The 142,507-nt window shown below is 49.5% G+C and overlaps 2 protein-coding genes across 2 annotated transcripts in view; both read left to right on the top strand.

The window, feature by feature from the left end:
- PITPNB (phosphatidylinositol transfer protein beta) overlaps window positions 1–35,645 on the top strand; it is a 67,859-nt gene extending 32,214 nt beyond the window's left edge. The window contains exons 8-11 of the mRNA XM_003938481.3: window positions 13,482–13,559; window positions 26,933–27,043; window positions 28,661–28,783; window positions 33,656–35,645. Of these exons, the coding sequence (XP_003938530.1) occupies window positions 13,482–13,559; window positions 26,933–27,043; window positions 28,661–28,783; window positions 33,656–33,706 (363 nt within the window). The 3' untranslated portion in view covers window positions 33,707–35,645. The remainder of the gene's footprint in view (window positions 1–13,481; window positions 13,560–26,932; window positions 27,044–28,660; window positions 28,784–33,655) is intronic.
- Window positions 35,646–76,998: 41,353 nt separating this feature from the next.
- Window positions 76,999–128,351, top strand: MN1 (MN1 proto-oncogene, transcriptional regulator). The gene is made up of 2 exons (XM_039462542.2): window positions 76,999–80,787; window positions 125,473–128,351. The coding sequence occupies exons 1-2, from the start codon at window positions 77,004–77,006 to the stop codon at window positions 125,652–125,654; spliced, it is 3,966 nt and encodes a 1,321-aa protein (XP_039318476.1). The 5' UTR covers window positions 76,999–77,003; the 3' UTR covers window positions 125,655–128,351.
- Window positions 128,352–142,507: the final 14,156 nt, after the last annotated feature.

The following is a 142,507-nucleotide window of genomic DNA, read 5'->3' as shown; positions in this document are numbered from 1 at the left end:
CTCTTACCCTGCATCTCAGCTGGGAGCTTCACTCTTGCTCTGTAAACAGGGAATGACCCCCTTTCACGAGATCGCCGTCACGTCTGGGCCTGTGCTAGGAGGCTATGGCTAGAGCCTGCGCCTTTCTCAACACTGTTTTTATGGCCCAAGGGAAGCACCTTCTGAATGGGAGATCGTGTGATTGCTGGGAGTGCATGTTCCTCTGAGGTATATGGTCACCTATGCAGGTTTGAATATCCGAAGTCAGGTGGGTCACTGTGTATAGTCTTAACCCAGTTTAAAAGTTCGTGATTTGATCCTTTCTCCCTCAAATGAATGTGTTGGTGGTAATTTGGAAAAAGAAAATTCGGAAGACCTTCTGAAGGTATAGTGATCCTCAAAGTTCATACTGTGGCATCTGGGCTCCTGGAGGTTTTTGTCTCAGCCTCACTTAATCAGTGATTTTTCATGACCTTCTGTGGTTTTTCTTGAGTAAACTAATTAAAAAAAAAAAAAAAAAAGTTAAATGGTTGTATTTCTTTTCTTCATATTACGTGCTTTTGAAAAGAAAGAAAACAGCTGCATTATTAAATTTGCGTGAATTTATAGGCAAGTCCTCGTAATCAGTCAGGACAAATAGTTGGGAGTACAAGAAACCAAGAATTCGAAACTCCACCTGGTGGGAGCTTTCTCTAACTGCAAGTGAGTTTTAATGCAAATACAGCCCTAAAACATTTTAATTCAGAGAGATTGTTGTCAGCTGGCTTGTATACCACTCTTGTAGATTTGCTGTTTTTGGTAGTGCTTATGAACTATACTTCACCACACAGAGAAGAGATGCAATTCGACTCATGGCATAACTGAACACTTGGGTGGATGATTTGACATGTATACATAATTGGAGGGTGACATTGTCACAGTAACTCTAGGAACGAGGATTACTTTTAAAAATCTGTCAGTGTGACCCAGGATCACATAGTAATTTGCTACAGAAATCATGTGTATGGAAATGTATGGGTCATTAGGGCTTTTTGTTGATGACTTGTGGAGAGTCTGTAATGACTATTGCTTTAGCCACTGTTTGCGCTAATATTCTAGAAGCTGCATCACTTCCTGATGAAACAAGCCAAGTAGTCTGAGATTTCTGCATAAATGTCCCACTTAATTTATTTTGTCCCTTTAGAATGTATCTACCATATGAAACGGATTTCCTGTTTCAAGAGAAAGTGGCATTGTAGCAAAGTGTTGCTAAGGTGTTACATCCTTTAAGAGGGAAGGGTCCTTCTGCCTGGCATCCCAGCAGCCACAGAGTAGTACACCATGCTCCAGCAGCACACACATGCTTACCCTCACACCCTCTCCATCCTCAGACCCTGGTTTTGAAGCCAAGCATCACTCCTGAAAAGTCTTCCTCAGTAAGCTGGGTGCCTGCTGGCGGTCAGGACTGTACTGCACTCATCATCTCTGTTTCCAGGACCTAGCAACATGCTGGATGCATGGTGTGGAGTAAGCGCTTCCATAAAGGTTTGGTAGACCAGAGAGAATTTGCAAATGTTTTTTTCTCTCTAGTATATTTTTGGAGGAGTTCAAGTTTTTATTGTTCAAATAGTAAATGAACAAATAAAATGCTACTTTAATTCCTTGTTTGCTAATTCTAGATAATAAGTTACATATTATGTGCCTTCAATTCTAAAAGTTGTGGCCGGTCATGGAGGCTCACGCCTGCAATCCCAGCATTGTGGGAGGCCGAGGTGGAAGGATTGCTTGAGTCCAGGAGTTCGAGGCTGCAGTGAGCTCTGATCATGCCGCTGTACTCCAGCCTGGGCAACAGAGACTCTGTCTCAAGAAAATAAAAATTCTGAGTGTTGTTTCTAAATGAGCAAATACCTTTTTGGTTAGATTAAAAAGTGTTTGGTTAGATCAAATGGTAGTAAGAGCCAGGAGTATCCGGTATAAAATGCCACAGTGTAGGTTTTAAAGTTTTTTAATTATTAAAGTTGTCACTGATACACAACCACAGTAAAAAGTTTAGGATCCCTTAAATGTCCTGATGAAATGCACATGCATATCTTCAGCTCATTTCCAAAATATACACAAATGAGTCAGTTGACATCTGCTTCTGCTTTTTTTTAAGGTATAAATTTGAATCTGGCTCTTTTTAATCATCTCCAGCACTTTGTCTAAGTAGTTTTCCATGATTTGTATACAAAAGTCACTTCCCAGGAGAGGAAGACTCTTTAAAGTGTAAGCCGAAGTATACACACGATTAGCATCAGAAAGACCTTCGTTTTTGGAAGCAATTTGAAAGAAAATGAGCATGGTTTAGGAAAAAAAAGAAATTGGAACCACATTTTTAGATATTTATGTGTAACAAGAAAGGATTGTATCAGCCTTCCTCTATCGTACATAGTATGTGACCTTATTTTTATAATTTCCAAGGTACTTTTTAAGTAGAAATAATGTTAATTCAAAATATTAAGGCTTACATACCTAAAAGTGATGCACTTTAACATCTGTTTTTTTACATGTTAATAGTAAGGAAATATTAATGATATAAAAGCATTAAATTGTTTGAGATATGTAGTTTAAAAATCTGGATCTATTTAATATTAAAATGAAGCGAATTTAAAGAGAGAATGAAAAATTTCCCTTATCTTTCAGCATGTTTGAGTGTAATGCTTCAATTCATGGTGGAATGTTTTCTAAACGAGACGGTTGAAGAGCAAGTGTTAGCATTGTGTGACCACAGTGCCATGACCATAGCATTTCAGCATCGCTGAGGACGATGCTCCTGAAAGGAAGAGACACAAGCTAGAAACTCGTGTGCCATATATTTGTGGGTCACAGAATGTGCAGGGCATGCTCTGATTGATAGGGTACTTCCCTGCAGAGCTAAGAGGAACCCCTGTTTTGTGTGCTACCCAGTAAGTTTGTTGGGCTCCTAAGATAAAGCTCAGATTTTATTCAAGCCACTTCCATCTTTGGTCTTTTTTAACTTCACCCTAGTTGTCACTCCCATGTGCCTCTTACCTGCCCTTGAGTATAATTTCCATTGTCATATGTACCCAAAATCTCCATCGTTTTTTCTGGTAGCTTTCTTCATTTGCAGATGTCCCCCCTAGGGGGTAATGGGGACACAATTCTGGGCCCTGAGTGCTACAGTCCCTTCTGGAGCCCTCCTGCCTGCCCCGGGCAGCCAGCCTTCTGGTCCTGGGGTTGTTGCTGCTGTTGAGACTCTGGACCAGTTTGCAACATCTCTTTCCAGCAGAAACACTTCGTGCACCAGCTCCTATGGCAGAGCTGTGGGTCCACTCACTAGTCACAGTTGTTTCCTTAATACCCCGGAGGACACAGGCACTCCCAAGTGAGAGGATGGGGCTGCCGATGAAGCCCAGCCTCCTCTGAAGAGCTGCACCACGTCTGCTGAGCAGCCCACACACATCCCCCCGTCCTGTCCCCAGGCTGGTCTCCTTTGGAGACCACGGTCCTTAGGGAGGTCTGTATGTGCCTGAGTCCCAGCTGTGGGCTAGGTCTGCCCACCAGTCCAGTTCTCTGAACATTGCATGGACGTTAAGAGGTGGTTCTTTTTAGAGCCCCTGAAGGTCACTGGGAGCATTTTGGGCTAACTTCAGAGCTTGCCTGTCAAAGCCTTTAGTTAGGACTCAAGCCAAAACCCTGAGTCCCTCCCTTTGTACTCAAGGATGGTCTGCCCACAGACAGCTTATTAGAAATGCAAATTGGTTGCCCCCTCCCCTTTCAGAATCTCTGGAGTAGGGCTAGGGCTCTTCCTGTAGGCAGTTCCTGCACTTGCTCATCTTTGAGAAACTGTGTTCCAGTGTACATTATTAATGGTGAAGAATGTAGTGTAGCCCCCCTTGTAGGATTTTGGAAGCAGAAGGAGGCCATGGTCTGACAATATTCACCTTAAGCTTTATTTTTACTATTAAGGGATTTGTTGCTCAGGGAACTGCTGTAACTCCCCAGCCGTGCCAGCCGTGGAAGGGGAGCCAGGACTTGAACGCAGAGCTGCTGAATTTATTTTTGTCATTCTAGAACATCTTTTTGCTCTATGATATTTCTTCCTTTGCAATATGTTGATTAAGAGCAGTCTTAATTTATTTGAAGGAAACAGGCAGCACCTGTTCCTCCATCTCTCTTCTCTAGTTCCCTGAAACCCTAGTTTTTATTAGCAGTCTTGGTCACCTCCTCCCGCAACTGCTGAACTCTGATGTATTTTGAAGTCTGCATATGTGCAATAGAATAAAAGGATTAGAGACCCAAAGATGTGTTTTGGTGTGGATACTTACAGGGAACAGCACTCCTACATTTTCTCATTTGTTCATTTAATACACATTCATTGGAATTTACTATTTGTTCTGTGTTGCTCTGGCAAATCTCGTTCCAGTTAGAGGAATAATTGCATCTGTCTAAAGAGAGTGTGAGATTCTTAATCAGCGAACATGCTAAAGTGTGTCTGAGTGACTTACAGCTTCTGACTATTGGTTGTGTAGTATGTGAGTGCTCCTTTGCCAGAGGGTTATTTTCCTCATAGCTGGTACAGAACAGTGCTGGGCGCCAGGCTGCAGCCGTAGTCAAAGTACAAAGACTGATCAGAGTTTGCTAAGTGAACAGCCCTTCTAATTGCTTGTCGAAGGACTGTCATGGGATTGTTGGGCTCATCTAAACTTTCTGAGCAGCTGGTAGAAGTCTCAGGTTCTTCTTTTTAAGGATTGCGATGTCAAAGAAAATGAATTGGTTTTTAAAGTTTGTACTTTTTCCTTGCTCTTTATTTGGGTGAGTATGTCTTGGTAGGAAGAACAGTGTCCTGTTTTAGTTGAAGGTAGGACTATACTAAGCCAGTACCTGGTTTTTTTTGACATTTCAGTTGCCTTTGTGAATGAATAGAAATGATTTGCTTTTCCATACTTTCAGTTGTTCCATTATTGAGTTTTTTAGTGAGCAATCTGACACTTACTGTTTTAAACCACAGGTGTATATTGTTTTAAAAAAAAGATATTTTGTTCCTTTTAAACATACTGTTTTCTAAATACTGGTAAACGGATGAAATTTGGTCTAATTTACTGAGATTGAATCTTACGGACGTGTAGGTTTTAGTCACACTATAAGCAGTGTTTGTTTCTTGTGCTCTCAGAAGGATTTGGCCTCTCTCTCCTTTCCATCATACCTTCTCTGAGTGCCCAGATGTTACATATTTAAGTAGATAGCCTTGGTAACACACGCTTTACTACACTGCCTTTAGAAACGTCGTAATTGCACTCTAAATCATCTTTATAATATTACAACCTTTTTCTCTTCAAAATTAAAAAGAATGATGGAACGCAACCAGAAAAAGTTAAATATTGGTTGAAGCCATGTGACGTTGTTAATATTTGTAAGCTTTTGAGCTACAAAAATGACATTTTCTTTATGGATCAACCGAATATATCCTCCAAATTAATTTTTGGTAGATGACACCCTAAATGGTCAACAGCTTTCAAGAACCTCCTGTGTTTTAGATGTCACATTTGTTCCAGCTGCTGCTGCTCATTTCCTAAGAAGGGCTTTCTGCTTCTTGGAGCTGTGCGGTGGCTACCCGGCTCTTTAGACCTGAAAAGAGCTTTTGTTTCTTAGAAGTCTGTGGCTGAGACCCAGCCAGGCCCAGCCAGGCCTCTGGTTGCCAAATGCTGCTTTGCTTCTTTTCTTCGGCATGAGCAGAGACACTTGATCTCAGTGGAGTACCATGTCCTTTTGCTGTTAAAATGAACCTAGACGTTCGTTTCTGTCTTACAAATGTGTAACCTATCACTAGGGCATGTGAGAGAGTTCCAAAAACTCATTATTAAAGTGTGTGCATACTAAAGACCTGAGAATCGTGACCCAGCTCCTAACTCAAGCTGAATGCATGTGATAGTAGCTTTCCTGAACGTAGGGGGAAGGCATCTCAAATACATGTTTTGAGGTAGCAGTGATCTTCCTTATGCTTGAGAAGTTTGTCTGTCAAATGCTTGTCTCATCTCGCCTTTACTAAACTGTGAAGCAGACTGTTGTCAGGGTCTTTTGTAGTAAGTTAGAGATTTTTTTCCCCCACCCTCAAAGAAGATACAAATAAATGTAGGCATGGTTCCTATTAAAGAGAAATGTGAAAGTGTTTTACATTATTCCACTGCCTTGCATGGTCACGAACTTTCAGATCACTTCCAGTAGTAGATGTAGAGAGTGTCCACTACATTCGAAGGCATGGTTGGGCAGCAGTGCCCTCTTGTGGGAAAACAACATATTGCTTATTTCATGCTTGCTTAAATGTTATCAAAGGTTTTAAAGTTTGTATTAAAAATAGTCATGCACAAGCACGTTTTGTACAAGATATTTTTTCACTAGAATCCATTTTTAAGGTTTACTCCTAATTTTTTCCCTGTTTTCAAAGTAAAAAGGCAGAATGGGTAATGGAGGTGTTGGGGGTGTGAATAGCATTTGCTCCAGTTCCTTCTGGAGGGGATGAAATTCTCTCAGAGCCAGAAAATGTTTTTGAGCAGCTCATGGCAGATATTTTTAAAGAAATAAGTATAAACAGCTCCAAGTCAAGTTTTTAAAGTGCGTTTTCTTACAAAAGTCCCCTTTCAGCAGTATAAACTTGCTTTTGGGGAAGGCTCTCCTAGGCTGAGAGGGAGCAAGCGTCCCTTCAAGTACTTAAATAGTAGAGTGTGTAAATCACATTTTGGCAATAAAGGATCATAGCTGGCTTTGGTGTCAGACAGGACAGCATCTGAGCCCCGGCTCTTCTGCTCAAGGATGTTGGACTCTGGCAAAGAATTTCACTTCCCTGCCTCTAGCGGTGGTGATAGTTACCTTTATTTCAAGTTTGCGAGCATTAACTAGGAGGATGTGGGGCCTGACACAGAAGTGTGTGCCCCAAAATGGTGGCAGGAATGATACTGCTTATTGGATTTTGTTCTTGCTTTAAAAATGTTTATTTTTTTTTCATATTTTAACTTTTTTATATTTAATATTTGTTAACTTAGTGCTGATGGAGTAAATGGGATCTTGAGACTTAGAAGCTAAAGGTCAAATCGTGAACTAACATTCAGAGAGAGAGGTCTCAGTCTGAACTCCTAATAGGCTGCTTTCCCCCATTTCAGTTTAAGGAAATTGATATAATATGTTCAGTGATTTACTATCATTTAAGGAAACATGCATCTTTGTAAATAAAACTTTTCTAAACATATCACTTACATTTCAGGTGTGTGCAGTATAATCTTAAAATATGTAATGTGTAACAAGCACCTTTATGGAATTGAGTTGCTTGTTAAAACTCATTTCATTGGTGAATAGACTTTGAAATGTCTTTTTTTTTTTTTTTTTTTTTTTTGAGACAGGATCTTGCTCTGTTGCCCAGGCTAGAGTGCAGTGCCTTGATCTTGGCTCACTGCAACCTCCATCTCCCAGGTTCAAGCGATTCTCCTGCCTCAGCCTCCTGAGTAGCTGGGATTACAGGCATGTGCCACCATGCCTGGCTAATTTTTTGTGTTTTTGGTAGAGACAGGTTTTCACTGTGCTAGCCAGGATGGTCTCGATCTCCTGACCTCGTGATCTGCCCGCCTTGGCCTTCCAAAGTACTGGAATTGCAGGTGTGAGCTACTGCGCCTGGCTAATATCTTCATACTTAAGTGTTAATGATATATAAACATATGCTAATAAGAAATACAACATTATAATAATAAATACATTGTATATTTGTGCATGTACTGCCCTAACCAGTAACCTCACCTACCCTGCGGAGAGGGCTAGGTTGTAGCCATGGGCAGCTGCTTAAGGCAGTCCACTAGCTGCGGTAGCTCTGGGCTGTACAGCAATCTCAAGTGCTTGCTCCTTTGGACCTCACTTCCCCATCTAATCCTGGAGCACAACTGTTTGGTTTCCTTGCTGTGTTGTAGGATACAGAGTGTGTCACATCAGTCATCTGGTTGTAACCCTTTTTGGGGGCTGAAATTCCGATTTCTTTCTCTCTTAATTTGTATCCTTCCAGAGGCTTTGGGGGTCTGCCTTCATAAACATGACAGTGTTGGTGAAAAGGATAAGATCAGAAAGAATGGAATGAGCTATTAGTTAGGTTGTGCTCTAGCCTAGCAGTGCTCTAGACAGAGCCACGTCATGTGGATCACAGTGGCAACACTTAGCAGAGAGCTGTTGACAGCTCTGCTATCCTCCCCACCACCCACATGCCAGGCTCACCCCCACCGTCTCAGGACTCTATGGAGGGTTTCTGTGAGATCAGAAAGATTACCCAAAAAAAGTGTTCCGTTCAGGGGTATAGATTTGACTGCATTTTTCAGTTCTCAATACAGTTGTTTAACAATTCAGCTTTTAGGATTCATTGGTGAAAAGCCAGTAAGGATTAATGAGAGGGCTGAATTATAGAATATTTTTTAATGCAGTTTTGTCCCTCTGAGGTACATTCAGGAACAGAAACTAGGCCAACAAGTTATTGACAATTAGTGGTCCTTTGGGAATCTGCTTTAATGAATAGATAAGAATGATTTGTAATTAGCATAATAATTATATGCAAATGAATGCTTCTGAATTGCTCTAAAACACTTCGGAACTGTTTAAACAGCTCTCCGGAGATCTTGTTACTCTATTAATTTGTGTAGCAAATCTTTTTTTTCATAGATCATGCAAAGATAAACTTCAGCCCAGCCCCTGTCCGAATGGTTATGTATTCCAAGGTAGTAGGACCTGAATTAATGAGATTTACTTATACTATATTAATGGTACTCTGTGGGAACCTGAAAGGTTGAGGAGTCACTGGGGAGATGTAATTAAAAATAGAAAAGAAAGCTGCTTATTTGAAAATAACTGTTGAAATCAGTTTCTTAAACAAGTTAGTAAATGTTATTTCTCTTTACACCTCTGTTATTTGCTATTGCAAAATTTAATGCAAACATTTTTTTTTTTTAATGGGCTTACTTACTCTTTGGAGTCTCGCGTGAATTTTGTCAGCTCCAGTTACTTGTTTGGCATTAGGGTCAGCAGTGATCGGATCCAGGAACTCATGTAGGTGCCGCAATACTGGAAAATTCAGGGCATCGCGAATAACTGGTGTGTGTTATTTATCTTCATATTTGATTCAGCTCTATCCCCCATCCTCGGCTTTATTTTTACGATGTGCTTAGAGGAAATAAGCCTTGCTGAGTTGAACTGCAGTACCTATGCATTTTAAACTTAATGATGATCTTTGAGCTATTTTAATAGACACCTAATTGATCATTGTATGCTAAAGGAAAGCATTTTATATAGCAGGCCGCAGGATCCTAATTTCTCTCTCAAGTTTTTATGTTTACTCAGTAAAACACCCCCTCTCTGCAGGGTAGAAAATAGGGGTTGATCTTTTCTAAGCAGGTGCCAAGGAGTTGCTAATGCTTGTGGTTTGGGTACTCTTTTTCTTAGTTTACACTTAGCCTCACCTCTGGTAACCCATGCATGGTTATTTAAGCAGTTTCTGGTGTCTGGAGCTCATCTCAATTTTTCCACAAGCTGTCAAGAAACTTCTCCCAGCCTGCCCCCCACCTCCTACTCACTTCCCCATTCATAATTAGGAGTTAAATCTGGGCTCAAGGACATTTAGTTTGGCTCAGCACAGACAGATTTTGTACTTGCATTTTGGGGGGCAGCCACTATGCTCAGAGAGTCATGAAACTAATATTCTTTGTATTTGAAATGAATCTGGTTTCTATTGAGAGTTTCTGTTAAGATCTGTAGTGAGTAACAGATGTACACCCAAGAGGTAGCACAACTTCTGTATTCCAGTGACAGAAAACAGCTATTTATAAGAATTTAATGAATGTATCTGTGGCTCCAGTGTGGAGACTCAGTAATCCATTTATTTACCATATTTTATTTTGTTCTCCAGTGGGTATCCTGCCTTTTTTGCTTTTAGAGTTTTCAATTAAATAGAGTTGTATTAACACTAATCCAGATATACCTTATGCTGATACCATTGTCTTGTTTCTGTTGCTCAGGCACTGTTACTGGTGGAGCAAGTAAGTGTCTAGGGATATTACACCTAACTTGATAATGATGGTTTTGCTAAGCCCTCATCCCGGCCAGGCCTCTGGGCATTATATAGATAATTAAAATTGAATCATAAAAAATTTTAAACACAATGCACCTTAGCAATAAGATTTTTCTACTTTTAAACATGATTTTAAAACCCATTTTTAAAATGCATTTCCTTGGCCTGGTGAATTTGCTTTCTTTTTTTTCCCAAGGATTACAGAAAGTGCATAGCAAATTCAGCCTTCAGAATACCCAGGAGCTGAAGACTCAAGTAGGCTACAGCTGTCTTCACCCACAGTATTCTAAAAGAACTAATGAGATGAGAAGTCTGCAGCTGGTGGCAAGCACAATAAACCATGAGCCAAGGGCTTCTCTTCATCAGAGCCTCCCCTTTCCCCATGGGATCCCAAAGGAGACAGAATACTAACAAAGCCAGCAGGCTGTCTCATTCCACGCTATTGCTCATTTGCAGCTATAATTGGTAGCTGAGGTTGCATTCTGTATGCTGAAACTGTCATACATGAAGGAATATATTTGTTCATTGTGATACGGATATAAATCGGCCAGTTTTCAAATACAGCAAGACCAAACTAGATACCCAACAGTGAAAATGTAGCAAAGAAGATACTGTTCAAAAAATTAGATGTTTGTTGTGGAAATACAAAACTGAGGTTGTTAAAAAGCTACTTCCTGCTTTTTAATATCTTGCCGCTTAATTCAGCTGATTAAACATTTACGTATTCTTCATATTTAGACTAACGTAAAGCAAAAATTCCTGGGTTTTGACAAGATTCATTATTCTCATCTGTCAAGGTTTAAGTGCTATTGTTAATAATTGGGTTTTGTTACGTTTTCAGTGTAATATCTTTACTATTTTCTACTTCGTATTCAAGAAGAGAAAAAGCAAAGAGGAAGGACTGATTTCATATGTACATCTGTGTATATGTGTGTGATGTTTTATATACACATAGTTGTGCTTCATAGGAAAATTCTCTTTGCTGTCTCAGGGGCTGTGGTTTCCTGGTATTTTGAAATGTGGTTTGATTATCTGGCATTTGTTGACACCTTTCGCCATCATCCTCCGTGGTGTGCCAGAATATGCCCAGGCCTGAGGCTAAGGAGGCTTGAGTTGAAGTTCTGGGGTCAGTGAGCCCTGCGACTTCCTCATCAGACTGTGGTTTTAGCATCTGTCACATGAAGGAGCTTGGGTGGTCTTGCGGGTTCACTTCACCTCTATGATTCTGTGAATCCATAGTTCAGATTTTTCTACCGTTAAACATGATTTTAAAATACATTTTAAAAGTGCATTTCCTTGGCTGGTTTTGTTTGGCTTTGATTCTGACAGTAACTGTCTCCATCCTCTGGTAGCAGTTAACAGGTACTTCCTGGGGCTTGCATCTCTTTCTGTATCCCAACTAGACTGACTCTTCCGGAGCCAGAGCTGTGTCGGTTCTCCTTCACTTCATCTGTTTCCTTGAATTACCTCGTATTAATAACATTTCCTGGCTATCTTCTATATGGTGGCTGTTCAATAACTAGATTTTGATTGAGGAAAATGATGCTGGAAGTGATTATTTGATATGATGTTAAATACTTTCAATTTTTGAAAAATATGAACTTTCTTTTAGGTTTTAATTCCAAGCCTCTGACCTAGAAGAAAATGATTTATGGTGTTACCCGTTTATTTAGGTTAATAGAGTAGCTTATTTCTCATTGTGAATCCAAGTCTTAAAAGCATGTGTATACACAGTAGATTCTTTTGTCAATCAGAAGTGGAGTTGTTCATTTTTAGGATGCAGTTCAAAATTGAAGTTTAAGAATTCATACTTTCTGACAGTAACTGACCTTTCTGCTGCTGTGCCCAGACATGGGAAGTAAGTCCGCTTGTCCAGCCCCTGGCAGACTGTCCATCCCAGTTTGTTGTTCCTGGTAATGCTGATGCCTGTGGCTATGCCGCATTGCATGTTTTAAAGCATTAAGACCCAGTATAGCCAGCTCAATTGGCTTGTTTAATAATTTTAGCTTATTGTTGGTCCTTTTTGTAGACAATCTTTAGAGAGGCTTTAAGTTCGGGGTCGAGTATCTACACAGTTATCTTTGTTTAAAGTTTTGTTTTCTCTCTGAACTCAGCGTTTTTCTTTGTGTCACATACTTTGTAACTTTCTCTTTAGGAATGATTAACATGGCATATGCACTGCCCGAGTAGCTGTTGAGTTTGGAGTGGCTGCTTCTCAGTGTATACTTTTTGATTTGTGGAAAGTTCTTATTATACTGTAGTGCGTGTTCAGTTCTTGCCTTTGCTTGCACTGCCCTTATCTCTAGAACAGTGGTTTTTAGTTAAGGTTTCATATCTTGACTTGTCTGGGCATTTTTCACTAAGTAAGGGGTCTCTTCACAAGTCTGCTCAAGAAGGAAGGGACTTCCTTCCCCTGCCCCTTCTTTCCAGTATTTTACACTGACCAACCAACCACGGTGCAGTTACTCTTGCAAACTCTCTTATAATAATAAAAATAATTATTATTATTATTATAAATTATTATTGTTACCATTATTTTAATCGGGGATCTGGCTCTTCAAAAGTAATTTTATCTTTTTTTCTGGAGAGAGAGAGAGAGAGAAAGAGTGTGTATGTGTGTAATGACAAGAGAACTTTCAGCAGATGGATTTTAAAAGATTTTCTTTTTTCATTTCCTCCATTCTGTCAGGTAAAGGGTATACTAAGGGAAACAGAATGTACACACACTAGAACCCTAAATAAAACCTACATTTGAGAGCTGTTCCCCTGTGGTGCGACATAACCAAGGCAGTCCCGTGACGCCCCTTCCTCGCCTCCTTTGACAGTGAGGGGCTGACGTGAGTGTACTCCTTCTGTAAGGAAGCCAAGCCATGTGTACCCCAGGGCTCTATGAACAAGGGTTTGGAGAGGCCAGTCAAGAAATTGAGATGTCCACTGCAGACCCAGTTACAGGAAGAGGTTGGGGGATGCCATAGAATCGGTAGTTGTGATTTTGTTCCCCGCCACAGTAGATGCTCTGGCTAGCATTAACAGTCCAGTGGCATCATCTACCTGTAGTGTCAAAACTGGGATGGGTATGTTTTATTCCTTGAATGTGATTATCCATGTATCAAAATGCTTGAATTATTAAAAACTGTTGGAAGATTTGTTCTCGGAGACAGCTGTTCAGTAACCAGTCAGAGTGGATTGCTAGTCCAAGACTTTTATTATTTCATATTATGTAGTTATTTTGCCTAAGATAAAAGTTTAAGGCAAAGGAAACCAAACTGAAAGCAATGTCTGAAAGAAGCGTTTTTCTACTTTTACGCAAAAGCACAGTGAGTCTAATTGGTTTCTGTCGTGTGTTTTGGTAGTTTGCAAAGAGCTGTTCTGGCAAGGTTAAAGAATATTCTCTGGTTTTCTTCTCTGCCTCTGACTTTGTTTTGTTTTGTAGGACTATAAAGCTGATGAAGACCCAGCATTATTCCAGTCAGTCAAGACCAAGAGAGGCCCTTTGGGACCCAACTGGAAGGTACTGGATGCTGACCTTTCTGACAGGCAGAGTCTTGGCAACAGAACACTTGACAAGTCCTGAGTCTTGAAGAGCTGGTGACGTTTAAGTGAAAAATAGAAATGGCACGAAAATAGTTTTATTTGCGATAAGGACTTAGAGCCAGTTGCAGCTGGCCAGCGAATCTGTGCTGCATTAGCAAACAGAACAGAGCCAGACTGTCACTCTCAGCCTAATGCTACTCCAGTCACTTTTAAGAGAGACAAATGATTCAGTCTTTGGGGATCATAATGTTGTCTTTTTTGAGACCTGAAGCCGTATAAAAATCCATGTTAAATGAAGGTTTATAGTTTAAGTTTAGTCTTAGTAAAAACTGACCAAGTTCCCTGCACCCAAGCGCATGTTTCTGGCCTTTTAATAGTTACAATTTTGGAAAGCAGGACATGAGAGAGCAATTTTTGTGGCAAGCAGTTGTTTTTAAATAAAGAACACACCTTTATTTATGGAAGTAAGAAAGGTAATGTCAAGGTAATAATTAAATTGCTATAGAAATATAATGCATTTTAAAGACATCTACTAAACTAAATGACAGATCCTTAAAGAAGTTTGAGTGTGTTGTTGGCAAGTTATTAACTGCTCATTTGACAGCAGAAGAGCATTAAAAACTTCAAACTTGCCCAGAGCAGATTTTCCACCCACAGGGTTTTGGTAACCAGTCTGTCTGTATGAAGCCAGTCACAGGTCATCGATAAATGGTGTCTAGGTGCTAGTTGTTGCATGCAGATAGAGGATTACTGTTACAGCCTCACAGAGAACTCCTCGAGTGGTTCTCCATGGGTGTTAGACTGTTTTGAGGACTGTCTTTGGCATCCACTAAAAGGAAAAATGAGTTCAACTTTGTTTTATAAGAAATATTCATACTATCTTATTTTCACATTTGTTCTCTGGGTAAAGTTTAGTTGAAAATGCTCCCACTTTTAATACCTAGCATGTTAAGCTGATCTTGCATTACTGTAAAGAACTTGAGACTGGGTAATTTATAAAGAAAAGGGTTTAATTGGCCCATGGTTCTGCAGACTGTACAGGAAGCATAGTGCTGGTATCTGCTTTTGGGGAAGCTTTAGAAAGCTTACAGTCATGGTAGGTGAAGGGGGCAGGCATCTCACAGGCAGAAGTGGGGCAGGGAAGTGTGCCACACACTTTTATACAACCAGATCTTGTGTGAACTCAGAGCAAGAGCTCATTTATCACCAAGGGGATGGCCCAAGCCATTCATGAAGGTTCTGCACCCATGATATAAACAACTCCCAGCAGGGTTTACCTCTAACATTAGGGACTGCATTTCAACATTGGGAATTATATTTCAGCCTAAGATTTGAGCAGGACAAATTTCCAATCTGTATCACCCAGAAAGTGATACATACCACTTATAAATTAACAGATTCAGTTTGCTTCCATCTAAATTTGCTTTAATGGATTTAGAAAATGTCCCCATCCTTTTCCAGATGTCTAGCTTCAGACTTAAAACTCAATCTTAGTTGGAAGAGAAGCCCTTTGAGATTTCACACTGGTCTTCAAAACAAGGACACCATGCCAGAGAGCAGTGCAGAAGGTGGCTCCCTCCACCGATGCCATAACTTCTGAAAAAGGACGTCTTGTTCCAAGGAGTGGTAGCTCTAGCTGGCAATACTTTTACAGGGAGTAAAGAAAGGGGCATGAAGTTGAGATCCAGAGGTGAATTAAATATTGTATTTTCTTGAGATGATCAGCTTTTCAAGTATAAATATTAAAAAGCAGTGCTACCTACATTAGACGGTAGGCTTTATGTTTGGGCTCAAATCCTTCCTGTAGGAACTTCTCACTGATTTTGTAACAGGCAGCAAAAGTAGTTTGATACTATGTCTTGTACTAATTCCTGACTTTTTAGAAATTTGGAATATATACTGTGTCTGGGCTTAGAGATAATGTGAATTTTACATTTCTGCAGGTTGCAGTTCTTTCCATTTCTCCGTCTTGAACAGTAGGCTGGCAGTGTGCTGGTCGTTTCTGCCATTTGCCTGTTGGTGGTTTGTTTTATCCAGATGATGGTGGATGTAGCTACTCTTTTCTTTTTTTTTTTTTTTTTTGAGACGGAGTTTCGCTCTTGTTACCCAGGCTGGAGTGCAATGGCGCGATCTCGGCTCACCGCAACCTCCGCCTCTTGGGTTCAGGCAATTCTCCTGCCTCAGCCTCCTGAGTAGCTGGGATTACAGGCACGTGCCACCAAGCCCAGCTAATTTTTTGTATTTTCAGTAGAGACGGGGTTTCACCATGTTGACCAGGATGGTCTCGATCTCTTGACCTCGTGATCCACCTGCCTTGGCCTCCCAAAGTGCTGGGATTACAGGCTTGAGCCACCGCACCCGGTGATGTAGCTACTCTTAAATTGAGTTACTGCCTGACTGACTTTCTGTGATTTATGATCTCAGAAATAACCAGTGCAGTCAAGAATAACTAATAATAATTAAGCACTAAACTTGCTTCTGTGGAGGGAAATACAGAGTAAGAAGGTAGCGGATAATACAGCATACAGGAAAGTAGGGACCTGTGGACTCGACATTACCAGGATCTTCTGTAAACATGTTCAGCAGGCCTCTGTCAATTACTGTCCTGATGGAGGCTCTTAAGGTAGCACTAGGGAAGGGTGATAGTTGGAAATTTTTATACTTCTGAAATGCGAGGACCTAATAGGGGGCAAACTTATGATCATTATGGCTTCAAGGAAGAAGAAACCGTACTGTGGACCCACTTACCCAGGGTTGTGTGGAAGAACGTTCTCGTAGAGGAGCTGCCTGGTCGTTCCACAGTCTCTCAAAAGGCCTTCCGTGAGCCATCCCACACATACCCTTCAGCAGAAACCTGCCTTACTGTACAGATGCCAAAGTCCGTTCAAAGCTAAATGCAAATCCCATGATCTCTTTGAAACTTTTCCTTCCTTATCTGATGGTGGCATTTTCCCTCTGCATTATTGCAGTATTTCCTTCCTGTCTGTACCAGACTGACTAGGGGAAGTGAAACTTTTCCTTGGTACCAGGTAGTATACAAGGTTACATGGAATCTTTACAACCCTCCTGTGGTGTAAATTCAGCTGCTTTATTTTATATAGTTGAGTAACTTGGCCAGAGAAACACAAGTCATAGTTGTAGAAGAAACAGCACAGTGCCTGCCATTTCTGGAACACCTGATTCAGTGGTGGTTACAGCAGTGTGTAAGGTGTGGAGATGTGGCGGGTCTTAGCTCTTAACCCAGTGACTCCCAGATACTGTTCTCTAACTTTTATGCCCTGTTGCACCATTGGCAATTTATTCATGATACTGGCCAGAATTTGATAATTTCTGTTACATTAGTGGTATGTTTTCAATGGTCAGGGAATCTGTAAGTGACCGAGGCACTAAGGGAGATCCATTAAAAAGCCTTTGGGAATCTACACAAGTTGTAACTTAAGTAACCCTTACTCTGAGGCTTGATTTCCACATCTCCAAAATGGGAATGATTTTAGTAACTGCCCTCAGAAAGTAATCGTGAAGACTGAGTGAAATAATGTAAATTCCCAGCACAGAAGTACACAGTCAGTGTTAACCATTATCATTGTCATCATGCTTTTGTCTTTCATCTCTTGGGGTTGCTGACATCTGTAAATGTGCCCCTGTATTTATGATGTGTAATTCTTACGTGTCTAGTATCCAGAGAGTTCACCTCATTCTAGTGTCTAGGGATTGTTAAACACATCTAGGCTCACCTGTCTTTACCTCTCATGGTTGTATGTGTTTAATTAGTGCTTTTATTTGGTCAGCCATAAAGCAAAGAGCCACACGGTTTAAGAAGATTCACTAGCAGGGGATGGTGAGGTTGCTAAGGAATATATTTTCATATTTTCCACATTTGTTAAGAGTACCGACTATTTTTTTAAGCCTATGATGTGATACGTATCTTTTATTTTTAAAAAAACTACAGACCCAGAGATGCAGGCCTCAGTCGTATATTTATTTTCCCTCTGAAGAAAGAATTTTTAAAATCTGAGTGGATGAAATATCTTTTGTTACTTAGGGTTCAGCACTTGATGAAGTGACTATGTGCATAGTAATAGGAAAGCGATTTATAACCTGATTAAGATTTTTGCTTCAAGGCAGAATTGTGCGTTTCTGATGGATGTAAATGTCTTGCTTCTCTATAGCACTGTGTGCACATGTGCATGTGTGTGTGTGTGTGTGTGTGTGTGTGTGTGTGTGTTGTGTGTATGTACATGTTTCCATTTGTTTTTAGCTTTTCAGTTTGCCTTCTCGTCTGATTTGGGAAAGGAATTGTCATTTTAACTGAAAACACTACCTTTACCTTTGAAGATTATGGTTTCATTTTTATCCCATGGCAAGACCTCATTTCTTCATTTAAGCCAGACATCTCTTGAAGATTTAAGCTTCTGTGTCTACAAAGACACGATAGTTAATAATTAGGTCTCTAAAGGTCTTCGTAGGAGGCTTTGTCAAAGCATCTGTCCCTTATAGGGCTAGATGCGTCTTGGAAACCTCAGCCAGAGTTCTGGACTTTGGAGTATATAAGGGGATCAGGTCAAATAAATAAGTTGATCCAGATAGGATGGTGATTTGTAAATTATCTTCATGTACATACTGTTTCTCATCATAAAGGCATGCCTCATTTGTCTTGTGTGTTAACTCTATCATGAGCAAATGCTCCAGGAGTCAGAGCTTGGCCTTTCAGTTGTATAAACTGTTTAGCTGCTCAGTCAGCTTTAGAGTCATTCTAGAACAGCCATAGAGACCATTCTGGATCCTTCATGCCAGTAGAGGGAAATCATTTTTGTGCATTATAGAGATGCTAATTTGTTTATTGCTATGCTACCAAGATTTTTTTGTCTTTCTAGCTCATGTCTGTGAAAAGATGGCGGTACCCTTGGTGTCAATGACTTAAGGAAACTGCAAAACTCTTTTGGCCAGAGATAGGAGGAGTAGAAGTGAGTGATGAGGGAGAAGTTGAAATTCTGGTGTAGAAATCTCTTTTGAGATAGAGAGTGGCAGGAAAGCCACCCAGAGACTCAAGTGGCTTATGAGCAGTGTCCTTTACTTGGTAGCCACCCTAGTAGAAAGACTGGAACATGTTCTTTTTTTTTTTTTTTTTTTTTTTGAGACAGAGTCTTACTCTGTTACACAGGCTGGAGTGCAGTGGCATGATCTTGGCTGACCACAACCTCCACTTCCTGGGTTCCGGCGATTCTCCTGCCTGAGCCTTCCGAGTAGCTGGGACTACAGGTGCGCAACACCATGCCCAGCTAATTTTTTTGTGTTTTTAGTAGAAATGGGGTTTCACTCTGTTGGCCAGGCTGGTCTTGAACTGCTGACCTAGCGATCCACCCGCCTTGGCTTCCCGAAGTGCTGGGATTACAGGTGTGAGCCGCTGGATTTGCCCAGTTCTCTCTTGTTTCTTAGCCTGGAATATCTGTGGGGTCCAGGGAGGATACAAAACGTCTAAAAATATGTTCCCTGTCTGTAATCTCACATTTGAAACCCCATAGTGGGTGGCATAAAGAAGCTTAGTAATTAATTTCTGGTTAGATCACGTTTTGGATTATGTATCATAAAGCAGACCTCCTTCAAGCATGGCTGATTTTTTTTTAATATCTAGTTTGATGACTAAGTTTTTAATTTGAGTTTTAAAATAAATATATAGCACATAGTATGTACTAATTATATTAACTCCTACAGAGGATACAAAAAAATAAAAAATAAAGCTCTTCCATGTCTTTAAGAAGCCAAGTGCCCCCTGAGTGGAACCTGATTAATTCTAACCTTACCTTGGCTATGGTATGCCTCTGTCTCACAGACCTGAAGGATTCAGGCACAGGAATGAATGTCTTACTCAGGTTCAAGAAGTGATTTGGCAGTGTAAGCTTCTTGCAGAGATTCTTCCAGACACTTCCACTAACAAGGTTTTCTTCATGAGTTTCATTTGAAGGTGAACTTGGGGTTTTGCTTGTAAATTGCGTCACTCCTGGAGTAATCAGACACAAGCATGCAGCATATAACATAGTCCAGTTTAGTCAAACGGGTGTGAGCCACACAAAAAATGAAGTTTGGAGGAGCATGGAAAATGTGACTGATTATCTTCTCACAGGCAGTAAGCTTTCCTGTCTGGATCTTATTTTGCCTATTTTTGTGAAATTCGATTAACCTACAGTTAGTTCAGTCTTTTAAACTCACATTCAATCTCACATTTCTTTCTTTCATTTAACGTTTTCCATTCGTCCCACCACATGGGAATCCCCCACCTTTGAATGCCGCTAGAGTCTTGGCGATGACCTTTTCATGGCTCCGGGTGTGTCTTGGGTCAGGGTGGTGGTTTATGTGTCCCTCTGTCTTCCTTCCCCCACCTCCTCCATCTCCTGTGGCTTGCACTGAATTCTAAACCATAGGCTTTGTGTCTGACTTAACCATGATATGGTTCAGTGCCAAGCAGGGAGGTTTGCTCATACTCGGAGCTTAGTAAGTATTTGCTAGATTCAAGTTAACTATCTTAAACCAAAAAATAAAAATAAAAAAGTTGGACTTCCCATGTATTTACAGAAATATAATGTCCAAGGTAGGTCTGTCTAAATGGCTACTCAAATAAATGGTTACCTAAATAAAGTTGAAGTTACTTAAATAAAGAGAGGGATTAGCTGAGTTGGGGAATGGGGTTCTGCTTGAAATATCAGTACACACACGTCACACATATTTCGTGATCTTGTGTTGATATTTACTGATGCACACACACTGGCAGCACTCCCAGCAGTGCATTTATTTTTAACTTTCTTGGGGAAATCTGGGTTGGAAACTTACATCACAAAATCAGCAGCTGAAATGAAGCATTCACATTGCCTAAAACTGAAAAATGAAAATTTGAAGACAGTTATGAGCCTTATAGAAACTGCTGTGTCTTTGCAAAGTGTTAACTCTGGTTCAGTGTAGTATATACCTATTCCGTCTTTATCCCAACACGGTTTTAAATAGGAAAAAGGATATGTAAAGTTGACAAGTCTCATGAGATTGAGAGGACTGTATTTTTAGAAAATACATTTCCAGAATGCCTTTGGCTTCTTTCAAAAAAATTTTAAATCTCTTTTACATTTGTTTATATGTGTTTGTCACACATTCGAGAAACTAGTTATTGTGGATAGCATGAACTGATTGCTCACTCTTCCACTTAAACACACTGTGTTTTGTTTAGTTACGTTGTGTAGCTCCAGTATACATTACTCCCCCCAAGACCTCATCCGCATACCTTAGAGTAACCTAATACGTGTTGTTAAATTAAAAACAGGATTCGGGCTCGGGAGTTTCATTTACAGTTAGAAACATAAAATGCAAGGAATTCAGTGAATATACATACTATGTAAATGCAATTTTGGAAACATTTCACAACTAGTGCTTACTATATTACAGATGAAATTTAAATTACGTAGCGATGAGTCACGACGTGACCGATTTGAGGTTCTTCTGTTAGCCCGTGACTTTCGTCTTGTACAACTTTTGATTGTTCTCTTTGTAATCAACCATTCTTTACCTTTTTAAGTTGTCCTTTTAAATTTCATGCTTTAACGTATATGAAATTCAATTTATCAGCAAAATCATTTTCTTTACTCTCAGATTAGGAAAGAGTTAATTGTTTTGCCTTAGATGAGGAAATGTTGGGTTTGGACTGGATTGGAGTTACGTGTTAAAGATCTTAATTCAGATTTTGGTTTTATTTGCTTTGGGGTTATTTTTTAGCCAATGAAGAAGAAAGAATCAGAAAACATTTTGTTTTAAACTTATTTTAGGTTTGGGGGTACATGTGTAGGTGTGTTACATAGGTAAACACGTCATGGGGATTTGCTGTACATAGTATTTCATCACCCCCTCCCCACCACCCCATACTTATCTTTTCTGTTCCTCTCCCTGCTCCCACCAACATTGGTATTTTTTAAGGCCAGAGAGGAAGCTTTGCCTTGCCCCAGGCGGTGAACCTCTTAAGAGCTAGGCAGAGACACTGGAACTTCTCCGGGTCCTGTGGATTCTAGAACATTGCTCTGAGTGTGGTGTTCCAAATATTTGCCCCACTGAGATTTTTCACATTTTGCAGGCTACACATTTCTTCACTAGAATGTTTCTGATACCCTTGAAGAGCTTATTTTGCCTGTCTACCTTGCGATTGCTTTAAAGAAAAATTAAATATGGGCTGGACTAAAGTTATATATTAAAGGTTTTAATTCAGCTTTTAACTTGGTTTTGTTTAGCTTTGTTTAGATTTATTAAACACCAGAAAAAAAGAAGATAAACAGATTGTTTATAGTCAAAGAAGAATGAAGACTTGAAATAGTACCCAGATAATTTAGGGTAAAGTCAGTCTTTGTCCTAAAATACTCTTGCTGAGGGCAAAAAAACTTTTGTAGAGTCAATTTGTTTTCAACCGTATTAGTTTTTTTTAAATTGTAAAATGATAATTTTTAAAATAATTTGACACGAAAGAAAATAAAAATTGTAGTCTCATTTAATTACTATTATTTGGTATTTTTTTTTATTCCTGTAGTTTATTTTGTTAGGAATGTTTATACCATACATGGGTATCTATTTATATTAATTATCCTTGTTTTCCTCCCACATTGTTGACTGTTTTTTGAAATTTTTTATTTTGAGGTAGAGTTGTTGCTCTTGTCACCCAGGCTGGAGTGTAGTGTAGTGGCATGAACTCTGGTCACTGCAACCTCTGCCTCCCGGGTGCAAATGATTCTCCAGTCTCAGCCTCCTGAGTAGCTGGGATTACAGGCGCCTGCCACCATGCCCAGCTAATTTTTGTATATTTTGTAGAGACAGGGTTTAACCATGTTGGCCAGGCTGATTTCAAATTCCTGACCTCAGGTGATCCACCTGCCTTGGCCTCTGGAAATGCTGGAATTATAAGGATTACTGCTGGAAAAAATGTTATTTAATGGCTGTATGCATAGTAGCCCATTTTTTGGAAGACCTATGAAGTATTTCACCCCTCTCCTATAGTGGGTATTGAAGTTAATAATGAGTCCAGAGTTTTGCTGTTAATAAATAAATCTGTGGTATTATTTCTTTACTTGATTAATAGGATATGTTCCTGAAAGTGGAATCACCAGGCTAAAGGGTACGGGGTAGGATATGAACAGCTTTTATGACTTTTTATTACCTAGTGTCAGATTTCACTCTAGAGAGATGATACCAAAAGGATTCTTTTAGGTTTATTATACAACATTTGGACATTTTCGCTATTTTCTGTGTCGTCATAAGTATGGAGACTTTCAAAGCCATGTTCTTCATTTAACCAATACTTTAAAAAACTGTAGCTCACATTTAAGAGATGACTCCCACAAATCATTTTGAGAATTGTATGAGAACTTTTAAATATAATGTATACGTTAATAATAATTGAAAAAAGTATCTAGCTTTTGTGTTCTCAACTTTCTTCTGGTAATATTTATGTAGGCAGCAGGCTGTTGTTTGATTTTAAGTTGAGTACGTGTTCTTCTCTGAAGGGTTTTCAAAAAAAATAATTACTTGTGAATTGGATGGAAAACAAAAAACAGATCGGGACTGAATATACGTTTTCAATCTGAAAAGATAGCATAGGGAACTGATTCCTTTTTGTCCCATGGCTTACAGTTTCTAAAATGAATTTTATAGACCAATGTTAACTTTACAAACTAGCAGTATTCATTGATTTGAGCAGCTTGCCAGAGTCACTAGAAAGAACGTGAGAAGTAAACTTGGTTAATTGTTGAAGTCACGTATGTATACTCTGTTCTGGGAGCTCAAGTTTAGTATAGGCATTTTCGTATTACATTTAGCTTACTCCTTTAATTAGAACCATGCTTCATCCCATTGTTTTTATAAAATTGCTGGAGAATTCTGAAGTGTCAATGTTCTACTAGGTACATCCAAGATTTTCATTTGGTACAAGGTGTCCAGTGATTTGAAGTTGTGTAAGAAAGCTTTCAGCAGCTCGTAATTAATAGGACCTTCTAATATTCAATCTGGAAAGTATCTTAGCGCTCATCAGCACTTTGGTGTGGTGCACTCAGCCATAGAGGAAATTCACTGTGGGTGGATGGCAGGCAGGGGAATATGTTCTGAAGCCCAGGCATATTATAGAATAAAACACAAAATTATAGGAAGTTTTAGGACAAGCCATTGGATGTCAAGAATGTGTGATATTTACCACCTACACACCGAGACCAATCCTGGCCCCCAAGAACCTTAGTTCACTCACCCCTGCCTTTAGTTTTCCCTCAGTGGAGAATGAGGAGTTCTGATAGAGTCTAGTTTTTCCTGTTAGATGGAGAAACGAGGCCCAGAGAGAAGTTAAGGATCCTACCCTATGAAAAACAGGGTTACCTTGCATAATAGGAACTGCAACCCAAGTCCCCTACTCCTAATGTAATGCTATCGTTTGGCAGGTATATCTCTAAGTGCTGTATTCTACGTATACCTAATCGTATTGCATATGAGGATTTTCAGTCACATTCATGGGATTAGAAAGTACTTCAGCATTGGCTCATTGTGTGTTGATCAAATGATCTGTGAAAGACCAATTTCTTTGTCATTTCAATAAAACTGGGCACTTAGAAGCTAGCTGTGTCTTATGAAGGGTTGTTGACTGCTTCTGCACCCAGGAGCCCAGCTTAAGTGCTAGGGGCCTGCAGAGCAAGGGGAGTAGTGTGTAACCATTTGATTTTAGCACAGGGTCAGCATCCCCAACAGGAGGGTGTTTCCTGGAAGAGAATATTGACACCGCGGGCAGCATTATTTACTTAATGATCCTCTTCTCTTACCAGCTACATTTGTGTCCCCTGACAGCACCTAGCACAGAGTAAAGGGTAAATTGTGCCCACTTAATACTTGCTGAATTATATTACTAAAGTATGGGGCAGGTGTGTGTGTACACATACACATCCATCCTGATTTTCACATTTCTACTGTTTTATGGGGGGCAAGTCTTGGAAAAATAGAGCTAAGCTACCCAAGTCATTTTGTTAACAGAGCTCACTGCAAGAGGACAGTTCACTGTAATATTTTTATTTAACGGCTTACTGGTGTTACCTCATTGATTTAGCCCATGGATCAGGTTATTCTTTAGAAGATGAAATGTTATTGCAGAACAGATGTCTTGAGAAAAGCTGATCAATCATGTGGGACTACAGAATGTTTAGTCCCATTCATAATTCCAAGACAGAATTTTTTCATATAGTATATCCTTAGAATTAACTTAAAACGGAGCCATCATAGATAATTTGGGGGGAAATAATGTGGTCTGGTGCTTTTTAATCACATAAAGGAAAAATAATTTTTTAAGGTTTAGAATAAGACCTAGAAATTAATCAAAAAATTTTGAATGTATGTGGCTGACTGGAGAAAGTGTCTTTGCTCACACACAGCTTTTGAAAATGGGATGCGTTGAAGCTGGTAAGTTGAAACTGACAAGTAATGGTGGCGGTACCCGGTGGGACTGATCCAGTGATGTCTGGGTACCACCATGTGAAGCCGAGGACAGCAGTGACAAGGGAAGAGTCCTTGGGAGAGGCTGCTTTGGGATTTTGACTCAGTGATTTAGTTTTTATAAAAGAGGTCTCTGGAGTGTTGCACTGACTCTACTCCTATGAGGTAATTTGTTTAAAACTATTTTTGCAGATTCTTACTAAAGAACAAGAGAAAGAGACAGAACCAATGTATAGTAAGCCCTTGAGTCTCACCTACTAAGCCTGGAACATATGCTGTTTTACTCAGTCCTCACAACCTCGCAACAGTTCTAAGATGTAAAAAACAAAAAAACCATCATCTTGTAATCACACCAACATTAGGGCTTCAAGTTTACAGAATGGCTCTCTTCCCGAGACGGTGCTTGTGGTCTGCCTCTGCTATCCGTGGTACTTTGATATGTGCCTTCTGCAGTAGACAGCCCCTGAGGGCAGGGCCATGCCTGTGTTTGCTCACTGCTGTGAACCTGTTCCAGGCTTTTCTGGGTCACCTCAGGAGTATCTTGGTCTCCTGTACACATCACCTTGGATGTGGACCTACATATTTAAGTTACTGAAGTATGCTGCAAGCTCCTGGTTCACCGCCACTCACTCCTTCCTGAAAATAAACATGCTAATATATCAAACTCACTAAATAAGGCAAAGCCTCACTAAGACTCATGCAAATCATCAGTAATAACATAGGTTGCAGTGTCCTACCTTTCACCCCAGTTAATTTATTTTTATTATTATTTTTTGAGACAGAGTCTCGTGCCGTAGCCCAGGCTAGAGGGCAATGATATAATCTCAGCTCACTGCAACCTGTGACTCCCGGGTTCAGGTGATTCTCCTGTCTCAGCCTCCCTAGTAGCTGGGATTACAGGCTCCCACTAGCACTCCTGGCAAATTTTTATATTTTTTGTAGAGATGGGATTTCACCATGTTGACCAGGCTAGTCTCAAACTCCTCACCTCAAGTGATCTGCCTGCCTTGGTTTCCCACAGTGCTGGGCTTACAGGCGTGAGCCACTGTGCCTGGCCTATTTATGTATTTTTTTTTTAGAAATAGGGTCTTACTACCTTACTCAGGCTGTTCTTCATCTCCTGGTTTCAGGTGATCCTCCCAGCTCAGCTTCCCAAAGCTCTGGGATGACAGGCATGAGCCACTATGCCCAGCCTCTCTCGGCTCTTTAAAAAAAAAAAAAAAGTTTCTTTTTCCTTGTTTACCAGAACAAGTCTTGATTTGATTCCTGACTACACCATTTAAACTGTGAGGTGTAGTCATTTTTGGAAATTGAAGTCTGTATGTATAGAATTTACCTCCAAATGTTTGGTAATTACAGATTATTTTTGCTGTTGTATCACCTTTCATATCCCCCTTCTATTGAAAGTACCTCATTTAATAAACAGTGCAGTTCTACTTGCCAGTATCTGAAGACACAAAAGCAGGCTGGACTTTCTTGTCATTTTTTATTGTGTTTCACCGCATCTGCAGTGGGAGTGTGGTAACGGCATTGTGAGAACCCTTGTATATTAAAGGTTCACTACTGATTTGATGTGAATGGAATTTGGTATTTAATAGGAAATCTGAATAGGGCAATTTGAGGCAGAGCAACACACCTATTAAACTTTGGAGCTAGGAAGTAACTTGGTCTGTGGAAGGAGGGTTTACAGCAGGGGAATACTGTGGCTTTTGCTAAAATGATTTCAAATTTTCAAATATCTGTATTAAACACATGAGACTGTAATTTTCTTCATATATATCTGTGATGTCATTACACAACAGTCAATTTTAATGAAAACATAAATATTTAAGTCATGACTTCTCCTTTTCAATTTTTCTCATCTAGAAGGAGCTGGCAAACAGCCCTGACTGTCCTCAGATGTGTGCCTATAAGTTGGTGACCATCAAATTCAAGTGGTGGGGACTGCAAAGCAAAGTAGAAAACTTCATTCAGAAGGTAAAATCTGTTCAAACCCTGGTGACTTCGATTTAGGGTAAGATCGGAGTTAGCTATTAATGGGATATCTTCTGTGAGGTTACTTTTTTTCCTCCTTTATAATTACGAAAATTCCTGTCCCTACATAATTCATTTCTGCCCTTCTTTGTATCCCTTGAAGTAGCAAAGACAGATGGCAGCAGAGGTTTTAAGGGACTTCATTTGGGGATGAACACAGCAGCTTTTGGTTCAAAGTACTTACTTTATGGTTTGCCCAGCACTTCTATAGAGAGCCCCCTCCCTGTATAGCACGTCCCCAAGAGGACCTGGTGTTCTGATCCTGGCTGGAGGGAGAGAGCGGGCCCAGCCTGCCGAAGGGCTCCTCCCCCAGCTCAGCTGGACCCCTCCCCCAGCCCTCCATATCACTCCAAATACATATGCGTGCCTTGTGCTCTCACAGGGGATATCTTCTTTAGAGGTCCTTACTGAACTAAGGCTCACTCTGAACTAAGGTGCACTTGTTTCTTGTTTTATGTCTGTATTAAAGTGAAAGTAACATGGGCAGTTAGATCTAGGAGGAAAGGAGAATTGGAATTTTATAAATGCATACTGTTGTTACTACCTAGGAATGTTGGAACGTTTCCTTGGTATTGACTTTTCCTGTAGGGTGAATGTTCATTCTGTTATTATTATAAAGAAGTCCTCATTATAGCTCACATCTCCACAATTAGTTGTATCTGTTTCATCATAACTTTTCTATTTTTAAACTGTAGCTGCTGTAATATTTATAAGACAAGGATCTCAAAGTACTGGAAACTTTGTTTATTCATGGGCCTGCTTACAGTTGGCCTACAGTAGGCATTCTGTAAATATTGGCGCTCTTCCTTCCTCTTGGATCATAGTCATACATTACCAGTCCAGTTCTGATAAATAAAGTCACACACGTAATTGATGAAGTCCTTTCTATTCATGGAAGAAAATGTTTAAGTCGAAGATTGCCCATAAGCACTCACTGTTCCATGCACTTTTCTCCCTTCTTGGGAAAGTTGAATAAAACTTAAATAATCCAGCAATTGAAACCAACCACTAATTATATACATGGGTTTTTTTAATATACTTATAATAGTGGCAGCAACATATTATGTAGAACAATTAAGGGAGAGTTTGTAATGATTAATAAAAAACCCAGGACTCTTCTCTCAGTGCATCGTTGTATTCCACCTCACAGCGTTCCATTGAATTGGAGGGATGTTAAGAATGACAATATGTAGTTTGATAGCAGGAGAAATCTAGTTGACCTTTGCTCATTGACATTTAGAAAAAGGTAAAAATAAATCAGGCCCAGTAGGAATATGTTGGATTAGGTCATACACACCATATTTTTTTAGTTTCCACTAGATCATGACACCTTTGTCAGGGAGATTATTTTCCATTTCACAGGGAAGGAAAGTTTTCTTTTTTAATATTGCTGTACACATTGATAATACAATGGAATTATGATTTCCACAAATCTAGAGAGTAGTCTTTTTGAACAAAATAATACGTAAATTTCATGGGTTAATTGGAACATGTCAAGTTGATGTGTCGTTAATCTTAGGTTTTTGCCATCTTATTCTACCTTCTCCTTTGTTTTAAAAGCAAGAAAAACGGATATTTACAAACTTTCATCGCCAGCTTTTTTGTTGGATTGACAAGTGGATTGATCTCACAATGGAAGACATCAGGAGAATGGAAGACGAGACTCAGAAAGAACTAGAAACAGTAAGACTGGCTGTTCTGTGGCAATTCTCTAATTTCCCCTTTTCTAAAACAGTATACATGCTTGGTAAATACAGAGTTCGAATGAGGAAGAGTGTTATTAAAAGCCATTCCCTGTTTACTTACTCTCATCGAAATTGAGTTTCTTAGACAGTGCTGTTCCTTCACGTATTCTTTCTCTGTTGTTGAACATCTTGCATGAAGGTAGACTAGAGTTTCGTCAGTCTAGAATTTGTTACCTGCTAAATATCTAATGGTTCTGTATTCTTTATCACACGATGGCTGGGGTTCACTGTGCTGGTTCCGGTTCACAGTCCTTTTAGACGCTTTGTCAGACTAAGTTGTTTCTGGCTCAGTTTGTATCACAGCAAGTTTACAAATGTTAGCACAATTAAGTCCTAGTTCGCTTTTTTTTTTTTTGTAGAAAAGGTAAGGCTAATGGTGGTGGTACTGGAATGCCTCCTCTGCTTTCCCCAGCTAGCAGTGAATCCTGATTTCTTCCTAAGCTTTAGGCAGATTCAGGTGATCCTTGGGCAAGCGGCCAGGATGCTACAGTTCAGTGCTCCGGCCCATCCCAGCTGCTCCCCACCACTAGTGGGCAGGGCCTGCAGCCAGCGGGCGTCTTCTCTCTCCTCGGGATGGATTCTTCTCTGGCTTCCCCTTGCATGTGTCTGGGTTTGTTTTTGCCCTGGGCTATGCTTGTCTTCAGTTGGCAATAGGCCCCTTGGTGAAACGAACCCAAGGAATGTCCAGGGCCCGCTAGTGGTTTCCATGCGGTCATCTCGAGCCCTGCCAGCAGGCCGAGTTTTGGAAGCCCTGCAGGTGTGAGCGTTTGACAGACGCCTGCGTGTGAGGCAGAAACTCCATCTAATCACAGGAGAATGGCAGCAAATCAGATTCTTTGGCACAAAAGGAAATCTATTTTTCTGGCACATAGCATCGTAAAGAATCTGTTTAAAATTGCTTACTTTTGGTGATTACAGCAGATCTGCTTCTAATTAGCTTTATGTAAACCTTCGGTGAAGACTAGGACATATTTTCTTTATAAGGCAATAAAATATTTTAACCTTATCTTACACATAAAGTAAACTATAGGCAGACTCCAACTCTTGAATGCATTTTGTTCCAAAAAATTTTTGTTGATGGTTTGAAATTTGGAATGTATTTTCCCATAGAGACGTTATAAATTAGTTTGGTTTCTAGACTAGCCAGCAGAAGCCTCTTTGACCCCAGTTTCTCATACTAATGTTAGGGCTCTGAGTTCTGGATACAGGGAGTAGGGTGGTGAAATGGCAAGAGTGGAAGATACCCCCCCACACACAATTTATTTTAGCCACAGGCAAAATATTTAAATAGGCAAGAGCAGGTCAGGGGCACTTCCTACCTTTCTTTCCAGGCCCCTCTCCCATTCCTGTGTTCCCTTTTTCAAGGGTCAGGTGCCTTTCCCTGACTCTTGACAAGCAACCCCTGACCCTTGATACCCTATCCCGTTTTAGTCCCATTTTCCTTGCCTGGTTTCACTCCCTCCAAGCGCTCCAGGCTCCAGGGATACCTGCCAGCTCTTTCTTCAGCCTTTCTGAGCAGCTGGTGGGTGTCCACTGAACGTGAAACAGAAACAGCAAGATAACCATCCACGCCAAGCTCATGATGCAGCACTGGCATTTCCAACAAGGATTTACCAACAGCCCAAACCCTCAGGAGAGAGCCCTTCTGTCGGTTTTTAATTGTCATGCTGAGAAACTGTGTGTCATATGAGGGAGAGCAGTTAGCATTGACCAGGTGATGAATACAGCCCTACCTGGTTTGGGCTCTGCACCCTATCCATCTCTGAACCCCTTGGAGAGAACTTGACTGAGATTTCTGCCCCCACGGAAGTGCTCTTGCTTCCCCGACAAGTTCTCAGCCGCATGATACCTGAACACAGAATAGTCCAGGTATCAGTACAGTGCGAACTTCTGCTGTGGAGCTGGTGACTCTTGCTCTCACCAATGGCAGTGGGCCTGCAGGGGCAGCTGCTGCTCCAGGCAGATCAGTTACCGGTGAGTTGGGAGTTGCACTCGAGAAGAAGGTGTAAGATAGACAGGCGAAAGCCCAGTTCCGTAGACAGTTGTCACCGTTCTTGTACCCACATTGCTGAAACTGATTAATTCCTCATAGAGCTGGTAGAAAATCTGTCATTGGTTCAGAGTGAAGGTACATAGCAGTTGCTTTGTCAGATATCTCAAAAATATTTTAAGACAAATTTCGGCATTAAGTGCCGCATCTTAACATTCAATCCCATTTAAGTTATTTCGCTGTAGGTCGTTGGGGAGAGCTTGATACCACATCACAGAATTAAGGTGCTGCTGCTTTGAGTCCTAACGGTGGTTTTGTCAAGGCCTCCTCAGAATCTGGGTAGCATCAAGCCTGCAGGCCAAGAACGCCTACCCAGAAAGCGCCTGCCTTCTGAAGAGGCGTCCCATTTTAGAGTCCTCTTCACCACGCAGGAATTTTTTTTCTTGAGGTCCTGATCGCCTGACACTTGATGATAGAATTTGATAATGTTGTAATCCTCTTAATTTGCATATATTTTAAGAATTGGATTTATTTCACAGGGGTTACGGCCCTGGAGAGAACTAGCATCTTAAGAGGTTAGACCAGGCGTCTCCAAACTTTTTACACAGGGGGCCAGTTCACTGTCCCTCAGACCGTTGGAGGGCCGCCACATACTGTGCTCCTCTCACTGACCACCAATGAGAGAGGTGCCCCTTCCTGAAGTGCGGTGGGGGGCCGGATAAATGGCCTCAGGGGACCGCAGTTTGGGGATGCCTGGGTTAGACGCACGAGGAATGCCCCTGCCTGTGAACCACCGGGAACTGCCCGGGGTTGAGGCTCTGCAGCTGAAGAAGGGCTTTCGGTTAACATTTTACCTGTTCTTAGCTGGCACTTCTTGGGGTGGGGGAGGATGAGGATGTGTTGAGTTTTAATGTATTATTGCATTTGTTCGTTTTCTGTTCATTTGGTTTTTCGTTTTCTCATGGAGTTGTTTCCCTCGTCTGGAGGCTATTGTTATGAATGCCTGTCCTTCCTGATACATCTGTGTGCCCTTATGGTTTGCCATAACTTGTTTTTGTGCCATACACTGTGCTTGCTTTTTCTCCCTTGCATTCTCCCTCCGCTCAGTAAACTTCCTTTAAAGGACTCCACTGAGAAGCCCTGTTCTCAGAAGCAGCAGAAGTGTGGCCCACACCCTCGTGGCTTCCTGCCTGGCCTAGGGACTCTAAAGATATGGCCCAGAGCCTTGGGACATTTTCTCACATTATGTTGGAAAACAATTTCTTTACCTGCTGGCTGTTTTTGATAATTTCATATCAGTCTGCAGGCTTTTTTTTTTTTTACATTTTAGGATAAATACCCCCTTTTTTTGGTGCTAAGAAAAACCTTTTGCAAGAATGTCTTTAAACCAAGGTTATTTGAGGGGCCTCAGAACTTCTGGTGTGGATATGGTTATAAATAGCCATCACTTCATAATCTCTTCTAGATCTTTTTCCCCCTTTGCTTACTAACCCCTATTTAGAGTCTGATTTCAGCAGCTCACAATTTTATTTTACGTTTAGATGCGTAAGAGGGGTTCCGTTCGAGGCACGTCGGCTGCTGATGTCTAGATGAGTCCCCTGTAGGGTCAGAGACAATATCAAACTGTGTAAGTGAAGACCTGGGTAAAAAGATGTTTACAAACCTATACCTTTTTGGTGATGGGCAGTTAACTTGCTGAGCAGAAGCTCTAAGTGTTAAATGTGGTTTTATTTTTAGAATTTAAAAGATAAATATTTTAGGAAATCATAGTGAACACTATTGTAGTCTTTAAAAATTTCACCTGTGGACCAGGTTGAATTTAGTAATCCCGGGTTAGTTCTCAGTGGGTTAGAACCCAGCTGCCAGGTGCACTCACTCATCATGGATCATTGTCTGGAAGCTAGCTGAGTTTTCAATGCTGAGTCAGTTGACCTGGTTCTTTGTAGAGCCATTTGTGGTTAGCAAGGAAATATGTAAAAGCACTTAAAATCAAACAAAGGTCCTCTGTCCCATACCATACAAGCCGACCTCCAGAATTCATTTTAGCTGAAGTATTTTCTGTGCACCAGAAAGTCTCCCTTGATATTTCATCTTCAGTCATTACAGTTAGCTGTACTCTGCGTGAATGCACCTGAGTTTTATGGTGTAAAACATTTCTGTGCTGTTATATCTCTAACACATTATATGCCCATATAACAGATTTTCCCAGAGAGCCCCCCCCCCCCGCCAAAAAAGCATCAAAATCTGCCTCACAAATTGAAACCAGTGTGAGTCAGCAGAAGTCAGCAGTGTGCTGTCAGTATTTGTGTATATTGAACTGTGATGTTTATTGAGAAGAACAAGATGTCACACTCGCCCTCCTCCACGGTGGTTCTTTTCTGCCCCACGTGAACTACCTGCTCTTTAATTTTTGAACGTCGGGATGAGTAGTGTTCAGTTGTGAGAAAAACTAGTGCCAAGTAAGAGTGAGATAACTCTTCCAAGATTCCCCAAAACACTTTGTTTAAATTCCATGTTCATTAAAAAATTGTTTTAAGTTACTGTTACTTTTGTTAAGCTCCAAAGTTTTTGTGATTTATTTCTGCTTTGACTTTATTTTCCCCTCTGATGAGACAGTATCTTGTGCCATTCGGAGTAAGACCAAAATCTTTTTAAACAGACGAACGTTGTAAGATGCAGTAGTTGGGGTACATTTTCCGCCAAAAGTTTTGCTGCATTGAGAAGTTTTTTTTGGAGAGCGTATGTGACAGGCTGCTGTCTAACGTTTTGTGTGTCTCTGTATTTTAACGCATTTTGCACTGTCTTCCACTTTCCTTACAGTTACGTAACCAAGGTCAAGTGAGGGGGACAAGCGCGGCCAGTGATGAGTGAAGAAGAATCTGAGCAGTACCTTGCAGTGTTGACGTTTCCCAGATGTGTGCTTGTGATGTCACACACACGCACAGGTTCTCAACCCCGTGTGTATATATGTATGTGTGCGTATGTCTGTAGCTGTATATAAACCGCATGTAGAGCTACAGATCCAGATACACACACTTGTGTATATATGTACATACAGACATACCGAAGGGATTAGTACAATTTCTCCAAAGTACTGTACCTATCTTCAGCAAGAATGCAAAAGAAAATATTTTCAATATATATACCTGGAACAGATTTTAATAATTATCAGAGTAATACCATTAATGGACAAATTGACTGCAATGTAATACTAGCTGGTATGTTTCATAAATGTCAAGTTGTGGACCAACATATATAGCCTTTTGTGTTGTTTTTCTCTTCTTTTAAGTCCGTTTCTTAGAAATTTTTATTTTGGTCTCATAAGCAGTAGACTCCCACAGAAAATTTCTTCAAAATTTTTTGGTATTCCAGTGAATTTGGAATGTAAACTCTGAATGTATTTATAACTATTTATTTCTGGGTGGTCATTATCTTGTAGCCAAATTTGACAATATCTGTAAAGTAAGGAGCAGAGTTACAGGCCAGTTTTTACTTGTTTGTCCCGAGGGGAAAATCCTTTTTAAAAGATTTCTGGTTTTTATTGGATTTTTGTATTTTAAATTTCAGATATTTTTCTACATCAAACCCAGCCAAAATGGAGATGACGGTTTGTGATTTATAATAAACACTAGACAATTTTCAGGCTCCTGTTAGGCAAACACATTGATGAAGAAATTAGTCTTAATAGTATTGTAGGCTGTGCAGAAAAGCCGGAAGTATGGCACTTCGTGGAGTCTTGTTTTGAAGATGACAGTTTTCTGTGACTACAGCTCGAAACTATGCAAATGGTCTAGATTCCTCAGAGCTCATGTGGTAGAATGTAGATAGTGATAACATTTTGCTCTTACTGTGGAAACACACACTTCAAGCAGGAGAAGGTGACTTTGAGATAGGAACAGTTTAGGATGCAGTGCGAGTGTGGCCTGTGCGTGCTCAGGAGGCCCTGCCAAGAGGCTGGTGGACCTCCGACTGTGGGATGTGCTCTCAAGTAGGACGTCATCAGAACAGATCCTGAACGGGCATCATGAGAACGCTGGGCAGAAGCTGCTGCCACTTTTTTGTTCTTGTTTTTTGTTGTTGTTGTTTTAAAGGAAGGAACAGTAGCTAGGTAAGATTTTTATCAGCTTTCTCTGGCCAGTTTTTCCCCTGTCAGGCCTGGAAGCTTGAATAGAATTATATTGTTGAAGCCTTCAGGTCACAAACTGTCTTTTTTAACCTCCCGTCCCTCCTAAAACAGGCCAACCCTTGCAGTCAAATCACATTAGCAATCTGATTTGCTGACAGTCCTGCCCTCCCTGCTTCTCGTTTTCCCACGTGCCCCGCTTCCCTCCCCCACTGGAGTGAGTGGAGTGAATGAGACGAGGAAGGATGTCTAGGATCACTACTGCATTGCAATTCCCTGTTATCCTCAGCAACAAACCACATTTCATACAGCCTTTGTGTACTCAGGATAAAGACTGATGTTTACTCTCTGGGCACTGTTGTAAGATAGGTTCTGTTCAGAGCATAATCACTGTCTGCAAAGAGTTTGGTGCAAGGAAGATGATTGCTAATTTTGTGAACTAAAGAGTCTAGCCCTCTCCTTTTAATGAACTTAACTCTGGCTGGCATCTGTAGTATCATTGGGAGCTTCGGCGCACATGGAAATGAGAGCCCGGTGCATGGATTTTAATGTTTTTCTAACAACTGTGGAGATTGGAGGGAATGTGTGGTGAATGTAAAATACCTAGTTTACTTGGCAGTCTCTTGTGTAAATTACAGTAAAACAAAGTAAATGAAATTTAAACAAAAAATAAATTTGATCACAAAATGCCACGTGTGTGCTTGAGTGGTTGTTTCCCCAATGCCATGTCTGGTTCGGAACACCTCAGACCGCTGCTCTTTTCGTTTCTCAAGAATTCTGTAATTTGCAGCACTGCCACTTCGGGGAAATTTTTTTTAAGTGTTTTGTTTGTTTGTTTGTTTGTTTGTTTGTTTGTTTAATTCTTGAAATGTACCTGTGCCACACTAAGGGGTTATGTTTGGTTTCTTAAAATTTTCTGTCTTTAAAAGCTAAGCAGTAAACTAAAGGAAGATTATATATTATTAGTCTTGGCAGTTTTTAGAAATGATTTTTAAAGAGGAAAATAGGGAAAACCCATCGTATTTTTAAAGCATTTAGGAAGGATCTTGCCATTTGATTCTGGTTGTTTGAAGATTGGGGCTTTTCGGCGTGGGGCCACCTTTTACCTTTCCTCTTAGGACTTAGTCCTTTCTAGTCTACTGTGTTGTGTTTTTTTTTAAGAGTCTTGCTCTGTCGCCCAGGCTGGAGTGCAGTGGCGTGATCTCGGCTCACTGCAACTTCTGCCGCCCAGCTTGAAGCAGTTCTCCTGCCTCAGCCTCCTGAGGAGCTGGGATTACAGGTGCCCGCCACTGCTCCTGGCTAAGTTTTGTAGTTTCAGTAGAGACAGGGTTTCACTCTCTTGGCCAGGCTGGTCTTGAACTCCTGACCTCGTGATCCACCCGCCTTGGCCTCCCAAAGTGCTGGGATTACAGGCGTGAGCCACTGCGCCCGGCCTCTAGTCTATTCTTTGTGTGCATATAGCAACCGTATTCTTGTGGTTCTGGCTCACATCGTAGGACTGCCGAACATACAGAGAGGTAGGTGGCCAGCTGGACGGTTGGGTTTAATATCTAATGTTATATGTTGGGGTATCTTCTGGTTTGTTTTCTGAGGTAAGTTTCTCAGCGCTGTGTCTCAGACATCGTGTTTGTCTTTATGGTGACGCTATGATTCGTGCATTTGGCCATCCGAGCATGAATACAGTGGGCACTCTGGTCTCTCTGCCAAGATGAAATGAAAGTAGTATACATTCCAGTGTGGGAGACAGACGTGGACAGGTCAATTACAAGTCAGTGTGTTTAAGAGTAGAAAGTTGGTTGAGAGACACCATCCTCACTATATAGATGAGAAAGCACAAGTCCCCAAGGCAGCGTGGCAGCTGAGACCCAAGAAGCCTAGAGTGCCAGCTGTTGGGCAGTGCGGGGTCAGGCACACCCAAGGCCCTCCTGGTCTGGCTGAGTCTCGGATTCCTTGTCTCTCAGTGGAGGCCATGATGCCCAGCTGTAAGATGGTCAGAGTCACTTGCAACACTGTATCCTCTAGCACAGTGGGGGTGATTTCTTCCTGTTTCATTCATTTACCAAAGGGCCTCCTAACTGATCTAAAATCACTTGTCCTTATGGACCCACCACCTGGCTTTTAAAGTTTACCTTTCTGGCCCCTCTTCAGCTTGCTAAATTGAAAAGTTTTGCAGCCCCACCTCCACAAATCTTGTCTCAGGAAATAAGAGACATTTGTTAACATTTGTTTTGTACGTCTCCTCTCAGCAGCTTAGCTGTCAAGGGCACAGTGTAGGATTTCCTGTTCTTGCTCATTTGGAAGGAGAATGTTCTTTTAGACCCTCAGATCTCACACGAGAGCCGCAGAATGTTGCGAGATGGCGTTCCGTGGATACAGAAGGGATTTTTTTCAAGTTAGACTTACTGCCAATGTTAGGATTTGGGACTTTGCATGATTGGGAGGGAGAGGGAGTGCTGGAGAACAGGTTAAAAGTTGTCCCGCTGAGCTTGGAGCATCTGCCAACCCGGATTGCTCCCCAGGAACCCTGCCAGTGTCACTTGGGGTTATGTTTTCTGATTTGAAAATGTTCAGCAGCCGCAGATCTCTCCAGAGCTGGTTCTTCAGCCGGATTGCCCTGGGAAAGTCGAGATTGCAGCTCTTCTCAAACTGCCTCTCACGGGCTAAATACTGAATGCAGTAGTCAGCAGCTGGGAAACCTGATGCTTTGATAGCTGTCCCTTGCTTCCATCCAAAAGGCCCCCACTGGAAGGCGTCTTTATTGTTTCAAAAATAATTTAGAACTGATTTTTACTTCCCCCACTCCCTCCAGATCACTTATACTCCCCAGTGGGGGTTACAGTCTCAGGAGGAATCGTGGCACCCTGACTTCCTCATGCATTTACATTTTTCTCTTGCATTGAGTTAAATCATGAACTAAAATTTGTCCCTGGATGAAAAAATAATGTTTCCTCCATTCTGGGCTCTTCTCATTGTACCCAGACTGTGTCTTCAGGACTCTCATCTCTTGTTAGTTCTATTATGCTAGAGTCTGGTTTGAAAAACTTCAGCTCATGTCAACCAGTGCCCTCCACCGTGTGCGGAACCCATGTGGGGAGCCTTTGACAAGGCTTTCTGTGGCTTGGGTTTGGTGTGCTCTCTGTTGAAGGGCTGGGGTCAGTGGCTAAGCAAATTCCCATTCTCTCTCCTGGAAGACTGTGGGGAGCGGCACAGGCCAAATCCTGGGGCCAAGAGAGCCCAGGTGCCGCTTGTGGGAGGCTGTGAGCAGCAGGCCAAATTCTGGGGCCAAGAGAGCCCAGGTGCCGCTTGTGGAAGGCTCAAGTCCTGATGATTCAGGTCCAGCCCGTGGACGGCACGAGGCGTCACGGGGCTGGTAGCGGCACGAGGCACACCAGGCCGGAATTTCCCAACTGCAAGCTTCCTTTGCCCCGCCCTCCTGCCTGGCCTATTTAAGCTGTGAGCTCAGCAACAATAAACGAGACTTGATCAGACTCCTGTCTTGTCTCCATTTCTCGCGTCTCCTGCCCATCCATCCCCACTCCCTCCCTTCGGGCCCCTGTTGTCGTCCTGCAGGTCGGGACAGAAGACCACTGAGGTGACTGCCTTCCCGCACTTTATTCTTCAAGGCTCTGGTGTCAAGTGACATTTCCTCTGCGAGGCCTTAACATGGAATGACTCCCTTTGCAGCACCCCTCATTTGACGCTTCCCAGCTCTGTGCCTCGGTTAATAGATGTCCTCTTTAGATCTCTGTCTGTTTTGTGTCCCAAGGAGTTTGCGAGCTCCTTGGAGGTCGGTGCCACAGTTTTGCCCCCAGGTAACTCCCTGATGGAAACTGTCTCTGCAAATTGCTCCTTCTTTACCTGTTACAGATACCTGCCTGTGCCAAGGCTTGTTTTGAGTTCTGGGGTTCTAGCAGAGGGAAGAATAACCAAAAAGTCAGTAAGATGTAACTTCCGCCCTCCCAGTTGAAGCCTACCACCTTGCCGTGGGAAGCAGTAGTTTTGGGAGCTGATTGTACAAAATATGATGAGAACAGAGGAGGGAGCTCCAAGTCCGCTTTTCCTTCCTTGCTTTCCAGGCACCTAAACCAGAGGTTTCAGAGACTGCAAACGAAACCGATCTAAAACAAAACTCTTTTAGTCTTTCCTCCTTCCCTAAAACTTCCTATCAGTTACCTGGATCACTGGCTGTGCTGCCCACGCCAGAAATCCTAATTGGCCCCTAAGTCTCAAAAATACTCCCAAATGACCGTGAAATCCTGCCTTTTTGTCTCTCCTGGTCCAGTGCAAACCATGCTCTGATGGGCCGTCCGCTCATCTAGGGTGGGGTCTGCAAACTTGCTTTGAAAGATTTTAGGCTTTGTGGGCCATATGGTCTATTACAAGTTATTCAGCCCCCATAATGCAAGAACGTCCGTAGATGACACATAAATAAACACTGTGCCTGTTATAATAAAACTTTATTTATACGAAGAAATGGCAGGCTGGATGTGACTGGACAGGCCATGCCTCGTTTGCCAAGCCCTGGTGTAGGGCATTGTGTGGAGAATCGGGCTCTGCCAGCGTTAGCTTTGGGGCTGTGCCCCCTCTTGAACACCCACCCGCCTGCCTTCCCGAGGGCCAAAAGAGCAGTGCAGCCAAAGCCAGTGTCCTGCTGTTCTTAAAGTGAAGCCAGCAAGGCTCGTCAGTCTCACTGCTGGTACAGGGTCAGTCACAGAGGGAATCAAGTTGATTGCTCTGCTGCCCTAAACATGCACACTGACCACAGACATAGCTCTAAGCACCTGACCCCCCACCATACCCACAGAAAGCTGAGGGGTTGACACAAGCAGTTGATGAATAGAATGAAGATAGGCTGGGCACGGTGGCTCACGCCTGTAATCCCAGCATTTTGGGAGGCCAAGGTGGGCGGATCACGAGGTCAGGAGTTTCTAGACCAGCCTGACCAACATGGTGAAACCCTGTCTCTACTAAAAATACAAAAATTAGGCGTGGTGACACGCACCTGTGATGCCAGCTACTCAGGAGGCTGAGGCAGGAGAATTGCTTGAACCCAGGAGATGGAGGTTTCAGAGATCACAGCATTGCTCTCCAATTTGGGCGACAGAGTGAGACTCTGCCTCCAAAAAAAAAAAAAAAAGAATTCTGCTTAAACTCTTCTGAACTGGCACAGTTAATTTCTCTCTCTCTATTGTCCAGAAAAAGTACTATCTGTGGCTGTTTAAATCCTACACTCGTTAAAAGGCTCATAGATACCCTATAGCTTTTCCACGATTGAAATAGGACTCCCTAGGTGCCATTGCTAACGGCTTAACCTGGGCCTGGGGTCTCGGCTTCTGATGGGATATGCTAAGGCCAGGCCTCTGCCTAGAAAACCAGCCCAGAGTTTCCGTGAGTCAGTGACACTCCACCTTGGGTTGAATCTGCTGACTTCTTGGATTTCTGAGAAGCAGTAAAGTGCCAGGACATGCTTCCACCTCGTTGATCCCTTATCTATTCTGACACCACCCGCTAGTCAGTCGAGAGCGGCATTGCCTTGCACTCCAGACGGACGGAGGTTCATGAAATGGAACGAAGGGAAGGAGTGGCCTCCTGGGTTTATTAATGTGTGTGCTAAACAAAAGCTTTGCCTCTGGGCATCCCGTTGCGTGCTGGCTGTCTGCAGCCCGGAATACTGATGCCACGTTCGCAGCGCCGCCTCCACTTTCCCATGGCCTGGGGAGTCCCTGAAACAGCTTTTCCGGCCACCAAGAGGTGCGGCGGGTGCTCCCCACCCGATGTGCCCTATAGCCTTCTCCCACAGCGTCATTCCAAGGTGGTGCTGTGGAGGATGAGAGACTTCTCCCAAGTGAGGCTGGAGGGAGGCTCGGAGTCAGGCCCAGAATAACCAGGCATAGACAGCACACAACCCATTCATTCCCTTACATCGGGTCGGCAAAGTTTTTGTAAAGGGCTATATAGTAAACGCTTTTGGCTTCATGGGCCATACAGTCTCTATTGCAAGTAACAACTCAACACTGCCTTTATTGTGGGAAAATAACCATAGACATTACAGAAACGGGCATGGCTGTTTTCAACAGAACTTCCCACAAACAGGCAGCAGGTCAGATTTGGCCCAAGGGCCACAGTTTGCCAAACCCCTGCTTTAAGATTCTTTTCGTGGTTTTTCCTCTTAACATATCAGATTGCAAACAATAACAGTACCAACCAGCACTTAGTAGCACCTGCCGTAAGTCAGGTACAGCACAGAATTGGCCTCTAATCTTCACAACCACCCTATGAAGTGGGTGCTGTTACCACTATCCTTTTATTTTTATTGAGACGGAGTCTTGCTCTGTCACCAGGCTGGAGTGCAGTGGTACTATCTCGGCTCACTGCAACCTCCACCTCCCAGGTTCAAGCGATTCTCCTGCCTCAGCCTCCTTAGTAGCTGGGATTACAGGCACGTGCCACCACGCCTGGCTAATTTTTGTGTTTTTAGTAGAGATGGGGTTTCACCATGTTGGACAGGATAGTCTCAATCTCTTGACCTCATGATCCACCTGCCTTGGCCTCCCAAAGTGCTGGGATTGCAGGCGTGAGCCACTGTGCCCGGCCACTACTATTCTTTTATGCTTGAGGAAGCTGAGACCCAGGTTAATATAATTTGCCCCAGGTTTTATCACTAAAAGTGGTGGAGCCAGGATTGTAATCCAGAGGCCACTCCGGAGGTGCGCATCTTGCTGCCCTAGGGGTCTTTGAGAACTGCAAACTTGCTTGTGGCATTTAGTAAGCGTTGGTCCCAGGGGCGATCCTAATGACAAAAATTCTATTGAGGACACCCTAGGTTTCTAAACACCCCTTAGGAGTAAACTTCCATGACGGATTCTCCCCAGAGCCAAGAATACGTTTCTTCCTAGACACTGTTGAACATTGTCCCCCATCGCGTTGAACACGCTGATGTCAGAACCCCGCAAGCTGCCTTTTACATCCAAGTGAGGCACGATCCTCAGGCAGGAAAGAAATCAGAATACCCGGCCTCCCTCTCCTGCAGGAAGTCTCCCGGTCTGCCAGCATCCAGAGCGGAGCCATTGCGGTGGTTTTGGTAGCGTGGGAGGGATTGCGGGTAGCAGCCCCCCTCACCCCCAGAACTGTCTTCGGTGTTTTTTACTTGACAAGAGCATCTTACTTCTTGTAAGGCCCAAGGCCTCAAGAACCCTTTCCATATGTGACTGCCCAGCGGTGCCTTCTGTCACTGGGGATCAGAATTTTTCAGTTTGGCATCTCGTGGCCCATGAGCTCACTCCCCTTCCTCAGCCTGGTGCATGCCAGGAAGCCCATGTGGGGGTGGGGGGTGTATTTCAGGATTCCTCCCGGCCCCTTCCTACCCAGCAGGCTCAGATTCTCCGCTTGTGTGACTGAGGTCAGCTTCTCCCGCCTGCCCCGAGATTCACCCTCCACCTTGGTCCTCCCTCCCCGCAGGTTGTTTCTGTGTCGAAGGGCACACAGTATCCTCGGGCAGGGGGTGCTGGGCAAGGAGGGGTGCTCTGGGCGACTAGGCAGTCTGGCCCAGCCTGACTCTGGGCCACCAAGAGGAGATGGCCTCTATCTGCCCGGGCCTTCATGGGAGCAGGGAAGAGACGGCTGGCCAAGCAAGGAACAGTGGGATTGCTTTGTTCCATTACTCGTCAACCTATCTCAAGGATGTGCAGCTCGGCAGACGTGCCTGGTACCCTGAGCTTTTACTAATGCCACTGAGCCTTCAGCATCCAATGCCTGCATTCCAAGCCTGCTGCCTCTGCTCACTGAGCAATGGGCCCCCAAGTGGCCTCAGCCCCGCCGAGCCTCAGTATCCTGCTGGTGGAACCAGAGGCTGTACCAACACAGGATGTGGCCGTGAGACACGGAACGGCCACGGGGCTGCGTGGAAATCTCTGCAACACTGGGTTTGCTTCTTCATTGGTCTGTTATTTGGCGAGGGTGACCAGCCATTCTGGTTTGCCCAGGATAGAGGGTTTCCTGGAAGGCTGAACTGGTGATGCTAAAACCAGTACGTTCCTGGGGCAACTGGGACAGCTGGTCACCCTATTGTGAGCCCCAAATGTCAACATTCACTTAAAAACAAATGTACAAGAGCTGAAATCAACATGTGTAGGAAACAAGCAACCTTGTTTTTGAAACCTGATGGGTCCCAGACCAACTGCCCAATCCCTCCCGCTTCAATCCAGGCAGGGCACAAAATTCCCAGGGCAGGGGTGGGAAACACGGTATGTGGAAGCTGCTATCTGAGGAGGTCCTGGCCAGGAGGTTCCCGGCAGTGCTCTCCTCGGGCAGGCTGATGGAGAAACGGCGAACCCCTCCTCTGTGCCATAGCGCGTCATTCCATCATGACAGCATCCTGGGGAGTGAGGAGTTGCCGCCCTCCCATGTCCTTGAGCACACAGGTCAAGAAGCTGCTCTCAGGGCGGGCGCGGTGGCTCATGCCTGTAATATCAACACTATAGACTGAGATGGGAGGATCACTTGAACCCAGGAGTTTGAGACTAGCCGGGGCAACATAGCAAGACCCTGTCTCTACAAGATAAAGAAATAAATGAATAAAACGTTAGCCGGGTATGGTGGTGCACACCTGTAGTTCCAGCTACCCAGGAGGCTGAGGTGGGAAGATAGCTTAAGCCTGGGAGGTTGAGGCTGCAATGAGCCAAGCCTGCACCCCTGTACTGCAGCCTGGGTGACAGTGAGACCCTGTCTCAAAAAAAAAAAAAAAAAATTTAAAAAGAAGCTGCTGTCAGCTGAAAAGAGTCAGAGCTTCCTGTAGCCAAAGACCCCTATCCAAAAGGAAGACAGCGTGTCGTTCCATCTCTGATTTCAGAACGCAGACAAAACTCTCTGAGGCCCGGCCCCTCCCCATCTTTGCCTAGCTGTTGCCGCTCACCACCAGGCTGCAGCGCGGTGGCCTGCTTCCGGGTTCTCTGGGACCAAAGCCCACAGCGTGTCCCGTAGGCCCGGAGCGCTCTTCCCTCTGCCTCCTTCACCCTTGGCCCCAGGGCCATATCCAAGAAGCCTCCCTGGACCTCCCGACTGGACCAGCACCCTTCCTGGGCACTGCCAGGCTGGGAGCTCCATAAGGGCAGATCCCAGGAGTGCAGGGCACTGGGCTCACAGTCTCCAGGCCTGCCCACTGCCTGCCACAGACTAGCCCATGCTCAGCAGATCTGTTTTGAATGAATGGAGTGGAGAAAAGCCCAGAATTTCACGGCTCTCCCCCTGTGCCCTTCCCACTGAGCACCAGGCAGCCTCCCTGTGACCATTAGCCATTTCCCTGGACCTGCCTGGAGCATGACCCAGGTCCCATCCCGACAGGAGCCACTCCACCTCAACTCCACCCCCGTCCTTTGTGGGGAAGTATTTCTGTTTTATGACGAACTCTGCTCCTCATTTCTCTTGCGTTCTCTTAATGAATTAACTGGGTCCCCATCGTTGCCCCGGCCCCCTGCTGTTTATGAGCTGTACAGCAATAGCTGCGGTCTTAGTCAACCCTACACAGTTGTGCTGGTTCCTATTACAGTAATTGGCATAAACTTTATTCTTTTGCAGAGAGATTTTTTGGCCCGCTGAGACTGCATAACCATCTGCCATAAATTGAGACTAGTACGCCCGATTTTGGTGAATGCAAAATTGGGTCTCATTCTTTACTCTGTGGCTTGATTCAACTTCCAGATGGTTAATCCACATGAAGTAATAGGAATGCGCCATAGCTCTGCTTAGCTGAAGATGGAGACGTAATATTTATTTGCTGATGTGGAGGCCCCCGCACGCGGCCCTGTTGGGATGTCAATATATAACACGGCGCAAAAATGTCAGCTCGTTCCATAGGAGCGCCAATGTTCCTCCGAGTTCCCATGGGGGACCCCTGGATGTCATTTTTTTTTTTTTTTTTTTTTTTTTTGTCTGCCCTTGACCTAATCTCAAGAGGTTTTGTTCTCTCCTGGGCTGTTTCTTATCAGTTATGTCTGCCCGCGTAGCTGGCTTCACATCTGCTTTGACTTTAGTGCCTGTGACATTTTCATTAATACTTTTCCAAGGTTGAGCCTTTATTCCAAATATCCTGCAGCTCACGGAAGCCATAGCTCAGCTGTGCCCAGCTGGGGGCTCCAGGGAAATTTGGGCCGGCAATATGGGCGAGCTCGGACCCCTCCCCCGAGTTGGGCTAATCAAATCCTTTTTAAGTTTTACTTGTCCCGGCACTGGCCTGCTGTGCTGAGAGTGCTCTGACGCAGATCTAGGTGAGCAGATCTGTGGTCTCAGACTTCACCAGCGCTTTCACTCCAGGTAGCTTTAGCTGCCCGCTTGGAGGCCGCAGTGAACTACTTTTGCACCAGTGCACTCCAGCCTGGGCAACAGAGCAAGACCTTGTCTCAGATAAAAGTGGAGGAGAGGCCGGGCGCGGTGGCTCAAGCCTGTAATCCCAGCACTTTGGGAGGCCGAGGCGGGTGGATCACGAGGTCGAGAGATCGAGACCATCCTGGTCAACACAGTGAAACCCCGTCTCTACTAAAAATACAAAACATTAGCTGGGCATGGTGGCGCGTGCCTGTAATCCCAGCTACTCAGGAGGCTGAGGCAGGAGAATTGCCTGAACCCAGGAGGCGGAGGTTGCGGTGAGCCGAGATCGCGCCATTGCACTCCAGCCTGGGTAACAAGAGCGAAACTCCGTCTCAAAACAAACAAACAAACAAACAAACAAAAAGTAGAGGAGATTCTTCTAGGTATCAAACAGGTCACATCCTTCCTCTGCTCAAAGCAGTCGCATGCCGCCCACAGTGAAGAGCAGATTCCTTACGGTGACCCTCACAGTGTCATCGTCTCCTCATCTTCTAGTCCGTCTCCCACTCCAGCCACACAGGCTGTCTAACACAGCAAGCAAGGCCCCTCGGCGTCTGCACTGGCTGTTCCTGCTGCCTGGAACACTTCCAGCACATCTCCTCCTTGCAGCTTCCTCCCGTACCTCACCTAGGTACCCAAACGTCTCCTCCGCAGGGAGCCGTCCTGGACCACTGATTAGGCCCTGCTCCCATTTCTCGTAGCTATTTTTTTTTTTTTTTTTTTTTTTTGAGACAGAGTCTTGTCTGTCACCCAGACTAGAGTGCAGTTGTGTGATCTCGGCTCACTGCAACCTCCACCTCCTGGGTTCAAGCGATTCTCCTGCCTCAGCCTCCTGAGTAGCTGGGACTACAGGCATGTGCCACCATGCCCGTCTAATTTTTATATTTTTAATAGAGATGGGGTTTCACCATCTTGGCCAGGCTGGTCTTGAACTCTGGACCTCATGATCCACCCATCTCAGCCTCCCAAAGTTCTGAGATTACGGACATTAGCCACCACACCTGGCCCATTTCTCATAGCTCTTAATTGTTCATGTCACTTATCTCTATGGGCATTGTGTGTGTGAGTGTGAGTATGTGTGTGTGTGTGTGTGTGTGTGTGTGTGTGGTGTTGCTTGTCTCCCCACCGGACTAGAAGTTCCATTGAGAACCTACTTTGCACTGTCCTCAGTGCCTGAAACCAGGCTTGGTCCATGCTAGGTTCTCAGTCAGTGTTTGCAAATGAGGAACTCCACCATCTCTCCCGTGTTGGGCCAGCAACTCTCAGTGACCCAACTACACAGTAGTTGCAAAGATCACAGAAAGCCGAACAGGGCTGTCCAAATGTAATGATGGTCATTAGCGTCTCTCCACCCCAGAGCAGCGATTCTGGAGCATCCTGTGTAATTGGAGCACAATGGAGCATATGGCAGTGTTTCCACCGGGCCCGAGATCTGATTCTGAGCTTTCGAAACACGCCTTCTTTCTTGTCCTCGGGAACAGCAAGTCCAGATCCATGTCAGGCAGGCTCTGCGGTCTGGATCACAGGAGAATACTGGGGAAAGAAAGTCCTGCTGAAAGGATTTAACCTCAAGACATGGGGCCACATATTCAGGGATGGCTTCCTGGATTTTGCAGGCAGTGTAAGTAACAGCAAGAGGATTCCCGCTGTGTGATGTGAGGTATGTCCTGCCGGGCTGGGGCAGGAAGCTGCCCAGGCTGGGCTGCTACGGATGCACCAGGCAGGAGCCCCACTCCCCCGCCAATGCAATCGATGGAATTGCAGAGCTTTACCCTACTCCTCCCTCTCCCACCCATCCCACGCCACTCACTGGCCTCACTCACTCTCCCAGGAGTGCCAGGCACTGTGCAAAGCATTCTCAGGGTGGCAAGGGTTTAGAGGTCAGAGATGAGGATGAAGATACCACTTACCACCCAGTTCGGTCATGGAGTGAGATTTCTTTCACTTACATACGAATCTCGGCTCCCCGACGGAACGGTGAACTTCCTGGTGGTGAAGTCTGCATTTGGAGCGGCCAGCCTGTGGCGACTCGGAAGTCATCTGTGGCATCTCATTTTTATAGATGAGATCATTAACGGAGGAAGTGAAGTGTCTAGTGGGTCAGGCTTGGAAACAACTTAGATGTTCATCTGTGGGGAAATGGATAGATACAACAAGGGAAACTGGATGGGCACTGTGGCTCACGTCTATAATCCCTGCACTTTGGGAGACCAAGGCAGGAGGATCACTTGAGGCCAGGAGTTTGAAAACAGTCTCAACAGAGTGAGACCCCCCCCCCCCCCATCTCTATAAAAACTAAAAAGCAAAATTTGCCGGGTGTAATTGTGGATCTATAGTCCTATCTACTTGGGACGCTGAAGTGGGAGGATCACCTGAGCCCAGGAGTTTAAGGTTATAGTGAGCTATGATCATGCCACTACACTCCAGCCCGGGCAACAAAGCAAGAACTTGTCTCTTAAATTTTTTCGTAAAGGGATATTTGTAAATGGATTACTATACAGCAATGAAAAGGAGTTATCACCATATTTACCAGCACGGATGAATCTTGAAAATTAATATTGAGAAAAGAAAGTTGCAAAGGACACAGTTGGTAACATCGTTTATATCCATTTAAAAAACCATTTACTCCAGGCAACTGCTCTTTGTTGTTCTTGGAAATAGACACGTGTGTACATAAGAGTGGCAGATAGCTTGGAAGAATGCAACTGTGTTACGTATGGCCCGTGTCTGTGGCTGTGGGGAGGGGAACTGCCTGGGTTTGAGGGGCTGTCTAGACCAGTGATGATACTGAGTCTCACAGACAAGTGTCCTTGAGGGAATCACTTTATTCCTGTGTGCCTGCCAATCAAAATAAGTGAGTACGTTTCCCAGGGTCTCCCAGCCTGCAGTGACCACAGCCCGGGTCAGGGGCCTATGACTCCCGATCTGCCTCCCCCATGGGTCTTCAGAAAAATACCTGTTCAATTCTTGGGACATCCGCATTCGTAAAGTCAATATACTAGGAGAGCTTACTTAGTCAACAAAAAATTCTCTTCTGAATCCTGAATATAAAAGTCTACCCCAGAGTGCATCATCCCGTCTGCCTGGAGGTCCTGAGTGTTCTTTGGTTTATGGGGAACATCGCTGTGTCTGCTCGTTTTTGCCGTTAGGTCTCGTTCTTGCCGAGGGAGTCTGATTCAGCCTCGGCACACCGCTCCTTCCTCAGAGGCCTCCTTTGTTCTTCCATGATCAAACTTCTTGGTTCTTTTTTTTTCTTCCTTTTCTCCATCCAACCCCACTTAGCTCCAACATCTTCTCTGTGCCATGACCTCTGCTGGTGGGCTTCAGATGGCAGTGCAAGATAGTCCCCGCCTCTATAGGGACTTAAAATTCAGAACTCCCCCTCCGCCAGGCCTTGCAACAGGGTAAGGCAGGGTCCGCAGTGAAGGAACAGGGGTCTCCAAAGGGAGGTCTATTCAGAGAAGAAACTTTCTTTTCTTTTTTCTCTTTCTTTCCCTCCCTCGCTCCCTCCCTCCCTCCCTCCCCACCCCTTTCTCTCTCTTTCTTTTTCTTTTTGAGACAGGGTCTCACTCCATCCTTCCGAATGAGTGCAGTGGTGCAGTCACAGCTCACTGCAGCCTCAACCTCCCGGGCTCAAGCCATCCTCCTACTTCAGCCTCCCAAGTGCCTGGGGCCACAGGCATACGAAACTACGTCCGGCTAATTTTTTTAAGTTAAAAAAAAAGTTAATTTAAAATTTAAAAATAATTCTTAATTTTTATTTTTTAAAGATCACGGAAGCTTCATTATGTTGCCCAGGCTGGTCTCAAACTCCTGGACTCAAGCAATGTCTCGCCTTGGCCTCCCAAAGTGCTGGGATTATAGGCATGAGCCACCAGGCTGGCCCAGACGTTTTCATAAAGACCGTCAACATCCGTGGGGAGGGAAGTGGAAACGGAGCTGATGAGCAACAGTGGAAGGGCCTGGAAAGCCACATTCCATTTCAGAGAGAGGGGAGCGCTGCTGTCTGCAGCCCTCGGGTTTGGGGGAAGGAGGGCCCCGGCTGGAGTCCACACAGGTTGAGACAATTAGGGGGATAATTTGGGCTGAGTCATCTTGGTGGAGGCCGGGGGGAGGGTGTTGGGTGGGTGTGGGCCCCATCCACATAATTACTGCAGACTTCTGGTTCTCTTTGACACAGCACTGAAATAAATTAATCCAAGGCTTGAAAAGCGTTGATTCTCCTCCTGTAGCGTAGCATCAACAGCAAAATCTCCCTGAACCTGACACCAGGGTGACCGAGTGAGGGTCCTGTCTTAGGGGTGGGAAGCAGGGATCGCAGGGGGAAAGCAGGCCAGTTCTGTTCCTACCCCAAGCCTCAATACACAGCCTTAATCTGGAAAATGGGAACAAGGCCATATCCCATCAGTTCTGAGAAGTGCTTTTCTTCCCTCATTATAATATCTCTAAGACTGTGATGTGGTTTACAACGGACGGTGTCTTGGATTTGGTGAACTATGATGATAAGAAGAGAAAAATAGCAGAATCGCTACCATTTATGGAGTGCTTACTCTGCGTCAGGCCCTGTGTCTGGGAACTTTACCATGTAATCCTCTCATCAACCCTAGGAGACGGGATTTCATTTTATGGATGGAAAAGCCAAGCTTCCAAGGGTGATTCACATGCCCATACTGGTCACAGTCAGCATGTGGGGAATGCAAAATATGCTCAAGTGTTTGTTTTCGATTTTTTGAGACAGGGTCTCGCTCCATCACCCAGGCTGGAGTGTAGTGGTATGATCACGGCTCACCGTCACCTCAGCTTCCTGGGGTCAAGCGAGCCTCCCACCTCAGCCTCCCAAGTAGCTGGGACCACAGGCACGCACCACCATGCTCAGCTAGTTTTGTTGGTTGGTTGTAGAGATGGGGTCTCACTGTGTTGCCAAGGCTGGTCTCAGATTCCTGGGCTCAAGTGATCCTCCCACCTCAGCCTCCCAAAGTGTTGACATTCCAGGCATGAGCCAGCACACATGGCCTCGTGAGGCGGTGTTGACACTTACACATGTATGTGTAGTTTGAAAAGGTTGCGTGTTTAAGCATTCAGTGTGGTGCCTTACGCATAGTAGGCGTTTGATGGTCGTACCCGTCCAGGCTGCCTCTTTTCAGACCATAGCACTGCCAGGCACAGGGAAATGGAGGCTCTAGAAGGGTTTGCTGCCCGACAGACTGGAAGGATAGATGAACTTCCCCTGAATGATGCGCGGCTCACACGTCTGGGCTCGCTGCAGGTCATCTGAGGAGACAGCCCCTGTGCTCTTGGCTGGGTGACTGGGCAGGCTGGCTAGACGTGCTGGAGAGTTAACACCCCTGGAGCCACCCCAGGAACAGCCGTCAGCCAGAAAGGGATGGGCGCTGGGGGGTAAATACCCCAGCTCCCTCGTCCCTCCGTGGGGGCAGCCGCAGCATAGTGAGCACCGTCTCCTGGAGGTCCCCAGCAGGACTGTGCCCATTCCTGCAGTGGTCAGCCACTCCCTACTACCGCCTTCCTTGGTTTCCTCCTCTGTCACTTCCCCACGTCCTATCCTACTCCTGGAATCACCTGACAAACAAAGGGCTCGCCCTGAGATCCTTGCCCCAGAACCCAGACTGAGGCAGTGGTGAAGTGGGCTTCGACCCCACGGCGCCAGCCAACGTAGTGGCAGGTGTGAAAGGATCGGCTGATGATAAAGGGGGCCCACAGGATGAAGAGGGGGCCAGGCCCTCAGATGGCTCACAGAAAGATGCCCCCAGTCACCGGGAGAGTTCTCAGTTCTGTGGCTGGAGGTTGGTTAGCCGGGGGGTCTGCCGAGGCTGCAGGTCGGTGGCTAGACGAGGAACCTCAGGTGAATTAATCACCCACGTGTGCGCCCGGGGTGGGGCTGGCTTCTCCCGAGGCTGCTGCAACTGTGGTCCTGGGGAAACAAGCCTGGACTTGCTTGGAGTCAGGCCCGCTCTGGGTTCAGATTCCAGCCCCGCAGCTTCCGGACTCTGTGGGTCGCCCCTCCTGCTGAGCCTCGCTTTTCTCGTCTGTGGAAGTCACTGCATCTCAGGTTGCGGAAAGGACTCGTTGCGGTAAGATGTGTAAAGCGCTTCACACAGAGCCAGGCACATGGCGAACCTTTACAGCGGAGGCTGGGTGTGCGGGATCAGGGTCGGTTGCCAGGTCTGGGAACTTTCAATGTCTGAGTTTCCATTTTCTTTCAACTGTAAAAGGAGGCGTGGAGGCGAATATCCTCACCCTACTGCCACAGGAAAGCACAGGAAGGATTAGAGATTATGTAGGAGAAGCTCAGAGGCAGCGTGCAGTGGCCACGTGGCAAATGTTGGAACCACTGGTAGGAGGTGTTAATCAAAATGAATTTTATCCCCAACACTCGCTCTCCTCCTGCCACGCTGGTCTATTTTGTTCCCACCACAGGTCCTTTGCACGTGCCCTTTCTGCTGCCTGGAAGCTCTCCCATATCCTGACGTTCTAGTGGCATCTCAGACCTTCCTCGCCATTGTTCCAACTGTACACAGCTTCATGTGATGGTTGGAGGCTGCCGCTCCCTTTAGCCTGAGCCCCAAGAGGCCAGGGGCCATGGCTTTCTGGTCCGTGAAAGCTTCCCTACCTCTCAGCATGCAGATTCTAGCATACAATCAGTGCCCAACGAACGTTTGTTGAGTGAATGTCTGAATAGGGGGCTTGTGTGTCTGGGAGACTTCTGAATATATGACTCGAATGCAAAGAATTCAAGACTGGGGTGGGTGAGGGAAGAGAATTGTGTTCGCTGCAGCCGTTTATTCCAGGCTGGAGGAAAGGGGCGTGTTTGCGGTGCCTGATGAGTCTGTGTTCCGAGCCCAGCTGTGGCTCTTTTGCAAGTTCAGTGATGCTGCCCACCTACGGAGCCTCAGGCTCTTCATCTGTAAAATGGGGAGAATGACATGCACCTGAGCGAGCTATCGGGAAGAGGAGATGAGCATTAGGTTGGTGCAAAAGTCATCGCGGTTTTTGCCACTGACAGTAATAAACGGCTCAGCAAAGCCAGCTCTATCTGCAGATAGCTAATGTCTTCTACTTTTCTTCAAAGAAGGGACTCTTTACCTGGTCTGTGATGCTCTAGAATTTTCCACAGAGCCCAGAGCCTGAAGCCCAGGGATGTACTGTGGTCATGAGGCCGTCGTCTACTAGAAAGTTACAATTGCCAGGTCAGATTTAATAGCACACTGGAGAGCAGATGGCCAGGCTGGGCGGGCCCGCACATCCCTCCGCTGGCTCACCTGGCAGGGCCACCCCAGTGGGCGCGAGGGGTCTCTGTTCCTGAGATTCACGCAAAGGTCGGGCTGTGGCAGCAGGAATGTTTCCAGGCAATGCTCGTGGATCAGGGCGGCATCTCTGGCCATGGCTCCTTCTTGGTCTATGATGGGCAGAACTGACACCAAGTCTTAGGGGGGCAGTGAGGGCACAGGAACAGTCACCGAGAAGAAGACGGGGCCCTCAGGGCAAGGATTCTGCCTTCAGCTCTGGGAAGGGCTGCAGAGCGTGCGGGCCCAGCTTGGGGGTGACATGCAGGATCATAAAGGGGCTCAGAGTCAGCTGCCCTGTTTGTCCCAGCAGCCACTATGTGCAAATGGCTAGTTTCCTGGGCGTCGATTTCCTCATCTCTAAAATGGGAATAATGGTACTCAGAGGATAAGGAGATACAATCGTAAGGAAGCTTTTTAAAACAGCCTAGGCAGGGCGTGGTGGCTCGTGCCTGTAATCCCAGCACTTTGGGAGGCCAAGGTGGGCGGATCACGAGGTCAGGAGATCGAGACCATCCTGGCCGACAGGGTGAAACCCCGTCTCTACTAAAAATACAAAAATTAGCTGGACGTGTGGTGCGTGCCTGTAATCCCAGCTACTCGGGAGGCTGAGGCAGGAGGGTCCCTTGAACCGGGAGTCAGAGGTTGCAGTGAGCCGAGATCGCACCACTGCATTCCAGACGCCAGTCTGGCCACAGAGCGAGACGCTGTCAAAAAAAAAAAAAAAAAAAAAAAAAAAAAAAGGCAGCCTAAGGTGCAGCACTCTGACCACACAGCTATTTCCTTCTCTGCTATTTCCAACCCCTCCTGTCTGTGCACATGTAGCTTACGTGGCTGCAGGCACAATGTGCATTCTGCTTTTCCTGACCTTCTGTTAGATTGCAATTCCTCATGTTTCTACGTGCTTCTCATAGTTCACGTTTTTAATGGTTGCCAGGTTGTTGACTGTGGCGGTGTCTCAGGAGTAACACACACTGTTTCTCTCTCTTTTACACTCACACGCGCGTCTGCACACACACACACACACACACACACACACACACTCAGAATCTTTGCCATCTGTGAGGCGTTCAGATGCTGCTAGATTTCTAGCCTGGTAGACAACACTAGAATGAACACCTTCCTGTTGATGACTTACCTTCGCTGCTTTTGAATTCTCTCCTGAGGATACATTCCAAAGCTACAGTTTCCTGGATGTTGCTCCGTAATTTTGCCATTTGGGATCAAGAGCCGCATTTCTCGCAGGGTTGTTGAACAAAGGGACAGGATGCCTTGGGTGGCAGTGAGCCTCACATGCCCGAAGGTGTGCAAGACAATTGGGGTAGCCATCCATTGATCTGACAACTATTTGTTGGATCTCATAATGTACGGGGCAGGGTTAGGGGCTGGGGAAGCTCAGGACTGGCAGCTCCCCAGCGCCTGCTGTGAGGACCGCGCTCCGGGCAGCCATGGGTCTGCATGTGCGGAATGAATTGTGCCTGGGCAGAGACTCACCGCGGTCTCCCGTGCTTCAGGGAACCTCAGCTCCATCAGCCTGTGGCTCTGTCTGCCCTGAGGAGCTTGCAATTCGGAGAGGCCAGTGTGTGAGATGTGATTATGCCCTTTAATCCTGACTTTAGACCAGAGATTACTTGAGGGTTCTCCCCTTTAACATTTACCTGTAGAATTTATTCCTCCTGCCTCATTGCGTGGACTCTTTGACCAACATTTCCTCGTTCCCCCGGGCCCCACCCCCAGCCCCTGGTAACCATCTCCTACTTTCTACTTTGATGAGTTTGACTTTTTTAGATCTCACATAGAAGTGAGATCGCACTACACTTAGCTTTCTGCGTCTGGCTTATCACTTAGCACAATGTCCTCCAGGCTCATCCATGTTGTCGCAAAGGATAGGGTCTCTGTCTTTTATAATGCTGAATACTGTTCCCTTGTGCGTGTATACACGTGCATATAATTTTTGTCAATTAAAAATAAAGGCCTGCTGTGGTGGCTCACACCTGCTATCCCGTCACTTCAGGAGGCTGAGGTTGGAGGATCACTTAAGCCCAGGAGTTCGAGACCAGCCTGGGCAACATAGCAAAAAATAAAAACTTAGCTGGGCATGGTGGCACCTACCTGTGGTCCCAGCTACTCTGGAGGCTGAGGTGGGAAGATTGCTTGAGCTGGGGAGCTTGAGGCTGCCGTGAGCCGTGATTGCACCAGTGCACTCCAGCCTGGGCGATAGAGTCAGACCCTATCTCCATCATTCAATCAATCAGTCCATCAAAATAAATTAATTCATTTAAAAATATTTACTTGTTGGACAAGATGGCTCATGCCTGTAATCCCAGCACTTTGGGAGGCTGAGGTGGGTGGATCATGAGGTCAGGAGTTTGAAACCAGCCTGGCTAACATGGTGAAACCCCATCTCTACTAAAAATACAAAAAGTAGCCGGGTGTGGTGGCGCACACCTGTAGTCTCAGTTACTTGGGAGGCTAGGCAGGAGAATCGCTTAAATCTGGGAGGCAGAGGTTGCAATGAGCCGAGATCGCACCACTGCACTCCAGCCTGGGTGACAGAGCAAGACTGTGTCTCAAAAAAAAAAAAAAAAAAAAAATTACTTGCAGTTATTAAAGATTGCAATGGCTCTGTGAAATAGCAGCTATGGAAGTGACCTCTGAAGTTCCTGAGAATCAAGGAGCAGCTTCCGTGGTCTGTTTCCAGGGAGTGTGCAGAAATCCCACCTTGCAGGGCACCCATCATGAACTGCTCGCCTTAGTGTTTGTCTGAAGGAAGTTTGAGACCTGATACCCTCGGGTCGCTGTGTGGCCCTCTGCCACTCTCTTCATCTCTCTCTTTCCACTTCAGGCAGGTGGGGATGGTAATCTGCAATCCTTGGGTTCCAGCCCAAGCTGGGGCTCTCTCCCCTACATGGTCCATGATCAAGGTTCCTGGAGACAGAATCCAGATTTTCCTTTGGGGATCAGCGCCCCCTCTCCCATCCCAGACTGTGGATTTGGGATAGGGCTGATCCCACTCCTTAACTCTAGGGATGGGTCTTGATGCAGACCTGGCCGACAGGATACCACTGTTATTGGCTGGGGGATGAGCCCATCAGAGCCAGCAAGTGCCAGCTCTGGGAATTTGGCTGAAAGGTCTATGCAAGAGGGATTTTTTTTCTCTCTGGTGGGGTTGCTAAGCCATAGGAGGCAAGTCTTGAGCTTCTGGAGACTATCTTGTTATCACAGAGGGAGGGCCTGTCTGGAAAGAAGCCAGAATACAGCCAAGACATGGAGAGAGGCTGGTTTCTAAATTGAGAACCTGGATCCAGCCATCCCTGAAGCCGGAGGCAATTACATGAGTCAATGAATTTCCATTTTGGTGTCAGCCAGTTTGCGCTGGGTTCCTGTCACTTTTCTCCTAACTGTTCCATTGCCTCCACTCATACTCCTTTGCAACATAACTGCTGCAGAAGAGCTGGAGTCATCTTTCTAAAACACAAATTTGACCTTGTCACCACTGTTTAAAGCTGTCCATGGCTCCCCAGTGCCCTCAGGATAAAGTTTGAACTCCTTAGCCTGGTGTTCAAGCCCTAGATCTGTCAACGGCAGCCTCCTTTCCCACTCTGTCCATGAAGGACATTATAGTCAGCGACACACTCTGCTGCCACTACACCTTCATGCCCTTCCCGATGCCGTTCCCTCAGCTCAAATGCCTGTCCCCACTGAACTTCACCTTTCATGCGCAGTTCCAAGGTAATTCCCAGTGGAGCTGGGCTGGGTATTGCACATTGAAATTACTTGCTCACAGAACTACCAGGAGAGTGTGTTATAAATGCAGTTCCCACAACTACTGAGTTGGGGCCCAGGAATCTCTGAATTTTTGTTTTGTTTTGTTTTTTGACAGAGTCTCACTCTGTTTCCCAGGCTGGAGTGCAGTGTGGTGATCTCGGCTCACTGCAGCCTCCACCTCCTGGGTTCATGTGATTCTCCCACCTCGGCCTCTCGGGTAGTTGGGATTACAGGTGCCCATCACCACATCCGGCTAAGTTTTGTAGTTTGATCAGAGACAGGGTTTCACCATGTTGGCCAGACTGGTCTTGAACTCCTGACCTCAGGTGATCCTCCTGCCTCAGCCTCTCAAAGTGCTGGGATTACAGGCGTGAGCCACCGCACCTGGCCAAATCTCCGATTTTAATACCTGAGCATCTTCCTGTTTCCCTCACTCTCCCATGCGTTCTCATGTATTTTCCTCCTCCGAGCCTCGTTCGTCTGTAAAATGGGTATGGGAAACCTACCTGGAAGGGCAGCTGGGGGAATGACATGCAACAGTGTATATAAATAAGCCTGTCGAGGGTCACTTACTCGGGGCTCCAGAAAGATGATGGTGGTCGTCAGGATTATGCTGTCCCGCAGAGCGACTCATCGTCCCCATCTGCCCAGGACAGAGGGGTTTCCTTGAAAGTGAGACTTTCTGTTTTGAAACTGGGAAAGGCCTCAGGCAAATCAGGATGAGTGAGTTACCCTGTATCTCCTGTCTTCTTTTCGCTGGAACACATATCTTGCTTGCCTGCCCTGACCCCACTGTCCGGCGCCACGGGGGAAAGGCAGGGAACTCCAGGAACAAAAGGACAAACCATTTTGGAAAACACTAAGAACTGGCGTTTTCCTTCCGGGAGGGCCATGGCCTGTGTGCTGACCTTTGTCCCACGCATGGATCACGTGGTGACACTCCACGACCTCTCACCCCACCCGTGTGTGTGAGATGGGGCCACGAAAGCCATGTTGGCCACAGTCTGGCTTGTGTTTTCTGAGTTCTGGACATTCCAGACTATACATCTAAATATGCCTTTCAGTAGAGTCTAGGAGGCTTTTTTTTTTTTTTTTTTTTTTTCTGCACTGAGTTCCTGGATTTATTTTGAGCCAAACGGCTCCTCACCCAAACTCCTCTGCCTCCTTTCAAAACCCAAGGCCACGTCCAGCCTCACAGGCCCAAACCACGCTTACATAACCCGCAGTGACACTAAGTGTTTGTGAGGCCCGCCGGAGCGGGGCTGGGGCCGCCTGCTCCAGAGCACAGGGGACATTTTGTCCTGCGAAATGATGCTGTTTGGGGCGTGTGTGTGCGCGCGTGTGTTTTTCCCCTCCTGAAGTTCAAAAACAACTCCTTTTGCTCAAGCTGTCAAAAAGGAGAAGAAGACGAAGAAGAAAGTCTGCAGTAATTTCAGTGTTGGGCCCGGATCAAGAATTGCAAACACCAAGATAATATTTTCCAAAGTTACCAGGCGAGTAGGAGTTGCTGAGTTAAGGGAATTGGAGACTGATCAGGGGTCACTTCCAGGGGCCCCGTCTCCCCGCCGCTTCTTCAGTGGTGGTGGGCTTTTTGCTCTGATCATCACAGCTCACCGTGACCTTGACCCTACACGTGCCAGGTGCCAGGTGAGACACTTCCTCACAAGTGGGTCCTCTTATTATCCCCATTTTGCAGAAGAGGAAAATCGAGTTCACAGAAATGGAAGACCCTCATTCAAGGTCAGTGCACCGATTACAGGAGAGCTGTGATTTGAATCCAGGTCAGCCAGACTCTAAAATCCAGACTTTCAACACTGAACGATGCCAGATGGAAGCACGTACTGTGTGCAGATAGACGCGTGTTCGGCTTTCATGGGGCTTTCTTGCAGAATATCTAGCCAAGACTCAGCTTCCATACTTCTTTTAGATTTTTTATTTTTTGCGATCCAGTCTCTCTCAGTCACCCAGGCTGGAATGCAGTGGTAAAATCATGGCTCAGTGTAGTCTCGACCTCCTGGGTTCAAGCAATCTTCCCCCCTCATCTTCCTCAGTAATTGGTACTACAGGCACGTGCCACTATGCCTGGCTAATTTTTTTTTTTTTTTTTTTTTTTTTTTTTTTTTTTTTGGAAGAGATGGACTTTCACCATGTTGTCCAGGCTGGTGTTGAACTCCTGGGCTCAAGCCATCTGTCCACCTTCCAAAGTGGGATTACAGGCACAAACCACGGCACCTGGCTAGCTTTGATACGTCTTTTTCTTCTTTTTTTTTTTTCAGACGGATTCTTGCTCTGTCACCCAGGCTGGAGTGCAGTGGCACAATCTCGGCTCACTGCAACCTCCACCTCCCAGGTTCAAGTAATTCTCCTGCCTCAGCCTCCCAAGTAACTGGCACTAAAGGCAGCCACCACCACGCCCAGCTAATTTTTGTATTTTTTTTTAGAGACGGGGTTTCACCATATTGGCTAGGCTACTCTCAATCTCTTGACCTTGTGATCTGCCTGCCTTGGCCTCCCAAAGTGCTGGGATTACAGGTGTGCACCACCGCGCCTGGCGCAGCTTCCATACTTCTAGCCAGTCCTCCGAAAGGTGGCGTGTGGTGTTTTGGGGGCGGGGAGAGTTCTGTTCGAGGGGCTGGCACCTGCAGCCACGCTGTGTGGAGATGCGCCTGTGATGAATGCTCCTGTAACCTGGTTCTCTGATGGCGAAATCTGAGGCCTGGGATAATTTCAGTGTTGGGCCCAGGTCAAGAACTGCAAACACTTAACTCGGAGCCTGAGTCCATGAAACAGTTCCAAGACAGAAAGGAGCTGCCATTTGGCTGAACACCTACTATGTGCATGATGGACCTTGTCTGATTTAATCCTTACAATAACCTCTGAAGCTAGGTGCTACCATGCATAACCCACTGCAGAGTCGGTGAAACGGCTCCGAGGGGGGATGGGATTGCCCGAGGTCGCACAGCTCGGTGGAGCGGAGATGGAACCGACATTCGCCCACTCAATCGATGTGTCCCAAGTACTCACTGTGCTAGGTGAGACCTCTGGCAACGTGGAGGTGAATGAGACGCACTCCCGGTCCTTGAGGTGTCTGGCTGAGGAGAGAGGCCAGAGAACTCGAAAAGTGACCGTGCTGCAATGGAGCAGCTAGGGGGTCTGAGGGAGCAGTCAGGGAAGGCTTCTTGGAGGTGGTGATGATCTACACCAAGAGCTCCCAGCCTATGAGGTTCACGATGGCAGAGGCTGCATTTATCCTGGTCGCCGTGGTTACACAGCGTTGAGACGTTGTAGGCACCCAAAACGTATGCATTGAATCACTGAACAAGTAGGCAGTTAGTCAAGGTAAGAGGAAGTGGTTGTGGCAGACAGAATAATAGCCCCCACAGATAGCCACCTCCTCGTCCCCAGGACCTGTGACGATGTTACCTTACAGGGCAAAAGGGACTTTGCCGATGAGATTAGGGGTAAGGAGTCTTGTGATGGGGAGACTATCCTGGATTACCTGGGTGGGTCCAATCGAACCACCGTAAAGGCAGTGAGCTCCTGACTGTGCTCAGAGGGAGGCGTGACTGTGGAAAAGTGACTGAGAGAGGTGACGCTGTGGCTTTGAAGATGGAAGGAGAAGGCCAGGAGCCAAGGAATGCAGTAACCTCCAGGACCTGGCAGAGGCAAGAGGACAGATGCCCCTCCAGAGTCTACAGAAAGCAATGCAGCCCTGGCATCTCGATTTTAGCCCAGAAAGACCTGTGACTGACTTCTGACCTCCGGAACTGTCAAGTTTAAGTTGGTGTTGCTTGGGCCGGGTGAAGTGGCTCATGCCTGTAATCCCAGCACTTTGGGAGGCCTAGGTGGGCAGATCATGAGGTCCGGAGATCGAGAGCATCTTGACTGACACAGTGAAACCCTGTCTCTGCTAAAAATACAAAAAAATTGCCGGGCGCGGTGGCTCAAGCCTGTAATCCCAGCACTTTGGGAGGCTGAGGCGGGTGGATCACAAGGGCGAGAGATCGAGACCATCCTGGTCAACATGGTGAAACCCCGTCTCTACTAAAAATACAAAAAATTAGCTGGGCACGATGGCGCGTGCCTGTAATCCCAGCTACTCAGGAGGCTGAGGCAGGAGAATTGCCTGAACCCAGGAGGCGGAGGTTGCGGTGAGCCGAGATCGCGTCATTGCACTCCAGCCTGGGTAACAAGAGCGAAACTCCGTCTCAAAAAAAAAAAAAAAAAAAAAAAAAAAAAATTAGCCGGGCATGGTGGCACGTGCCTGTAGTCCCAGTTACCCGGGAGGCTGAGGCAGGAGAATTGCTTGAACCCGGGAGCCGGAGGCTGCAGTGAGCCGAGATCACAATGCTGTACTCCAGGCTGGGTGGCAGAGGGAGACTCTGTTTCAACACAAATAAATACATAAAAACAGATAAGTAACTAAATTGGTGTTTTAAGCCTTATAAGTTTGTGGAAATTTGTTACAGCAGTAATAGGAAAGGAATACAGTGGAAGCCAGTTCCAGGCAGAGGGAACAGCATGTGCAAAGGCCTGGAGGTAAGAACATGGCCTGTGCAGCAGACTGCCAGCAGGGGGTGCCAAGGCTGGTGTGCCTACTGCTTCCTGCCCTCTCTGACCAAGACGCACTGGCAATGAGACAGGCCCAGGTTTCCCGGCAGCCGTAGACATCTGAAGTCTCCCTGTGCCCCTCCATGTGCACACCCGGGGGGCGTCCTCTGGAAAGCCAGCCAGGAAAGACACATTGGCAGGTCACCCTGGGAGCAGAACCCCTGCTTGTCTCTGGCCTGCCTTCTTTTCAGGGATTTTATGAGACAACGCGGGATAGGGCCCTCTGGAAAAGGGAGGAAACCTTGGCCAAGTCAGGGATGTGTAGCTGTCAGGATGGAGCCCACGGGTTCTGAGATAAACCATTCTTGCATTGCTGGAAAGAAATACCTGGCTGGGTGCGGTGGCTCACATCTGTCATCTCAGCACTTTGAGAGGCCAAGGTGGGCAGACTGCCTGAGGTCAGGAGTTTGAGACCAGCCTGGGAAACATGGCGCAATCCCGTCCGTACGAAAACATACAAAAATTCGCTGGTGTGGTGGTGCACACCTGCAGTCCCAGCTGCTCGGGAGGCTGAGGTGGGAGGATCACCTGAGCCTGGGAGAAGGAGGTTTCAGTGAGCTGAGATGGTGCCACTGCATTCCAGCCTGGGTGAAAGATTGAGACCTCATCCAAAAAGAAATAAGGAAAAAAGAAAAGAAAAAAGGAAATACCTGAGACCAAGTAATTTACAAGAAAATAGTTTAATTGGCTCACAGTTACACAGGTTACATGGGAAACAGAGATAGCTCCAGCGTCTGCTTCGGGGGAGTCTCTGGAAGCTTCCAATCATGGTAGAAGGCCAAGCGGGAGCTTGCCCCTCCATCACCGGATGAGAACAGGAGCAAGAGAGTGGGGTTGGGGGAGGTGCTGTGCTTTACAACAACCAGATCTCAAGAGCGCTCACTCGGTCTCTCAAGAACAGCACCAAGCCATGAGGGATCATCCCCTATGACCCAAACACCTCTCGCCAGGCCCCAACTCCGACACTGAGGATTACAGTTCAACATGAGATTCGAGTGGGAACAAATACCCAAAATGACATCATGCTGTATTCCCGCACGCTCTCATTATCATGTTGCTATTCCTTTACATGATTCTAGCCTGGCAGCATTCTGTGGTGTGCCTTGTGGCCTCCCCTGCATGAGCGTCCCCTGCACCTGGGAGGTCTGCAGGGCACAGAGGACAATAGTGTTCAGAGAGGTGTGCTGACCTGCCCGAGGGTGCCCAGCACGGTGGGCAGAGCTCAGCTGGGGGACCTGTGTCTTCTGATGGTCTTTCCTATCCCACACCACCTCTTGCCTGAAAGGGGAGTGACATGCAGTTTTTAAAAATTGTACACAACATAAAACTATCATTTTAACCATTTTATTTTATTTTAGACAGAGTCTCGTTTTGTCACCCAGGCTGGAGTGCAGTGGCACAATCTCAGCTCACTGTAACCTCCGTCTCCCAGGTTCAAGCGATCCTCCTGCCTCAGCCTCCAGAGTAGCTGGAACTACAGGCATGTGTGCCATCATGCCTGGCTAATTTTTGTTTTTTTGTTTTTTATTTATTTTTGTTTGTTTTTGAGACGAAGTCTCACTCTGTCACCAGGCTGGAGTGCAGTGGCGTGATCTCAGCTCACTGCGACCTCTGCCTCCTGGGTTCAAGCGATCCTCCTGCCTCAGCCTCCCAGGTAGCTGGGATTACAGGCGCCCGCCACCATGCCCAGCTAATTTTTGGTATTTTTAGTAGAGACGGGGTTTCACTATGTTGGCGAGGTTGGTCTCATACTTCTGACCTCGTGATCTACCTGCCTCAACCTCCCAAAGTGCTGGGATTACAGGTGTGAGCCACCGTGCCCAGCCCAGGACTTCATTCCTTTTTATGGCTGAATAATATTCTGTCGCATAGATACATGAATCATATTTGGTTCATTCATTCATCAGCTGATGGACATTTCGATTGTGTCCACCTTTTGGGTATTATGAATAATGCTGCTATAAACACGTGCTCAAATTTTGTTTGAAGACCTGTTTTTAATTCTCTTGGGTTTATATCTAGGAATGGAATTGCTGGGGCCTATGGGTAATTCTAAGTTTAACTTATTGATAAACCCGAATTAACTTTTAACTTGCCCTTGGTCACAGTTTGTGAAAATTAAGATAGAGCTGGCATTTCTGACTTGCACCTGAGTTCGTGGAGATGGCGGTCTCCAGGGGGACAGAAATACATGGCTAGGCTAGGCCCCCACACAGCTCTGAAGAGCTGTCGTTTATTAAATGACACTGTCATTTATTAAAACCTCAAGTTTATGGCACAGTCTGGGAATAACAGAGTTGCTCAGAGGAGGTGAGAACAGTCAGTGGACGAGCCTGGGTAAGGTGGTGAAACCCTGTTGAAGCTGGTGAAACTCTACAAAAAATACAGAAATTAGCTGGGTGTGTTGGTGTGTGCCTGTAGTCCCAGCTACTCGAGAGGCTGAGGTGGGAGGATCATTTGAGCCTCGGAAAGTTGAGGCTGCAGTGAGCCATAATTGTGGCCCCTGTCCTCAGCCCAGGTGACAGAGAAGTGGGTGGAGAGATGTGTTGGTGGAGGTGCTCTTGTGTGGTCTTGAAGGACCAGGATGTGATGGTGGCCGTCGGATGCCTTCCTGGGTGCCTGATGGGACAGAGTTCAGAGGTGAGGATGTGTTCCGTGCCTATGGCCCTCACCAGCATGAAGAGGGCACACAGGGGGCAGTGTGGAGGATCCAGCAAACCTGCTTCAAGGCCAGCTGTGACGTGCACCAACACCTCCCTAAACCTCAGATTTTTCCATCTGCAGAATGGGACTGCCCATCCGAATCTCTCTAAGCGCTGAGGTTTGGCGGTCACATGCACAAACACACAAGCGGGTCAGTGCCTGGCCTCTCGAACTCCATAAATGGCTGCTGGCATCGTTATGACGGGTGTTAGGGTTACGTGGCCTTGGAAACTCCCCCTCCCAGGTCCCGGGGCCCCAGCTGGCCCTGAGGAATCTTGCCCTCCATAAGAAAGCAGGAGGGCAGATTCCATTTAAATGATCACCCCCCAGTTTGAAACATGTTCCTTCAACAATTTCTGAACTGTTTCACAGTGTGAGTTCCCCTGAACTGCTAATATCTTCAGGGATTTAAAAAACATATTTGCAACAAAGAGGTCTTTGTCTGCCGGGCTGGGGCAGCCTGGCAGGGATGTTACCTGAAACCTGATCGGCAGACGTTGGCCACAAACCTGCCGCATTCTGTCCCAGTGGCGACAGTGGTGATGGCGGGCTGGATTAAATCGGGCCTTTTGTCCTGGCGGGAAGGGCCACCAGCCATGTGACATGGGGTGGCGGTGGGGTGGTAGGGGAGGCTTAACTCTGCAGGCCCTGAGGCCGGCAACCCCCCTTCCCTGATATTTCCCAGCCTTGGTGATCTCATCACAGTAGGCTGTGGAGGGTGCACGAGCACCGTCCTCAATTTCCCCACGCAGAGCAGGGAGCAGGGGATGGACTGAGTCACATGAGTGGCACTGCTGGGATTTGAAGCCCTGAACTCCTCTGTGGGACCAGGCACTGGGTTTTAGGTCCAATTGTTCTGCAGGAATGTGCTAAGTATCTACCATGTGTCACCCCTCTGCAGGCACCGGGGATCCAGTAATGAGTAAAGTGAAGACATTGGTTCATTCATTCATCCAATACTGGTTGAGGCGCATTTGATGAGAACTGATAGAGGGGCTGTTCAGCAGGTTGCACACAGTGCAATCCACCTGGCTTACTCATGCTTTGTCACACAGACCCAAGGCTCAGAAGGATGACCAGGTTTCTAGCTCTTTCCCTCTTGTTTTCTCAGTGCCCAGGGCCATGCCTAGCACATAGCAGGTGCTCAAAAAAAAAAAAAAAAAAGATACGCTGGGCATGGTGGCTCACGCCTGTAATCCCAGCACTTTGGGAGGCCGAATTGGTGGATCACGAAGTCAGGAGTTCAGGATCAGCCTGGCCAAGATGGCGAAACCCCGTCTCTACTAAAAATACAAAAATTAGCCAGGTGTAGTTGCAGGCACCTGTAATCCTAGCTATTCAGGAGGCTGAGGCAGAGAACTGCTTGAATCTTAGAGGCGGAGGTTGCAGTGAACTGAGATAGCGCCACTGCACTCCAGCCTGGGTGACAGAGTGAGACTCTGTCTCAAAAAAAAAAAAAAAAAAAAAAAATTAAATGCAGGTCCACAGCAGCATTATTCACAATAAGCAAAATGTAGAAACTACCCAAATGTCCACTGATGTGGAAAAATAGGAGGCGGTATATCCATATAATGGAATATTATTCAGCCATAAAAAGGAATGAAGTACTGAGCCTGGCTGCTGCCCAGGTCGGGAGAGTGGGGGCCAGGGCCAGGGAAGGAGAGATAACATGGGGAGAGAGTTCTTTCTTGTTTACTTTTTTTTTTTTTTTTGAGACAGAATCCTGCTCTGTCACCAGGCTGGAGTGCAGTGGCGTGATCTCGGCTCACTGCAACCTCTGCCTCCCGGGTTCAAGCGATTCTCCTGTCTCAGCCTCCTGAGTAGCTGGGACTACAGGTGCATGCCGCCATGCCTGGCTAATTTTTTTTTTTTTTTTGTATTTTAGTAGAGATGGGATTTTACCGTGTTGCCCAGGCTGGTTTTGAACTCCTGAGCTCAGGCAATCCACCCACCTCGGCCTCCCAAAGTGCTGAGATTACAGGCATGAGCCACCACACCCAGCTAGGGGAGAGATTTCAACAGGAGCTGGAAGTGGGCTGAATCAGTGTGGGCACTTTATCATGTGTGTGCATGTGGACACGTGTGCGATTGTGTGCGTGTATGTGTGTGCACACCAGTGAGCATTTAAGTCGGGGGAACACCCCCAGGCCTCCCTCTCTCCACCTGAGCCAAGAAGGTGCAGTGATCCCAGTGAGGGCCAGGGTGACCCGGTGCCTGGTGGCACTCCCCTCCTCCGGGCCTGCCCTTTGGAGTGTCATTGGGTCCCTGTGTCTCCTGCTCCTGCTCTCTCCCTGCTCTCTGTGATTTAAGAGGCACTTTCCTTTTGGGTGATATAGATTCCAAAATGCAGCATCCATCTCCTGGGCTTGGTGAGGCTGGCCTGTCTGAGTTATAGCAGATTGCTTTCTGCGCGGGGAAGGGGGGCGGAGGGCACCCGTTTGCTCTTAATGCTCTCTGGGTTCGGAACATTTGAGCAAACATTCCTGGCCGCTTTGGAAGTTTGGAAACGCAGATGAGCTCATCGGAGCCAGAGGTGGGGGCAGCTGGCGCCTGCAGACTGCCCAGAGCTCACCAGGTGGCCTGGTGGCAAATGTCAGAGGCTGGCAGCTGAGCCTCAGCTGGGGTGGACGTGGCCAAGAGAGGGCGGGCCCTGCACAGCTGGGGCCAGGCCCAGAGAACCCGGGGCGAGTCCTGCCCTCAGCACTCCTCCTCTGTGCTGGCAGTGCCTTGGCATGGTGGGGCCTCCGGACCGGAGCCAGGAGTCTCAGGACCTCAAAGTCAGGGTCTAAGGGGAGAGGAGGAAAGAGAGCAGGCACCTCATCAATTCAGGGCTGCCCTGCAGGGAGCCGCCCGCCCGGCAGGGGCCCGGCTCCATGTGGTAGCTGCTGTTTATTGAGTGTTAACTATGTGCTAAGTGCTCTGTGCTTGTTCACCCCCCTGACAACTCCAGAGAAGAGTATCCTCCTCACTTGACAACAGGGGAAACTGAGGCTCAAGGAGGCTCACAATGTGCAGCCGAGTGTGAGGCTGACCCTGTTCACCTCCGGACTACACTGCCTTCCTGCTATGCACAAAACAACAATTAGAGGAAGAGCTGGTAACACTGTCACAGGGCGAGCGGCGATGATTTGTGAACTTTTCCAAGGATCTGATCAAATAAGCACGTTACTCACTCCCTCTGGGCTCTGCTTCCCCGTTGGGTGGGAAGGGCCCTTCAAAGCCCATCAGCCCCGTCATCATCACTTTATAATCCCTTAGACAGCGTGACTGATGGTGGGGGTGGGCGGTGGGGTGCCCGAGGGTTCCCTGGGGGTTCCCTTTGTTTCCTCCCTTTGGGCAATAAGTGCAGGCTCTTCTTTTGGAGGAACTCTCCCCAAGCCCCTTCTCAAAGCAGTGTGCCGCCTCTAGGTTCCCTTCCATAAAATGGGCGCACATCTATCCCTGCGGTACAATACTCTATGGAGAGGCGCCCACGTCATGGTGAGTGCTGAGAGACGGGAGGCTGCTCTCCTATCCTGATCTTTGGAGGATGCTCGCAAGGCACACCCCATGTCTTACACCGGGGCACACTTCCAAGGAGCCCTAGAGAGGAGGCTCGTTTTCTCAGCTCCCAGCGACGGCGCGTGGCTGCAGAGCTTAAGCTACACCATTTCATTCCGTCTTCACACAGGTCCTGTGCTGTAGGCACTGCTGGAAACCGATTTTACAGATGAGGAAACTGAGGCACAGAGGAGGGAATGACCCGCTCAAGGTCACAGGTCTCAGATCTATGTGAGGCTTGAAGCCACCCCAGCACACCCCTCTGTAAGGAAAGCCAATAGGAACGGGGAACCGTGGAACAAACAGGGACGGGCCTGCCACATGCTGCCTGCTGTCGCTGCTGACGCTGGGAGGAGGAACTCAGTTTCAGACTCCAGCTGCACCCAGAGCTCCTTCCTGGAAGATAAGCTCAGCCCAGGTCTTGGCCTTGTGGATGGCTCCTTCCAGCCCTTGCTCCTAACCTCAGTGGAGACAGGGCTTGCAGCCGCAGGTGTCGGAGAGGGTATGGGATGAGGGATGAGGGTGACAACCAACAGTGTGCTTTGAAAGGCGTCGGCTGAGGACTGGGCCATCCAAAGTTTCCCCATCATAGAGGCTTGCTTGGTTCTGTTTATGAGGCTGGCTCTCCAGCGAGGTGCTCAGTGGTGAGGAGCCAGCACTGCTGATGGCTGCAGAGAGGGAAAACGAGGTGGGGAGGGAGGGGCTTGTGAGTGTGCTAAATAGGTTTGTTGAATGATTATAAACCCTGCTGAACTTCTGCATTTTCTGACTAATTGTTCGGTATGCGATGCTTTATGTGTGATGCCTGTTTTTCCCCCCTCCCTTTTTTTTGCTGAATAGGGACTTTTTCAAGGGAAGGGTAACTGGGCCCTGGGTTCGCTGGGGCCTCTGTTCCAGCCTGTGGGGCTGGTTTGAGTTATTTTGGGAGCAGGCCCTGGGTTCAGCATGCTTCGCTTAGAGAATGGAAAATAGAAGCTCATAGCTGGATGCCGGCTGGGGGAGAGAAACCCACGTAGATGGAGACATGGGCAGGATGGCTGTAGGACCCTACAATCCGAGCGTGAAACCAGGCCCTGCCCTGCAGCACGGTGTGGCTTTGAAGGAGTCACTGGTTGTACTAATCAGTCTCCATTCCAGAGGGTCATGGAGAGGCGGACTTGCTAGGGTTGCTTTCCGGATTCAGCCAGGTCTAAGAGAGTTTCTGTGCACAGAAAAGGGGAGGTTCATAGCACTGTGGCAATTTGTGCTTCCAAGCAAGGGTCTCATTTCTGATCCTCCACGTCACAGCTAAGCGTGTTGCTGTGCGGTTGAGATACTGGCTCTGGCTCTGAGCTAGACTCATGAAAAAGGAGCGTTGCCCCGGGAAGCCTGGGTTGTCCAGGAGATCGGGAGGCTAGAGGCAAGCTGTGGAGCCTCAGCCCCACGTGTCTCTGGTAGCTGGGAAGCTGAAATGCCCTATGGCGGTCACAGCTTTTCTGCTCTGCACGTGGCCCTGCCAGGCCAAGTGCGAGGAACACTTCTTGTTCCAGATGTCTTCTATTTATTTATTTATTTATTTATTTATTTTGAGATGGAGTCTCATTCTGTCGCCCAGAATGAGTAGCTGGGACTACAGGTGCATGCCACCACGCCTGGCTAAATTTTTATATTTTTAGTCGAGATACGGTTTCACTGTGTTGGCCAGGATGGTCTTGAACTCCTGACCTCGTGATCTGCCCGCCTCGGCCTCCCAAAGGGCTGGGATTGCAGGCATGAGCCACCGCACCCAGCGTTCAGGCATCTTTTAAAGGGAAATTCAGTGGCTCCCTATACTGAAACCCTGTGATCAGACCTCAGAGACCCCAGAGATGCAATGAAGTAAAGAAAACAATAGAGAAGGCAGGGACCTCTCTTTAGGGCTGGGAATCTCTGGGGTCAGAGAATGACCCAGGGCCAAACAGCAGAACAGTGGGCAAGGCTTCCTCTTTCTGGACAGTGGCGCTGGGTTTGAGAGAGGGCGAGGCTTTGTGACGGGCATGTGGGCTAATGGTAAAGTCGTGCCAGGCCTGGTTTGAGTCCTGGCTCTGACTCTTACGTGCTGTGTGACCTAGGGAGAGCTCCTTCACCTCTCTGTGCCTCAGTTTTCACTTTTATAAAATGGGAAAAAGAATAGAACCTACCTCACAGGGTAGCTATGTAATACACGAATACTATAAAATATAATGTCGTTCATATATAATTTACATGAATCACGTCATGGGGACTGGGTGCTTTCTCACATTTTTGCCTCCCTCACCTGCTTGGAGACAGGTCAGGGGGTGGTGGTACTGGGCTTTGAACCCAGGAGATTGGGCTCTCACATCGAAATGCCCCTAAACCTACCCCAACGGAGAAATGGGCAGGAGGTCCCACTCGGCAGAGAACAGCGTCTACAGTCACTGAGGGTCCCCAAGAGGGGACTCTTATCTGTGCATGCGACTGAGATGGGAGAGCCAGCAGGCATGGTCCTGCTCTGTGCGGCTGCTGGGGTGCAAATCTGAGACTTCTCCTCTCCTAAGCCCCGTTTCCAGGGAAACCAGGTAAAGATGGCTCCTGGGGCCACATTGAAGCAAAGGAAAGGGAGCCCCTCAGCTCTCCAGGGATCTTTTCAAACTCCCCCTGGAATATGTCTCCTGGTCTTGCTTTAAACCTTCCCAGAGCTCCCCAGAACAACATCCACACTTTCCTACCTGGACTTGAGGTCCTCCTGATCCTGCCCTTTCCTCATCCCACTCTAAACTCACTTCTGCTTGGACCTTCCTGCATCCCATCTAACATGATTACTCCTCTTGGAAGGTCCTGTGATCCTATTTGGTTGTCAAACTCCTATTTTACCTTCAAAACCCAACATTGGGAATCCTTCTCTATTTTCCCTCTTTCCTGGCACAGTTATTTTTATCCCTTACAGGTGTATAATATAGTCCTTTGACATCAAATACTAGGTTTCCTTTGATCTGGCTTGCAGGCTGGGACTGTGTCTTCTAGATTTTCTTTTTGAGCTCCTTGGCCAGGCCCTGGCATACCATAAGCATTTGGTATGTACGTAATGAACAGATCGAGGAGAGACCCCGAAAGACAGGCATCGCGTGTAGCGAGATGGATGAGATGCGGTTGGTTAGCCAACAGCAGACTGTGGCTCCAGGAAGGCCTCATGTCTTCTGACTCCAGCACCTGCCCTCTTCTCTGTCCTGGCCGCAGCTGGGGCTTCGTGCGATTGTGGCTCTGTTCTGCACCTCCCCCCATCCAAACACAGAAGAAATAATAATGGTCATAGGAGGGGCTGCCATTTAATGCATGTCTGTCCTGAGCCATACTTTGTGCCACTCTGCAAGCATTGTCTCCAGTCCCCGTGCTCTCTAACAAACGGCCGTGATGTCGCTTTGCAACAGGGGAAACTGAGGCTCCAAGTAAAAAGTATTTTGCTTAAGGCCATGCAGCTCGTAAGTGGTGAAGACAAGATCAGAACCTGGATCTGTAACGCCCAAGTCCTTGCCCTTTCTGCCACTGGCCCACTGGAGGGCTCGTTCCAGCGATCGCAGGCATCAGGAGAAGTAGCCCCACCTCCCGTCCTTCTAGGAACACCGCTTGAAAGGACTTGAACTGATGTGATCGCGGTGAGTTTCCGAGCTCCAGAGGAAATGGGGTTAGAGGGAGAAGGCTAAGGATATTGATCTGTGTGTCTGTGTTTGTACCAGGTTCTCGTGTGTGTGTGCATGAGGCAGACCCAGAATAAGAGGAATCATAATGATGATAATATTTGGTAATAATGGCAGTGATAATAAAGGGTGCTAACACTTCTTGGCACTTACCACGTCCCCTGCACTGTGCTAAGTGTTTTATCTGAATGATCATATTCGGATAGAGCAGGCAGTGGTGAAGAGCCAGGCTTCAGTGTCAGGGAGATTAGAATCTCAGCTCTGCCATTGTTGGACTTTGGGAAAGTCCCTGGACTAGTGTGAGCCTCTGTCTCCTCATCTGTAGAATGGGTTCGGAGTCCCCACCTCATGGGGTTGCTGTACAAGCCTGACACGGAAGGAGCCTTCAGTGTCCTGAAGCCAGTGGGTAGACTCGCCCACTGTGGAGAGGGATGTGTGTGGGTATGTGTGTGTGCTGACGTTCACACACTATGGAGGCGTATGCGTGTGTGAGCGTGTATGTGTGCGTGTGCTGACTATGGTGTATGCGTGTGTGTATGTGTGTGTGTGCTGACGTTCACACACTATGGAGGCGTATGCATGTGTGAGTGTGTATGTGTGTGTGTGCTGACGTTCACACACTATGGAGGTGTATGCATGCGTGAGTGTGTATGTGTGCTGATGTTCACACACATGGCGGTTTATGCATGTGAGTGTGTATATGTGTATGTGCTGACATTCACAAACTATGGAGGTGTATGCGTGTGTGTGTGCATGTGTATGTGTGCTGACATTCACAAACTATGGAGGTATATGCGTGTGTGTATGTGTTGACAGTCACACACTGGAGGTGTATGCATACGTGTGTGTGAGGTGTATGTGCTGACATTCACACTCTATGGAGGTGTATGTGTGTGTGAGGACATGTATGCTGACAGCCACACACCATGGAGGTGTATGTGTGTGTGTGTGAGTGCATGTATGCTGATATTGCTCTGTGTGTGTGTGTGTGTGTGTGTAAGTGCATGTGTTTGCTGACACAGCCACACACTATGGAGGTGTATGTGTGTGTGTGTACATGTGTGCTGATACTGCTCTCTGTGTGTGTGTGCTGACATCCACACACCATGGAGGTGTGTGTGTGTAAGTACATGCTGATACTGCTCTGTGTGTGTGAGAGTGCGTGTGTTTGCTGACACAGCCACACGCTATGGAGGTGAGTGTGTACGTGTGTCTGTGCTGGTGTTGGGGGCCTACTGGGCAGATGTCTGTCCTGAGCCGTACTCTGTGCCACTCTGCAAGCACTGTCTCCGATCCCTATGCCAGTGAGTCTCATGGGTGGAGGATATTGGGTCCGGGTTGCTTCGTGTTTCTGTAGAGTGGGAAGTTTGCTGGTGGGGCTGCAGGCTGGGCTGGGGCTCCTGGGCTAGCTGAGCTGTGCCAGGCTCTCCACATCAGTGGTGAGTGTTCTGGGCAGCTCCCTGGGGGCCAGGCAGTTCCCCACTTGTCACCAGCTTAAAACCTCCCTGTCCAGCTCTGGTGCCCCATGCAGCTGTGTATCCTCCTTCCCTTGCCCAGGGGGCCTCCTCTGGCCTTTGCCCGCACACTCAGCGCCCCTGGAGGGGGGACCTGGGGAGGGAGGACGATGGAGAAAGGCCTGGTGGGCAGAGGGCCCTGAGGCTCCTGCTGCTCCCGGCTTCTCGCCTGCGGGGACTTTGAATTCGTGTGAGCGCTAGGGGGCAATGTGTCTGTTCCAAAGCAACACGGCGGGACCTTGCAGGAGAAGGCACACACAGGCACACGCAGGGGCGCCCGCACTGTGGAGGCGCACACGCCGGCGCATACCCGGGCACAGATGGGCACAGGCTGTGAGGCACACGCCCTCACACTCGCAGGAAAAACAGATACACTCGAGCAGAGATACAGGCTGAGAAGGGGCGAGGCAGCTGCACACACAGGCACAAACGTGGTGGCTCACACACACAGAAACGCAGGGTTGGGGGACAGGCAGCGCATGTGCCCCAAGACACCCAAAGATCCACGCACGCACACCCACACAGGCATGGACAGAAGCACAGGCTGATGCCCCGCCACCTGCACACAAGCGACAGCGCAAACTGCAGACGTGGGCCACACACCCGCACAGCATTTGCGGTGTTAAGAAAGGTGACCCAGACGTACACCCCGAACAGAAACTCCACCAGGCCCGAACACTCCCGTCTTTCAGCCACTCACACACCTTGTAGAGCGAACTCTTGGAAACAGCCCCAGAAAAATACTCCCACCCTCACCTCCCCCCGCCCGGAGCACACGGAATTATTCCCCAGGAAACCTGCCCAGGTGTGCTGGAGACCTTCCTCCACCCCAGCCCTGTGTGAAGTCACGCCTCAGCTCTGCACACACCCGGTCCAGGTCTCCCCAGACTTCAGGCCTGGGAGCCATTCTTAGCACCCCAAGCTCCAGACAGGTCCCCACTTTTCCCTATTTCCTCCAGACACAGAGACACAGACACTCGTAGGTGCCCCGGGAGACACCAATAGTGGAGAGCAGACTGAGCGTGGGACCCGGTGCTGCGGCCGGTGCCCAGGCCTTTGGCCACGTGGGGCCCTCTTCCTTACAACCATGTTTCCCCCCTATTGCCTCCTCCGTTTTGTCCAGGAAGTTCAAGATCCCCTTTGCTCTGTCCCAGGAGCCCCAGAGCCCCAGAGCCCCCAGGGTCCCAGGCCGCTGGGTGGAGGGTGTCACTGGAGGCCTGCCCAAGCCTTTATTTCTTTGTGCCTAAATCAGCAAAGTCTCAGTCTTTTCTCTGGCCCTCCCTTCCCTGTCACTTTGCTAAGTAATAATTTCCATGTCCAATTCCATTTCTTTTCTAGTTCTGAAACCTCTAAGCTATCAGCAAGAGGATAGTTCACATGAAAACTAATTACACAAAATCAATATTTAATCACAGACCAACAACCTGATCCTGCAGAAAAATCCTTTAAAAACTCCACCGCCCTGTACAAATACTTCTTCCCCATGCTTATTTATGGACCCCATTTTTGGTGGGGGTAATTTTCATTTTTAATTTCAAGAAGAAAAAAATATATATATTTCTGTTAGACTTCCACAACGGGAAGGCCCCGGGGAAGGATCTTGGATCTGAGCTTGCTCTGGCTGAGTTTTAAACTTGTTGGTTTTTATCGTTTGTTTATTTTTAATTAAAAAAATTTTTTTTTGGTGGGGGGCAATTTCTTAGGATTTCCGCCGCTAGCCCAAAGTGGAGTCCATCCACCCCCTTTGTCGGTTCTGGCATAGGTAGCGCTGCCTTCCTAGCCACAACTCCAGGGAGCAATGAATCTGCGCGTACGACGTGGTAACTTTTTAACTCCTGCCCGCAACGGTGGAGTGCTTAATCTGAGGTTTTTAAATAAAAAGGGCTCAGGGGTTGGTTTTATTATAACGTTTATTTCATTTCAGATTTCATGCGCAATTTAGCAAACGCTAGACGGACTCGGGCGATAAACACTTTCTTTTGTGGGGGGAAAAGGCATTTTTATACACCATGCTTAATTTTATTTAGATTTAATAGCGATATCAGGGCCACTTCAAAGAAAGCTCTTTTTTCGCCCTTCTCCTAAGAAGGCGAATCTGCTAGCAAAATCACCTCGTGCTATTTTATGGCAAGGAAAATTAAAGGCCTTCTCCCCTCTCCTTCCCTACACTCTCTTTAGGGAGGAACACACACACACACACACACACACACGCACACACACACACGCACACACACACACACACACGCACGCGCGCGCACACGCACACAGGCGCACAGAATAAACACCTCCTCTATCCTCCATCACCGCTAACTTCCAACTTCTAATTGCAGGATAGATTTCAACCTCGGTGGGGATCAGGAAGATCTAAACATTTTAACTAAGATTATTGGGATAAATATTTCATAAAGAGCAGGGCAGATATTAAATTACTCCTATTGATTTTCGTCTCACAGCCCAATTCCGTTCCTCGGCCTCTTCAGTTTAATTGCTCTCTTAAGGAGGCCGACCTGGCACCCGCAGAGGGCCTGAGCCTGGGACCAGGTGGCCCGGGGGCAAGGTGTGCGGGCCGGCGGGTGCGCCCTCTTCGCGCGTGTCTTCTCGGGGGTTCCCAGCCGCCTCGCTAGTCGCTCCGCTTACTGAGCTCAACCGATGTGCTCCCCCATAAAGTGTCTGAGTGACCAGGGCTCCTTGGAGCCCCTACGCCGGCGGGTGAGAACCGGGAACCCCAGGCAGCGGGGATGGGGAACACTCGTGAGCGCCCTAGTGACGGAGGAGTGAGCAGGCGCCCAGGTTTGTCGAGGAGAACCCTAACTTCGGGGTTCCCCGTCTGCTTTACCCTCCAAGAAAATCCCAGGGCCGGCTAACTTGGGCGCCGCTAGTGGAGAACCGAGGAGCGTTCACCCCGCAGCCGGAGCGCAGCAGACACTTAGCGACTTTCCGTGGCGAGTCCAGGGGCTTTGCCTGGCGACCTCATTGTCTGAGCGCCCCGTACGGCTCACCGCCCACCTCCCCGCCCCCTGCCCACCCGGCGGGTCTCGCTCCAGTTGGGGGTGGGGAGTTGGGAACGCTGTGAATGGGAAGGGGGTGAACAAAGCCAAGCTCCCGCCATTCTCCTCCGCCTTCACCCTCTCCAGCCCGCGGCGCCCGGAGACCAGGGCGCGCCCCCAGCGCACTGACGCCGGACCCCGAGGCGAGGCGGGCGCGGGGGACCCCGGAGCCGGGGTAGTGCGGGTTCCCGGCTGGGGCCTCGGCAGCCAGGACCCCGGACCACCTTAAGAGCGAGCCCCGCCCCGGGCCCGGAGCTTGGGCGGCGCTGATTGGCGCAAATGTAATGGCTGAAATTGATTGCTGAAATGCAAAACTTGTTGCTGCTTCTCCCGGCGCTGGGCGAGAGGCAGACACAGAGAGGGGAGCCGAGACCCTCGCGACGCCCCACGCAGAGCACCCCCGCTAGTCGGGAGAGGGGCGCGCAGACCCCCCAGAGCTGCCCCCGCCCCCCCGATTCCAGGCTCGGAGAGCGCAGCCGGAACACCTCGGCTCGCTCGCCCGGCGTGGCCCCCCGACCCGCGTCCGCCCCTCCCTCGGGTCCGAGAGGGACTCGCGAAGCACCTCGGCGCGGAGGCAGGGAACCGGAGCCTGGGAGCGACCCGACCCTTCGCCTCGCTGCCCTCCCGCGCCCGCGACGGTGCGCGGAGACTCCAGCGAACTCAGACACCCAACGGCGGAGGACAGAAGCGGCAGGCGGCGGACGTGGCTGCGAAGCTGCGCGCCGGGCGCAACGCACCCGCTGTCGAGCAGAGGAGCCGCGCCTTCCCCCGACCCTCTGCTCCAACCCCCGCCGCCCGCCGCCTCCCAGCCCCTCTGCGACCTCGGCTCGGGGGCCGGCACCGGCGATGCCGAGCGGAGCCTCCAGTCCTCCGACCCACTGAAGAAGCAGCAGCCGCTCGCCCGGAGCCTACGGGGACTGTGCGAGCGGATCGTGCTCGGTGGAGGCTCCGGCTGCGGGGCGCGGGGACTCCGGGGGGCGGGGGGAGGGACCGCTCTGTCGGTGCCCGGCGCTAGCCGCGGCTTTGAAGGGTCTCCCTCCCCTGCCCTTAGCAGCTCTGCCACGGACTCCGGGAGGCTGCAGGCGGCGTCTTGGGGCTCCCCAACAGACCCAGTCGGACTTGAGAAGGTGATCGCTCTGCTCTCCCATCCCCCTTCCCTCCCCTTTTCCCCCACTTAACTTTTTGTCTACGTTCATCCGCGGCTTCGTCCCCTCCCCGCAGACCCACCCGCGGCTGTGACAACAGCCCGGGGCATGGGACCCGCAACACGGCTCCTAGAGGCCGCGCGGCCTCGCAAGATGTGAGAGGCCCTCCCCGGGCAGAGCCCGAGCTTCGGGAGAGGAGCTGATCCACCCTCCCACCCCCAAGTCCCTCACATCGGGCGGGGTGGAGGTGCACATTGAGCCCCCGCGGTGCTGAGCTTCCCGGAGCGCCCAATCCTGGGCTGGAACGAGTAGCTGGCCGGAGGCGCGCCGCAGAGAGCAGGCTGTCATGCCCTATTGATCCCCTCTGCCCCCCGCCAAGTATGTTTGGGCTGGACCAATTCGAGCCCCAGATCAACAGCAGGAACGCTGGCCAGGGCGAGAGGAACTTTAACGAGACCGGACTGACCATGAACACCCACTTTAAGGCCCCGGCTTTCCACACGGGGGGGCCCCCTGGCCCTGTGGATCCTGCCTTGAGCGCGCTGGGCGAGCCCCCGATCTTGGGCATGAACATGGAGCCCTACGGCTTCCACGCCCGCGGCCACTCGGAGTTGCACGCAGGGGGGCTGCAGGCGCAGCCTGTGCACGGCTTCTTTGGCGGCCAGCAGCCTCATCACGGCCACCCGGGAAGTCATCATCCCCACCAGCATCACCCCCACTTTGGGGGCAACTTCGGCGGCCCGGACCCGGGGGCCTCGTGTCTGCACGGGGGTCGCCTACTGGGCTACGGCGGCGCAGCCGGCGGCCTGGGCAGCCAGCCGCCTTTCGCCGAGGGTTATGAGCACATGGCGGAGAGCCAGGGGCCTGAGAGCTTCGGCCCCCAGCGACCGGGGAACCTCCCGGACTTCCACAGTTCGGGTGCCTCCGGCCACGCCGTGCCGGCCCCATGCCTGCCGCTGGACCAGAGCCCTAACCGAGCCGCCTCCTTCCACGGCCTGCCCTCCTCCAGCGGCTCCGATTCCCACAGTCTGGAGCCCCGGAGGGTGGCGAACCAAGGAGCCGTCGACTCGCTGGAATACAATTACCCGGGCGAGGCGCCCTCGGGACATTTTGACATGTTTTCGCCCTCTGACTCCGAAGGGCAGCTGCCTCATTATGCAGCGGGTCGCCAGGTTCCCGGGGGCGCTTTCCCGGGCGCCTCGGCCATGCCCAGAGCTGCGGGCATGGTGGGCTTGTCCAAAATGCACGCCCAGCCGCCACAGCAGCAGCCGCAGCCGCAGCCTCAGCAGCAGCCGCCCCAGCAGCAGCAGCAGCAGCAACAGCAGCATGGTGTGTTCTTTGAGAGGTTCGGTGGGGCCAGAAAGATGCCTGTGGGTCTGGAGCCCTCAGTGGGCTCCAGGCACCCGTTAATGCAGCCTCCCCAGCAGGCCCCGCCACCCCCTCAGCAGCAGCCCCCGCAGCAGCCGCCACAGCAGCAGCCTCCACCGCCACCCGGGCTTCTAGTCCGACAAAATTCGTGCCCGCCTGCTCTCCCGCGGCCCCAGCAGGGCGAGGCGGGCACGCCCAACGGCGGCCTGCAGGACGGAGGTCCCATGCTGCCCAGCCAGCACGCGCAGTTCGAATACCCCATCCACCGGCTGGAGAACCGGAGCATGCACCCTTATTCCGAGCCTGTTTTCAACATGCAGCATCCTCCTCCGCAGCAGGCGCCCAACCAGCGGCTGCAGCATTTCGACGCGCCCCCCTACATGAACGTGGCCAAGAGGCCGCGCTTCGACTTCCCGGGCAGCGCGGGAGTGGACCGCTGCGCTTCGTGGAACGGCAGCATGCACAACGGCGCTCTGGACAACCACCTCTCCCCCTCCGCCTACCCAGGCCTACCCGGCGAGTTCACACCGCCCGTGCCAGACAGCTTCCCTTCGGGGCCGCCCCTGCAGCATCCAGCCCCGGACCACCAGTCCCTGCAGCAGCAGCAGCAGCAGCAGCAGCAACAGCAACAGCAACAGCAGCAGCAACAGCAGCAGCAGCAGCAGCAGCGCCAAAACGCGGCCCTCATGATTAAGCAGATGGCGTCGCGGAACCAGCAGCAGCGGCTGCGCCAGCCCAACCTGGCTCAGCTAGGCCACCCCGGGGACGTGGGCCAGGGCGGCCTGGTGCACGGCGGCCCGGTGGGCGGCTTGGCTCAGCCGAACTTCGAGCGGGAAGGCGGCAGCACGGGCACCGGGCGTCTGGGCACCTTCGAGCAGCAGGCGCCGCACTTGGCACAAGAGAGCGCGTGGTTCTCAGGTCCGCACCCGCCGCCCGGAGACCTGCTGCCCCGTAGGATGGGCGGCTCGGGTCTGCCCGCTGACTGTGGCCCGCACGACCCCAGCCTGGCGCCCCCTCCTCCGCCTGGCTCAGGGGTGCTATTCCGGGGCCCTCTGCAGGAGCCGATGAGGATGCCCGGAGAGGGCCACGTGCCCGCGCTGCCCTCACCGGGCCTGCAGTTCGGGGGGAGCCTGGGCGGCCTGGGTCAGCTGCAGTCCCCCGGGGCCGGCGTGGGGCTCCCCAGCGCTGCTTCCGAGCGCCGGCCCCCACCGCCGGACTTCGCTACGTCTGCGCTCGGGGGCCAGCCGGGCTTTCCGTTTGGAGCAGCGAGCCGGCAGGCCACGCCGCACAGCGGTCCAGGCGTGAACTCGCCCCCCAGCGCGGGAGGGGGCGGTGGCAGCTCCGGTGGCGGCAGTGGCGGGGGTGCCTACCCGCCGCAGCCTGATTTCCAGCCCAGCCAGCGCACCTCGGCCAGTAAACTGGGTGCGCTCTCGCTGGGCTCCTTCAACAAGCCCAGCTCCAAGGACAACCTGTTTGGCCAGAGCTGCCTGGCTGCGCTCTCCACCGCTTGCCAGAACATGATCGCCAGCCTCGGGGCCCCCAACCTCAACGTGACCTTCAACAAGAAGAACCCGCCCGAGGGCAAGAGGAAACTGAGCCAGAACGAGACCGACGGCGCGGCAGTGGCCGGCAACCCGGGCTCGGATTACTTCCCAGGAGGGACTGCTCCTGGGGCCCCAGGACCCGGAGGCCCGTCCGGGACGGGTAGCAGCGGCTCCAAAGCCTCGGGGCCGCCCAACCCGCCCGCACAGGGGGACGGCACCAGCCTCTCCCCCAACTACACCCTGGAATCCACGTCGGGGAATGACGGCAAGTCGGTCCCCGGGGGCGGCGGCCGGGGACGGGGTCGCAGAAAAAGGGACAGTGGTCACGTGAGCCCTGGCACCTTCTTTGACAAGTACTCGGCGGCTCCGGACAGCGGGGGCGCACCTGGGGTGAGCCCAGGGCAGCAGCAAGCGTCAGGCGCAGCCGTCGGGGGCAGCTCCGCGGGCGAGACGCGCGGGGCACCGACTCCCCACGAAAAGGCGCTCACGTCGCCGTCGTGGGGGAAAGGGGCTGAGTTGCTCCTGGGGGATCAACCGGACCTCATGGCGTCCCTGGACGGCGGGGCCAAGTCGGACGGTAGTTCGCCGCACGTGGGTGAGTTCGCCTCGGACGAGGTGAGCACCAGCTACGCCAATGAGGACGAGGTGTCGTCCAGCTCTGACAACCCCCAGGCACTTGTTAAGGCGAGCAGGAGTCCCCTGGTGACGGGCTCGCCCAAACTCCCTCCCCGCGGGGTAGGCGCCGGGGAGCACGGACCGAAGGCGCCCCCGCCCGCGCTCGGCCTGGGCATCATGTCTAACTCTACCTCGACCCCTGACAGCTACGGCGGCGGTGGCGGCCCGGGCCATCCGGGCACCCCGAGCCTCGAGCAGGTTCGCACCCCGACGAGCAGCAGCGGCGCCCCGCCACCCGACGAGATCCACCCCCTGGAGATCCTTCAGGCGCAGATCCAGCTACAGAGGCAGCAGTTCAGCATCTCCGAGGACCAGCCTCTGGGGCTGAAGGGTGGCAAGAAGGGTGAGTGCGCCGTCGGGGCCTCAGGGGCGCAGAATGGCGACAGCGAGCTGGGCAGCTGCTGCTCCGAGGCGGTCAAGAGCGCCATGAGCACCATCGACCTGGACTCGCTGATGGCAGAGCACAGCGCTGCCTGGTACCTGCCCGCTGACAAGGCCCTGGTGGACAGCGCAGACGACGACAAGGCGTTGGCTCCCTGGGAGAAGGCCAAACCCCAGAACCCCAACAGCAAAGAAGGTATATGCGGACCTGTTTTCCTCTCACTTCCGGGATGACCCGCCCCATCCCCAGTACAGGCCTTAGCCTCCGCCCCTTGGGGTCCCTTGAGGTTTGGAGGGCACGGGCCCTCCTAATCCCCAATCAGAGCTGGTTATCACACCTTTGCTTACACCAAGGGCTGTGAGGACAGATTCCACCACCGCCCCCCCCCCCCGCCCCCAATCCCCCCACATGCTGCCAGGTAGATTCTAGTGCCACAGGGTGGTAAAAACGTAGATGGCAGTACTTTGGGGATCTTGTAGAGTACCCCGCCCAGCCTCCCCACACCCCCAGTTTTAGCTGACTTGTCCTTTCCCTTTCAAACCGAGACCCCTCCCCACCCCCAACAGTCAGGCTGCTTCCACTTTCAGCAGCTGTGTGCAGACCTCCCTGGCAGGACACCTGGGAAGTTGTGTGAATGCCTCCCACCTTTTCCTAGTTAGCCAGTCTCTAGCTCTGGTTGCTTTAGGTGCCAGCATCTTTAGAAAAAAAAGTTAGCAGCTCTGCTGTTGGCAGCATCACTCCGAGGCAACGCCTAATTTGACATTTGTTCCTAATGAATAGTTATTTTGTCTCTTCTTAACTATTAGAGTTTCACTGAAAAACCAGAGACCCGTGGGGGTGGCAGGAGGCAGGGAACCTTTTCAGGGCGCATCTCCTTGACATTTGGTGGGGCTGGGGAGGGGGTGTGTTGCGGTGGGGTTGGCTTGGCAGAGACCAGACCACTCCGTCAGGACATCATTTGTGTATGGGGATATGGATATATATTCTTAAGACACAAAGGATCCGGGTTTGTCAATATCTCGCTTGGCTTTGGTGACAGATGTCCAGTCCCAGCGTTCGTTTGCATTCGAAACACCCCCTCCCTACCAGGCCTGGAGGCCTTTAAGGTGGGAGGGGTGGGGTTAGTAAATGGGCTGCCTTTCCAGTTAGAGTAATAACAGTTCTTTCTAACCTAAGGATGACTGGGCTGCTGTAGATATTTATTTTATTTGAATGGAGCTTTACAATACAATGTATATATATATAAAAAAGTGTGTGTGTGTGTGTGTGTATATATATGTGTGTGTGTGTGTGTGTGTGTGTGTATAGATACGTGTGTGTATGTATCTATATCTCTAATGACTTCTTAAAATCAGGTAACTGTAGTTGAATTCCCTTGGTTTCCCTAGACAAGCACCATGGAACCAGTGGCTGGCAATTTAACCTTGTCTTTAAAAACGCGGCCCCCCTCGAAGTGATTCTTTTACAGTTCTTTACTCCTCTGCCTTCATTTCCCTCATCCTCCCCACTTCCTGCTCTGTCTTGACTCCGGATTAAAGGTGAGGGTAGGTTTTAGGAGAATGGCGTGGGGGCTGGGACAGGAGAGGAAAGGGGAGTGGGCTGGGAGTTGGGTGGTTCAGAACTTGGGGCTTTCTAGGCGCCCATCCCGGGTAGCTTTCCCGCTTAGGTTTTCTAATTCATGAATGCGGCCTCTCTGCTTTTTCTCTTTGTTCCGCGGTTACTGCCCAGCCCGGGACGCCCGGGACGCACTCTCTCATTTGAAGCCGGGTGTTTAGCATGCACAGCAGACACTGTGGCCAGCATCAGCATTCTCCAGGCTTCTCCCAGGCAAGGCCATAAATTGGTTAGTTTGGGACCCTCAGCTTCTTCTCCCCTCCCCCACTTTTAAAAATCGAGTTGGACACGGCAGCCTGCTGGCTCCCCCCACCCCTTTATTTTCTTGTACGAAACATCTCGATCTGGCTGGATCGATAGCTGGTTAGCACAAATCTCAGCCCCTGTCACTTCTACCTGGCCTGGCCTGACCGCCCCTCCCCCCTCCTCCCGATCCTCCCCCCTCCCCAAATAATTAAGAACGTATTGGCCAAAATGAGGTGAGAAAAGTTTTTTTTTTTTTTTTTTTTTTTTTTAAGAAAACACCCTGATATAAAGAATTCATGGAGAGAAAAACAGTAGCATTTCACCTTCAGGCCTTTTAAAGGGCCTTAGTAGACTAGGTGGACAGAGCCCGTTTACTGAGATTTTTAATTGTCTCTCTCCAGCCACTTTCCAGTCCTTCCTTTAGAGACGAAGATGCAGGCTGTGAATGAAGAAATGTCACCAAAGAAATGTTTTGTTTGTGTCATCATCACAGTCAAATGAATGAAAATATTTTTTGGGAACAGAGGCTAGTCACTTTTGGGTTGATTTCCTCTGTAAGCTCAAGGAAGCCCTTCCCTGCACTCCGGACGATAGGGACTTCCATCAGGGACCAGCAGGGCTGGCTGTCTTATAAGCACCAGCAGGGACACCCACTTGACCTCCTTTGTTTTCTACTGTATGGTGTGGGAAGGACAGTTTCCTCGATAAAGCAGCGAATTGAGGTCACTCGAAGCTTCTGTAGCCTTGGGGTTGCTAGTTAAGGCTTTATAAGTTATCTGCATCTGAATCCTGCTCCCTCACTGGTAGTAAATAAGGATGATTAAACTTTTCATTATGATAACACCCTGCAGTTCCATCTGCACACGTTGTATAAATAGGTACACAGAGCTTTCTACAGGCCCCTGAGTCCCCTGGCTGAAAATCAGAGTGAAGTGTGCCACTTCGAAATAGAGTCAGAAAAAAAAAAATTAAAGCAAAACGTTCTGCATTTCCTTAAAAAACATGCTCCTGGTCCCATTAGCCTTGAGCAGTGGTGTCCGGTGGCTTTGAATAGACCTTCTCTAGGTACTAGCCCCAGCAAGCATTTTTTTCCTACACCCCCCTTGCAGGCAAAGCCCATTTTTGTAATGATATTTTATTTTGTCACGCCATAAAACATGCCAGTACTAATGTGATTAAATATTAACACCATTTCTGAAATTCTTCGCTCCAATGACAAAATACTAGTCGGTATTTAACAAAATGATCCGTGCTCGGATTGGAGGGAACGAATAAGTCTTCAGAACAGCACAAGGCGTGCAGTCACTGGGACGTGCCCAGATTGTCTTATGGGCTTGAGGTGTCCTTTGGAGGGGAGGGAACTTCACTGGAAAGTTGTCTTTCTCCTGAAGTCTAGGCCAGCGTCACAGCATCACATGGGAGGATGACTTTTTAAACCAGGAAATCTAGCTAGCCTCTCCAAATCGTGCTTCTCTTGACTTCTTAATCAACCCACCCAACAACTTTTATATAATGCAACTTTACCTCCGATCTTGTGGCTCTGTGTGTACAAAGTTGCGGTGGGGGAAGGGTGAGGTCATGGAAAGGAAAAAAACAAAACAAAAAACCCAGCCTGAGTTTGGGCCTATTCAAACATCAATAAAATCGGTGAGAATGACCTGAATTTGAAAAGCGTTTGCAAAATCATCCACCTATCTTTGAAATAGGTGTGTGGCCATGGAAGAATTTCTACACAGAGAAGGAGCCATGATGAGAGATGATAGATCATGCACATTCTGTTGGAAAAAGGACGTTTTCTCCCCTTCTGCCCTTTACAGTTTTCAAAAGTTGAATTAACTGTATTCTGTAATACATGTAGCCTTGCCAAACCTCCTTGCCCCTGGTAGCTCTATCTTGAAACCCAGGGCAGCCTTGAAGTACTCTTTCACATACATTGAAATGGGAGCGGTCTCGGTACGCACCCTGCATGCAATCCTGCCCTTTTTGGAAGTATGATCTTTTCACAGTGATGCCAGAGAAATTTTTGGAATTTCATGCTTCTCTCAGTGTTGTAGTCAGAACACGGTAGCAGCACTGTGCAATCCCGGGCAGGCGAGATTTCTGTAGACCTGGGGCGGACTTGGGGCAGATGGGGGGCAGCTAGGTCCTAGCCTCAGAGCAAAGCACTGTTTTCCTGAGAGAATTTTTCAGACTCCTTCGAACTTGTCTGGGGGAAGGCAGAGAGCTCTGCAATCCTGTTTCCCTGTGAAATTACCCAGCACAAGTGGCATGCCTCCGGAAGATGTAACCCAAAACTTCGCAGGTGTTAATAAGGGATAATGTAAACAGATAGGGTCCCTTTTGTGCAGCTGACGTTCGGGTCTGGCTGCTCCCTGGATATCCCAGGACATCAAACTACTGTTCCTTGGTGCTTGTTTAATATTTCATGGCTGTAATAAACCTGTCTACTTTGCCCGCCTCCCAATATAAAACCCCAACCTAACACACATCTGCAATCCTACATTTCCACTAAATATTAATAAAGGACAAGGATGTTTTAAGGGGGCTGAAGCCTGGCGGTGTTGAACTTGTCATGGTTTTCTACCACTGGGTTTTCCTAGCTCTTTTGATTTTAAACAGCCACTGCTTTCTAATATGAAAACTATTTATATATATATGTATATATATGTATATATATATATACATATATATATATGCAATTTTGTATATTGAAGGGCTTTCCTCAAGTATAGCTTTCTTTGATATAAATTCATTTAGATTTCTTGTGAAGCCCCTTCTGACCGGAAATAAGGAACTGTTGAAATGTACCTCTAGTTTATCGAGGTTTCTAGGAAAGGCATGAGAGTTGGTTAATCTAATTTCTCTTTCTAGCAATGAAATTCTATGATTCCCGATGTGATTTTGTTTGCCTGACAGAGGTATTTAAATTTCCACAAAGAATCTTAATAGGTTATGAAAATGCGGCCACTCTTGCCAAGAAGTTACTTGATACCCTGTTCTGATATAAAATATACATTTTTAATAAATAGTCCGGCAGGACCAGGTGAAATTAGAGGAGGAAAATTCTTCCCACTGTGGAAGGGCCAAGTTGAGTGAGTCCCTGGGATTTCACAGGATCTCCTAGACTCACTCTATGCTGGAAAATGAAGCAGAATCACTTGTGACCCGTTTCTCTCCACTTGAATGACAATGACGTCGGATTGTGTGTTCTTTGCCCAGGGAGTGATCAGCTTTGCCGAAAGCATTTAGGAGATAAATACTCTTGGTAAGGAATACCGTATTTACCTCTGTTTGGTTATTTTTAGAGATTAAAAGGCTGTAGCTTTATATAATAGGATCAAATGTCTGAGGAGTGTGTGGGAGCAAGCAGGCCTCCCAAGAGCACCGCAACATAAAAACACCAAATCCTCTCATGCCAGAGGGGTCCTCTGTCGGAGTGGGTGGGGGAGGGGGCTGCAACCAGTGGGTTCACCTTCTATCCTTTCCTCACCACCCACGGCTTGTTCCACCCAGGTCTTTGGTCTGGAGGGGCCAGGATCGCCCAACCTCCTCATTTTGACTCAAGTCAGGATTCTGACTCGCCGAGGATGTGTTTGTTTTAGGACGGTGTCTATATTTAGGCGCGTCTTGGGTGGACAGATTTGAGTGTGGGATTTGATCGCTCTTGGTGGAGATGTTGATGTATACATGAGTGCGTGATTGAGAAGAGGGACATTTGGAGGAAATTTTTCAAGCCTTCTCGCCTTCTCACACACACTGAAGCCAAATGAAGTGGTCTTGGGGCCAGCTCGAGAGAGCACGAACTGAGGTGGGTGGAAGCTCTGGGTCTGTATCTCAGGGGAGCAGAGCAGGGCCCCTTGCAGTTCAGTGTGTGAAGGAGCCCCCCTCTCTCCCCCTCACCCCATCCCCGCATCCGCATATATACATATGCATGGCCGAGTGTATTTCCATCCAACATGGAGTCACTCCTCCAGTTTACCCTTAATCTGCTTTCTAAAGGCGAGCAGGGAAGGGAGCTCACCCTTCAGTCTCAATGGCCTTAGCTGACAGGTTCTGATTCTGTAAAGGACTGAATGAGCGTGAGTCCTAAAAATAGAGGAGGATTTTGAAGATCCTAATTACGAAATCTCAGCCTCCCAGGCCTCCTGGGCTTGTGGGTGACTTTGATCTGGAGTATTTCAGTAGCAGACGCACGTCGCCCCTCGCTGGGTTTTGTGCGTGAGCGTGCGTGGAGGTGTCTCTCTGGCTGAATTCAGCTAACACCAGTTTCCTGCCAGGAGAGGAATCTTTGAATCAGTGCCCCCTCCCCTTCTTTACTCCCCCTACACCACCTACCCCCACCAGTTGTGGGAAGCGGACGCTGCTTCTCATTTATGGAAATTCCTCGCCTTTATTGTAATCTTTTTGTACCAACGATGTGGCGGAGACGACGCTGGGCTTTCGAATTAGTCACGGTCCTGCCTGCAGGGACCCTCTGTGTCCTGATGCAGAACAGCTCAGCCGGAGTCCCCAGCTCAGAGCCACCCAGGGCCCCGAGAAACTGTGAACAGGACCCAAAGGGAAAGAGTTCTGGGATCCTGGCACATCGTACCCCATGGGTCACCCTGCACGAAGGTGGCCCTGGTCATTTCCTGCCATCTTCTGATGACAGGACAGCATGCAGCCTCACCTGGGTGATCAGCTGCTTTGCAGAGCGTGGGTGAGATGATACCCTTGTGGGTGTGCACTAGAGGGGGCAAAACCCCCAAACTTACTTTGTGACCAGGATAGAGAAGCAGAGTTAAGTTTCATCTGCTTGCATGGGGAGGACTTTTGAAAGGCATCATTTTCTCGGGATGTAATTATTACAGGATGCCGAGACCCGCTTTGTGTGCTGGCCTGCATTTTAATCAGCAGCCTCCGAGGTTTGAACGGCCAGTGGAGTTTCTGCTCCCAACATGGTGTTGCCCAAAAGGGCACAGAGGGGAGAAATGGCCACGGGTTTCTCCCAGACTTGAAATTCAAGGGACTGAAGCGGGGTTCCCCATAGCTTCCAGTTTGGGCCTGACGAGACCACACTGTGTTGGCACCGTGGGTACCTCCTGAGTCAGGACTTGTCACAGACACAGCACCTCACGTTGTCTTTCTCTCTCAGCTGGGAAAGCTGGTGAGGTTTCATAATCACTGCTTCCTTGTGAAGCTGGAGCAGAGAGAACTTTACAGCAGCCGCGTGCGTATCTTTTCACGATGTATGCATCATCATAAGGACCCAAATGCCCTTTAAACATAAGGCAATTGAATCTAGCAGTTTGGAGGTCTTTGAGCGTTCGTAATAACACGCTGGCTTTCTGTGAATGTCCCAGAAGGAACATCTTTCATGGAATGGACTTGTCCAAAAAGGGAGAAAAAAATTCCCCGATAAACATTCCCATATAAACTCACATCGCTGAGGAAAACCACATTTCCGTGTTCTCATCTTGAGAGCTCTGAGCCCAGCGAAGTCACCTTGCCCTACTTGCCCTGGAGTTTGTAGGATCAACTATGTGACCAGAAGCTTCTATCTTATTCCTGTCTTTGATCATCTATGGAAAATCTTGGGCTACCCCCAAAATGTTTGTCCTAGGATTCCGCTCCTTCTGTCCGTCTCTGGTTTCCTGGGTTGCAGTCTGACTTACCTGTGCTGTTGTTTTTGGTTTGGGAGACACAAGGTGGGTTGGGAAATAGTGTAGGGAAATAGGGAAGCCCCTGGTTGAAGGCATATTTGGGACCCATTGCTATGGAAGATCTTTGGAAAGTTGGAGACTTTAGAGACACCCACAAGAGAACTGGTTCTTGTTTTTATGTTGCATGCCTGGCAAGTGATCTGCAGAGTTACTCAGAAGTATACGGCCACGGTCATGTCTTTGGAGGAAATGTGGACTGACTTTGGTGCTGAGGCACTCTTTCAGCTCTGTCCTGCCCTCTCCTCTAGCAGCCTGACTCATGACTACGTGGCCTGTCGATGCGTTCAATTGTGAGGATTTAAAAGCAGTTTTTTCTTCTCAGTGCTGAGAATAATTTAAAGAGTTTTGGGCATGATGGTTCTGTTTGATCTCAATACTTGGGACAAGAATTTCCGGGGAGTGACACCATCTGTTGGGGGGGGGGGAGGTTTTTCTGATGCCACTGGTTTTACGTGGTATGACTGGGAGAAATCTCTCTGTGTCAAAACTGGGGGCCCCAGTGTGCCTGGTCTGGTTTTCTTGGTTGTATTTGGGGACTCCTGGAATGTGAGATGACAGTTAATAAGTGAACGCCTCCACGCATGTGCGCGTGCGTACACACACACACACACACACACACACACACACACAGCTTCTTGCTCATCCAATCATTCAGGGCAGAGTGAGGAGTCAAAAAAAAAAAAAAAGATATGACCCTTTTCAGTGACTGTGAAACAGTGTTTTCAGACTCCCTCGGATCTTGGAACACAAGCATTGTTGAGTGATTGGCAGCGACCACCAGGAGTCAAATACTTCTGAGGGACCATCTTATGATCAGAGAAGGGGTAGGGAAGTCGGCAGAAAACCTAGCCTGCTTTGAAATCCCCACGGCTCTGTCTTCCAGAGAAAGCAAAGGTTGGTTGAGAATTTGCTGAGAAGTTAGTGGGTTCTTCCTGGTCCCCGTGGGCTGTTTGAAAAAGTCCTTGCAAATTTTAGGGCCCTGATCCTGAGGTGGACAGTCTGGGTCCTCAGTTCTGAACGAACCAGAAGGCAGAGAGAGAAGCACCCCCAGTTAGGAGGACTAGATAGAAATTGGGGTGCAGCGTATTTTCTCAGGGTCGGGGCGTGGCTAAGGGAAGGGCAGGGCAGAAAGAGATGGGTCGACATGAGTTGAAGTGTCGTTTACTGATTCTTGGGGTTCGCGAGTGGAAAGTAATTTATACGTGTGGATGTCGTTTATAACAACATCACCTGGGCTAGGCTGAGGGTGTGTGAATCACTTGGTGGCTGGTGGTGGCCATCACAAAGAGCAGAAAGTTCTTGCCCAAGCTTTCCCTTTGGGGCCTGAGGCTCCCACATCACTGCACGTGGATCGGGGAAATAGGTCTGGAGGCCCCAGCCTGAGACTGGACGACTGCACTGTGGGTCTGTTAGCAGTCAGGACCTGTTTCTGTTGAGTTACTGGCCCAGGCAAGCTCAGGGGCATGAAGATTCAGACAAGCCCCGGGTAGGTCGAGCTCCAGCTGTGCCTCTGGCCAGTCAATCCCTGCAGGGGAGCTGGTCCCTTGAGGCCCAGAGCTTTCCATAAAAGAGGGATGATGGGAGTGGGAAAAGGGAGTGACTTTCCCCTGGTGATCCTGTAAGGTAGTCACTAAGGCTTCCCTCCTCGCAAGACCCTTCAGGGATGCGCTTGGTTTTCACAGACCTTGTAGGCAGGTCCCAATGCCTGAAATACTAGCGTGCCCCGAGATGCTCTCCCACACAATATATTTATTTTTTCCTTTTTCTGAATGGTAAACAAAAAGGGAACCAAAGTCAATGACAAATCCAGCAAGAGGAAGATTTCCTTGAATTGAGATAAGCCCAGTGTGGAAAGGAGCTGCAGAAATTAAGAGTCTCCTCTTTCCTCCCTTCCAGGAGACCCCAGGTCCAGCCTTCAAAAGCCCTTAATGCTTTTGCAACGAGACCTAATTGACTAAAACCAAATTGGCCATATTCATCCCCTGCTATGTAACTTTTGGCGGTTGTTTAGTATTTGAGGGAAGGGAGGCTGCAGATCAAAATTTGGCTTTTCAGAACAGGAGCAATTTCCCAATCCTTAACGCCGTGGCTGTTTCTAAATGGTCTGGGCAGAAAGCTTGGAATGCCTTTTGCCGGATTTTGCTTGCGTGCATGCACATACGTGCACGTGCACACTTACCACACAGGCCTGAGAAGTCTTAGTAAGATGAAAAAATAATATTTTCCCCAAGAAGAATCTCATACAAAGTTTTGGCGTCGTTCAGTTTGAAGTAGACGCGTATTGATCTCCGTGCAGTCAATTTTTGCCGAATTTGTAATCCTGTTAGACCTCCGGGAAAGGCATGATTAATTTACTTGTACATTTCACTATTTTAGGTCAGTTTAGTTAATAAGCATTTATTTTGTGCTCAGTGCCTGTGAAGCATTTTGCTAGGATTAGAATTTGTGTGTGTGTGTGTGTGTGTGTGTGTGCGTGTGTGTGTGCAGGCAAGTATTAATAGGGCCCCGATTGCCTGGCATAGAATAATGGTCACCAGTAGTCTGGGTTCCCACCACCTCCCTAGGACAGGAAAAGAAGGCGAGTGGTCCAGGAGGAGGGAGAAAAAGCCAAGTCACTGAGCAAACCCGGCCTCCGGGAGCCTTGAAGACGGCCAGAGAACACGGGCTTCCTTCTGGTACCTTGGTCCTCCGACCTTGAGAGTTTCGGAGCATTAATTCTTAATTGACTGGGAGTTGAGCGCTGGTGTGGGCCAGAGGGCTCTGCACATGGGGGGACAGTTGGGAATCTTCCACCTCTTTGAAGCACCTTTTATACCTTTTATGCTGCTTCCTTGACAAATGGTGGTGGTGGTAGGAGGGTGTGTGTGTGTGTTTAACTTTTAAGAAATGCATCGTTTGACTTCCAAAGGAGGAAGAAGAAGTATACATAAGTCTTGAAAGCAGAGAAAAGGAAAAACAAAGCAAAACAGCCCGCAGCTTTGGCCTTTCCTAACACCGAGTCTCTAAAGGGGAGCACGCGTCATTTTGATGGTGCGAACACTTCAGCCCAGCTTCTTCGGGGGCCCCCTCTTCCTCTCTGGGCTCCCCACAGCGTTCCTGTCTCTCTGTTTCTAGATGATGGGCTAAAATTCCACTCAGTAAACAACCATCAGAACACCAGGGTCTGACCCTAGCAGTGTCTGAGAAACGGTGTCCTCGGCACCTCCACCATTTGCTTAAATTCCTCGTTCATCTCGTCGGTTCCCACCAAGGCCTTTGCCTTGGCAGAGTGAGGGCTGGTCGGAGTCTCCTCGGCACGGAGCCAGCCTGCAGGGACCCAAAGGCGCTGAGGAAACAGGCACTTGGAGAGATGAGGATACAATGTCTTTTTTTTTTATGTGGGCCCGTTAAAGCCTAATGGACATTCGTGTCTGGCCTCCAATTTGGAGAGGGTCTTTATCTAACCCTTAACACCAGAGTCGTTTCCGGTAATTACGGCACCCTAGGCAAGACCACTCAATCTTCCGGAGGCTTGTCTGGATGGCCGTGGTGGGGCTGGGAGGGGCCGTTGCGGGGGGGCACACCTGTTACCTGTATCAGCTGTAATTATGACGTTTCTAGACTCCTGGTTTTAAAGGAAGAATCTGTGGGCTAGGTGGCACCGGATTGGAGCCGCCAGAGGCGTTCTGGCTCACGGCAGTGAAATGGCAAGAGCCCCCCACGCTCGGTGCCCATCACGGCCCCTGCATTTCCTTAATGAACTAATTTAGTTCCCCCAACATTTGGTATTAAGTAAGTAGTTATTTTGGGAATCCAAGAGAGAAAGAGCTGGAAGCCTTAAAAGAAAACTTTTTGGAAGAAAGAAAAAGTATTGCATTTTGAAGTTGGAGACGTCTTGGCGTCCAGGCGTCAGAGGTGGGGGAGGACCCTTTCGGTGCGACGTGGCCGGACGTGGCGAAGCGGCCGGCCCCATCCCCGCCTGGGCAGAGGGGGTTTTTCCGTTGGTAGGAACGGCAGAGGCCGCAACACCCAGACTCCGAGCAGTTTGTTTGGAAGTATTGTTTAGATTATTCTCGCTTTTCAAATGGAGAGAAACTTGGTTTAATGGGAAAATAGCAGTATTACTATCTTGGTGTGTTTGCTTTAGCGTTTAAAAATAGTTTGTTTTCATATCCCGAATTTCATCCTTTCCTTGTTTGATGGAAACCCCTGTGTGTGTGTGTGTGTGTGTGTGTGTGTGTGTGTGTGTGTGTGTGTGACGGATGCCAGCACACACATCTATATACATGCAGGCGGTCAACAATCGTCCAACCAAAAACCAATGGCAATTTTACATCTGGCTAAAGGGACTCAGACCATTTGTTTTTAACTGAAACCATCTTGTCCCTTCCTCCCCCATCGGCACACCACTCCCCAAATTTCCCCCTGCCCCCAACTCAGCAACATTTATTTCTTCCTTAAAAAAGGAATGCCGGCTTGTTTGCTAAGGCCCCTGTTGGAATAGATTTTCAGAGTCTATGTATTAAATGTGTTTGAGGGCGATTTCAGCCCTCAGCCTCGTTGTCCCAGTGCTAATGGTAGCAGGGCCTATTACAGAGAGGCAAAGAATATTGTAAATGGCTTATGCAGAAAAACCATTTAGATAAAAATGCAATTTTCCCCTCTGCATAGAGTGCTAAGAATTAATAGCACATTCTTTCTAAATGGGTATTTTTATATTATATTTTCCCCCTAATGAAATTCTTTTCCCAAACAGGAGCATGTTTCATTTGAAACTTTAGAGTAAAATTGATCTGTTTTTAAGCCTGCAAAAACTGCTGTCCCCGTCCTCAGCAGGCCCCTACCTTCCCTCATCTGCGTCCAAGATTTTTGACGTTGGTTTGTGTAGCAGACGGTAATGGTGGTTCTGTTTTTTGACAGTCCATTCACATTAAGGCCGAGATAGAAAGGCTGGGTTTGCCCACATTTCGGGTGGATTTGCGGGTGCTTGGTGGTTTCAACAAACAGAGAAACTGGTCCTGAAATCTGAGCTGTGTGCGCTCAGCCCTGGCCTGGCCTGAAGGAGGCTCAGCTCCCTGCTCCCCAGGAATGCCTGTGATCCCCTGGGTGTATATATCCCCTGCTCCTGGCTTCTGTACGACTGCAGGGGAGGCCCAGGTGCCCCAGTCCTGCTCCCCCTTTTGTGACATCTGGGAAAGGGACAGCTTCCAGCTCCTGAGTACCCTCTGAGGGGCCATTCTCAGGGGCCGGCTCTCTGCCAGGGCCTCTGTGGCCATTTTGGGAGGAATGGAAATTCAGAACTTCTTAGAAGGCTGACTTCATGCAGACCAGCAGAAGCCTGCAGCGGCATCATCGTGGAAAGTCTCTGAAAGCTTGTACCAGCTGCCATGGGCCAGTGTCTGCTGACCCAGTTTTCTCTGCCTGGGTGTGTGTACGTGGAGATATTCTGACTTGCCTTGGCAGCTGAGGCATCCAGACTTGACGGTGGCGGACCCTGTGACATTGTAGTAGATGAACGTCTAAAACACATACTTGTGCTTTTTTTTTCACTATCGATGTGGTACTAACACGAAAGTTTAGGTGCAATTCTAGAATGGGAGAGACCTTCTCCTGTTTTTGTGGCCCTCCCCTACAACATTTTCCAGTTGAGATAACAAAGGCCCAGAGAGGGCAGGCAACTTGGCCAAGGTCACACAGCATAGGTGCAGAGCTAGGATAGGACTATAGTTGACACTTGGCCTTGGCCTTTCCTTCCTGCCCCTCAACCCCTTCACCTGAGAGCTAGGATTTGATTTTATCTGGCTAAGCCTTGTGCAGACCAGAGCTGGGTCTTAAACCAGAGTTTGCCAAACCTTTTTGAAAAACACCATGACAGAACTGGGCATGGCGGCTCACACCTGTTATCCCAGCACTTTGGGAGGCCGAGGCAAGCTGATCACCCAAGGTCAGGAGTTCGAGACCAGCTTGGCCAACAGGGTGAAACTCCATCTCTCCTAAAAATACAAAAATGAGTGGGATGTAGTGGGGCATCTGTAATCTCAGCTACTTGGAAGGCTGAGGCAGAAGAATTGCTTGAACCCAAAAGGTGGAGGTTGCAGTGAGTCAAGATCGTACCACTGCACTCCAGCCTGGGCGACAGAGCAAGACTCTGTCTCAAAAAAAAGGAAAGCTCCCCAGTGTACATCCTGTGTTGGTGACGGGAGCACCTGTCCTCTTCCTCTTGTGGAGGTGCACATTGTGCGGGAGAGAATTCTTGACCTCGGGGTTACCCGCAGTAGTACCAGAACCTGTCAGATGGTTGCTGTGGGTTTCAGACCTGGCGTTTTGATTCTTTTGAGCTGGGTGACCTCAGACAAGCTATCGCTCCCAGCTTTCTTTCCTCATAGATAAAATTGAAAAAAGGAAAAAAAAGTAGTGTGTACCTCACAGAAATACTGCGAGGACCGAATGGGATGTTTTAGCTGGCATTATAATTATGTGGCTTCGGAGCCAGACTACTTGGGTTCGGACCCCAGCAATTCCACTTCCTAGCTGTGTGTCCTTGGTCAGGTTACTTAATCTTTCTGTTCCTTCATTTCCTCATCAATGAAGGAGAAGAGAATAATAATAGTTCCCGCGTTATGGAGCTGGAAAGATTCAGCGAGTTTTATGTGTATATATATGAGTTGCTCCTCAGAAGCCTGCTTAACACAGAAAAAGTCCTATGCCAGCACCAGTGTTAATTGAGCACCGACTGTAAGCCAGGTGGTCCGTATGTAGGGTATCAGTGAACCTAGGCAGTGGATGGTGGCATCCGTGCTATTGCTTGTCCCATGTTAGGGATGAGGGAATGAAAGGCACAGATTGGCTAGCGAGTGGTACAGCCTGGAGGGGAACAGTGCCAGGCTGCACTTCAGACACTCAGCCCTGGGCCTGGCACTGGGGACTTGCTCAGTAAATGTCACAGTGCCACCGGGCGGGGCCCGGCTGGAACCTGCCACCCCTGCATCAGCAATTTCAGGCTTCACCACTGGGGTGGTGTGTGACTGGCGAAGGGAAGGGAGGATTACGTGAGACCTTCTTCTTGTTCGGGGCAGTCAGACCCTGTGGTCTGGTCACAGCCTGCCACTATCAGACACGGGTTCGTGGCAGCGGGATGGTAGTACCAAGGTATTTTTTTTGTCACCCGACAGCCTTCCCGGTGCCCCTAAGGAACAGCTCCCTAATATGCATGAGTAATGGTCAGCCTTCTTGAGGTAGGAATTCATGAGCTGAGCTGGTCCCGGGCCCCTGATCATTTTACCAGGAGCCTGAGTCAACCATAAATGGTCTGGGAGCCAGCAATAGAAAAATTAACCCCCTGCATGTGGCACCTCAGGTGGGGGGCGGGCCTCAGGAATCTGGCAGGCTCGGGCTGAACAGAGACAGCAAGAGCAAAAGAGAGAGAAAGAGAGCTTGAGAGTGAGTGAGCATCCCTGCCCCAGGAGACAGTGGGAGGGTTTAGGAGGCAGACGAGCCTGGGTTCGAATCCTGGCTCTGCCACTTGTGTACTGTGTGACTCTGGGCAGCTGATTCACCTCTCTGAGCCTCGGTTTCCTCACCTGTAACACAGGTATAATTCTTGGGAGCCTCTCAGAGGGTGGTTGTGGGGTCTGAGTATCTGGACAGGTTGGTGAGAGCACGGGCTATGGGGTCAGCCGTAAGGTGGCTATTGTCTGTTCTCATGTGGGACTCTTGGCCACGTCTGGTTCCTCTCTGGGCCTCAGTGTCCCTGGCTACAAACTGGGAAGAGTAACACCCTTCACACAGGGCAGTGGCAATGGTTTTTACCCAGGAGCAGCGTTGCCTGGGTGGCAATGTGTAGAGACATCTCTGGTTGCCATGGCTGCAGGGAGGAGGATGCTATGGCCCCTGATGGGTGAGGCCGGCGATGCTGCTCAGTATCCTACAGTGCACTGGACGGGCCTCACCCCTCTCTTTTCCAGCCCCAAATGTCAATAGCGCCAAGACTCAGAAGCCCTGAACTACAGTGAGTGATTGAGGTTAGGTTCAAGATAATACTCAGGGCTGGGCATGGTGGCTCATGCCTGTAATCCTAGCATTTTGGGAGGCCAAGGCTGGTGGATCCCTTCAGCCCAGGAGTTCGAGACCAGCCTGGGCAACAGATTGAGAACCCTGTTTCTACAAAAAATACAATTAGCTGGGTGTGGTGGCGCACACCTGTAGTCCCAGCTACCTGGGAGGCTGAGCTGGGAGGATCATCTGAGCCCAGGAGGTTGAGGCTTCAGTGAGCCATGATCGCGTCACTGCATTCCTGCCTGGGTGACAAAGTAAGACCTTGTCTCAAAGAAAAAAAAATAATACTCAAAACTAACTAGGCAGTATAGTCTGTATTCAAGAGTGCTGGCATATTTATTCATTCAACAAACACTCCCAAACACTTAACCACATGGCGGTGCTGTTCTAGGTGCTGGGATGCAGTGGGGGGAAAGGATAGACAACTGCCCTGCCCTCATGGAGTTTACATTCTAGGAGAGGGGCCAGAATGACAGACAACACAGAAGAACGCAGAGAATTAATTAGAAGAGGGGACCTGTGTGAGAGTTCCTCGTCGGGGCCACCAGGAAGGTCTCTGTGAGATGGTGTCAGTGAAGCAGAACTGCCTGAGTGATGATGACGAGCCAGCCAGTAGTGTTCTGGTGACTTCATTTTTTTTTTTTTTTGAGACGGAGTTTCGCTCTTGTCACCCAGGCTGGAGTGCAATGGTGCGATCTCGGCTCACCGCAACCTCTGCCTCCTGGGTTCAGGCAATTATCCTGCCTCGGCCTCCTGAGTAGCTGGGATTACAGGCACACGCCACCATGCCCAGCTAATTTTTTGTATTTTTAGTCGAGACGGGGTTTCACCATGTTGACCAGGATGGTCTCGATCTCTTGACCTCGTGATCCACCTGCCTCGGCCTCCCAAAGTGCTGGGATTACAGGCGTGAGCCACCGCGCCCGGCGCGACTTCACTTTTAAACACCTGACTCTCTTGGGTAGGGGGAGAGAAAAATAAAAGCTCTGATGTGCAGCATCCGCTGATTCCCATGGTGTAAATACTCCCAATTTCAAACCACCAAAGTGATGTCAGCCGTCAGCTGGATTGCAAAATTCCTGAACATTTAACAATGGACTCCGACACCCTGGAGCCAGCTGCGTCAAGCTCTGCAGGAAGTAGGTTGGGCACGGGGACAGCAAGGGCAGGTTCCGAGGCAGGACGGAGCGGGCCTATTTTAGGAACCAGACATTGCTGGTGAGCAGGGAGAGACAGTTCAGGCAGGCAGGGGCCCGGCTGCCCAGGGCTTGTAGGCACGCTCAGATCAGCAGTGTGGACTCCATTCTAAAGTGTGACCGGGAGCACAGACCGGCTGGGATCTGACGGCACGCAGTAGATGTGCAACTAACGGTGCTTCCTCTGAGCCCAGGGTGTCTGAGAAAATTGTGTTTCCCTTCCCTACAATGTCTGTCCTGGCCCTTTCTGAAACAGCAGTGATTTTCTTGTGGTTCGGAGCCCCTGGGGCCATAGGTTAGGCAAGGGTTGAGCCTGCCACAGGTGGGAGGCCACGGGGGATGTCAGTGGCTCCCTGGCTAGGCAGGCCACGATTTATGTCCTGGTCCAGAGAGACCCTGTTTCCTCCTTCCCTCAGTCATTGTTACCCAGGACTTGCAGAGGTCACCCCGACAGGAAGGCACAGGCCCAGCTGGGTGGGGCCAGCCCGAGGAGGCATGGAGGCCCGGGCCCCTGGGTGACCCAGGTCTAGCGGTCACTTTCTGGAAGCTTTTTTTTTTTTTTTTTTTTTTTTTGCCTTCCTCCCCAGCTCCCTGAGGGGCAAAGGAATCTTAGCAGGCCACAGTTATTAAACGCCCATCATGCCAAGCCCCACTTTACAGATGAGAAGACTGAGGCCCGGAGAGGCCAAGTGACCCACCCAGGGCTGCAGTGTGGATTCATATCCAGGCCTTTCCGAGCCCGTGCTCAGAACCGCATCCGGGCACGGAGATGAGGAGCTGTATTTCCTACCGACAGATGCCAGAGATAAAAACCAGCTCTGGGTCTTGCTTTTCCACGGCCACCACCAGGTCATGTCATTGGCTGTTCAGGTCTTCCCTGTCTGTCCCCCACAGGTGAAGGGACAGTGGTTAGAACCCCTAGCCTGAGAGCCTGCAGGTGACAGTGACATGATGGGGGCAAGGCCGTGCCGCCTCGCTGACCCTCAGTCTGCTGGTCTATCCAGTGGGTCAATTCTGGCCTCTCCTGGAACCTGAGTGGCGAGGAAACACCTGTTGGTGTAGCTGGTACCTGCTGAGTGCCAGGGAGCACAGGCTTTGTTGTGAGAGCGCATCCCGTCCTGGTCCCAGGCCTGGGGGGTGAGGGCCCCGTCCAGAGACAGCATTCATTAATCAGGGTCACCCGGGCACCTTGCTGCATTTGGCCCCTGAGGTGTAGGGGGGGTGACGGGGATTTCCTGCAGGGGGACCAGGATGGGGCTGGTTCAGAGTCAGGGATCTTCACCCCCACCTCTGCATGGGAATTCCTGCCCCAGCCCTGCCCACCTCCTTTCTTCATCGCGCCCACTGGAGAACGCTGGTCCCAGCCAGCTTCTCCTTTTGTGGGTTGCATTTGCCTGGGCCACTGTGGTCTGGGCCACAGCCACCGTCCCACCCGAGGGAGGCTTGCTACAGATGCCAGGGCCCACCTGACGGCGGTGGGCCCTACGAGGACGCACACATGTCCCCCCTCAGTCACTGGATGGCTAGGCATTGGAGTCAGACCTCACGTCCCAGAGCTCGGGGAGGAGGACAGTGCAGAAGCCAGGCCTGCAGGCTTCCACAGGACGGATCATCTCCTCGCTGCCCTGGGCCTCAGTTTCCTCATCTGTCTTTTGGGTCAAATGGGGTCGTGGTGAGGATTAAGACAGATCATGAGAAGGACTCCGCCCAGCGTCTGGCACATCACAGACGTCACTAAGCCTTGGCATAAATAGAGATGCTTCTCCTCCTGCACAGGCAGCGTCGGGAACCTGCGGGGGTGGGGGTGACACCACATGAAGTGGAGAGGAGTGAGCGTCCCCCCGTGGGATGGCTCGTTCTCCAGTGGGCAGTGAGAGATTTGCCTGCAGAGTTGAGGAGGGTGGCCTTGGGTGCCGTTCAGGGAAGAGAAAGTGGCCGCGGCAGCTGGCAGAAACTCCCTCAACGGCTAGATGTGTTATACCGCCAACCAGTGAGAAAATGAATCTGAGACAAAAATTGTGCATTTTCCGGAACTCCTTAGAGTTTTAAATACCCTGGCCTGGTATACCCACTTCTTAGAGTCCCCATTTGTATAGAACTTGAAAAATTAGTCCCTCCTTAGTGTTGGGAAACTCCTCAAAATCATGGCAACAAAGCTAATAATATTTAAGAGCGCATTAATCACACCTACTCTGCGTATATATGGTGATGGGTACCAGACGAACCATGTGCAGCCCTTGAAAGCTGCGCCTGGGGGGCAGGAATCCTGGGTAGCTGTTCTCGCTGCTTTGCCATCAGCCTGGGTCACCGACACGGGATAAAAAAAGATGTACCCTGTCGGACTTTTCTTTTTTCTTTTCTTTTTTTTTTTTTTTTGGAAGATGGATTCTCGCTTGTGTCGCGCAGGCTGGAGTGCAATGGTGCGATCTTGGCTCATTGTGTCCTCCGCCTCCTGGGTTCAAGCAGTTCTCCTGCCTCGGCCTCCCTGGTAGCTGGGATTACAGGCACGAGCCACCATGCCTGGCTAATTTTAATTTTATTTTCATTTTGTGTTTTTAGTAGAGATGGGGTTTCACCATGTTGACCTGGCTGGTCTTGAACTTCTAACCTCAAGTGATCCACCCGCCTTGGCTTCCCAAATTGCGGAGATTACAGGCACGAGCCACAGCACTGGGACGGACTTATTTTCTCTCTCTCTCTCTCTCTCTCTCTCTCTCTCTTTGAGACAAGGTCTGGCTCTGTCAGACAGGCTGGAGTGCAGTGGTGCCATCAGAGCTCACTGCAGCCGCCTGGGCTCAAGCGATCCTCCCTCCTCAGCCTCCGGAGTATCTGGGACTGCAGGTGTGTGCCACCACGCCTGGCTAATGTTTTATGTGTTCATAGAGATGGGGTCTCACCGTGTTGGCCAGGCTGCTCTTGACCTTCTGGGCTCAAAGGATCCTCCTGCCTCAGCCTCCCAAAGTGCTGGGATGACAGGCGTGAGCCGCCGCGCCCGGCCAGAACTGTTCTCCTTGCTCGTGTTTCTCTCCATTTTGCTTTTGGAAGAAACCTCTCGTGATTGTCTGCCTCCGGCGTCCATTTACGGTTTAATCAAACAAAGGTGGGGTGGTGAAGGGACTGTAGGGGGCCAAATCCTATTTGTAGACTGTGGGGAATACCCAGGCCCTCCCTTGCGATTTAAAGACCGGGGCAAAAACTTTTTGCTCACCAGTGTCTGGGGGACAGAAAACTCCCCCAGGCCGCGGTTCCCCAGGTGTGTGCTCTGGCTCCCTCGCCCCCGCCGGCTCCCCCTCCTCTCTCTCTCCTCTCCCTTTCATTCTTGGAACAATCGTCCTGGCCAGTTCCTTTGGGCTCTTCCACATTCTTTGCCAAAAACAAAAACCATTCTTAACCCCAGATGACCAGGCCTGCAGTCGTTTTGTCTGGTATGTGGCGTCCGCCCGAGTTGGGGCGGGTTGGGGGGGGGCATGCATGCTTCCAATTTATAGTCCAGCGTGCCAGCTTCAAGGCGAGATGGGGCTGGGGGAGAAAAGAAAAAAACCTCAAAAAGTGGGGGGCCAGAACCACTGAATTTCAAGAGAGGAGGAAGAGGGAGAGGATGGGCGGAGACAGCCAAGCCGAGGTGACCAGCAGATTGTAGGTCAGGCCAGGCCCCCCCTAACTTTCAGAGCCACCCCCCCAAACCTCCACCCTTCTTAGCCCGTGGTAGACTTTGGATTGTACTCTGTATTCTATTTGATTATTATTATTTTTTAATGAGGTCAGACTGAAAATCCATCTGCCTGGGCCTGCCTGCCTAGGTTTGAAGGCAATTAAACTGGAGACTAACCTCTTAATTAGGGTTTCCCTGTGTAAATCTCATTTGATAAATTCCTTATCAGCCTTGGCTTTAACTACAGCGGGTCCTCGAGACGGGATTGAGCTCCCCCGGGACCTCTAAGTGAATCCCCCCAGAGAGGCCGCCCCGCTGCAGACTCTTCCAGCCAGAGGCTCCCCCAGGAAGGGCAGGGAGAGAGGCCCCTTTCAGGGTTAATTAATCAGAAAATTTAGTGGTGCCCGGTGATTCCGGAGAACTTGTCTGCCACCTTTGAATTCTCCATCTCCCCTTCGGCCTCCTTTCTAGGTCTTAAAAAAAAAAATTTTTTTTTGGGTGAACTGAACTCCGCTAAAGGAAATCTGCAGCCCCCACTCCTTCCTCGGGGCTCCCCCTCTCTTCTGCCCAACTTGTTTGTGTGGATGGTTACATTTCTTTCCTTCCCTTTTTTACATGCAAGTGCGGCTGGGAGTAGAAATGTCAGGGGTCAGGCTTCAGGCGGCGGGGAGCAGCCGGGCAGCCTCAGCTGCTGTCCGTGCCACTCCGGGAGAGCGGAGCTGAGCTTAACCCTTTGGGGCCCAGGCCCTGCCTGTGGGTTCAAGGATACTGGGCACTTCTCTCCCCTCTCTTCACTCGAGTCGGAGGGGGCTCTGGCACCTGGACTCCTTTTTTAGGGTTTTTAGGTAAAAATCCCCCCTCCGGGGTGGGATAGGGCAGTCATAGCGGTATCGCCGAGGGGAGCGTCGAGTGGGAGTTCTGGTTTCGTCCACATGTCCTGGACACCTGTGGTGTGTTCGGGATGGGGTAAGATGCTGCCCACATGGACGTGGTTGCACGGGGCGGGCTGGGCCATGGCCACAGGCACTGCTGTGACTGCCAGCATCCCAGGAGATAGCCCCATTTACAGACGGGGACAACGAGGCCCAGGAGGGGTGGTGATGTGTTCAGTCCCCCAGCTGCGAATAGGTTGGAGCGGAGTCCAGGTTCTGAACCCTTGATTCCTGCATACCAAGAACCCCCTGCCACTCCCACCCCCTGGAGTCCGGTAAGAGGAGAAGCCTGACTCACACATGGTGTCTGGATTCCTTCCATCCTTCTGTAGCCATCAAAAGGGCAGGAGGCCAGTTTGGAGGGTGGAGCATGTGCCACATCACCCACAGCGCCCACTAGCCGCCACGAAGCAGCTACCGTTGTGGACCCATTTTACAGATGAGGAGGGTGAGGTGCAGAGAAAGAAAGGACCTGCCTGAGAGCAGAGCCGACACAAGGCAAAGCCTGATCTATCCCCCATTCTTTCTGCCCGCCGGGCCTGGCTGCGCCTCAGCATGGAGACATCACCAGTCCCTGGAAGCGGGAATAAGAGCACGAAACTTGTGTCTCCCAGCCACCGGGTCCCCATCGCCTGTGGAGTTACCCAGCAGCTGTGCAAGCTGGATGGTCTGTGACACGGGGCTCAGGAGGGGGTGCACCTGGCCTGGGTATTGTCAGGGTGACAGGGGGTCTAGTCTGCCAGCAGCTTAGGTTGGTCCCTGGCAGAGCTGCCCCTGGCACACAGGGCCCTGATGGAATTGTCACGGCTGTTATTATGTTTGAGCCTCAGTTTCCTCATCTGTGAAATGAGGACGATGGCAGTGTCAACCCCCTGGGGCTCTGCGGGCACGAAACCCATTCATGCACGGGAGGCCTAACAGCAGGGACTTGCCCCTGCTAAGCCTCAGTGCGCATTTGGTAGTATTATTACTTATTCCTAATAGTGGAGGAAAAAATGTAGGCACCAACAAAGGCTCTGAGGGAAAAGGCCCCGTATGATAATCAACGCCTCCGTGGATAGCCAGGGGGGTGGGGGGTCCCGGTGGGAGCTGAAAGCAGGAGGCCCTGCCCTAGTCCGGCCGGTGGAGTGGGCCTCCGACCTGGGGCTGTGTGGCCCTGAGCGAGTTGCTTCACCTCTCTGTGCCCCCACTGGTGGGAGGAAATGCCAGTTTCCTCAGTCGGTCGTGGGACGAACCTGGACCTCACGTCTTCAGGGGAGGGAGGGTGATCTGCTTCACGGCTCTGCCCTTTTCTGGGCAGCGACCTCAGAACCCATCTTGCTGGCCAGGCCTCTGTTGCCCTGTCTGGAATGTCCCCATGCACGGTGGTGAAGCGTAGAGGAAGCAATCTGCCCTGACGTGTTTCGCAGCCTCCGAGAGAGTGCTTCCGGCGGCAGGGATCATATTTAGAATAATAGAAAGTGGGATCATTTCTCTGCAGAGTCGGGGGGAATCGGGGCACATGGGAGGTGAAGAATTTGGCCACTGCAGGTCTGACCAGGGGTTCGTTTGCTCGGTGTCTGCCCCTGAGCCCCTACCACTGAGAGGGCACCATGGGGGTGTCGAGACATACTCATGTAAATCAAAGGATCAAGGCCGGGCGCGGTGGCTCATGCCTGTAATCCCAACACTTTGGGAGGCAAGGCAGGTGAAACACCTGAGGTCAGGAGTTCGAGACCAGCCTGGCCAACATGGTAAAACCCCATCTCTGGTAAAACTACAAAAATTAGGTGGGCATGGTGGCACGTGCCTGTAATCCTAGCTACTCAGGAGGCCGAGGCAGGAGAATGATGTGAACCCGACAGGTGGAGGTTGCAGTGAGCCAAGATCGCGCCACTGCACTCCAGCCTGGGTAACAGAACAAGCCTATACCTCAAATAGATAAACAAAGCAAAGGACCAAGATGATGTCTGGGGGTAAGGTTTTGGATCCTAGCGTCCTCTCTTGTTGTACGTCCTTGAGCGAGTCACAGCGCTACGCTGTGTGTCAGTTTCCTCGGCTGTGAAATGGGCGTAGTGAGGCCGTGAGGACAGAGCACAGCTAGGCCCCCGCCTGGGCCCTGAACGTTGTACCCCCACAACTCAGGCCCAGCTGAGCCTCGAAAGGTTTGGAGTCGCCTGAAGCAGAGCTTGAATTCTCCCCTCGCCGGCCTGCGGCCTCCCTCTCTCCCTCGCTCGGAAACCAAAGCCCAGCATCTGTTTCCCCAGGAGCTGTTTAATATTCTGCCGTGGTAAAATGAACTCATTGGAGCCACCCGAAAACAGCTGAATGAACCCCCCGGCGCCCGGTGGCCTTTCAGAGTGGCTCCAGACCCCCCCTTGGGCCTCGGGGAGGCTGGCAACGGCAGCAGCTGTGGGAGAGGGGCCCCCTTTTCTTCTTGGTGTCTCGGGGGAGCCTCTGACCTGCAAATGGGGCTCCTCGGGGGCTGGGTAGGGGACGGGAGTCCGGGGAGGGGCTGCCTGGGCTTCCCGGCCTGTTTGGGGCCTTGTTTGTGCTTGTTGGCTCAGAGGTTGTGTGTGTGGGGCCCCCTTGGGGAGGCTGAGAAAGCTAGGCCTTCCTCAGACTCTTCCCCTGATCTTCCCCCACCCCAGCCTCAAACTAGGACTGGTGGAGGCAGGAAGCTGACGCCTGCCAGCCATACCTCGTGGTGGTGATGATGGCGATGGCGACGGTGATAGTGACAGCAGCATGCATGGAGCAATTGCTAAGTACCAGACCCTGTGTGTATGTGTGTTGTCTTGCTAGCCTATTGGCTGCTGGAAACCACTGGGAGCAGTTTACTATCCTTATTCCCATTTGACAGGTGAGGAAACTGAGGCCCAAAGGGGAGCAGCTGTGTGAGAGATTGTGGAGCAAGGAAGTAGCCAAGTAGGGCTTTCCCTGGGCTCTTGCCACCACACCCGTGTCCTGGTGCCCCACAGACGTCTGCACTGCAGGGTTGTCGTGGGGTTGCCAAGCCGTGGAGCACTGCCCACAGGTATGCAGTCGGCAGTGCTTACACGCTAGCCTCTGTCATGATTTGATGACTGTACTCTGTCACACCTGTTGCCTGTTCAGTCCAAACCTCTCCCCACACCCTAGCTGCTCCCTTTCCACCCCAGCTCCCTCGAAAGGCAGATGGTAACCACGTGCTTCCGGGTAAAAGCCGGATTCATTTCACGTAATCGGCCCTGATAAACTTAAATATTACTTGCAATTAGTCTTGGGCGATTTCAATGCGGAGACACAGCGAGGCAGTGGGGTGAAAAGGGGCTGAGTTGGCCCAGCCTCTGCTGGGCTGGGTGCTGGGTCTGTTGGCAGCTGTGTGTGCTCTGCCCGAGAAAGCCCTGTCACCAGGACTTAAATCCACAGCAGCGATTTCGCCCCAAGGCAGAGAGCACTAGGGAGGGCCGGGCGGGAGGGCACACACCACAGCCCCTTTCCTCTGTCCTTATTTTATATCTGAGAAGCCTTGGCAGATAACACTGGGATTGATTTTTTCCAGCAGTTGGGTGGCCTGACATGTGTCTGTTCCAATCTCTTGAAGATTCCAATAATCAAGATCCAGCAATGAAATCCAGCATGTAGGATTTCCTCCCCAGGAGTTCAAGCTCCAGCAATAACACTTTGCCCCAGCTGTGGGACCTTGGGCAAATTACCTCCTTTCTCTGAGCCTCAGTTTTCCCCATCTTTAAAATGGGGGTAACTTTGACCATTGAATGAGTTAACACAGGAGTTGGCACACTTTCTGTAAAGGGTCAGATAGTAAATATTTTGGACTCTACGCCATAAAGTCTCTACTTAACTATCTAGTTCTGTCCTTGTCATGCAAAGGCAGTCACAGTGTCCCAAATGATGGGCGTGGCTATGTTCTGATAACACTTTATGGACACTGAAATTTAGATTGCATGTAATTTTCATTTGCTATGAAGTATCTTCTTTTGTTTTTTTCAAACATTTAAAAATGAAAAAAATGCCAGCTGTGGCGGCTTGTGCTTACAATCCTAGCACTTTGGGAGGCTGAGGTAGGAGGATTGCCTGAGGACAGGGGTTTGAGACCAGCCTAGGCAATGTAGTGAGACCCGCCCCTACCAACCTCTATAAAAAATTTAAAAATTATCCAAGCATGGTGGCATGTGCCTGTAGTCCCAGCTAGTTGGAAGACTGAGGTGGGAGGATTGCTTGATCCCAGGAGACAGAGGTTGCAGTGAGCTATGATCACGCCACTGCCTTTCAGCCTGGGTGACAGAGTGAGACCCTGTCTCTAAAAAGAAAAAAGAAAATTGGCCAGGTACAGTGGCTCATACCTGTAATCCCAGCACCTCAGGGGGCTGAGGTGGGAAGAATTGCTTGAGGCCAGAAGTTCAAGACCAGCCTAGGTAACATAGCCAGACCCCATCTCGACTTAAAAAAAAGAAAAAATAGCTGGGCATGGTGGCTCATGCCTGTAGTCTCAGCTACTGGGAAGGCTGAGGTGGGGGAGTGCTTGGGTCTGGGAGGTTGATACTGCAGTCAGTTGTGATTGTATCACTGCCCTCTGGCCAGGGTGACAAGGTGACATCCTGTCTCTAACAATAAAATAAAATAAAATAAAATAAAAAAATACAAGTTTGTAGTGTGAATTTCACGTGATAATCATTCCTTTTTCAGTTTCTGCTTGTATCTTTAAATTTTTTGTGTGTTCTTTGATCGAGGCAGGACTGTTACTTCCATTGCAGGGAGACTGAGGCCCAGAGAGGGAAAGTGCTTTGTCCCAAGTCACACAGCTGGGACAAGGCAGAGATGGATCCTGAACTCACGTGATTCTCTGCCTGGGAGGGCCCCAGAGTCCTCTCCAGAAATTGATGTGTTGAAAAATGCACTGGACTGGGAGCCACCTCAGTCCTCTCTTTCCTGAGCCTCAGTTCTTTGACCTGGAAATAGCTGCCTTTCAAACCCCCATCTGTTTATGGACTGTGAATTCTGGAGTGATGAGAATCTCTCTCCACCATCCTTTCAGCGGTTCTAAACTCCGGGTTACACCCAGCCAGCATTTGCACTGTCTCATGGCAAAGGATTATGGGAGCTGTCTGCTGTGCTGGCCAGAAAGGATTTGGGAGGGAAGGTTGTAAGATGAAGCTGAGACCGCGTTCTCTAGGTTAGGATGAGGACTGTGAAATTGGGCGTGGTCAGTGCTGAACAACCTGGGTGCTTGTTGTGAGTATTGGATTATGATTGCCAATTAGTGACCGTGTGGCCTTGGGGGAGTCTCTCTGGACCCTCGACTCTCCTTTTCCTCGTCATCTGGGGGATAGTCTCATGCATCCATTTAGACTGGCATGAGAATAAAGGAAGGCACCGATGAAAACTGAGACTTGAGGCTGGCCACACAGCAGATGATTTAAAAAATGGGCATCCTCGATATTATCGCTGCTGTTATTACCATCATTCTACGTCATCCTCAGTCACTGCATTTCCAAGCCTCATTTCTGAGGATTGTGGATTTCCGCCATCCAGTGCTTCAATGAGGGAGGCATGATGGGGAGAATAGGGGGCTGGGGGTGTGAGTTTTAATCCTGTCCAACCGTGACTCATCATCGGACCTCAGGCAATTCACTTATTACACTGGGTCTCAGTTTCTCTCTCTTTGTGATTGCAATAGGTTAGATTATAGATGGAATATCAAGTGCTAATCTGCACCGATTAGTTTTGGCTACCTGGAGCATTGCATCGCGAAAGACTCTAGAGCTGTGACCAGATTCCTTAGGAGGGAGTGCTGTAGTTGATTAGCAATGTCTGCTGTGGACTCAAGGTGAGACATGTTTTGGCGGTTGATAATCCTAGAAAAGATGACTAGTTCCTTTCAGCTCCGAATTTACGTCTGTCTAGGGAACCTGCCTGTTTGAAACTGATGGGGCTTGGCTTTTGTTAGAGAACGAGTTGTCATGCACATTGGGAGAGACGGTAGATTATTTTTCTAGATCAATACTGTCCCATAGAACTTCCTGCGATGATGGGACTGTCCTCCACAGGCCCTGTCCTATGCAGTATCCACTGGCCACACACAGCTGTCGAACACCTGAAATATTGCTAGTCATGAGTGAGGAGTTTATTTTTAATTAATTAATTAATTAATTAAATTTTTTTTTAGAGACAGGGTCGTACCAGGTGGGCCAGGCTGGAGTGCAGTGGCATGATCATAGCTTACTAAAGCCTCAAACTCCTGGACTCAAGTGATCCTCCTGTCTTGGCCTCCCAAAGTGCTGGGATTATAGGCATGCACCACCATGCTCGGCCAGTTTTTAAATTTTATTAAAAAATGTGAAAGCCCCACGTGGCTAGCGGCTACCATGGTGAACAGCCCAACTCTAGACTCATAGAGCTTATAGGCGCTCCCAAGGCTTCTACTTGTTATACCCCAGTGTGCATGAACTCTGGGTGGGTCCTTGGGTGAAGGCCTGTTGCTTGGCAACCGACACCAGGCAACACTCTGTGTAGCTCCGCCCACAGGCAGCTGGAAACCTCGTCTGCAGGAGTTTTGCTCAGGTGGGTGAGCCCTGCCTGGGAGGGTAAATGCTTTTCTCATTTGCATTACATGCCTTCCTGGGGCTGGTTCTCCAGGCTCAGACCCTGTGGGTGCGTGAGGCCTGGCTTGGATTAGACCCCCCTCCCTAACTCCTGGCTGAGCGTGCCCATCTCTTACCGCCTGTGGCAATCCAGGAAACAGGAAGGTGTTTCCAGATGCAGAGTCAGTGGGCCAAGGGGGAAGGCATGATGATGGGCATTTGGGAGAGTGGGAGACATGTTTTATTTTTTCCTTCCCTCCTTCTCTCCCTTCTTCCCTCCTCCTCTCCTTGTCTCTCTTTTCTGGCGTGGGGCGAAAGTAGAAGACCCCCCCCCCCCAAAAAAAAAACCCTCAACCAACAGCACCTCCACCCACTCCACCCTTTCTGCCCGGAGATGATGTCGGAGCAGTGGAGGGTAATTTCACCGATTTCCATGCTTGGAACGGACTTAAAACTCATCTCAGAGCTTATCCCTGAAGGTCCAGTCTCCCGGCTGGGTGGCGTGTTGGTTGGGAGAGTGGCCTTTCTGGGTGATCAGCCCGACAGGAGGAAACTGCTCGCACTGGTCAGCTCATGATACGGCTTCATCCCGAGTCGGCTGCTCCCTCGCTGTGTGGTGTTGGGCAAGTCACCCCACGTCTCTGAACCTGTTTCTGCGTCCGTTAAAAAGGAACAACAGCCTCCGCCTTTGAAGGGAGGACCCGATGAAGTAATATACATGAAATGCTTAGAATAGTGCCTGGCATGCGGTTGGTTCTCTTTCCTGGGAAAAATCAGTTACATTACCCTCCAATGTGCTGATACCATCTCTCTCCTTCTCTTTTTTCTTTTCCTTCTTGCCAACCCCCCTAAAAACCCTCAACCAACAGCACCTCCACCCACTCCACCCTTTCTGCCCAGAGATGATGTCGGAGCAGTGGAGGGTAATTTCACCGATTTCCATGCTTGGAATGGACTTAAAACTCATCTCAGAGCTTATCCCTGAAGGTCCAGTCTCCCGGCTGGGTGGCGTGTTGGTTGGGAGAGTGGCCTTTCTGGGTGATCAGCCCGACAGGAGGAAACTGCTCGCACTGGTCAGCTCATGCTAGGGGACTCCTGTGTTTTTGTCTTTATTACAGACACCTCCATTTTGGGGTTGCACACACTGGCAGGGTCTAAAATAAACAAGAAGCCCGACCTTCAAACTTCGAAGGAAGTCTGTTGGCTGGGTTGGGGTTGTGGGAAGGGAGTGGCTGTAACTCCTCAATCTCTAGGTGGTTTGTGAGAGGGCGTGGCCCCTCTCAGTACATTTGACAAGCCTTCCAAGGAAGTCTTGTATTATGGGCACCCAGGAGGCCTTGAAAAGCTCCTTTTCAGGTCTGGAGACCCAGGTGACGTGGTTTGAGTCTTTCTCATATTAGGGACTCTTTAGGGCTTGCTTCTGCTCCCAGGAATTGATGTAGACAGTACATTGAGGGCCTACGCTATGCCAGGTGCCAGTGTCAGAGTAGGAAGTAAATAGATGAGGCAAGGTTCCCGGTTTCATGGAACTCATACTCTTGGAGCCATGGCAGAGAGCAGGACAAACAGGAAAAGTTTAGCACAATTACGGTTGGCGTGAGATGTCACAGGATGGGTGTCACTGCAGCCCACTAAGGGACTTAGAGACCTCCTTGGTGAAGGAAGATGGAGAAGAGTTAGCCAGGTGAAGAGAGAAGGGAAAGTGGTGGTCCAGAAAGAGGGGAGAAATGACAGGACTAGTGTAGCCACCTCTTGGTGACAGCGTACTACAAACTCCATGGTCAAGCCTTCGGGATGAGGAGGGGGGTCTAGTGTGGCTTCGGTAGTAGGGCTGCAATCCTCTGATCAGGTCACATTTCTGCCCTTGACTTATCCCTCTGTGGCCTTGGTTTCCCTGATAAATGGCACCTGCCAGCCCAGTCTTCCTAGGTCTGGGTCTGCCATCCTCAGAAGACCGCAGGGACAAGGGGCTGTCACTTCTGCCCTTGGAGGAAGAGGTACTGGGTGTGAATCCTGCTTCTCTATACAAGAGACAGGCCAAATCCAGGAAATCCTTTTGAGAGGTGGGGTATAGGTTCTGGAGAAAATCTGACAGAAGGTGAGGCCAGGGTTGACTTAGTCACTTACCTCGCTCCCCTGCACCCGCCTCTTCCCACGTTTCCTGCTGCGAGGAGTGTGGCGGCCCCTCCTTCCCCTTAGAGACCACACCCCACCTTCACAGGACACTGGGTGTTGCAGGCCCAGCGGGAGCACGGAAAGCCAAGCCAGTCAGCATCGCCCGGTCCTGTCTCCCACCCCCAAGCTGGAGACCAGCCAGTATCTTCCAGCAGTCCACAGGATAATTTGGGGTGGGGAACACCCGCTTGGGTGGCATCTTTAGGTCACGGAGTCACAGTCCTGGCAGCTGACGCTCCTGACACTTTCAAAGGGGATGTCAGTTCAGAGAAGGCAAGTGATGCTCCTGAAATCACACAGCCAGCTTCCGGCAGAGCCTGGCTTCAGCTTCCTGAGCTGGAGAGAGAAGCCCATGCCAGAGGGAACGCAAGTTGGGGATTGTTTGTGGCAGGCACAATTCTTCCTGGAAAGCCAAAGGCTGGATCTGCAGGAACCCTAGAGTGGCTGCCCCTGAGGATGGCTGTGCCGGACACAGGTACCCCAGGGGCCTTGTTCCCTGTTGTTGTTTTTTTTTAAGTTATCTCAAGCCACTTTTATTTTTCAGTCTGTGTCAGCTTCATGTTGGCGGTTTTATTGGACTTCCCAGTTCCCTGTTGTTTTAATGGAAGTAATTAACCAGCTCCTTCTCAGCCCAGACCGCCTGCTGCTGCTCCCCCTGGCTCTCTCTACCCCCTGCACCAGGCACCCATCAAGGGGTGGGCAAGAAGACACAGTCTCTGAACTCACATAGACCCCGGTTCGAATCCAAGCTCGGCTATTGTCGCTGGGTGGCCTTGGTTCTCATAGGGCTGTCGTCGAGAGAATCCGGGCCAGCCCTGGGTAACCGCTCTGCCCAGCACTGTCCACTCAGTTCCCACTTGCCCAGCCGATCACTGTCCACTTTGCCCATCACGCTGTCAGAGTTGAGACAGAGCTGCTGTTTGTGGCCAGGCCATGCAGCCCGCACGGGGGTCCTCAGAGGCTTTGCAGGGGTAAGTGCTGGGAGCCCCGCCCGAGTCCCCCTCCTGCCTGACGTGGCTAACTCACTCGGCCTCAGAAAACCCACCGTTCTCCTTTTTTGTGGATGTGTTCTGGAATGATTTTTTTTTTTTTTTTTTTAACAGCAACCCTCTGCTCCTAATAATGTACTACTGATTTTTAAGTAGAAAGACAGAGGCTTCTGCCGTAGCTCACAAAGGAAGATGAGGGCCATAGCAAATGACAAGGACATTTCTGACTCCCCAAAAGTGACAGCACCAATCTTCATAGATCAGGCGCGTGGACTGAGCACCTACTGGGTGCCTGGCTTGCAGCCTCCTCTTACGTGAACTTGGGACAGGTGACATCACCTCTCTGAGCCTCAGGTTCAAAGGTCAGCACACTTGGTCTGCAAAGGGACCTATCTATAGCAAATATTTTAGGTTTGTGGCTTATACACTGTGACGGTTAATTTTATGCATTACCTTGACTGGGTCATGAGGTGCCCAGATACTTGGTTCACCATTTTGCTGGAGAACTCTGCCCAATGCATACAATCTGATGCACCTCCAGGAAAACAGCCATAAACAAAACGTAAACAAATGAGCAGGGCTGTGTTCCAATAAAACTTTATTTACAAAAACAAGGAGTGGGCCAGTTTTGACTTGTGGGTTGTAGTGGGCCGACTCTGGCAGGGTCTTTCTCTGATAAATGGGGCTAGGAGAATAGGTGCTTCCTCCAGGGTAACAGTGAGGAATTAGCAAGTTTGAAAGAATGATCATGTGATAGGTACTGTAGTTATGTTATTGTCAGCATTATCATATGCCATTCTCTCAGCAGCCCTACCCGGTAAGTCTAAGATCTCGTTTCACAGATGGGGAAACCAAGGCACAGAGCGATTAAGTGACTTGCCCTTAGCCCTTCTGCTCGCTGTTGGATGACCTGGCATGGGTCCCCATTCCTCTCAGGCTTCTGACTCCCTACCTGTAGCCTCAGAGAGGACTTGGTGATGCCACGCGTGGAGCATGATGATCACATCCGTTGTGCAGAGGGGAAGCAGGAGCACAGGCAGGTGGAGTCCCTCGTAGAGGTCACCACTTGGGGTGTGGCAAGGCTGGAATTAGGAGCTAAGCTGAATTTCTTGGGGCCCCAAGTGAGAGGCATCTGACTTGGAAGCGCGTTGGGCACCTGGCCAGTCCAGTGAGAGCATGGGTCCACAGCTGAAGGTACCGTTCCCGTGGGAGTGGGACTCTTTTTCCTCACCTTGCTCAGAGTTGGAGAACACAGGGACTGGGTTCTCAGTAAGGGAGTGTGTTCCTAGCTCAAGTGTTCTGTGCAAGGCGAGGTGGATGAGGTGCAAGCCTCTTTATTAATTCGGATGGATTCCAGATGCTCCTCCTCTGCTCGGAAGCCTTCCTAGGCTCCCCATTGCCGGCAGGAACAAGGCCCAACTTCTTCCAGCGTCTCCGGGACTGACCTCACTTGAATTTTGCAGCCTCGTCTTCTCTTGTTTCACACCCATCCCTAAATCAGGGTCCCTGGGCTAGTCTCTCGTTCTTTGGAAGGAGTCACGCCTGGGTGTGGAGTGCTCCTTTCGCCTTCTCTTCCTGAAAAGCTTGCTCCTCATTCTTTGTTGTTGCTGTTGTTGTTGAGGTGGAGTCTCTCACTGTTGCCCGGGCTGGAGTGCATGGTGCAATCTCGGCTCAGTGCAGCCTCCACCTCCTGGGTTCACGAAGATTCTCCCGCCTCAGCCTCCCGAGTAGCTGGGATTACTGGCGCCCACCACCGCACCCAGATAATTTGTAAATTTTTAGTAGAGACGGGGTTTCACTATGTTGGCTAGGCTGCTCTCCAACTCCCAACCTCACGATCTGCCTGCCTCGGCCTCCCAAACTGCGGGGATTACAGGCGTGAGCCACCTCGCCTGGCATGTTTCTTTACATAAATACAAATCACTATTTGTTGAATGGCTTACCACTTGCCAGGCAAATGCTAGGAGCTCAGCGAGGTGTCAGTCCTGGCGTTAAGTTGCTCCAGTTTCTATGTGAGCATGCTGGGGATCAGAGAGGGGCAGCGTCCCGCCCAGGGCCACCCAGCATGGGGTCTGACACTATGGGGCTGAATCTTGGGCAAGAAGGCAGGAAAACAGAAAGGCTGTGCTGGGCCAGGGTTGGAGAGGATCTCAGATAGAATCATAGTGCTTCCTGGTAATACCGTTACCAGCATTTCCAGTGCTACCAGCAAGTGCTAGGATTCCATCTGGGAATCTCTCTAGAATGGCAGCTGCTATCTATGGGCTGTAGTTGGTCCCTGGCACTGTGCTGAGCACTTTCCTTCCTCCTATAAGAATGAAACTGTCTCCATCCCCATTTCACAGATGAGGAAACTGAGGCTCAGAGGAGTGAATTTCCCCAGAACCGACAGGCTGTGCTCTTGCCTAAGATCCCTGGCGACGGCACGGTCAGTAGGAAGGTGCAGGCTGAGCGACTGGCCCTCCGGCCCCCGGGTCTGTCACATCTCTCAGCATGCAGGTCAGGAGTGGGCCGGGGGTGTGCAGGGCTGCATCTGTCACAGGTCACTGGCTGCATGTCCGGAGGTGCCAGGCAGGACAGGGAGCCCGATCAGAGATGCCCGGGCCCGGTTTGAGGAGCCAGCTCTGTCCACTCTGCCGTCCGCGGCTGTCGTGTGCCACCCCATGCCCTCCTTCAGGGCCAGGGACGGTCCCCAGGACTCAGCACCCCCCGCATTCCCCGGTCCTGCCCCCAGCTCCCGGCAGCCGGGTTCCGATGATGCCCTCGCAGCCTCTCCTCCACGGAGCCCTCAGCCAGTTCTCAATCTACATGACAGCTGCCCTCAGCCAAGTCAACTCAAATTAATTTCCGAAGGCTTCCAGGGGCCTGGCCCAGCGTCTCACCAGACTGCACTGCCGCAGCAGCCAGCTCGAGGCCCCGGCTTTACCCCCTTGGGGCCTGGAAAGGGGGGGCCTTCCAGGGCCCTCCCCCCATCATTAGTTGGGGGGCTGTCTTAGTGCCTGGCCCCGTGCCCAGGGCAGAAGGGGAATGCAGGCCCTCCCTGCCCCCAGGAGCCCCCTTCCCCGCCGCGTGCTGCCTCCTGTCAGATAGGGGAGGGTTGTAGCTGAAACTTGGGCACCATCGGGGTGAGGGAAGAAGCGCCGAAGGGGTGGGGGTGTCAGGTTTTGTCCTTAGCTTCTGTGTCACCCTGGGAAGTTCTCATCCCATCTGTGAGCCTCTGGGTTTTTTTTTCCTCCCAAAAAGTGTGTGTGTGTGTGACAGAGAGATGGAAATAAGAAATAGAGAATAAGAGGGAGAGGGAAGAAGGAGAGAGGGAGGAAGAGAGATGGATGGAGGGGGAGAAAGCGAAAGAGAGAGGGAGAGGGAGGGTGATGGATGATGGACAGAGAGTGATGAGAGCAGGACTTGAGGGAGAGACACAGAGAGAGAGAGAGAGAGAGAGAGAGAGAGAATGAGACAGATTGAGAAAGGAGGAGAATGCGTGCGAGAGAGAAACTGGAGGTGCGGGTGGCGGGGGAGAGACTTTGATAAAAACCACACGCTGTGACATCAGACATCCCTGGGCGTGACCCTGGGCCTGTGGCATCCCCTCCCCGAGGCCCAGTGTCCTCTGCTGTGAAATGGGCTAGTGTGGCGGGCCCTCTCTCCTGCAGGGTGCTGGAGTCATTCACTGAGACCCGCGGAGCCTGCAGTCCGCGTTCACCGTCATGCCCTGGAGCCGACTTGCACAGAGCCGTGATCTGCTTTCCTTTTTCCTTTGCTCAATTGCCATGGCTCCGCTATTGCCGGAAGTTATCATTGACGGGAGGGCAGAGAAGGGGCAGGGGACACAGGTACCGGGCTGGGTTGAGGAGCGGCTGGTCCCCTGGGCCTGCCTCGGGCTCTGCGTGGCCCCTGTGAGATACCTAGAGCGTCGCTCAGGCTGTCGGTCTCTGTCCCTCCACCCCCATCCTTGGGGTTTTGGGTGGTGGTTCCCTGAACTCAGGTCAAGGGGTCTCAGTGGCCCTTGCTTAGGAAGAACTCCTGCCCCAGCCTCTTGCCTACATCAAGTGTAAAATATTTATTTATTTATTTATTTTAAAATTTATTTATATTTATTTATTTTTTGGTGACAGAGTCTCGCTCTGTTGCCGAGGCTGGAGTGCAGTGGCGCCATCTCTGCTCACTGCAACTTCCGCCTTCTGGGTTCAAGTGATTCCGCTCCCTCAGCCTCCCAAGTAGTTGAGATTACAGGCATGTGCTACCACTCCTGGCTAATTTTTGTATTTTTAGTAGAGATGGGGTTTCATTATGTTGGTCAGGCTGGTCATGAACTCTTCACCTCAAGTGATCAGCCCACCTCGGTCTCCCAAAGTGCAGGAATTATAGGTGTAAGCCACCATGGCCGGCTGTTGTCTGGTTTTTAAAAATTGTTTTGTAGCCGGGCGCGGTGGCTCACGCCTGCAATCCCAGCACTTTGGGAGGCCGAGGCGGGTGGATCACGAGGTGGAGAGATCGAGACCATCCTGGTCAACATGGTGAACACCCGTCTCTACTAAAAATACAAAAAATTAGCTGGGCATGGTGGCACGTGCCTGTAATCCCCAGCTACTCAGGAGGCTGAGGCAGGAGAATTGTCTGAACCCAGGAGGCGGAGGTTGCGGTGAGCTGAGATCACGCCATTGCACTCCAGCCTGGGTAACAAGAGTGAAACTCCGTCTCAAAAAAAAAAAAAAAATTGTTTTGTAGAGATGGGGTCAGGCTGGTCTTGAACTCCTGGCCTGAAGCGATCCACCCACCTCCACCTCCCAAATCACTGGGATTACACATGTGAGCTACCTGGCCCAGCCTAAATGTGAAATCTGATTGCTCCAGAGAGACAGAAGGGATTCGGGAGGAGGGTTGTACATTTACCCAAACCACCCGTCATTTTAGAGAGGCCCAGATAGGCCCAGAGAGGGGGAGTCACACAGCAAGCCCAGTGACAGAGCTGACATGAAAATGTGAGTCATTCATTAAAACATTTAGCAAATACTAGGTGCCTACTGTGTGCCAGGAAGGGGGTGGGGCACATGAGCATGTTTGCCCTCGGGATCTCCACGCCATCTTCCTTGGAGGGATTGTTATCCCCTTCTACAGATAGGGAAACTGAGGCTCAGCAAGTTGACCTGCCCAAGATCACAGAACTGGTGAGGGGCAGAGTTGAGATTGAGACCGTGGTGGGTTTTGAAGTCAGGCCTTCAAGCTCAGAGTTGGGACAGCCTCTAAGCTGCCAGGTGTCGGGGAGGGCTGGGATGGGAACGGACTGGGAAGTTTCAGGTGTGCTGTTTCCCTGCTCAGCTGGTGGCCATGGAGACCCTCTTTCTGATCCTCAACGTTGGCTGAGATTTGCAGTTCCTGCCCCTGAGTCCATTGTTTCCTTGAGATTCCCAGGCCCCATCTATCTTTCTGGAGAAGGGGACATGGCCCAGGGCTCAAGTGTGGACAGGCAGCCAAGGCGGGCTGTTCTTGGGGTTGTGGGTCCCTGCAGATGGGTTCTAGTTGGGCTATGGGGGTCATCTCCGCAGGGATCAAGTCCCGAACGTTTCTCAGTGGTGGGTTCTTGGAGATAGGTCTCAGTGCTTCAGTAGAAATCCTGTGACTGCCGAGCACAGTGGGTCACGCCTGTAATACACTTTCGGAGGCCGAGGCAGATGGATTGCTTGAGCCCATGAGTTCGAGACCAGCTTGGGAAACATGGTGAACTCCCATCTCTACAAAAAAAAAAAAAAAAAAAAAATACAAGTATTAGCCAGGTGTGGTGGTGCACACCTGTAATCCCAGCACTTTGGGAGGCCGGGGCACTTTGGGGAAGACTGAGCTCACGAGTTCCAGACCAGCCTGGGCAACATGGTGAAATCCCATCTCTGCAAAAACATACAAGAGTTAGCTGGGCGTGGTGGTGCACGCCTGTAGTCCCAGCTACTCGGGAGGCTGAGGTGGGAGGGTTGCTTGGGCCCAGGAGGTGGAGGTTGTAGTGAGCTGTGATCACGCCACCGCACTCCAGCCTGGCAGCAGAGCTAGACCTTGCCAAAAAAAAAAAAAAAAGCAAAAAAAAGCCTGTGGCTGTACTTTCTACTGAGCAAGACTCCACTCCTGTAACTTCTGTCTGCCCTGAGAACTGGTAGCCATTTCCATCCTCTTCCCATTCACAGAGAAGAAAGGTGAGGCTCAGAGAGGGAAAGTGACTTACCCAAGGTTCAGCTGCTGGGAAGAATACCAGTGACTTGGTTACGGACCTTGGTCATCTGACTCCAAGATCCCCCATGGTGTTTTCTGTGTTCAGTGGCCTGTTGGTGAGGCTCCCTGATCTCAGAACACCCCTCTGCCAGCGCGAGATGTGTGAGATCTTCCCGGCATCCAAGCCAGGCCGCAGCTAGTGGTGTCATTACCATCATGGTGGCCGGGGCCAGGAGTGCCATCTGCCAGCAGGGAGAGAAGGGTACATATCTCAGAGTAGGGGCATTAGAGAAACATCCCCAGGGGTTGATAGCCAGGTAAGATGGTGGGAGTCCGCAGGGGTGAGGAGGGGCGGTGCTCTGGACAGAAGAACCTGCAGCGGCAAGGTGTGGAGATGGAGGAATCGGGGCTCTGTTGAGGGAATGTCTCACTGAAGCTTGCAGTGGAGCAGAGAGCGCTGAGAGATGAGGTCAGAGGCTCGAGGGGGAATCAGGCTGGGGGCGTGCAAAGCTGGGGGGGCCTGGAGAGCCATGGAAGGTTCAAGCAGGAGAGAGGTCTGCTCTGGTTGGTGCTTCAGGAAACTCCCCCAGCTCACAGGTTTGGAGGGCAGTGTGGAAGCAGAGAGCCAGGAAGGGGGGCAGCGGCAGGCAGGAGACGGTGGGCGTGTGGGCCAGGGTGGGTATGTGGGCAGGAGCGAGGTGGGCAGATTTGGAGGCAGCCTCTTCCCTGCCCGGTGCCTGGGCTGACTGTGGGGGCGGGGAGGCTGGAGAGTGGCCTGGAGTGCCTGGGGCTGTCGTGGAGGCAGTGGACCTGCCCTTCTAAGGAGATGGGGAACAGAAAAGCTCCCAAGGTCTGGGGGTCACAGATAAGTGTGTGGGGGGCATAAGGGACTCCCAGGCTGTAGCACAAAGGCCCCAAGAGGTGGTGGCTCAGCCCTGTGACCACCAGACCTGCCTCAGCTTCCAGGCCCAGTGGCCCAGGCCTCCAGTTGAGTGGCAGCTGTCACAGAAGCCAGTGTCTCCCCGCACCAGGTCCAAATAAAGGAAAAACAAAAATACATTTCGCTTTGTCGGAATCCGGCGAGGGTGAGTTGGGCGAGAGTCATCCGCTATTGTGTGCTGGGGCCCACACTGCTTCTTACATAAGCTCTGAGTTAAAAATACGCCCGGAATTCTCATTTTCCGGCTCTGCCTGGGATTGCACCCTGACCCCCAGCTTTGGCAGCTCCCAGCACCCACAGGGAGGAAGAAACTGCCCCATGGCACAAAGCTAGCACATGGCACTTCTAGCTGTGGCTGCCTCCTGTGCCTAGGACAGTAGAGTGGGCTGGGCGCGGTGGCCCACGCCTATAATCCCAGCACTCTGGGAGGCCGAGGTGGGTGGATCACTTGAGCCCAAGAGTTTGAGACCAGCCTGGGCAACACAGTGAGACCCCCTCTCTACAAAAAACAGAACAAAAATCTGGGGCTGGATGGTAGGCCTGCCTCTGCCTCTGAGTCCGTGTGACCCGGATCAGGCTCTGACTCTCTGGACCGTCTTTCAGTTCATCTGTAAAGAGCAGCGGTGGTACCCGGTGAGGGGATTAGAAGGAAGAATGTAGCCAGGCACGGGGGCTCACCCCTGGAACCCCAGCACGTTGGGAGGCTGAGATGGGAGGATTGCTTGAACCCAGGAATTCGAGCCTAGCCTCGGCAACATAGTGAGACGCCCCCATCTCTACAAAATAAATTCAAAAAAATTAGCTGGGTGTGGTAGTGCGCACATGTAGTCCCAGCTACTTGGGAGGACGAGGTGGGAGGATCACTTGAGCCCAGGAGGCCGAGGTTGTAGTGAGCTCTGATTCATGTGCCACTGCCCTCCACCCTCGGTGACAGAGCGAGACTGTCTCTAAAAGAAAAACGGCAATGAGGAAAGAACGGTAAGGGTCCGAGCAGCTACCCTCTCTCGAGGGCTTCCTGTATGCTGAAGGCTTTCCAGCTAGCACCTCACGGGGTCCTCCTAGCAGCCTGCGAAGTGGGTTCTCTTACTGTTCCCGCATTACAGCCGAGGTTAGCATCCCAGACCGAGGTCGCTGGGGTCTGTCCTTCCCCCTGAATACCCCTGGCCTTCCCTCGGGTAGGCAGCAGGGCGGGAGGTGGCAGGGGCAGAAGTCTCCTTTTCCCTGGGGCTCAGTGGTGGCACCGTGGCTGGGAAAACCCCGGAGGCAGCCCTTTGCCTGCGGTGGGAGGTGGCAGCCACCTCCGCCCGGCTCACGACGCCGGAGCACGTGGCTCACCCACATTGGAACCCGGTCTGGGGATTTTAGCGCAGAACATGACGAGGCCTGTTTTGCTGACTTTAAAGAGAAAAAGACAACTCGGCCCCCTCTACGGGTGGGTGGCATCTCCAGAAGCAAAATTTTAAATGCAACGTCCCCAGGTAAACGTCCGCTCTTTTCTGGTCTCCCTTCGCCCCAGACACAGCCTGCAGAAGGGTCCCTCAGCCCTCCCCGGGCCCGGCCCCGCAGGTCCCCACTGTCGCCTGCGGGCTGGCCAACAACAGTGACAGGCCGTACTTACTCACAGCCAGCACTGGCAGGACCGCCCCACGTGCTAAGCATTTCGCATGGATCATTTCACGTCATTCTCCAGCTACCTCCATGACGGCCGGTCCTATTCTTTCCTGCATTTCCTAGAGCCAAGGTGCTGAGAACGGAAGTGATATGCGCCACGGTTCCCTGCTCCACGGACGGTGGCCGCTGTCCTGGTTGAACCCTGTAAGAGAAACGGAGTGACCTGAGTTACTCACACAATTGCCTTGCTGGCACCTGCTCCTGGTTCTCTCCTTCCCTTAATGCAGGCGTCCCCAAACTTTTTACACAGGGGGCCAGTTCACTGTCCCTCAGACCGTTGGAGGGCCGCCACATACTGTGCTCCTCTCACTGACCACCCGTGAAAGAGGTGCCCCTTCCTGAAGAGCGGCGGGGGGCCGGGTAAATGGCCTCAGGGGGCCGTAGTTTGGGGACGCCTGCATTAATGGAACTGACTGTCTCCACCGTGGACAGAGTTTGGAAGACGGAATCTGACGTGGGTCTCGTGATCGCGGCGGGGTGAGCCGGGGGCAGCCTGCTGATGACCAAATCAAGTGCTGCGGGGTTCAGGGCGGGGTGGCGGGGGAGTGGGAAGAGGCCGGAGGATCAGTGCTGACTTGCGCCGTGGAGAAAAGCTGAGAGGGGCCTTCGGGTGGAGAAACAGCAGGGTGTCTGTCTCAGCTCTGGGCCTTGACCCTGGGCGTGGGGCATGAGGTGGTTCTTTCTGGCCACAGCTGTCCTTACAAACTGTCCTGCAGTCTCTCCTTGCCGGGCAGGCATGTCCATCGGTCCCCAAGAACCTGGGGCCCCTCCCCCCAGACCCCCTGTGCTGCCTGAATCGGGCGAGGCACACACAGGGTTATCTGTTTTGAGAGGACAATGCCCCCCTTCTGGGACTGACCCCCCAGCATGCCCATGGTGTCACCGTTCTCTCTGGTGAGGTTCCCCCATGCTCTTCTTAGCCGAGCTCAGCAGGAATCACCACCCCCGAGTTGCAGATGAGAAAAACTGTGGCTTTGCAGACAGGAGCTGCCCAGGTACGGGGCATTTGGGATTCAACTCTGGCCTGACCAGCTGGGAATCCTGGACTGAGAAGAGAGTGCTACCCCCGGAGCTGGTGGCCTGGCCCCGGGCGACCCCTGGCCAGCTCCTGCCCTTTGGAGCCTCAGTCTTCTCATCTGTCAAATGGGAATGAAGGGTGCTTCACAGTCAGTGCACTGGACCCAACTGAGCGCCTGGTGTGTGCAGGGTCCGGCGGTGAATAGGCCAAACCTGCCCCGCTCCATGTGGCCACGGTCTGATGGGGGAGGCTGACGATCAAAGGGAAAACAGAGCAGCACTCACCAGGTGCCTGCCAGTGCCGGGTGCTGAGCGACTCCAGGGTCTCTCCCCCAACCCTGGGAGCTCAGCGAGGGGGTTGTTTTATATCTGGGTCCTGGCGTGGGGGCAGGCATGCTTGCAGCCCCAGGGAGCGGAGATGGAGGGCCTCTCTCGAGCTGGGGCAGGCCGTGACTTGAGGCGGCTTCCGTGGGACTGATTTATCAGCAGCGACTCGGGCGCCCTGGGAGCCGCGGTCTGAGGGTGTGTTAGGTCCCCCTAGCTGGAATGAATCCGGCGGGAGGATGAGTTTGGTCATGCTTGGGTTGTCAAGAACTGAAGAATAATATTCTCTCTTAAAAATACTCCCTGTGGATACCGGACTGGTTGGCTCTCTTGCTTGTCCTAGGCGGAGGCTGGGGAGTCTTGCACCCGTGCTCTGTGACATCGGGCAAGCCCCTCACCCTCTCTGAGCCCAGGGTGGCCCTGCCAGGGTGGGGAGAAGGGGCACCCCCACTGATGAGCTTGCTGGAAGTGTTCAGTAGTGTGCCTGGCACGGCTTCGTTAAATCCATCCCTAATAAGAACAGCAGTGGTTTCTGGCGTCAGGGCACTGCAGGCTTGTGTCTACAACCTGGGGATGAAAACATCTTTAGAAAATCTGGCCATCTGGGTCTGTCCTGCCCATCACTTGGCAGACTTCCTCTGTCCCGGCGTGTTGCTCAGGAATTTTCTTTCACCTTCCGGGTGAGGCTTCCTTTCGCCTTCTGAGTGCTTGCAGAAAGCAAAGATTTTGTCTCTCCTTTGGCCAGGAGCTTCATCCCTCGGAGTCTGTTTCCCCATCTGTAAAGTGGGCACAAGCATTGCTATGTTCGTTCCTTGAGATAATGTGTGCAAAGTGGGGGAAGCAGCCCCCTTTCAGATGTTCTCTGTCTCTCTGTGTGGCAGATATGACTTCCTCTACCCCACGCCAAGCCAGATCTCGCAGTGCTTGGAATAAAACTCCTTTTGGAGATACTAAGCAGGGTAGGATGGGGACGGGGGTCACCGGGAACAAGGCCAGCATGGGTTCAAGAGCAAATGTTGGGGTTCTGTGCCTCAGTATTGCCAGAATCTGGGGCCTGCTGTCTATTCTAGAGACCCTGCATCTGATGCCTTCAGCTTTCTGGGGTACCTGCTCCCCAGAAAGCCTTGAGGGGGTGTATTAACAGCACCCAGGTTTCACCACTGCTAACCAACTTTGAAACCTGGGATTCAGAGCTTCAGTTTCTCCTTCTGTGAAATGGGGCAGAGGCTCCTGTTTCATGGGCAGGATCATGCCCTCCTGGCTGGGCCCCTGGAAATAGTGGGGCTTTAGGGGCTTCTAAGTGGCTGCAAAACCCTCCTACCCTCCCGACCCTCCCAGATATGAATGCTAGTCCTGGCAGCACTGTTTGGGGGTCTCTCTGTGTGCCAGGCCATTACAAGCCCTCAAGGGAGACGACATCATCCCCATGTTACCAGTGGGGAAACTGAGGTCCAGAGAGGGAACATGGTAGAGGTAGAGCCTTGGCCACACGGTAGTGGGGCTGTGACTCCAAAGTGACCATGCTTTGGTCACAAAGAGACACTGTTTCCTGGCTTCACCGTCAGCTCCAGAAGGAGATGTTAATTGCATGTTAATTGCATGAATGAGGGTAGGGGCCAAGGAAGGCTCCTTCCTCCCCAGCTCCGGTTCCTCCCAGCATGCAGGTTCCAAAGCTGGGTGTCTCTGGGGCTCCAGGGTGGGGGCCCCAAGCCCAGTTAGTCATGGCCTGTCCTCAGCTGCCTGGGCCCATCCCTCTGGGAGGATTTTCTCTGCAGGCTATAGCTCAGTTCCTGCGGGAGGCCTCCTGCTTAATCCCAGAGGGCAGGGCGGGCGGGTGACTCCTGCCTGGCACAGGGCACTTGGCTGGGCTTGCACAGAGGATTGAGGGCAGGCCGGTCGTGGAGTTCAGTATCTGGGTGTGCTCCCTCAGCTGGAGCAGAGCCCCCCGCCCCCAATTTCAGCTTTTCTCACTTCTATGGAGGCAGAAATCCAACATCAGGCCCTATTCAAACCCAGCTTTCTGCCCCTTCCTGGCTGTGGGACCCTGGGCATACTAAAGTCAGATTCTAGGAAATGAGAATAATGAGACTCTTCACGGACATATGGCTGTCTCAGGACAGAGCCAATGTCACGTGGCAGCTGTAAATGAGAAGTCCTGCAAATTGCCTGCTCTGGTCTAATTTATACTAAGGTGTGAGTGGTTGGCAGACTCCTTTCTCCCCAAACATGCCTAACACAGGCACCCTTATGATCTGTGATGTTGTCTGGCATCATGTGACTCAATGAGAAGGGGATTCATGGGATTTTCATTAAGGGTACGGGAGAGGAATAGACTCCCCCACCCCAGGCGCCCATAGTCCCTTCACGTAGCAGCTGAGAATGGTGCTTTTGTGCTGGTCTGGTTGGGGAACCCAGATCCTTTGTCTTTATTGCTCTGAACACTTCACCCTCTGTCCTTGTGAGGACAGCACTTTACAGTTTACACAGACACCTCGTATAGATCAGCCATCAGACGGAGGTGCATGAGCCAGCTGGACAGTGCCAGTTTCAAGGGAGGGGGCTGGACTTGGGTCCCTTTGCGGAGCTAGATCTGGAGTCTCTCAGCTGTTAGGTTGGAGCTGTTGGACCCCAGGAAATTTTCTGTGCTTTTTTTGGGGCTCAAACTTCTCATCTGTCACATGGAGTATGAGAAGGCTCAGGCCAGAGGGTAGGAGGGAGTGAAAGATACAGGCAGGTGCCCCGGAGGGCTGCTCCTTCCCGCGACGCCCCCACTCTCAAAGCCACTTCCATGGAGCCTCAACCCTGCACATCGATGAGGGGGCAGAACCTTCAGAGGTGGGAGGGGGGCTGAAAGGAGAGCGTTTGGAAAGCCCATGGGGAGTGCTTGGGGCTTGGGGTGCTGTGGGCCTCCAATCTCTGTGGCTCAGCTGTGCTGGGCTGGGTATTCACAGGCACCTTCTCCATCCTTCCTGCTCCTCTGGGAAGGTGCTGGGACTATACAATTTCTCCTGTGTGACCCTCTCTGGGTCTCAGTTGTTTTAGCTATAAAGTAGAAGTGATCCTCCTTGGCCCTTGGGGTTGGTAGGCAGTCTAGCACGTTTTAAGAAAGTTCCGAGCTCATGGCAGGCCCTGAGCAAACGTCTGTCCAGAGGATGACACACAAATAAGCTGTGTTCTGGACTCGGCCAGTCCTCCCCTCCACCCTTTCACTGCATACGGCGAACTCCTACACGTCCTTTGATGCCCAGTTTAGATGCTTCTCCTCCAGGAAGCATTCCTGACTTACCTCATGTCCAGTTAGTCTTTTGGGAACTCTGGTGCATCAGAGATGGGCAAACTCTTGGGTTTATCCTGCCTCATTTTCCTGTTTCCCAATGGGAAAACTGAGGCCCAATGGAGAGTGTCAGGGTGGGGGAGTCTTCCCTTGGCTGAGATCTCACAGAGGAATCAGAGGTAACAGCAAGAGGATTTGAAACAACATTCTTAGATCCTCCGGGGCCAGCTTTAGCCGTGGAAAGAGGGCGTGGACGATGCCTGTCTTGTATGCCTCTGCCACTGTGGCCCCCATTACGGCACCCGTCATAGAGGAACGTTCCACTAATGTCCTTCTCCCTTCTCTCTCCACAGCCCACGACCTCCCTGCAAACAAGGCCTCAGCCACCCAGCCCGGCAGCCACTTGCAGTGCCTGTCTGTCCACTGCACAGACGACGTGGGTGACGCCAAGGCTCGGGCCTCCGTGCCTACCTGGCGGTCCTTGCATTCTGACATCTCCAACAGATTTGGGACATTCGTGGCCGCCCTAACTTGAATGACGAGAAAGACCCCGTCCCCTGCAAGGCCCTTGCCCTCCCCGTCTCTCTCTCCTCCCTTCAACCTGACCCCACCCCTCTGTTCATTTGAAAGGGCCACTATTGCTGAGTGAATGAATTTTTTTTTTTTTTTTTCCTCTAGGTTGGTACCTGCTTAGTGGCATATGGACCGGAAAGGGTTAATTTAAAGGTGGGGGGGGAGGAAAACCTCAAAAGTTTTTTTTAAAAAAGAAACTTGTCTGCCACGGTATGTTACCAGTGTTAACCCTTCTGCAGTTAGCACACTTTTGCTTCAGCCCTCCCTGTAGCCACGCCCCCCGTTTCGGTAATCTTGGCATACGTTTTTTTTAGATGACCTCTTCCCTTGTTTTATTTTCATGCTGCTGTATGTCCAAGTATTGTTATTTCAGAAGAAGACGAGAGTTACTTTCCTTTTTTGTAATTCTTTTTCTTTTTCTTTCCCCCCTCCCCTTTGATTTTCTTTTTGCTTTGTTCACCGCTTATGAAAGTGGAAATCCTGGAGAATGGTAGTTCTGGAATATTGCCGGGTGAAGGTCAGATTGTCGTCACGGTATTATAGGTTGACACGCAATGTCATCAGTCAGGCAGGAGCCAAACAACGTCCCCCTTAGGTATTCCGCCTGGGGTTTTGTTTTGTCTGTTCCCTAAGAAAATAGATGTATTTTCGTTCCTGCAAACACAGGGCTCAGCCTCCCGTTTCCTTCCACGCGGGTTCCGTTTTCTCCTGCGGGCAGCCGTCTGTCTCTGCGATGGACATGCAGACGTGTCCGGCTCTGCTCTGCGGGAAGGAGTCAGAATGTTCGAGAGTGCTGTTGTCTCTCCTCTGCCGGGCCTCCTCACAAACATCCAAGCCCTGCCTTTTCACGCTGTGCTAAGCAGCCTTTGGACTGCATGGGGGATGGGACGCTCCCAGCCCGCCTTCTTTGGGGCAAGACTCCCGCTTTTGCTGTGCCTGGGGCGCCGGGAGTTGGAGGAGGCTGAGTTCTTCGCCCTGTCCCTTTTCCGAAAGCTGTTCCCGGCCAGGCGTCCCAGGGAAGGAGGAGGGGACTGTGCGTGTCTCCTCCACCTCTCTCATCCCATCCCCAGTCCAACCTGGGCAGCCACCCCCCCCGCCCCTCCCCCGCCGGGAGGGATGAGGCACCCTCTTGCTCAGCCTGCCCCGCCTTCTCTGAGCCTGGGTGTCTTTCTTTGCAGGGATCTGCAGACTCCCGAGGGCTAGAGGACAGGGAAAGGGAATGTAACAAAATGACTTTGATTCCTGAGCCTTTTAGTTTGGAACCCTGGAATTCCTCTGTCCCCTCCCCAACTTCTGATGCAATCTCACCCTGTTGCAAAACCAGAGCCATGTCTCGAGCATCTCACAAACGCTGTGAGCAGAGATGAGTGGTGACTGGCAGGGACGGGCACCTCTGGGTACTGTCCATGCCTGCAATAGCCATTTATGGCTTGTGGTGGGGGGGGGACACATAGATTCCCGGGTGGGTCGGACAAGAAGTGACTGATATCACTTCACCCAAATCGGTGACGCTTATTTTTAATTTCAGTTTTTGTGAACGAGCGTGTCTTACTAAAAACGCTCCGCCTGGAGCTCCCCCACCCCCTCCAGGTCCTCAGAGTTTGCAGATCCCAGCTTTTTTTAGCAAGTGACCGGAAGGCTCTGGGCTCCCCATACAACACCCACATTGTTTATTTCAAAGAACTTTTCAGCAAAGGGAGAGGAGCTTTCAGAGAAACCTCACTCTTTCCCCTCCCTTCTCCCCTCTTGCCTTCTGCCGGCCCTTTGGGCTGGGGTTTGAGTCTGCGGTTCTCAGCCTGGGCAGTCTTGACCAGGGGCAAAACCCTGGCTGCAGAGGGCAGATAAAGCAGGTGGCATGAACTGATCAGCGAGAAGAGGTGTGAGCCGAGGCAGTTCCTGCGTTCCTGCGTTCTGCTCCAAAAGGAATGGAAAGGGAAGGGGATTCCCCCCCCCCCCCCACGGGCTGTGGGAGAATTGACCATATTCTGGGCCAAACTCCACATCCCCTCTGCTTCTGCAGTGTACAGCTGTTTGAGAGCTTCATCATGTTACTTTTGAAACAGGAATGATTCCTCCTTCATTGCTTAAGGCCGGGGAGCAAAGTGTCTTAACTTTTTGTCTTTGACTTTCCCAGCGTTGATTCATCAACACTCTTCCAATTAGCTCATGGTCCTGGCAACCTCAGAAACCCCCGAAGTTTTAAAAACTCTCTCGCTCCCCACGACCCCAGAATGAAACAGCTTTAAAAATAGCCTTAAGCAAAAGGATGTTATTTCATTAAATTGGGTTTAATGGAAAGAATTAAAAGTAAATGAAAAACACACCCAACACACGGGACTCCGAACACTGGTAATCAGTACTGCATAGCAAACTCTTTGGGAAAGAAAATGAAAACGTTATTGCACATGTAAAATATGAAAACTTAACTCTGCTGTGTGTTAGGCAATCCTGTAATCTTTTTTGACTCTTAAAAGAAATTCATTTCTGAAATGCTTGGTTGGAAGACTGTGACAATAGCTCATGAAATTGAGTGTTATTTTTTTCTTTCTTTTTTAAAAAAATATGTAAAGTGCAGTCTTCTGTATTCCTGCATATTGTATATACCTGTATATGTTTTCCTGAGCAGTTAAATAACAATAAATATGACGTTAATGGTGAATGTGGTGTATTTGTGGGTGGGGCTGGCTTTCTTTGCTTCTCCTCAACTGCATCCTCGTTTTCCATCGGTCTCTATGGGATGTGGGGGTGTAGGCTTGGATGCTGTAGTGGGGTGTGTGTGTGTGCGCGCGCGCACGCGCGTGAGTGTGCAAGTGTGCGTGCACGCGAGTGTGCATGAGGGTGCGAGTGTGTGTGTATGTCTGTGTATGTGGATGCTGTTCTAAGTTGGGTCATTTCAGTATTTCTCAACCTGGGCACTGTTGATATTCTCGGCCTGATAATTCTTTGCTGGTGGGTAAGGGTGGCAACTAGTCTCCACCCACTAGATGCCAGGAGCACCTCCTACCCTTGTGGCAACCAAAAAAAAAAAAAAAAAAAATTAAATCTCTCTGAACATTGCCCAGTGTCTCCTTGGGGTAAAGATCCCTCGGGGGCCAAGAACCCTGCATCTGCCTCATGTAGGAGGGGGGCAAGGGAAGCGCCCCCCGAGGTGGCTGTGTGGGGCGATGCTTCTGCTTCCGGGTTCTGGTGTCAGTTTCAGAGCCCAGTGAGCCTGCGACCTCCTGCCAGTTACGCAGCGTCTCGGCTCCACCTTCTCCTCATCTTCGAAGGGGGTCTAGCTCGTGGGGTTGTGATAGGAGACAATATATTGGACACAGCATGTAGGAAGGGCTTCATAGGCATGAAGCATCAGCATCAGCGCCACCGACTGAGCACGGGGGAGCTGATGGCAGTCTGGAGTCGCACTGGCCTGGGGCGCACGCTGCTTCCTCTGCTTAGAGCCATGGACCTTGGGCAAGCAGTTTAACTACAGCCCCCGTTTTTTGGTTTCTAAAGTAGGAGCAACACCTAGCTGGAGGGTCACTGTGAGCATCAGCCCTGTGGGAGGCTCAGTTTGCCACCCAGCGTCACTCTGGCATCTCCAGCCTCAGACCCGACGCCGCTGCAGAACCCGCCCTGTCCTTCCCTTTTGCGCCTTGACCTCTCAGTGTTTCTCAAAGTGTGGTCCGCAGAAGCCTGGCTGCAGAGACACTGCGGGGCTCTTGGTAACTCCACATTTCTGGCCTTGTGCTAGACGACTAAATCAGAACCTCTGAACTCGTACTTTGCATATAATTATGACAGGTGCAGTTACCTTCTTTCGCAGCCTGCAGCGGATCAGAGGGCTAATGTAGGTGGGCCCGATGCCAGGTTGGAGCGGGAAGATGAGTCAGAAATGATAGCGGCAGATTGAGAGCTGCAGTGCGGCCGTTCAGCGTGGAGGCAGACAGCTTACACACGTCTCGGACCACTCTACCCTGGAAAACAGCACACTCAGGCAGCGTGTTAGCAGAAGCTCCCCAGACTGGCGTGAAGCTGGCAAAAACTTTAATTACATCCAGGTAACTCCCTGTCTCAGGAGCAAAGAACACGTTTAGGAAGACTATCGCCATGGTCGCTTTGTCTCTGGGACTGGAATCCTGAGTGGGAACACTTCCACAGTCACTGGGTCTCCGGGAGGTAGGCAGTGTACTCTCTCTGAGTCTCAGTTTCCTTGGCTGTAGAGTGGGCAGAAAGAGTGTCATGACCCCACAGAGCTGTCTATGGGAAGCCCCGTGAGCACAGTGCCAGGCACAGAGGGGAACAGGCCAGCCCCCTTGTGACACGTGGTGACACCTTTCCATTGGCATCTGGTAGGATGAGCCTTCCAGACCACTCAGAGTTAGACATGGCGCTTCTACTTCCTGTGATCCGTCCACAGGGAACAGTGACCGTGGAGGAAATTTGCTTTCCCGGCACTGACTCAGAGACCTGGGTTCCCACCCCTCGCCGGTAACCCGGAGGACACATACAGGTGCAGGCAGTTCAAACCATTTCATTCCAACTCAACACATTTATTCAGCTGCTACTATGCAGCAGGAATGGAGGATCCAGGTAATCAAACTGCCATGAATCGAGAGCCATACTCAGTACTAGGCACTTTATAGACTAATATTATCTCATTTAATTCTCACCACAACCTCATGCCAGGGCAGATTCATCCCACATCACAGACGAGGCAGTGGGCTCGGGGAGATGAGGCGTTCACGGATATGCAGTCAGAAAGCGGCTTTGAGTTCAGCTGTGATGGATATTGTGAAGGATCCTGCTTTTTTTTTTTTTTTTCTTCTTTTTTTGAGATGGAGTCTCGCTCTGTCGCCCAGGCTGGAGTGCAGTGGTGCGATCTTGGCTCACTGCAGCCTCTGCCTCCTGGGTTCAAGTGATTCTTCTGCCTCAGCCTCCTGAGTACTTGGGACTACAGGTGCACGCCACCATGCTCAGCTAATTTTTGTATTTTTAGTAGACACAGGGTTTCACCAAGTTGTTCAGGCTGCTCTCGATCCCCTGACCTCGTGATCTGCCGGCCTTGACTTCCCAAAGTGCTGCGATTACAGGCATGAGCCACTGCACCCGGCCCATCCTGCTCTTAAAATACAGTCTAGGGGGATAGGAGTGGATGGACAAGTATGTTGATAGTTAAAAGTGAAGGGAATATGCCCAACAATCCGTGGTGGTAGAAGACATGGATACCACTAAGAGATTCATGAACCCCATGTGGGAGGCTTGGAAAAGGCTTTCTCCAGCAGGGCATGTCCAGAGAGGGTTTTAAAGGATGAATAGGAGTTCATCCTGTTCACCCCAGCACATAAATTGAGCCTAATTTTGCAGAAGTTTTCTTGTAATTTTTTCTTTCAACTTTTTAAGTTTTCTTCATATAGATAATGGCATATTTATCAGAATATAAGGTTTTACAGATGAAGCCTCTATAGCCACCTAAATTTGGAGAAGTTTAAAAAAATCTCTGTAACCTTTAAAGGTCTCCTGCTCAGAGTGACAGTGGTGTATGATCATGATCAGAACTCAAGAAAGGAGGAAGCAATGGGAAAGACTGATGGGTGCTGGGTATGGGCATTTGGGGAACTGCAGGCTGGTGAGAAGCGAACAAATGAGTGAATGGATAAACCCTCAGAGAGCCGAAGAACCAAGAACCACGGCACGGACTGGCACGCTGTGGGGTCACGCATAATGACATTGGGGTACGTGTCAGCCCGGCGGGGTAGCTAAAGGTCTAGCAGCAGGCTGGCCCACCTTGCCGGTGGGCCTTTCCATAGTGACAGAGAAACACCCATCTCACACCTCAGAAAGACTACCGTATCCGTCCTCAGTTGACAGTCTTGGGGGACGACGGCAGAAGGGGCAAAAGGCAGATGAGGACGCTGGCCCAGCTTGAATTAGGAGGGTGGTGGCTCTCCTACTCATCCTTCAAAACCCTACCTAGACAGGCCCCATGTATCGTGCAGAGTATGAGGGAGGTGCGCTGTCCATCTGTGGCAGATGGAAGTTAAGTGAATTCCATTTCTGAAGCCTCAGAAGGGGCCACGTTATCCGAAGGAAGATTCTGGATGAAATATCACAGGACATTTAAAGTGTATCTTGGAGAGAGACTCTTTGGGCCTCTGTTTCTCTTTCTCTGCAGTAGGCTTGCACCATGATGGTCCCCGAGGTGAGAGGGATCTGGCGGCCCAAGGCCCCATTAAATTTGGACACCTGTGGCCCTAGGCCCTCAATTGCAAGTTGTCAGAAGCTTCATTCTGACATCAAGTTGTTTTTAAGGGCTGTAGAAGAAGAGGGGACCCTGGTTAGAGATGGGTCAGCGCTTAGGAGGGACAGGAGAAAAGGGCGGGCAGGGAAGTAATGACGTCGCCGCCTTTCGAAGCCTAAGAGACATTTTCATGAGAGTTTGTGTAGGGCTTTTTAAAGTCACTCTGGGTTGGGGTCACCCGGGTTGTGTGTGTGAAGAGAAGAGAGGGCTGTTAGCTGTGGTGGGCCTCAGGGTCCCAGGGTGGATGGATGAGCAGGTCATAGCCCAGGGTCTGGGTCCCAGAGCCTTGCCTCTGTACACCTCAGCTTACTCATCTGTAAAGTGGGGAGAATGTTCACAGGAATGACCCCTTCACAGGGAGATTGTGAGTCTCCAGTGAGGGCTTCACACAGGTCTTGCTCCTCGTAAGTGCTCAGTGACTATCAACCCTTTGTGGCTTTAGGAATCATGAATTCCTTTGAGCACTCACCATATGCTGGGTACCGGAGAGGAGGTGATGCGGGCGTATGGTGACATCCCAGTAAACGTCCAGACCTGCGCTGCCCGACGTGGTCGCCGTTAGCCACACGTTGCTCCTGAGTGCGTGAAATGTGGTTGGCCCAAACTGAGATGTTTTGTAAGTGTCAAATACAGGCCAGCTTTCACAAATTTAGTATGAAACACACAAAAGAATGTAAAGTATCTCATTAATTGAAGTGAAAATTTTGCGTATTGATTGAATGTTGAAATAATACTTTGAATAAACTTTTAAAATGCTGATAAAATAATCTCACTTCTTTTTCTTACTTTAAAAATGTGCTGGCTGGGCGCGGTGGCTCACGCCTGTAATCCCAGCACTTTGGGAGGCCGAGGAGGGTGGATCACGAGGTCAAGAGATCGAAACCATCTTGGCCAACACGGTGAAACCCCTTCTCTACTAAAAATGCAAAAAATTAGCCGGATGTGGTGGCACATGCCTGTAATCCCAGCTACTCGGGAGGCTGAGGCAGGAGAATTGCCTGAACCCAGGAGGCGGAGGTTGCGGTGAGCCGAGATCACGCCATTGCACTCCAGCCTGGATAACAAGAGCGAAACTTTGGCTCAAAAAAAAAAAAAAAAAAAAAAGTGCTGTATTAGTTTATTGTTTTGTTTTGTTTTGTTTTGTTTTGAGATGGGATCTAGCTCTGTCACCCATGCTGGAGTGCAGTGGCATGATCTTGGTTCACTGCAACCTCTGTTTCCCAGGTTCAAGTGATTCTCCTCTCTCAGCCTTCTGAGTAGCTGGGACTACAGGTGTACTCCACCACGCCTGGTTAATTTTTGTATTTTTAGTAGAGACAGGGTTTCACCATGTCGGCCAGGCTGGTCTCAAACCCCTGACCTCAAGTGAACTGCCTACCTTGGCCTCCCAAAGTGCTGGGATTATAGTTGGGAACCACGGTGCTCAACACAGTTTTCTATTACTACATCACAAATTCCTGCACACCTAGTGATGTGAATCAACCTCTGTTTATTATCTGCTAGTTTCTGTGCATCAGGAATCCAGGTCTGATGTATTCACGTCCCTGCTCTGGGACTCACAAGATGGCAACAAGGATGTTGGTGGGCTGTGTTCTCATCTGGAGACTCAACTGGGGAATAGTCCATTTTCAGGTTCATCCAAATTGTTGGCAGGATTACTTGGGGGGGCCATATAACTGGCGTCCTTGGTTTCTTACTGGCTGATGTCTGGGGCCGCTTTCAGCTTCAAGACATCTTCAAAGTTCCCTATTATGTGGGCCATTGGCTGTTCACAGCGTGGTTGCTTGCTTCTTCAAGGGAAGCTGGAGAGTGTCTAACTCTAGCCTGCTGAGACAGAATCTTATATAACATAATGTTATCATGGGAGTGACATCCCATCACCTTTTGACATATAAGGCAACCTAATCAGAGGAGTGACATCCCATCACCTTTGCCATATTCTGTCAGTGAGAAACAAGTCACTGGTTCCACCCACACTTAAAGTGAGAGGATTATACTAGGACATGACTCACAAGGGGTCATCTCAGGGTATGTGCACCTACACATGCGACTACTCAAAAATTCGAATTGGAGTATTATGCATGTGACTTTTATTTTATTTTTATTGGACAGTGCTAGTCCAGAGGCTCTACTAGATTGTGCCTTGAGGGTTACCCAGTCTTTGACTGGGGAGGGAGAGCAGAGTAGATAAGAGAGTAAAATGCTAGGCTCACATCTGTAATCCCAGCTACCTGGGATCCTGAGGCAGAAGGATTTCTTGAGGCCAGGAGTTCAAGACCGGCCTGGGCAACATAGTGAGATACTGTCTCCAAAATATCCACCAAAAAAACCCAGCCGAGTATGGTGGTATGCACCTGTACTTTCAGGTACTTGGGTGGCTGAGGCAGAAGGATCACTTAAGACCACGAATTGGAGGCTGCAGGGGACTAGGACTGTGCCACTGCACTTCATTTTGGGCTACAGAGCAAGACCCCGTATCTGTGAAAAAGTTAAAAAGTAGAGTGGGCTTTGGATAACTACTGGACATCCTTGGGCAAGTTACTGTACCTCCCTGAACCTCAGCTATAAGATAAGCTATAAGGGATGATGGTACCTACCCCTTGAAAGATCCAAAGAGGGAATGTTTGTAAAGTTTTTCTTAGCCTAACGCCTAGCACGTAGTAGGTGCTCAATAAATCCCTATTCTGAAACCTGGCTCTGCTGCTTGTTGCTGTGAGGCTGAAGGACTTCATATCTCAGGGTTTCATTTCCTCCTCTGAAATGAAGAAGTCAAACCATATGTTCTCCTAAAACCACTGCCATTAGATGTATTCTGGGTGCTTTGGGCAGGGTGAAGGTGGGTAGGGAGTCCAGCGGGGCTGTGGCCACAGGCTGCTAGAGGATGCTCACCCACATAAGGGAGTGGGAAAATGCAAAGAGGTCACCTCACCAGGTGGTATCCCCAGCGTACCCCAGTGCTTCATGGGAGGGGACGGGAGAGGAATCAGATGGATGCTCTGTTCTTACTGAGTTGGAGGAGGGTCAAGGAAGGATGCTCATCCCAGTTTATTTTCACAAAGATTAGAAAAGAATCGCAAGATCAGAGTGAATCGCTGATTTTCTTAACCGACAAGAGTTCCAGCTGAGAGGATTCCACACTGGGGCCACTACAATTGAGCTATAGAGACAGAAGGTGCGGGAGATGCCAAGCCTTTGCCTCCATTCTGACCTCACCTGACCTGGAGGTGATTGGGGATAAGTATTAAATTCTTCAATTATAACACAGCGTAATAGGATAAGATCCTAATTCTGCAAGGAGAACAGCCTGATGAGGTGCTCCAGGAAACTTGGAAGAATCTTTTTTTCTTCTTCCAAAAATGTGTGGAAGAAAAAAACGTATATAACACGTACATAAAAATGTATATTACATAAAATTCATCACTTTAATAATTTCAAATATATAAGTTGGTGGCTTTTTAGTATAGTCACAATGTTGTGCAACCATCATTACCATCCAATTCCAGAACATTCTCATCACGCCGAAAAGAAACCCTGTATCAATTAGTAGTCACTCCCCATTTTCCTGCCCTTCTTCCAGCCTTACGGCAACCAGAAATTGACATTTTTTTTCTTTTGTGACACAGTCTTGCTCTGCTCCACAGGCTGGAGTGCAATGGTGCAATCTCAGCTTACTGCAACCTCCGCCTCCCAGGTTCAGGCAATTCTCCTGCCTCAGCCTCTTGAGTGGCTGAAATTACAGGCATGTGCCACGATACCTGGCTAATTTTTTCCTTTTTTTTTTTTTTAGTAGAGTTGGGGTTTCTCCATGTTGGCCAGGCTGGTCTCGAACTCCTGACCTCAGGTGATCCACCCAGCTCAGCCTCTCAAAGTGCTGGGATTACAGGCATGAGCCACCGCATCTGACCTTCTACTTCTGTCTCTATGATTTTGCTTATTCTGGACATTTCATAGAAAAGGAATCATATATGTGTGGTCTTTAATGTCTGACTTCTTTCACTTAGCATAATGTTTTCAAGGTTCATTTAAGTTGTAGCGTGTATCAGTACTTCCTCCCTTTTCATGGCTGAATACTATTCCATTACATAGACAGACCACCTTTGTTATTCGTTCATTAGTGAATGGACATTTGGATTGTTTCTACCTTTTGGCTATTACAAATAATGCTTTTATGAAGGTGTAGAAGTTTTTGTGTGAACATGTGTTTTCAATTCTCTTGGAGTACAATTACTAGGTTGCATTATAAATCTATGTTTAACTTTTGGGGGAATTGCCACACTCTTTTCTACAGTGCTGCACCATTGTACATGTTGCAAGGAATTTTTCCTCTGTTGACTGAACCCAGAATTGTCCGCCTTTTTTCACATTTTATAAATGAATATTTCATTTATATACAATGAAATGCACAGATCTTGTGTATAATTTGATATGTTTTCACGAATGTATACACCTGTGTAACCTAAACCACTATTGAGATGATATAACATGACAAGCTCTTGGAAACTTCTCCATTGCTCCTTCCAACTCAGCCCCTCAACTCCCAAACCAACCAGGGATCTGATTTCTGTCACTATTGATCATTTTGCCTGTTTTGGGTCTTGAATGTCATATAAATGGATGTGCCCTCTTTTGGGTCTGGTTTCTTTCACTCTGTATAATGCTTTACAGTTTGTGCATATCAATCCTAATTTGTTCCTTTTTATTGCTGAGTAGTATTTCACTGTATGGACATACCAGTGTCTGTTTATCCATTTGTCTGTTGATACACATTTGAGCTGCTTTCAGTTTTTGGTTACTAGGAACAAAACTACTATGAACACTTGTGTAAAAGTCTTTGTGTGGACAAAGCCTTTGTGGACTTACACTGTATGAAAATCGATATCAAAATTTGTCATAGAGTTAAACATCTTTCTGAAATGGCTGAGTTATATGAGAGGTGTACATTTCACTTCTTAAGACAATGCCAAACTGTTTTTCAAAGTGGTTTTACCATTTGCATTCCCAACAGCAACATATGAGAGTTCTAGTTACTTCCCACATCTTTGCTAACATTTGGTTTTGTCTGCTTTTTAAACTTGAGCCGTTCTGCTGTGTGTGAAGTGCTATCTCATTGAGGTTATAATTTGCATTTCTCTAATGATATTGAGTATCTTTTCATGTGCTTATTTTCTCTCTGTATATTTTCTTTGGTGAAACTTTCTGTTCAAATCTTTGGCCCGATTTTTTTATTACATCGTTTGCCTTTTTACGATGGAGTTGTAAAAGTTTATCTATTCTGGCTACAAGCACTTTCTCTGTGTTACAATTCGTTTCTCCCAGTCTGTGTCTTTTCTTCACGGTGTCTTTTGAAAAGAAAAAGTTTCAAAATTTCCCAGCGTTTGTTTTCCCAGGTTTCTTTCGTGCCTTTCTTTAACTTTATGCCTTTAAGTTGAGCTTCTGTGTTTAACTCTATGACACATTAGGTTTTCATAGGGCGTGAGACAAAGGCGATGTTGAAAATATTTCGCTGATATCCAGTTGTCCCAGCACCACCTGCAGAGGAGACTTTTCGTTTCCAGCTGGAGAGCTTTGGTGTCCTTGCTGAAAATCATTTAAACGTGGACGTGGGCGTCTGTTTTGGCCTCCCTGTTCTACTCACCTGCTTGTCCCACCCTTTTGCCACAGAACAGATTTTAAGCTGGGGTTACGCTGGAATTTTGGTATGTTCCCTCTGGAGAATGGGTGAGAGATGGAATCTAGAAAAAAGACACTAATGTGTCCTACTATGATCCCAAAATGACCACCTTGAAAACTCGGCAACATCGCCATTGCCTGCTGAAGGTCTCTGGCCTGAGATCTACTCTCTCTACATGATCAACGCATTCGAGAGAGTGAAGACCTAGCAGCACTGAGACCTTCCCCACATAGCAGGAGGAAGTCTTGGAAAGACTTGGAAAAGGAGTGACTTAATCTCTGGGAGTCTGGGAATTGCTTAAGACTGCATTTGGGCACCACACACACTCCAGACTTCCAAGAAACGTCGCTGAACTTCTTCATTTCACATGCAAAGAAACAGAGGCTCAGAAAATCACGTGTCTTGCTCAACGTCAGCAACCAAGCAATGGCCAGAATGCAATACCGTACCTCCTCCTTTGCACTGCTCCTTATCCTGTGGATTGGCTCCAGGGTAAGTGGAGAGGAGAGCCGCTCCACGTGGCAGAACTTTTTTGTTCACGTCAGGGTCCACAGCAGGTGGCATAGGTCCTGGTACCCACTAGGTCCTTGCTAGATATGGGTGGAATAACAGGGACCATGGGGTGGTTTCCCCTTGCTTCCTGGATGCCCCTGCCCTCCCCACCTTTGGCTGTTGATGAGGTTAATGAATGGAGACCTGAGGCTTGGGGCTGGGGGGCCAGCGCTGATGGCTTAGGCTGACTCTGCTTGTGCATACTCCTGGGGCCATTCATGGCTGTGCTCACAAAACCACGCAACAGGTCCAGAGTGAGCCTTGCTGTGAAGACTAATACAGCTGGGGAAGGCAATAGAGGGAGACAGGGGATTTCTCAGAGATACTTCCCTGAAGACAGCTGGGGAAAGAGACTGAGGAAGCCGGAGAGTGAGCCAAGCAGATATCAGCACCAAAGTTCAAAGTCCCCATGGTGGGAGCGTCTTTGGCAAATTGGAGGACCACTGAGGTGGCCTTGATGATAACGATTCCACCAGGCCCAGAGTCTGCAAAGGGGGCCGGACAGGAAGGGGCTTCCACAATCCAGTCTCCATCCCATGAACGTCTTACTTTGGTGCATTTGAAAACCCAAGCTGGGGTCCGGGCGCGGTGGCTCACGCCTTTAATCCCAGCACTTTGGGAGGCCGAGGCGGGTGGATCATGAGCTCAGGAGACCGGAACCATCCTGGCCAACATGGTAAAACCCATCTCTACTAAAAATACAAAAAGTAGCCGGGCATGGTGGCTCTTGCCTATAGTCTCAGCTACTCAGGAGGCTGAGGCAGGAGAATCGCTTGAACCCAGGAGGCAGAGGTTGCAGCGAGCCGAGATTGCTCCATTGCACTCCAGCCTGGCAACTGAGCAAGACTCCACCTCAAAAAAGAAAAGAAAACCCTTGCTGAAGTATGCTCTCCCAGCCCCATCGTTGCCTCATCGCCCTCTCCTGGGATCCCAGACTGTCCCCTTGAAGTGTCCGTCTTGGTCCTGACCTTACCTGCTACCTCATTACCTGGACCACATCTATTTCCCAGCTTCTCTGTCTTCATTCATCAAAGCTCATTAGGTGTCAACCACTCACCTCACTTCATTTTGTCAAGGAAGGTGACACAAGGCTCTCTGCGCGCAGAAGTGGATGGGCCCGAGGGGACAGTGCTGGGGTCAGGTATGCGGAAAGGAGACCCTCAGACCCACGAGGGAATGACCGTGCTGCTTGCCTGACGAGCTGGGACCTCCACTTTACGGAGCGTCCGGGGTTTCCACTGCCATTCCTGACTTGCTGGGCTGGGGACGGGACTGCAGGTGCTGCCTCTGACACCAGCTGCCCCTCGTGGAGCACATGTCCAGGAACTTCTCATGCAACAACCCCATTTTCCAGGGAAGGAAGCAGAGGCTTGGAGACAGGGAGTGATTCGCCTTGGGGTCACGCGCAAAACTGACTCGAACCCAGGTCCACCCACCTCCCCCTCCAAACCTCTGCCTGTTGCTCTGCAGCCACCAGGAGGCCCTGGCCTGGCAAGGCAGGGTACGTGGTGGGGTTTGGACAGATGATTTCACAGATGGCCTTATACTGGCACCTGTCCCAGGTACCTCTCAAGGCAAGACTTACTTGAAATAAAGATAAAAACTGGGGGCCGGGCGCAGTGTCTGATGCCTGTCATGTCAGCACTTTGGGAGGCCGAGGCGGGTGGATCATGAGGTCAAGAGATCGAGACCATCCTGGTCAATATGGTGAAACCCCGTCTCTACGAAAAATACAAAAAATTAGCTGGGCATGGTGGTGCGTGCCTGTGATCCCAGCTACTCAGGAGGCTGAGGCAGGAGAATTGACTGAACCCAGGAGGTGGAAGTTGCGGTGAGCTGAGATCGCGCCATTGCACTCCAGCCTGGGTAACAAGTTGAGCGGAACTCCGTCTCAAAAAAAAAAAAAAAAAAAAAAAAAAAAAGATAAAAAGGGGGAAGTCGAAAATGGTAAACCGCAGGTGAGCGTGGGAGGACACTCCTGGTCGCTCTGGTTGGTGTCGGAACTTGTGCTGCCAGCGGCTGTCAATTACCTACCCTGCGCCAAGGGCTGGTGAGCCGCTCACCTGGCACCGTCACTGCTCAGGCAGCCACGCACCGCAAAGGCCTCGGAATCCTTCTGCGTTTGCAGATGGGAAACTGAAGCTCTGGAATGTGCCATCTGTTGGCCAAGTTTGCCCAGGAGGTGAATGGCTGGCTGGAAGCCTGTTTGGGAAACTCTGAGCTCCAAGCCTGTGGCCTGGCAAGAGGGCATCTCCTGTTGGCACCTTTGTAGGGATTTAAGCAAACAGGGATAACCCTGCCCCTGCCCCTCCCCAGCAAGGCCTGCCCTGTGGTCATCTTGTTTGTTTGTTTGTTTGTTTTGTACTGTCGCTCAGGCTGGAGTGCAGTGACTCACTGCAACCTCTGCATCCTGGGTTCATTTGATTCTCCTGCCTCCCGAGTAGCTGGGATTACAGGTGCCCGCCACCACACCCAGGTAATTTTTTGTATTTTTAGTAGAGATGGGGTTTCATCATGTTAGCCAGGCTGGTCTTGAACTCTGGACCTCAATCCACCCACCTCAGCCTCCCAACGCGCTGGGATTACAGGCACGAGCTACCGCGCCCGGCCCACCTTGTTTTTTTCTTACAGGGAGGGAGGACCCAGGAGAGACTGGAGCCTGCATCTGCCAGTGGGCATTAACCTTATTATACCAAAGTAGGGTCTGGACGGTAGACAGCTCATCAGCTCTGTATCCTGCTCACTAGCTGAGTGCCCATTCTGGAAGCATCAGTTTTCTCACCAGCAAAATGGGGATTAAATGCTTCTGGAGTCCCCGTCGGGCACCCCAAGCAGCCCCCACCTCTCGATGGCTTTGTCCCAGGGAGGGACTCACAGGAGCTCTGAGCTTTTTGGAGACCAAAGGGCTCTTTGAGGCACAAAAGCCAGACAGAGGTCAGGAGGGAAGAGGTGGGCGGAGCAACAGACAAGAGCGGATACGGCAGGAGCCCACAGGGACCGGGTTCAAATCCTGCCTCTACCATGCAAACCTGGCATGAACCCTAGGATACTGACTCTGGGGCCTCGACTTACCCATCTGTGAGATGGGGATGATTGGGGGACAGTGAGATAATGTGCACTGTGTTCACAGTGGCTGGTTATCACCTCTAACTGTTCTAGTCATCATGTGAGGGTTGAATATTGTTGATATAGATACAGAGATCATGAAGGTGTATTGGAACCCCGTGTGGCCAGCTGTACTTAAAATTCAGAATTTTGGAGAACTCAGAAAGGTCAGCAAGCCAGGGCTATAGACTGCATGGTCTGTGACACCCCCAGGAGGCTGAAATCAACTATTAGAACTCATTGGAATATTCACATTATGTTGGGACACAGACAGACCTTCAGTCCTGTGTGTATGAGATCTTTCCGTTTTGAGAGTCACTGTAGATTTTAGATTTGCACATAATAGAGTGTGATCCTTTACTGCCATCATTCATTCATTCAGCAAATATTTATTGAGCATCTGCTGTGTACCAGATTCTGTTTCAGGCTTGGGGGAGTCACTGGGAGACAGAGCAACACCCTGTCCCATGGGGCTCACGATGGGGTGTGTGGGGTGGTGTCTACACCTGTGTCTGCGTGGACCTGAGGGTTTGTGGCAGCATCAAGCTATGCTGACACAGGAGGAAGCCAGTGTGGAGAGGGAGCATCTGCCTGGGGTCAGTAGCCGGAATCTGTACCAGTGCCGCCCGTTCAGAATCCCTGTGTTTTCTTCAGATCTTTTCCCCGTGTTGAGTTAAAGGTGGGCATGGGATGGGACGATGACATGGCCGGCTTAAAGATGAGGGAACAGGCCAGGGCCATGACGGGACCTCGCGGCAGGTGCCCACAGCCTGGGTTGTCTGTGAGCCCCAGAGCCTGGCTCCCCCGGGTGAGAAAAATGCTGTGTGTGACTCTGGAGTATTGGATGAGGCTGGATGGAATTTTGCCAGATTCCTGCTCACTGTGTGGACTTAGGCAAGCCGGGGGGCTTTGGAGGCCTGAGTGTCACCAGCTGTACAGTGGGTGGCTCCCACTCAAGGCCTTCTGGAAGGACTGAATTCGCTGATGGGCGTGGAAGGGACCCAGAGCTTCTCAGGCTCCAAAATGAAGTGGCTTTTCTCTCTGGAGATTGGAACAGGGATTTTCCCCTTCAGAAAGCAGCTGTACAACTCAGGGCTGGGGACATGGGGCCACTTAAAAGACCCCAGAGGCCCAGGCCCTTGTTCGGACCCTCTGACTTGCCCCATTGGATGTGGGCTCTGGAATTTGGACTTCTGGGCAGATGGCA

The sequence above is a fragment of the Saimiri boliviensis genome, chromosome 21 (assembly GCF_048565385.1).
Source record: "Saimiri boliviensis isolate mSaiBol1 chromosome 21, mSaiBol1.pri, whole genome shotgun sequence".
NCBI lineage: Eukaryota > Metazoa > Chordata > Mammalia > Primates > Cebidae > Saimiri > Saimiri boliviensis.
The sequence above is the reverse complement of the archived record's forward strand: the minus strand, read 5'-3'. Positions and strand labels throughout refer to the sequence as shown.

What these genes read in the sequence shown, in the direction of transcription:
- MN1 (XM_039462542.2), top strand. Translation starts at nt 77,004, where the DNA reads ATGTTTGGGCTGGACCAATTCGAGCCCCAGATCAACAGCAGGAACGCT. An exon ending in GAACCCCAACAGCAAAGAAG is followed by an intron (nt 80,788 to 125,472) that starts GTATATGCGGAC and finishes CTCTCTCCACAG; the next exon opens with CCCACGACCTCCCTGCAAAC.